The sequence below is a fragment of the Falco biarmicus genome, chromosome 2 (genome assembly GCF_023638135.1).
Source record: "Falco biarmicus isolate bFalBia1 chromosome 2, bFalBia1.pri, whole genome shotgun sequence".
NCBI lineage: Eukaryota > Metazoa > Chordata > Aves > Falconiformes > Falconidae > Falco > Falco biarmicus.
The window spans coordinates 102432288-102576466 of NC_079289.1; the positions used below are offsets into that span (position 1 = coordinate 102432288).

The 144179-nt window shown below is 41.3% G+C and overlaps 2 protein-coding genes across 3 annotated transcripts; both read left to right on the top strand.

Annotated features, from left to right (window-relative positions):
* Nucleotides 1–54539: 54539 nt before the first annotated feature.
* ADAMTS5 (ADAM metallopeptidase with thrombospondin type 1 motif 5) lies at nt 54540–101360 on the top strand. 2 transcript variants are annotated; one of them, XM_056327674.1, is made up of 8 exons: nt 54540–55619; nt 67056–67188; nt 81369–81536; nt 87515–87798; nt 89003–89186; nt 89622–89797; nt 90642–90817; nt 94328–101360. In XM_056327674.1, the coding sequence occupies exons 1-8, from the start codon at nt 54678–54680 to the stop codon at nt 94899–94901; spliced, it is 2637 nt and encodes an 878-aa protein (XP_056183649.1). In that variant the 5' UTR covers nt 54540–54677; the 3' UTR covers nt 94902–101360. The 2 variants fall into 2 exon arrangements, with proteins under 2 accessions (XP_056183649.1, XP_056183650.1); XM_056327675.1 differs by lacking the exon at nt 94328–101360 and adding an exon at nt 93971–94311.
* A 27584-nt stretch (nt 101361–128944) lies between these two features.
* ADAMTS1 (ADAM metallopeptidase with thrombospondin type 1 motif 1) lies at nt 128945–136376 on the top strand. Its single transcript, XM_056327673.1, has 9 exons — nt 128945–129474; nt 129883–130229; nt 130674–130806; nt 131233–131400; nt 131830–132116; nt 132364–132550; nt 132652–132827; nt 133711–133886; nt 134255–136376. Exons 1-9 carry the CDS (start codon nt 128952–128954, stop codon nt 134994–134996), a joined length of 2739 nt encoding a protein of 912 aa, XP_056183648.1. The 5' UTR covers nt 128945–128951; the 3' UTR covers nt 134997–136376.
* The last annotated feature ends 7803 nt before the right edge of the window (nt 136377–144179 follow it).

The window sequence follows — 144179 nt, forward strand, 5'->3', positions numbered from 1 at the left end:
TAATAGGGCTGTAAGTCAAAGTCAGTTTCAAATTCAGAGTGTGATTTTTAGGAGATGCCTGTTTGATTTTTCAAGGACTCATCTTCCAGCTTTAGTGCCATGACAGCACTAAAAGTTTGGTGATGCCAGGACCACAAGATGGTGCTGATGGCTGTCTGTCTGGACTTGTTATTTGGCTCTGATGGAGATCAGACATCAGGACTTTTATGCAGTCAGGCATGCAAACTATGCATACTCAAGAAGAGATCAGCCAGAGGCCTTTAATACCTATGAGACCGTGACTACATGAGGACCAAGGAGAAATTGCCAGGCAGACTTTGGATGCAGAACTATAACCCGTGAGTTGAGATTTGATGACTCTAGACGACCCTGAACATTGGCTCCAACTCAAGTAAGAAGCAGTAAAATAGTAAAAAGGCTGTCAGTTATCAGTCAGAAGACTATTTAAGTATTCCCATTTGGGTGCAGATTTTGATCATTCTGTTGTGATTCTACTTATGTCCATAAGTTTGTTTCTTTGTGTTCTCCCCAGCCCTCCATAGGCTGGATTAAAGGCTGGTATGATTGACACATGCAAAAGGTTGAATTCATCAAGAACCAGATTGGGGTCATAAGGAATTTTCATTAAAAGCAAACTGCAAATAACCCGAGGAAGCCTGGAGAAGGAGCTGAGGGGGAAGGAAGAGGGGGCTGAACAACAAAATATTTCTCTGGAGCATTTGGAATGGATCACTCTCATACTCAAACTATAAGCGAACCACTCTGACATTGTAATTTGGATGACTTTATTCCCATACTGTTTCTGAGGTACTCCAGTATTCTTTCTTAAGACATAATACAGCATGGAGAACCCATAGTTTCAGGTCTTGTTTTGCTGAGGGAAAGAAAATGTTTGGACCCATAAATGTGCAAGGGAAATTAAGGCAGAAGGCATCTATGTTTTATCCATTTTCACAGAAAGTAGAAAGCTCCAAGCACTTTTATTGGAGGGTGAAGAGAGGAAGGATTTTTTTTTCCTTATTTTTAGGTAATTTCCTTCATGGGTTTGTTTTTAATGGTTTTCTGTCACGTTTCACACTTTACCCCTCTAGCCAGGTGAGTCTTAACTAAAGATACAGCCTTTAATTGTGATATTATTGTATGGCACATTCATTTGGAAGAGTAATGCACAATCTCTTTAAAGCTCACTCACTGCTTTACTTTCCCTCACAGAAATGGTGTCTTAGGCAGGAGACATATGTGGTATGAGAAACTGGACCATACATTGAGCTGACCTAAACTAATTTAACTTCATTTACAAATGATGCTAATGTAGTGTGCACTAGATGAGAAACCAGGTATGAAATATGACTAAAACATTGTCAGCACTCTTTTCAACTCTCCATAGTCATCTTTACACCAGTTTCATGGCAAACTCCAGCAAATCAGCCAGGAAGGGAAGATTTCCCATTATCGTGATCTAATGTGGTCATTGCAGTTTGGTATCTGGCAATTTGGGAGAACACAGCTGAGAATACAGCCTAAATGAGAACAAAGATGCTCTGTTAAGGTTACTGAGTGAAAGAAAACTGTGAAGTTCTTAACATGGTTCACTTTAAATCGTAACCACAAAACACTAATAAGAGATTTTTTTCCATTGCCTTTTCCATTGTCATTGGGGAATTTCAGCAAGGGTGCTTCCTGGGTATTCCAGGGACTGGTTGTTGCTGAAGTATCTATTCTATACTGCACAATACGTGGCAAGTACTTAACTAAGAATGGCCTTTTTTGCATCTATAGCATGTGGAAGCAGGGGTTAGAGACAAGTAAATACTTGTTTAATATTATCATTTGTATTATCACCATCTGGGGTACAGTTAAGAAAGTACCTAAAACTATTCACTGTTACCACCTGGCACTTTCTGGCAGATTAAAATGTTGAATTTGGCCAATATAAGAACTGCACAGAGAGAGTTTAAACACATTCTGAGACTCAACTAATGCTGCATGATCTGAAATGTCTTTGGTACTATATATGCATTCCAAGCGGAAAACCTTGGAGGGGGGAGAAAGAAATTTTGAAGAAATAGATTTGGAACTTCAAAGTTGATCATTACTGGGTTTAATTTGTCTGCAGAAGGAATTTAAGTAAACAGAAAAAGAAAAAAAAAAAGTAAAAGTAAGAACTGAAAAAGATGCAGTCCATTAAAACCAAGAAGTATCAAACATTGGCTGTTTTCTCTCACAAACGCAATAAATCACTGACTGATGAAATCAAAAAGTTCAGTTTACAGATCAGATTAAGCAGTCAGTACAAATTTATTGGTTTTGGATTAAAAGTAATCATGCAACATTTGTAATCAACAGAAGAGAAAGAAAATGTGATGCTTGTAACCAGGATGGATCTGAATTAATTGCTACATATGTTTATGCACCCTCAGTGACGCTAATCATTCCTGACACACAGGTATCAGGTCACAGATGTTACTTTTTTCCAGTATTCCTACCCACACACACACTTTTGTTTTTAAAATTAAAAACTTCTTTCTGGCAAAATTAGTATTGAAGAGAAAAAGCATAATGTTTCATTTTAAAGTCTGATAGGAAGCCAGTTTAGGGACATGACTGCAGCACATTATGCTGTGAACTTGGAGACCTCAGCTGTGGAATGAATCAATCTGCATTCCTCAGCCCCCTACTCAGCACAGCGGAAGGGTGGGACTCCATTGCTTCACATTCAGCATCTCTGGCAAAAAGCTCCTGGAGCAGCCTTCCTTTGGGCGCTGGGGAAAAGGCCCTAGCAATGTCAGCCTTTGGAAAAAAGGAGCAGTGCTCATCAAAATGTATATTTAAATAATCAATTTAATGAGAAGCAGGACTAATACAGAATGGGAAGTTGCTCACTTGCACAGGCAAGTATGCTACGCATCTTACATACAAGGTGACACAGGGTGTCTTTTGGAGAGAAGTTTTCAAGGAGATTTAGCATCCTACACTTTGTTTTCATAACTTTGTCCTCTGTTAATAGGCAGATGTGCTGTGTAATAAATAAAGAACAGTGTTAAACTTAGAGGGGGAAAATTAGATTTTTGTTTGCTTGTTTAGCTCAAAAAAAGGGGGACTGAATGAGGGAATAAATTTATGTTAATGTTGCATTAAGGTTAAATTTTTCCACTGAGAGACTAGCAAACATAAACAAATGAGTTCTGCCTGAAATGAAATTCAGCAGGTGACTATTAGAGACTTCAGATTTTCCTGTTGGTACAGAAATTCAAAACATAAATGCATAACTACTCCAGATTTCATGAATCTGATTAAACTTTGTGATTTATTAAGAGCTGGAAATTTAAACAATTCTGCTGACTGGCTTATTTTGATTGGTGGTGTGGAATTCCTTCCCTGGGTTTAAAAAGTATTTGAAAAATGTAAGGTACAGAAAGAATAGCTCAAGTCTGACAAGAAGAAGCCCACTGGACTGTGATTCTGTACAGATAAAATAAGGGTACACATCAAAAGCACCGAGTGAATTACCTTTTAAAATCAGTTTAATGTGTGAGAGAATGACATGTCACTGTCCAGAACTATGTGACAAGATCACTGGAGCTTACAGAAAATCCTTGTGTGAAATGCTTTCACTGAGGTGAATTACAAGTAGTTTGGAGAAAATGAACTTTTTTTTTTTTTCCTTGCTCTGTTTCAGTTGAAATCTCTGGCTTTCTTCACAAGTAATAGTAAAAACTCCAGAAACCTGTCATGTGGAACACAGAAACTTATTCGTTTGGCTTGGCTAATAAACTGTGTACAAACAATACAGCTAGGAAATAATTATGACCACTGTATAGCACAATGAAGGAGAATAAAAAATTGAACCCTGATACCGGGGTAGGAACCAGATCCTGTAACCCAAGTTACAGGATTTGCTTACGCACTCAAGCTTAGATTGATGATGCAGTAGAATCCTGGGAAATGCCCTCTAAAACACCAGGATGGTCCTCTCTGTATCTCAGATGCTCAGCTGGCACTTGCAAAACAGCAAAAACAGGAATTATGCTGAAGTTGTGAAAGTAGAAAAGCTACTAAAAAACCATAAGATGAACATCAAAGTGATAGACATATTTTATTGTTTGCTTTTATCAGACAAATATCACAGAAATTATTTTCAACTGATTTATGGGAGTTTGCTGACACAGGCCAGAACAGTTAAGATAAATATGGTCTGGAGGAGTATTGTTTGTTCATTCCTTGGCCTCAAGTATTCTGCCTGTTGATGGGTCCTCCACATGGTGATGGACAGTCCTTGGGTCTTGCAGCTCCCAGACTATGAGGCTGGATTCTGCTGCTGAAGTAGCACTCTGAAAAAAAAAACACAAACAAAACCAAGGAATGTAGCATTTATATATATATACACATAATATTACATAAAATAACCCAGATCAAAACACATGCAAGAAGATCTGTGCATACATGTCAGTTGTTACAGTAGGTCTGCTGGTTTTGAAGAAAAATTAAATAATTGATCTTTTAATTCCACATCTACATTGGAGCAGAGGTATTTGCATCAGCAGACCTAAAGTAAAAAGAAACTTGCTTCAATTTATATACTGATTACAGCAAAAAACAGCATTTATTTGTGTTAGTATGCAGAGACCCATGCTGACAGTGTATGTTCTGCCATGCTAGGAGCTGCACAAACACTTACTGAAAGTCCCAGAAAGTTCCATTTGGAAATACGTGGTTGGGGTTATGTGGCTTTTCACCACAGTTTGAGAGAATGGAGTGAAGGCTGGAGCCCACTTTATTATGTGTTGTAACAACCGAACACACTTGGGAGATGTGCTGCTTCAAGTGCATTGGTAAAGTTAAAACAGCTTAATTTGCTCCTATAGAGAAGCCCAAGCCCAGCCCTGAATCCACAGACTTAGCAAGTTAAGGGCAAGTTAAGATGGAAACTGGTGGGACAAGGTGAACAACTGATAAGCACAATTAATCAAGGAGAGCTGAGGAGACTTGGCCTTGGTCTTTAACATTTAACTAGGTTACAGTCTGACCTGTTGAAATCCCAGGACTGCCCACAGCAGCAAAGTTAAAGATTTGCATAAGTGATTTCAGGAATGGGGCCTGAGCTATCTGCCCAGCATCACAGAGGAAATCGGTAGCAGCGCTGTGAATTGAACCCAGATTTCCTGAACTTCCAATCAGCCCCTCAACCAGATGACTAGGCCTCCTCCTTCAGAGAGAAAGTTACTTTAAAATACATACAGAATTTGCGTCACTTATTATTATATCAAGAACATTTTGAAAATTTATTGAATCACAGTTCTTTTCTCATAGACACCTTTACACTATTTGCTACCAACAGAACACTTCTTTAACTCTACAGTTGCGTGGTTTCTGACCTAACAAGAGACAATATTGCTTGAAACTCTTTCATTAGCAGCTAGACAGCAACAGCTTGCAACTCTCAATCTTCTTGAAGAACTACATTCAAGCAAGATAACAAATACACTGAATAAACAAGGGAAAAATTTTGAAAGATAAAATATTTCAAATACTAGCAGATGAAACACTTATGGTGACAAAAGTAAAAGCCTCAGGAACAATTCTTTTAAAATTCAGATTTTTATATCATAATTATATTACTGCATCAGAACAATCCATCTATTTTCTTTCTGAGTATTTTCAAGTAGTTGTTTTTGAACAATTTTCCTTGTATGAATAATCAGGCTTTTGAAGCATGACTCCAGTGTAAGGTCAAAGTTGTTTTTTATATTCTCTAAGCAGCTGAATTACTTTCTGCTTATGTAATACAGATGTCAAGCTGCTTGAAATGCTTGTGCACTTTTGTTACTGCAAAGAAAAAGAAGCAAGTGCTCTACAGCATTTTATTTAGTCACTTTGAAATTCCATTTCTCATTTTAAATTAATTTTTAAGTCTTACCAAGCTCATGCTTGTGTCAAAACTGCCTTATTTATAAACAGAATGCAATAATTGCTAAGCTTTTGGCTTTTTTACTGTACTTACATTAGGGTGACAACATTCCTCAATTTTCAGTGAGCAGATTTCAGAAAATTTGGAGTCTTACTTGAAATACCTTTGAATCTGACAGGCTATTGAAAGTTTGGGGTTTGTCTTGTGAAACACATACAGGTACTTATGATATGAGAGAACGAACTTTTGGTCCCACAGAGCCTGTGTAGGTTTTGTACCATTGAAGTTATGTAAGTTTTGTCTTTTAAAAGACAAAATAATAATTATTATTACAAAATTAGGAATAACAATGGTAGTGTATAGCATGTTTCAGCTGGGACAAGTGGGAGAGGAGGGTCAGATATATAGGCTACATCCACTGACCTTGTGTAAGCTTTGAAGTCTGCATCTAATAGACCAGGACCAAATTTACAGCACGGCTTCAGAGGTGGGCTTGTACAGCCCATGTATGCTGGGGAAATGCAATGTCTGCATGACCGAAAGGCTTAACCTAAGATAATCATTGCTATTGTTAGAGGTCCAGACCCAGCCTCTGGCAAATTGCCATTTAATAGTGGTAGACTGCTCCCAGTCACACAGGGCTATTCAGCATATCACATTGAATTACTGGCTCAGATTTCCACTAGCTGAAGGGTCTTTGCACAGTTGTCTGCTTTTCTGTGTAGATAACTCTAAACTTTGCAGTAAGACAGTAAATATTTTCCTCCCTCTTCCCAAGTAATGAAATTCTAGAAAAAGAGAATTATAAAGTTTTACAGGATCTCATTGATATCACTGGTTACAGCTGGGAATACAAAACAGTTTGCTGGTAGAGCCACAGAGCTTACATATATATATATATATATATATATATATATATATATCGCTCCATATTTTTCGTGACTAGAATATGTAGTGTGTTGTGTGAATCTTACGACCACTTTAACAGCACCTTCACCTGTTTTGATGGTAACAATTTGATCTAAACAGAGTAATTGTAAATTACACCTTCTCAAGAGGAGCCAAGAGTCACCTTTTGCAAGAGATCTGTATATTTAATCTCAACAACAATCACAGAAATTGGAGTTGCTTTGGTAATCTGTTTTATTCATCTTCACCTCATCTTCCTCTTACCACAAGCTTGACTTTGACAGGAAACTAAGGGATTTGAATTGGAAACTTGCTGCCAAATTTCTCAGTGTTGTCATTTGGGTGGTTTTCAGTATTAACTGAACATAGTTAATGTTCAGCCCAAAATGCACCTTCAATGCTACCCAAAATCTCCCTTTTAATTTGGGAAGTAATGCATCAGAAGAATTTAATTTCATCACAAAGAATCTTATTTAGCAAGGTTTATATTCACAAAAAATGTCTATATTTAGTAGCTGAATTGGAATTAAAGTAGACTATCTGAACCATCTATTTCCACTTCAGACAAATTATAATCTTTTTCATTTTCTTTAAAGAACATTTTTTTTGAAAGCATATTTCTTCATAAACTGAGCTTTCCTATCAAAATGTTGCAGCTCTAACAGGAAAGCCATATATGTACAACAGCCTAAAATATGGCTCGTTTCTTAGCAGTTGATGTACAGAAGGCAGTACCTGTCCACTCTGGGAAGTCCAAAGAAATAGAATCTGCCATAGCTGAAAATAGGCTTCAGGCTGTAGAATGAAACAAACCTCAGAAATAGAAAACTGACCCAGCAGGGCCAATGGCAGGATTACAGAAGAAACAAATACAAAACTTGAGAAAACAGCATTGTTGACAAAAGTGAATTAGAAAAATCAATTAGAGATGGAAGGTAGGGACATATGGGTGGTTATTCTGAAGAAATACCTAGAGACATGAGAGAATCAAGCTAGAAATAGAAAAACAAGGTCTAGTAGTAACACTGCTTTCATTTACACCCTGAAATAAGATGTGACCTTATTTCAGAGCCTGAATTCTCTACATGCCCAGTACAAAGAACATTGAAATTGGCTCCTTAGGTAGTTGCCTAAAATAAGACTAACTATAGCCTGAAGTATCTCTGAAAAAGGGTCTTTGGAAAGTCTGGCTGTGAGAAAGAAACATATTTATTCTATCAGCACTAACAGGCTGATGACGTAAAACTGCTTAATGGTATTTAGTTACTATAATCTTTGCATTTATGGAGGGAAACAGTAGAAGAATAGACTAAATTAAATTGGACAATCAGGAAAGAGTTGATGAAAACTAAGGTGATAGAAATTAAAAAGAATATATGCTCAAGAGATTTAAAGGCAACAGAAATAACAGTTTAGGTGCTGATTTGAGAATTGTTGGGTTTAAGAAAACCATTTGGCTATATGAAGTGAGAAAGCAGATTCTGATGTTACCAGAAACAAGAACAGAAAGCACAGAAAAATTTAGGAGGGAAAAATGAAGGGCGATATTTGAGTCAAACATCTCAATAAAAGCAGAGAATTGAGAGGGGAATGGAAACACAAAGGAGTGTCTTTTTTCTCTTCAAAGAAAACAAAAAGTTAATACAACATAAAGGAATTTAAAAAAAATATGCTGAAGAAAGGCCAGAATTTTAAAGGGAAATTATGTTCCCATATTTATGAGATTGTATCATGAATACAATTTGAGCAAAGATATTTCCCACTAAACCCAAAACTTTAAATGATAGCTCTTCAAAATGTTTTCCAGTGCTTTATGTTTCCTGTAATGGAAAATGTTATCCTTCATTAAAGGCCAGCTAGACTGTCAGTATTTTCCATCATCCTCTATTTTCTACTAGGTCTATATTATAATTTAGCAACATTCTTGGACTTTATTTTCTCATCAGTCCTGAAGAACTATACCAATTTTCCCTTCTATGTTTTCATCAGTATGGAAAAGACTCCTTTTGTCTGTGTGGAATCCAAACCCAGAATACTTGCCAAAAACTCAAAGTACAAAAAGGAGAGGTAAGGAATAGACATGACTCCTCTCTGCTCTTCCCCCCCCTTCAACTCAAACTGGCAATAGAAACATATGTCTTTCTAAAGTCTTTCCCTAAATACCTCTAGCTGTGACTATCATGTATTCTGTTACTGCTCATTAATCCTATTAAAGTATCATCTCATAAGCCCCAGTTCATACACATTCTCCATTAACAGAAGTGCAAAGAGGAGCTTGCTTTGAGAAAGTCCCTTCTACAGACAGTTTTAAGGAAACCAGAGAGGGAATGAGAAATTAAATAACGACTTAGACTCCCAGGAATTACAGTATGTGTGTTTCATCACAAAACTAATGCTTCAGCTACATTAATTCCGGCTTTCCCTGAGCACAACATATTGCATTCAGCATACACATTCTGCAGTAAACTGTCACTTTTTATGGTACCTCAGCTGCTTAGCCACGGTATATCACCATCAGCACAGGCATTTCTTTTTCCTTTGTCACACAGAGAAAACGCATAGCACATGGGAACCACTTTTTCAACCCTAACAGGGTCCATAATATTACACACAAGTGGCAAATTATTCTGGCTGTTACACTGGCTCCCTGATACAAGCATCTAGCTTGTAACTCAGTTCTGGGCAGAAAACAAAATAGTGGTTCTGAATTAAGTTCATTAAACCATCAACAGAGTTGTCTTTTGAGGGCCTTTGGTGGAAAATTCTGCCTCCTTAAGTTTAGGCACCTGTTGTAGGAAGATTGACCTAAACTAACAGGTGTCAGATTCAAACACAAACAAACCAAAACAAAAATAATACATTTCTTCATATATTTACCTAGCAGAGCTGTGGGATTATTTGTGGATCCTCAGAGTTTATAGGGGTTCAGAAAGAAACTGAGTAAAGCCCTAGAATAAAAAGCCCGCTGAAGGTCATTAAGCATAAGGACTTCACTGAAGTGTTAGGCCATCTCCCAGCTACAAACTGCCAGAGGCCGAAAGGGAGTCCTGGAATGAAGTATCCCTACACACCCATTCTTATGTTCTTTCCTACACATTGGTCAGAATATAAGAAAGAATTTTTGACAAAGGTTTGCTCTCATTTAGGAAGACAATTATTCTCTAAAAGAACTTCTCTAAATGGTGACAATTTGCATGAGGGGAAAAGTCTGAATCAAGTAAATTGACCCCTTTCCCATCCTCTACCACATTTTATAATTGGCTCATTTCACAATGTTCAATTTTCTTATAAACTTCCTTTAAGTAATAAATGACCTTTCTGGTAATATTTACAGACAATGAACTGAAAATCATATGGGATTCCTTGTTTCTAGATTGAGTATTTAAATGAGCCTTTTAGGGATACCAGCACTGTGCCATCTGCTACTCTCTGACCAGCTTTCCTTTTCGCTCTCTGGTCTGCTCACTTGTTCTTATTGCTGTCACATTCCCAAAAGCAAGCTGTCTAAGTGGGTACAAGTGAGCACAATAGCGTATAAAACCATAATTGATACAATCAGGGAGAAATGTACTATCAGCTCAGAAGATAAGGTGCGGGTAAAAGGAGATCCTCGCATTCCAATTTTCTTTTCTCTCTTTCATTCATAGTATCTATATCCAAAGCTTGAAACAAGAGTATAATTCATGTCTGTTGGGTATCCCCTTCACTTCATTCCTAAATTAGCTCAACGGTTCTATATATTATTGACACAGTTAATTGTAGGCATTTCCAAGACTTAGCTAGATTAGTCGCCCAAGTTTGTGTGTTTGATTTACTGTCCTTTTTTACAGTTTTTACTTAGGTTTTGCATAGAAAGATGAAAAAGAATTAGAAAGCATATTTCAGGAACTAAAAATAGGCTACAGCATGTATTATGTTACAAAAACTTTTCTATGGAGTTATAGGATTTCTATAAGTTGACATACAAAAAATGTGTTTGTCCTTTTGTCTTCTAGAGAGTTAACATGATTATGGCTTTTATCTGGCATGCCTTTTCACTACTGAATCTGCATGAAATCTCCCTAAATTCTCTTTATGCTGTTCCAAAAAACAATATGAGCTTTTTTAACATGGTCTTTTTTACTGTCTGGAATGTGTTTTCATTTTCTAAGTGCTTTTCAAGGTTGCAATTCATTAACAAAGAAAGTTTTGGTTACGTACACAAATCTCAAGAAATTAACTGAAGTGAGGGGAGTAAGGGTCCATGTATGTCATGTCCTTTTGAAATCTGAGTTCTTTCTAACCAATTTCATTCTAGATGCTGGTTTTGAATCCTATGATGTGAACTTCTTCCCTTTGGCAAAGTCAAACCGATAAATGATGTCACTGAAATGAAACTCCAGCATGCGTGAGCATGGAATTTCTATTACTACACCCTTTAACTCAAAGGGTTTTTTTGCAGCAGAGCCAGGAATGGACCCACACACAGTACAGGGGAAAATTGAAGCCGTATGTTCTGAATTTTCTCCCCTGAGCGGTTTTGTGTATGAATACTTGTGATTAAAGGCCAAATGGAGGATCCCGGTAAGAACTGGATAAGCTGGCCTTTAGCACATGCAATTCTCTCCTTGCTTGAAGTACTGCCTGTGACAGCTGACAGTGTGGGAACCATCTAGGAAGGAATTGTAATGCTCACTACAAGACTGGGGCACAGCTTGCGGCCCTGCCATTAGGCACAGTCGCTCTAATCTCAGCTGCCTGTGGACTCCTCCCACTGATCCTTTACCATTGCAGAGTCAGCGGAGAAGAAATATGTGACAGTACTCCTATCTGCACAAATCTACACATGCTCACTTCACAGTCTAGGATATTCTTTTTTGGCAATCATAAAGACGGGGTTTCAGATAGAGGTGATGGGCAGACATCTGGGGAAGCAGAGAACCTTAACATCCTACAGCTCTTTGAATTGCTGAATTCAGGCTGGGGTCCTGAGCTCTTTGTTTCTTCACTGTAGGTTCCCATCCAGCCTACCAAAGCAGTAACTGGAGCAGCATTTTGGTTGAAGTGTTTGGACAACAAACTTCCTTATGGTACTTGAAAACCTTGTTCTCAAGGACTAAGCTGAAATTTAAAAATCTGTTAGAGGAACAAGGAAAGAAAACTCCCAGCTTGCTAGTAAATATGTTCCCAATGAAGCAAAGTTAGGCTCCACAGCCACTGGGAGAAGAGGAAAGCTTAAACCAAGAACAGTGCCCTGAGGTGAAACTGAATATTCAGCCACCTTCCTAGCAGACTATTGTCTGAACATGTCCAGTACTTTATAAAAATGAACACACTATATATTCTAAAAGGATACCCTAAAGCCTAAGTCTATGCATTCAAACATTTGCTGCACTTTTTATCTTTGCATAGTTTTGAGGAACACTGGCATTAACTGTATTTCAGTAATGAATTTAGACATAGCTAATCAGTCCATTATGCAGCAAGCTTGGCATTTCAAATCCGTAAGTGTGCCAGGCTAATTTTGGCAGTTAATTTTTTTCTTTAGTGCATTTTTACAATTTCTTTTCAAACCAGCTCTCCAGATACACAAGTTCCCCAACTGCTACTTCCAGTGTGAATTATCAGCTTTTCCACGTTTAGGCACTGGAGATCAAGCTTTGCAAAACAGCCCTACATAAAAGAAGGACAAATAAAACTCTGGGATTTGCAGAAAAGAAGTGTTTAAACTTCATGTCTTAGCAGCATATTGGGGTTAAGCAAGAAAATATTTTTGGAAATTCTCTTTGCTTGGAAATGGAAATAAATTGTCATTTCAGTAATACCTCATGAAGAAAAGGGAAAATTTCTTTCAAATATTCCTTTGGAAATTAGAAAATGCTATTCTCAACCTGCTCCTTACCATTCTCTAATGTCCATAAGAGGCAAATATTGTATTCTAATACTGTGTTCTAAAATGATTTTCCTTTTTTTTTCCCTTTTTTTTTTGATGACTAGAAATAATTCCTCTAGCATAAAGATGCTAGAGTTCTCCATGTATGCACCTTGGTGGAGATGGTCATTTTATTACAGGCATGTGTGACATGGTACATACAGATGGGCTTGAAAGGAAGTCAGATTGGCCATGGAGATCCCTTGGACACAAAAGAATGTTTTCTCACATCATTCCTTATTATTTGGAACAAATAAGCAACATCTGTGTTTAGTTTAAAGATGATCATCATTCAATTAGTTCAAATGCATATTTTTTATCTTCCATCTTTTCTAGATGTCAAGAGTAACATACAGATTACATAGTGCTTGTATAATGATTCAGTTAAGGTATAAATTCTTAGAAACATGCTGTATGGGTTTACACACTATATATTTACCATTATCCTTGTAGTTATCATGGAATACTGTTACTCTGCTGGATGCACTCAGGCGTAAAATAAAAAGAAAAAATACAGAAATGGTAAAACATATCCCTTCTTGGCATTTTTTTTTTTCACCAAAAAAAATGCTTTTGGATTTACATTTTATAATTCCACACAACAAGGTTAATCTGAAACCCAGACTGCAAGTGCACTGCTATTTGGAGAACGGATACAAGCATATATCCAGTACCTGAACCATCCCAAATTGGAAACTGTTTTTTGAAATCTTTACTTTTAGCTATCTAGAATATTTACTACAGGGGCTTCGTTCAGTCACCCAGTACCATTTAATATCCTGTACTGCATCCATCAGCGCTGGGCAGGCAGATGGCATGCAGGGTTTGCAGAACTCAAGCACAACAGGATGCCGTGAAGGACACCCTCCGGTAGTGGGTGCCCATCTGTAGGAAACAGTGGAGCCCAGGGCGTTCTTGTCCATTAGTAACTCACAGACCTGTAAACATATACAGTCAGATGTGAGATTACCCTGCCCAAGCCAAACTGCCCAGATGTAAAATAAACCGAAGGGGACAGAGCTTGCTTAGGAGTGCAAGTTCTCAAGGCTGGCTGAAATGTCTTGTCATTCTGAGGGGAAATACTTATGCTAATAAAAGAGACTGGGAAAGGAAATAAGTTATTTTTTCCTATGTATTCACCACAGCCCATCACCAAAACTGATCACCCAATTTTTTAGTGCTTCTGTGTCAGTTAGATGCCACAGCTAGATTTCTGCCATAAAGGCTTCCTGTACTCTCTGAAGACTCAGAATGACTCTTGAATTTACCATATTAATATAATGGTATTTCTTTGATTCGTGCTGGGAAGATTTTAATGGAAAGAAACAGTTAGATATCTCCGTAAGATCTTCATGTTAACCTAGGCTCAGTATACAAAAATTTATACTATAAATGCTGGAACAAAAAGACAATGTTATATAATGGCATTTCATCACTGTAAAGTAAGACATTACCAGAAAGTCATTGTACATACTCTTAGGCCTATTAGCAAATGTAAAATCAAAAGCCCACTCTGAGTACCGGAGCACCACATAGAGACAGACAGATATTTAAACATGCCCTTGCTGGAATCAGAGCAAGAAGAAAGAAAAGTAGCAGTCTAATACACTGATCCAGTAATTTCCATGTTTGGTTTGGCCACTACTTTACTATGACAGGTTTCTTCTTTGCCTCACAGTTGAGGCAACCTTCTACCATCTGTACAAGCATGGAGGCCATTCAAAACAGGCAAATGCAATTAGGTCAAGGAATCTATGTCCTAACACAGAATTTAGGCCCAAATCAAAAGGAAGTTTGGCTGCAGTCTACCACCATGAGGTCACTGCTTTTTCAAACTGTAGTACAAATGCCAACGATTTATTATTGTATTGATTAGAATGTCTATGTCTAGAAACATCTGTATACATACAGATATACCAGATGAAGCATCATATTCCAAAAGAGCCAATACAGCTGAAATTTACAATCTTCAAAGTCTTAGTACTGCTCAATTATATATTTCATTAAAGCACAGAACGTTGAAGTAAGCTAAGGAGAACCCATCCAATTCCATAATCTAGTTTACAGGGGAGCAATGCTGTGAGGGCCTGAGAAAGAGGGCAGGAACTAGCTTGCTCAGAGAGACAGACAGATCAGGCAAGTCTCCACCAGCAAGTTTTGTATTTTGTGGGCTTTTAAGGCTGTTACAGCCTTTGTGCCTGGGCAGTTTCTACAATGACAAAGTTAATTCCTCTTTTTTCATGCAAGGATCATCTTGTCAAGTGCACATCTCATGTTTTTAGACCCCCATGCATTTTATTTCCATGCATTTTATTTCCAGGTAGAGTGTGGGTCATCTGTGACGTGATTCAGACCTCTTCTGTAAGGAAAGCGGGAGCAGTATCTGACATTATTTGCAATACTCTGGTTTATCAACTGTTCCTAATTTCCCCAAATTGTTCCTTTTTCTAGCCCCTTTTTCCTTTGTTCTGTAATCAGGCCCACATGTTCCTATTTTTAACTCCTCTAGTCCTTAGGCCCAAAACATGTTTCTGATTGTAGATGCTGCCCTTCTTTGAACTTTTGCCTCCCTGACACAGCTGCTGCATATCTGAGTACTGAACTATCCTGGTGCCATCAGTGGCTTTGCCACACTGTGAGCTGAATTCACCATTTTTATGCTTTGATCACCTCAGCACCACACCACAGCCAGGAAGGGAGAAGGGCAATGTACATGAGAGGGCAGATGGGACTGCAGCGATGGAGGCCACTATGCCAAACTGTCTGTCATTTTCATCTCCTCAGTAGTTATCTCAGGGCTGATGTGAGCCAGGGCCTTCTCAGGAAGAACTGATACATAGTTTTTAAGTCCTCTTCTGTAGTATAAAAGTTTTTTTGCCAGTATTTTGCTGTGTGTAGCCATGAAAATTGAATTTGAAAATAAATGGAGCTATTACAGGATAACTTTTCAAAAAAAGAAGCACCACCTGACAAGAATGAGGTGAGGATAACTGAAAAGAGCGAATAGGAGGAACTGCAGCAGAGGTGTGTGAATAAAGCCAAAGGAAGGCAAAAAGAGAAGGTGGGAAAGAGTACAATGAGGGCAAGATGGGAAAATACAGAGGGACAGCAGCACTTCAGTGAGCACAGAACAAGCAAAAAGATACTGGGAAGGGAAAGGGAAAAGGGGGAAAAGAGACAATGGAGGGAAAAGAAAGAGAAAAAATCAAGAGGAAATTGATACAGAGAGTGAAAGAAATCACCTTGCATCTTTTCTTTGGAGTAGGCAAAATGCCTGAAAGACTTTCAGGCTATTCACAAGGCTGTTCCAACAATGCTGCTAGCAGTATCCTCATGGGCTCTGACACTCCTCCATGAGGTGCAGTCACAGCCATGATTCCAGGTTAGATGTGACCTTGTGCCAGGAAATCTAGCTCAACAGCAGCTTATTTAGGAACCAGCAAGTAAAGGATTACATGGGAAGGATCTAACTATATAATCAGAAGTAGCAAAACTGAAAACAAAAGGGCAAGCAGAAAAGGAAATCTACAAGACAATTAAATCTGTCTGAGAATCTGTGTGACCCGGTGCTTAGCGTTACTCATCTGTCTGTGGGAGGAGTGCTGAAGTTATATTTTTGTCTAAGAGGTTATTGGCTGGGGATACTGTCATTCCTGTGAGGAGGCCGTGCACGTGGGGAGTGTGGGTTTGGGCCAGACCATCCTGTCCTGTCCCATTCCATTCCTGCTGCTCATCCAGCTGCTGTGATCTTCCTCGTAAACAAGCTGATTATTTGTTTGGTTTGGAGGTTTTTTCCCCCTCTTGCTTGCTTCCAGATCCCCATTCCTTTTAACATAACAGGAAGAATATTAGACACCTTCAAGATTTCATTTTTTTTTCAGTTAGCATGGTGTTTTTCCTACTTATTTTTCATAGAAGGAATAAGGAACAAAATTTTCCAATTGCTTTTTCCTATTTCTTTTCATTAGTCACTATGTCATTGCCTGTCTATAGCTGTCCATTACAGCCTGATTACTTGTCTCCAGCAGAGCATAAATAGACTGTGTTTACCTGGTTCCTACTTATGTTCCTACTTAAAACATTTCCAGTAACCTGAGGAATGTCTGCATTTCATTGTAGGTATCATACCTGTGTTACAAAAGTTACTAATGAAAGACCACATAAAAAGAGTCACTTTTGTCTCATCTTGTGGTGGTGTTCTGTGAGCAATTCCCTTATTGCTACCTTTCTAAGATGAGACAGAACATTTGTCATGAATACATGACAGAGACAGAAAGAACTATGATGATACATTTTTCTTTGAAAGACTGTTTATCAAAGATTGCCTATATGTCCTGGCTTCAGCTGGGCTAGAGTTAATTTTCTTCTTAGTAGCTGGTGCAGGGCTGTGTTTTGGATTTGGTGTGAGAACGATGTTGATAACCGCACTGATGTTTTTGGTTGTTGCTTGGTAATGTTTATACTAAGTCAAGGAATTTTCAGTTTCTCAGGCCCTGCCAGCCAGAGTGCTGGAGGGGCACGGGAAACTGGCAGGGGACACGGCCAGGACAGATGACCTGAACCAGCCAAAGGGATATTCCATACCATATGATGTCGTGCTGAGTATATACAAGCTGGGGGAAGAAGAAGAAAGGGGGGGGACGACGACATTCTGCATTATGGCACTTGTCTTCCTAAGTAACCATTACTTGTGATGGAGCCCGGCTTTCCTGGAGATGGCATCTGCCTATGGGAAGGGGTGAATGAATTCCTTGCTTTGCTTTGCTTGCATGCACAGCTTTTGCTTTACATATTAAAATCAACCCACAGGTTTTCTCACTTTTTCTTTTCTGACTCCCTCCCGATTCTTTCCCCCATCTCGCTGTGGGAGGGAATGTGCAAGCAGCTACGTGGTACTTGGTTACCAGTCGGTGTTAAACCATGACACTATATCATGTATCTTTACCTTTAGCAAGCCAGGCATACGCTTGAAGATTCTTTTAGGAAAAAACATTAAATTAGTAAATAATTAAAACTGTAGAAATTTATTAAAATACAAAGTAAATGGTAGCACATACAAGAGTATAGTACCAGGAGGCAACTGTGAGGATCTCTATGAGATCTGCATTTTCCATATACATGGTATATGCACTTAGGTTCTACACATAGGAATTAAAACAAGTGTTTGCTTAAGGCAAGCTGCATGACATTTTCTTCAATTGTTTAAGAGGATAAAATTGTGTTTAATATGACATCATTTCCATCTTTACGTTTCTGATGTCAAGTTAAGATTATAGTGTACAAGTTGTCTAAAGAGGACAAGACCTTTGCATCATGCGTCGTTGCATCATGATGCAGCATTGCCATGTCATGAAAGCTAAAACACAACTGAGGAGGCTATTTTGAATTAAAAAGGTAACACATTTTTGTAAGAATAGTGGAAAGGTTCAGATGCCACTCTACCATCAGTGATGGATTCAGACCAATTCAAAGAGGGTCTTAACTCAGGAAAAAATAATTCAGAGACAAATGGCTAATAGTTCTGTAATTTCTAGTGTATTTCTGTGATAGTTTTGTCCCTTCAAAAATCTTCCTACCTGGATTCTGGAAAGGTACTATACTTCTAAAAGAACGTACTCTGTTAAGGCACATTTTTCTCTGAGGTACGCATAGAACAATTGTTGCATTTATACTCACGGTGTCCTTGTGAGGTAGAAAAGATCCTGTGTAAAAAAATGTCCTGTTTCCCCATCTATAAATGCCAGATAAAAAAGTGAGAGTAATAATACATCTGTGCAATGCCATGAAAAGAGACAAGAAAAGAGATAGTGGTGCAGTGATTTGCTCAGACTATACAGATATTATCCCCAAGCAAAGGGCATCTTCTTAAAAAAAGACATTTTTTTAACTGTCTTTTGTTCTTTTACTTAGGCATAGTTCTCTATTCATATTCCCTGATAATAAGCTTACTCTAGTATGGGGAAGAAATGGACCTATGTATGAAATGCTAAATGCAGCCATACACCAACCTATCACTGATTGTGAAAGAATGAACAAACAGAGTATAAGATTTTAAGTGAAAAAAAACCTAGCAGGATAGAAATGTCATTGAAAATTCCTTCCTTTCTGTTTCAAGGGGAGTTATGGCGAACTCTTCTCTAGGCACACAGTGAAAGGGTAAGAGGCAATAGTCACAGCCTGCAGTGAAGGAAGTCCTAGATGGACCATAAGAAAAGACTGTTTCACTGTAAGAGTGGCCAAGCACTGGCACAGGTGTCCCAGGAGGCTGTGGAGTCTCCATCCTTGGGGATCTTCAAAATTCAACTGGAAAAACCCCTGTGTAAGTCTGCAATTAGCCTTACTTTAGCTGGAGTTTGGATCACAGAGCCTCAAGAGGTCCCTTGCAACCTGATTTTTTATATGGGTTTATGATTCTGGAATATCTCACTGGAATCAGTTCCTGAAGAACTCACAGTAGCAGTAGGTACAGGGTAAACCCCAAACAGACTACTGGGTGTTCTTCCCTTACACTCCAACAGTGCCATGCAATGGAAGGAGGGCAAGAAAGGTTAATATTTCACTGCCAGCAGCTGACATTGTATAAAGAATGGTGAAAGTGAATGGTTACTTTAGTTTGCCTAAATGAGCTGTTGGCATATGCAATTGCTCACTTTTAAAAGCAGATGTATTTTGTGGGCACAACTTAACATCCATCTTACTTCACAGCTGTGTGTAATATTCTCATGGTCATGCCGTCACTGAAAAAACCTTTACTGCTTCCAGTATGATGCTGAAATACAGCATGGCTACCACAAAGGGACAGAGTGCCCCCTCACCCAGTTCAGGAGGGAGCCACTTTCCAGTGACAGTTGTGCTCTGCAGGGGCCCTCATATTTCCATCTCAGCTCACTGGGACTACTGAGCATTAGCTTCACAGATGGCCTGCACATGCATGACAAATCTAATGTATTCTGGGCGTACTGTGCACATGCAGCAGCCATTTGTCCTGGACTTCTAGGTGTCAGGCAGCCTGGTTCAGCTATTGCCCCAGCTGGCCTGCCTGCCATCTGGAAACCCCCTGACACACAGCCAGACTCTTTTCCTTCTTTTCCCTAGTTCCCTACTCCTTCCCTGCCCACCCTTTTGTTAGCTCTGCACCAAGGCAGCTTTGAAGAGTGAGCTCTTCAATTCCAGAGCATGAAGACTCTGTGATCTTGGCACACATGGCAGCCGGGCAAGATTAGGGAAACAGCTCCATGCACCATTTCCTGCAAGGCACAGCTGTATAAAGACTGGGCAAAACTTACTGCTGCACCACTGCCTAAAATAACCAGTAGGCTGCTAGAGCAGATGTTCGTGTTTTTTAAGGTAAGTGTGATGTGTCTTGACTGTAAGCGGATGACTGTTTCTTGAAGAGCAGTGTTTTTCCAAAGATGGGAGCTTATCTCTAGTAAACTGGTATGGGTAAAGAGTATATTTTAAATGAATTTTTCCTTAAAGCAAATGATCCTGGTCACCTAGTCTTATGAGCATTTTCTGATCTTTTTGCAGTAAGCAAAGACCCAGCTGGGATCTCTGCAGTTCTTGACCCTCAGGCTGTGTTACTCTATGATTATACTATTTAATTTAAAATATTGATGGCTGAAGAAAGGTTCATTATCAAACCAAGGTCTATGCTGTCTTCTGTCAGCATGTACCCTGGCAAAGATCCCAGAGTCAATGTGAATTTCATGCAATTACATCCAAAAGAGGCTAAATCCAAACATGTGGTGCCTTCTCAGCTTTTCTCTTGAGAGGAAGAGACAGAGAGAGGGGTTAAATTTCAAGTCCCAAAATTGTAGGATAAACAAAGCAGGAATCCTCTGATTGACTGCTCCATTTCTGGGGTCTTCTGGCAAGCAGGCATAATTTACAGTGTCCTCTGAACTCATAAATGGAAAATTCGCATGTCTGCCATCTACACTTGTGCATCTGTTATTCCATTTCTTTTGAGATCACTAACCACCATTAGGAATCTGGAATAAATGTGTACCTAGAAGAAGAAGAAAAATTACTTACTGAGTCCTGACTGTTACTTGGAAACTTTTGCACATGTAAATAGAGAGAGTATTACAAAACGATCATGGGTTGTTTTACAGATTTCGAAAGTGAAGAAAGCACTTGAGTCACCACCAAGAAAAGAAAAACAACCCAAGAGGAAAAGACCACCTACAACTGATGAGGGGCCAGACACCTGCCTTTAATAGAGTGCCTAAAGAAAACAGTATATGGCCACCCTTTAATTTGTAATGAGTTCTGACTTGCTTTGACACAAGCTATGTGAACTGCCATGTGTGCTGTTAGTTGATGGTAAGAAGGAAATTCTTGTGCTGGAGCATGTTGTATACCTGTGCAGACCTGAAGCGTGGTCCAAAATGTGAAAATGAGAATAAAATCCTGCCTGGCTGAACACAAAATGTGAAAATGTACAGCACAAGATACCATGGACAGGTATATCACTCCTGTTGATTGAACAGTAACAGTGTTAAGTGCCTTGGTCACAAAATGGCTCATTCTGTCTTTCTCCTCCTACCTGAAGCTAATGAGAGAGAAGAGAGATTTTATGATCTAATATGGAAAAATACATTGCTTGGTTACATGCTTGCAATTGAAGCAAAAAGAAATGCAAGAACAGACAAGGTCAACCTTAGCCCTGAATTTTATTTTTTATTTATTTTATTTTTATTTATTTTTTATTTTAACTCAGGCTGCCTCCCTTCATCATTTCCTACTTCACTGTATTTCTGACACTTGGTCCTGCAGAGTTTATTCTAAATATATCGTGCCAAGATCCTAGCCCACTTTGCATTTCTACCTTTCTATCACTGCTAGAAATATTACTGCTCTTCTACTCTACTGAATATAGAAAAAAGCTGTCGTCTGTGACTGCTTTCTCCATCACCCCTCACATCCAGCTCTTCTCCACTCTCCTCTCAAGCTATTTCCAAGACTTTGTTCCACTGCCCAAACAGCTTTCCTCTCCTCTCCTCCCTCTTGTCTCCCCATCACAGCCTTCTCTCTTCTTCTTGAATGCATGAATGCACATGCACTTTCTGCCAAAATCATCTTCATAGCTGTTCATTCTGCCTGTCAAACCTGCCTCCTCAGACCCTTCATTGCCTTCCCCTTCACTACCTAATCTGCTCAAGCTTTACTGAAAGCCAAGAAGTCCTCTCAGGTCTGCATTCCTGCCCTGCTCTCACAGGTTTCTCCCCTTGCCAGCCATGCCGACTGCCCTTTTAGTTACCTCTTGCTCCGACTCACCTATTGCCATTAATGCTGTGCTCCTACACAAGGAATAGTGGTTTTATACTACTGTACAAAGTCATGTTCTTGTCTTCCTCTAAAGGGACTAAGCAGTAGCTTGATTAATACTGCCAGTATCTGATCTGTTAATTAAATAATTTGCTACGGTTTGAAAAGTATACTACTTTTTAAGCCAGCACCATCAAATAATTCAGACAGTGAACCTACTAATTCACATTAACACCATTACTTCACTCATGCGCCTTTTTCAGTTCTTTCTGCTGTTGCTACACATTAGGCATCTTGATCTTAAAAATATTTTCCTTTTACTTTACTCCTGTAGTTGTGTGCTACAGGTAGCTCAAGATAAAGAGAGATGCAATTCCTGAGAAGGAAAACCACAACTCTAGCATGAGTATAGCTCAGAGAGGAAACTTACCATCAGTTAATTGACTTTAGGTCAGGTATGGTTTTATTGCCTTGTCACTTTATTTTGTAAATCCAAAATCCCTGAAAGACTACAAGCTTTGATTTGATACAAGGACTTTTAAACCTGGACAATGATGTTACTTTATCATAATTTATGCTTACAGTCTTGTGTTAAATTGCTTTGGACTTACTTCAGAGAACAAATAATGTCAGCTGTTCATTGTACATTTTGCCTTACATAAGAAGGGTCTTGGCTAAATGCCCTCATGACATTTCTAGTCTAAAACTTCTCTTCCTTTAAGTCAGAATCCATCAGACCATAGTAGCATGGAATCAAAATGAGGAACAAAAGCAGCCCTAGTTATGTGTAATTTTAGATCTATAACAGCCACCAGATGACTCACTAACATGTTGACGTTGCTGAGTTAAGAAATAAAGCTCTCAACCTTTCAATTACCTCTGTTTAGGAAGATCCCTAGGATTCTTCAAAGTTGCACTGGTGCTGGATAAGTTACTCTTGGTATATATCTAGGTGTAAATTAAAGCACAGTTCATTTAAGGTTAATGTTTGAGCGTATTTTCATACGAAGTGAGAAATAGGAGCTTAGGTTTTTAGAATGCTTTGTATCTGCAAGCTGCTCTCATAAAGGTAATTAGTTTGCAAGAGATCTCCAGTGTGCTTGATATGAGAGACACAAACAGGTCTTTCATGATGCTCATTATACAAGAGTAATCTTTATATCAAGTACCGACTGATAATGTTAATAGCTATGATAAAACACAGTATAATGAGAAGTGCTTTCCAACATACTACAGTAAATCATGCAAAGCAACTGACTTAAAAAGGCTATTCTGAATCTTTTCATTATACTTTTATAAAGCAACATCACTGCAAGTTGGATTTTTTAGTAATTGTACAGTGCAGGAGGCCTTGAGAAGAAGGAAAATTGGGCTTTGCATTCTGCTAGATGAAGACTGCTTAATCTTTCAGAACTTCCCAGCCATGGGCAGAGATATCATTTTACAATGACTATTGTATGAGAACAAATGCAGAGGCTTTTAGATAGACCTCTGTGTAGCAGTGATGCCAGACACTATTTTCTTCTCATCTTACAACATTAAAAGATGATGTAAAACAGGATGTAAATGATCTTGAATTTTCTGAACATACCAGAAGGTAATTTTATTTAAAGAGAAAGCATTATTTTAAAAACAAAGGACAGATTCTTAAGAGTTGCATGCAAGATTGGTCTAATTGAAAGATAGGAAAAAGATTTTTAGGCTATCCTTAGTTTCACTCTTTGTTTTGACTATTTTTTAATAAAACATCAGTTTGTTCTGCTGCTGCTTTAGCATCTGGAGAACTGTCTCCAAGCATTTACAAGCATTTATTCTAATAGTAAAATCAAATAGAAAAGAGTTTGTAGGTTCCAGAGTAAAAGTAGAATTATAAAGGATAGACGTTGTAGGAAAGGTCTGCAATTACAAAGTTCTCCCATTTTTGTTTCCATAAGACAGTCATGAAAAAGGAGAATACTTTAAAAATGCGTTCCATACGCTGAAAAAATATCCAAAGGGGTTTGGGGCTGATGGGTTTCAATGATTCAAAGTCCAGTGGACTCAATGAGAGACTGCTGCTGACTCCATCAGAATTATTATTATCATTTGTTTTAGATTAATTTCACATTTTGTTCTTTGATTATTTTATTTTTTTAACTATAAGACATATTTTAAATCAAAATACACACATTGATGTGCATAAAATTGTGGTTTGGGTTTGGGTTTTTTTTAATTGCCACTATAGCCTTTGTGTATATCTCAGTGTCAAGAGAGGTTATGATTATTTATTCTGAAAGTTCTGAAAAGAGAAAGGATCAGTAGAAAGAAAAGGAATTTACTTTTGTCCAGCTTCCATGCTAATGAGTTTTGTTGTACCAGATTCTTCTGTTAATGTTGTTCCGGTCTGCATTATTTTCCATTCCCTGTGGCACAAATCCTGTACGATCCAGATGATCTCCCAAAGAGAAGAACACTTTCCCACCTTCCAAACTATTGAGAAAGAGGAAACAATACACAGAAGGAGGAATATGCAGTCATGAAAGACCCTTAAACTCAGACTTCTCAGCAGAAGAATCATAGGAATAACTGAGACAACAAGGTCCTGCAATACCTTCTTCCTCTGTACCAGGTTTCTCCAGCACATGCATTTCAGCTATTATATGTCTGACGCCTCAGTTAATTTCCTAGGACACTCTGACCATGTATATGTAACTGTCCGGGCCCCGAGGGGACTGTTAGCCCTGACTGTCCCTCTCCAGTCCCCTGGGGCTCCCCCCACACTGCCCAGGGCCTCACCTCAGCCCCCCGGGGCTGTCAGCCCCTGCCCCAGCAGCGCCACAGCAGGGTCGGCCTCTAGCTCCCCACAGCCCTGCCCTGCCCAGCCGTGGCTCCTGATAAGCCAGGCCCATGCATGGACCCATGTCCCAGCCCACCACCATCCCCACGGCCTTTCCCATCAGTGTCTGCATCTGATCCTGGCCCTGACCTCTGGATTGACTTACCAGCTTGACCCTAGACCTGCCTTATCACCATGAATCACCATGATATTGCCTTATGGTCTGGACTCCTGATTGGATCTGGCCACCACCTCCAGGTCCATCCTTCTCCCCTGCTCAGGAGGGACAGGCCCTGCTGGCCCTGTGGTGACTGCTCCTGTCCTCCCTCAGGGAGCAGCCCTCTCTTACTGCTCCCCGGCAGACATTTCCCCTTCATGAGGAACGTAAATATGCTCTTTCTTCATGTTGAATTTCCACTTTCCTGAGCTGAGGCACCTACACAGTGGCTCCCCGTCAATGCTGGCCAAAGACCTTCAGTGCCCGCACACGACAGAGCAGGTTAAGTGACCCATCTCTCCCACAGGATTTTTTTTCCTCAGAAGACAACAGTGTTGTTCCTGACCAAGACACTGACCAAGACATTAGTTCCAGAAGAGCTAGGAAGGAAATGGGACTTTTTTTTCAGAAAACTCTGATGCAGTTACCTTACCACTGGGACACAGATTGTTCTGCTGAGAAGGGGCTGTGATGAGGGTCTAGAGCCACCGGGCTGGCTACCTCTGCACTGTGGGGGCTGTTGGACACCTCAACTTGAATTTTGAATGGCAGCAGCTTTAAAAAACTATACTTGAAGGGAAAAGAAGAAAATCAAGATAACTAAAGCATGCTTCCAGACATTTCCAGGCTTTCCACTTCTACTGAGCTGACTGCCTGACAAATTACCATTCGCCCAGAATTCTGCTTTGAGCATGTGCCTTAGTGATGAAGACTGTTACTGTTGATTACACTTGGAAAGCCTAAAGTCTCAACTTCGAGAAACAGTTTGTTTGTACCTGACATAAACAAAGCACCTGTTCTAAGCAGAACTAAATAAAAGTCAAAGAAAAGGTATACATCAATGCTGAAGCTACTCCTCTTCTAGCCAACTGTTTTCACAATTATATGGCACCAGAGTTAGGCCTGTCTGCTCTGGCCAGTTTGTAGACAGTAGTATTTTTCTCCTCTTACAACTGTGCTGCACTGTGTTACATGAAGTGTGTATAAGATAACTCAGAGATGCAATAGCAAGGTGGCATAATACCCTGCAAAAATGTGAGCAATGGAGCTTTAAAATAGCAGGCTAAGTAGGGTGTCTCCTACCTTTAACAAATTTCCTAACTTTTATCTTTACAGCCATACTCCTAGGCCTTTGTCTATGCTGAAAGCCAGAGAACCGTATGTGAAGAGTAAGACCATGCAGATACAATGATTTAACTTTTTTTTAGTAGTCAGAAATGTGATTCAGTGGTGGCAAGAGCAATACAATAGTAACACTACTAGTTTTCCCAACGCACTGTGTTTGTGAAACCCCACACAGAGTAACATTTCTCTTTGCCAGTGTTCCCAAGCCATCCATGGAAAGGAGCACAATCCAAAGGAATAATATTTTCTCCAACAGAAAAGCTGGTAATGGTTCACTGAAAATTAAGGCAATTCTGATCTCTTCATGGAGTTAAGGAGTTAAGCAGTATCTAATAGGGCAAGTTGGCAACTTGAGAAATTAATTTTAATGATTTTTTTTTTTTAAAGTTATCACTGTTTCCAGTGCAGTTTTGCATAGCATTTTAACATAAAATAGATTCTGCTTATTATTTAGTTTGTTTTATGGTTAGTTTTAAATAGATTTTTTTGGTCCCTATTTAATTTTCTCACTGAGAGGCTTTTTGAATAATTCTTAACTTTCCTTTCCCTGCAACTGAAAACACTCTGTCTTTCAGAGATTACATTACAATCAAGTGACCCTTCTTTCTGAGGGCCACCTGCCTGATAAAATGTTTTTTTGCTACAAGCACTGGTAGCAAGGCAGAATTTATAATGTGAGGGAATTACTGGGCCTCATTGCCTAACCCTCTGCAGTTTCCCTAAAGCCTGTTAATCATCCAGATTTTCAGTGTTACTAATTCTGATTGCTTTCACTGTCCTCCAGAAGGCACTAATCTAATATCTAACAAAACATCAGGGGGTTCTCGAGCTTAAAACACAAAGTGACTCCTTTTGAGAGATAGATTAGCTGCATCTAGAAAATGCCTTTTATTGCCACAAAGGTACACAAGTTAATGCTTGTTCATTTACTCCGCTTCTTTCAATGAATTGAAATCAGACAACAGAATGAATGATAGTTTTAGTAACCAACAACTACTGTTAACTTTTTTAAACTTTTCCTCATTGAAAAAAAAAATTATATTCTGCTTTTTACAATGAAAGTTCATGTTTTTCTGTCTTACCAGCTTCATAAATAACCTTCATACTTCTGTCACAAGGTAGTAAATTCAAAGCCAAAAGTGAATGCTACCAACCCAAGACTTCTGCAAATTATTCTGCACCTTCCTGAAATAATCAAATCACAGTCAGAAGTGATACTTAATTAGGCTTACTTTCACTCCACTAGAGTCACTTATTTAAACTTTACTTATAGGCAATAAAACCTGGAATGTATACAGAGCATAAAGTTTTTGATAAAACTTCCATAAAACATGCAAGCTTTCCAGAAAATCATATTCTAATGTATCCAATTCTTCTAAGTTTTGAGCTATACAAAGTCATGTTTAATGAGTTTAGCACTAGCAGCTCTAGTGTTGCAAAGAGTTGTGGGGTTTTATTAACGTTTCATGTTTTAAGTTCTGCAATTTTTCTTTTTTAAACTTGTATCTCTTAAAACCATGTATGTTGTGGAACATCAACAGCAAAAAAAGGAAAGTTTCCAAACCTTTATCATCATAGAGGGAAGCTGAAAAACCACAGTAAGAATGTCTTCATACATTAGAAACAAATACAAGAAATTAGAACAAGATTGTGAATCACTTTTTGTACAGTATAATGATTTCAAAGAAGAAAGGAAGTTGATTTATATGATTAAAAACCTGGTGAGACATCAACATGGTTTATCTATTCACTTTTCAGAATAATTCTTTTCAGCCTGTGGAGTCAAAAGACTGGTCCTTATCTCATTAAGTCTATCAGGAGTGGCATCAGTGTAAGTTTAATCAGAATCATGCCTCCTGCAATGGGAGTGCTGCATTTCAGTACCGATTCAGTTGCCAAAACACAGGTGTTTAGGGACATTTGAGATTCCCAAGAGATCCCACCCAGCCTCTAATGGCTGATACAGGGCACAAGTTTCCCATAGGACCTTTGCCAGTGCTGCCAATCATGCATGGATGTCACAGTTACACCAAGGCATTTCCAGTGACACAGCATGCTTGTGTTTAGGCAACTGAATCCTGCTGGTCTGGGCTGCCTCTGCATAGCATCAAGCCTTCTGAGTTGCTGTTGTAATCAGTAGTAGGAGTGGGGTTGCTTTTAGCTTTTCTACTTTTTGAGCCTTGAGGTCTTCTTTGTGCAGATGACCTGCCTGTTCAGCTACAAGTAAAAAGGTCTCAGTGACTCTGAATGGTGAAAATAGAAGACCCTGAAAATGAAGAAACATGTGAGCCAACAAAAAAAAATTAAAGTGTGATATACGCTGCATACATCCTTATTTATGAAGGTCTGCATGAGGAAAAAATATGTAAATGTATTATTCGTGAGGAAGGAAGCTGTTTAAGACACTTGACTTCCTACCCTTGAATAAAAGTCAGAAAAACACAGCTGATCTCTTAAAAAATAGTTCCATTTTATTGACATTTCTAAAAGCTTTTCATTAACTTCTCTAGGAAAGTATAGAAACACAAGCCTTGCACGGTGACTGCACATGCTCAGGAATTGAGGCAGGTACTCTTAAAGGTGGGGTTTTTTAAAATTTTGAATGTCATTAATTGGCGTGTGAATTAAAACAGCAATGTCCATATAGCTTCCAGATGTTCTTTTCTCCAGATTTACATGGTTTTCTGGGGTCCAGCTACTCCTCTAGGAGAAGAAAGCTTGGAAGGAGGAGTTCTGTATGACCTTGTTTCACTAAGCCAGTAAACCCCACTGGGACAGTGGCTGATGTTGGCCACTCTCCATTGCAAGGAGGTCTACAATGACGTTATAGTCTTTTTACTTCACTGGTGGGGGGGTGTAACTGCCTAGCATTCCACAGGAGAAAAAGAAGGAAAAGACAAGAAATAACAAGACAAGAACATTTGGAGCTGGAAGGGGTGGTGAAAGGAAAGGCTTCCAAAACATAGAGAGGTAAAGCCAGATACATTACTCAGTCCATAAAGCAGAGCAAAGTTTCCCCCCAACCCCCCACCCCCACCCCTCCTTATCATTAGATTCCTGGTGCCACACAATTGCACAGAGAAAATGTGCTAATTGAACACAGTGAAAGGAGACAGGGCTAATGCATTGTAAAATGCACGTGTTGACAAGTACTTTAGTTATGACTATGACAGTAGTTTATAGGATAATAGCTGTTCAGCAGCAAATTTGAAGTAAAATAATGAAGGTTTAATAAAAGTAATCATGTAATTGTTATTAAAGGTTTTAGCATGATTTAAATTGAAAGCTTAAACTCCCCAGCAGAGGAAAAAAAAATTTGGCCAATTCTGCTATGTGTTTGACACTTTCTATCTACTTTACATTGGCTTGACACTGTAAGCGAAGATGGTGTTCAGTCCCCTACATGTACGTTGTATGCAACATGGTGGTTTTACTGTGGACTAAATTTAGTGTGGGTTGCTGGACAGGCCACCCCTATCACATCTGAATCTGCCAAAAGGACACTTTGTTGCTCTGGGTTGTTGTCTCGGTTAGGAGCTGGAATGTATTTGGTGTGCAACTGGAAAGGACCATCTGCCTTAGGTGCCTCTGAAATGAAACCTGTTCACAGGTACTGAAACCACCCTGAGAACAGCAATGAAGCGCAGCAAGTGGGGACAAGCAGGGCAGTTTGCTTCAAAGACATACTACTGCTCTGAACCAAAAAAGAGCTGTAGAAAACCCTTTGCTTCTTTTCTTTGCTATTTATCTTAAAGCCTTAGTGTGATCCAGTTTAGATTACAAATGATCTGGGGAGAGAGCTATGCAAATTGATGACAATTTAGAATAGTTTAATAGCATAAGGTACTCAGGATAACGTTTGTGTCTTATTGCCTTGAGAGATTGGCATGGAGCTCTGGTCTTCCGCTGGTTTATAGGTACAAACAAGCCATGGAGCCTGCTGTGATAGTAAACCAACAGGGAGGAAAGCCATGAGGTGATAGACACTGCACTAGAGGCGCTGGGTGAGAAGCTGGGATGTGGCAAAGCCATTCTTGCTGAACTGATCCTGGTTCTCAAGTATTTGTCCTTATTTTTCCCTTCCTCTTTCCACTAGGAGAGAGAATAATAAATATGGAATGGGTATGAGCAGGGCAGGAGGAAAAACTGTCACTCAGCTGAAAGCTACTGATGATTAAAAATTTTTTTTGATTGAAAATGTTAACTTTTCACTATAAAATCAAATTTAATCTTTGAAAAAAAGAAATAAAAACAAGATGCTGGCAGCCATAAAGAAAACATCAACAGTTTAAATCTGTCAAAACCATGAAAAAAAATTAGTTCTCAGCTGAAAGTCTTTGGCTTTTTCAAAGAAATTTTTGTTATCCTTTTAAAAGGAAAGCACATGTTCACAGGATCTGGGTGTGTTCTTTGAAAACTCCCAACTTTCTGAAGAGATTGAGGTGTGGGGAAAAAAACACAAAAAGATGCGCTGGTAAATCTTGAGAAATTTCTCAGTGGCCTAATGTAAATGTTATCTTACAGTTTTGTGACTACATTAGATGCTTTTGCTACATTTTTTTCCAAAAAAAAAGCTTAAGTAATTTCTGAGTCAGATTAAATATCAGGACTTGTTCTTTGGTCTTGAACAGCTTCTTACGAGAGCAACAGATTTGTTTGCAACCCACTGCAATGGCTGGAAGTTTGGAGAGTAAATTTGAGCAAGATATATGTTTATGTCTGTTTCCATTTAAATTTAAAGATGGATTTCTGTGCTTGTTCTTACCCAGTACTGAGATGCTAAGCGGCTTTCCTGTCTACAGATGTCAGGAGTTACTTGATATATTGGGATATTTGTGATGATCAGCTTTAAACTGTTGGATTCCAGCACTCTCCCACTACTTCAAGCAGTGTCACGGCTTTGCAGGTACTGCTGCTTCAGCAGATGTCAGGAAACCATGTGCTTGTCAGGTACCATATGGAGATTCCCAGAAGAGGCTGAGCACTCTCACCTTTATTGCCTTCCTGGAGTTTTAGGTCACCAAGGATCATGCAAAACGGAACCCTTTAGCAGATGTAATAATGATCTTCTTTTTTTTTTTTTTTTTTTTTTTTTTTAAATAATTATAGAGCCAAAGAAGTAGCAACACATGTGCTGGCTCCAATATTTCCATTTCAATCCAGATCAGCTTCTGAGGATGTTCAGAACGTGGCCTTTTTTGGACTTTGGAGTTAAAAAGAGTATATGAATAAAGCTTCCTTTTATTTGAGAAGAGAAGCATTCTTTAGAAACTGTCTCAAATATCATACTTGGCTGCCAGCACATTTGGGGAAAGACAGGTGAGAAGTGAAGCACATTCCTTCCATTATGCTTTTTGCCACAGTATCCAGCTTTATCATGGGCACTTACATGTCTTCGAAAAAACGTTCAAATACCATTACAGTTTTGACTTAAACCAAGACACAAAAAAAAGAAGTATTTTAAGCTTATTACATTAAAACTTTATTTCGACTTCACTTTGACAGGACTATAACAGTATCTAAGGAAAGCAGCAGACATTTTATCACTTTATGTGGCCTGGTTTTTTCTTAGACTTTGAGATTACTTTTAATACACCGCAGTTTCAATACAAGAGGGTGAGAGAAGAGAGCAATTCATGGAGTCAGTTGAAGGTTGTTTCAAGTGCAAATAATTCTTTTAAATTTGTGAGATACTTTCAATTGTGGTTTGCATGTCAAAGAACCTGTTTCCTCTTATTGTTTAAAGTATGAGATGGATACATGTGAAAAACCTCTTCATTGGAATATGCTTTGGAACGATCTGGGCATATAGTACCCTTTCTTAATTGTTTACATCAGTATCCTATATTGAGTGCTCAGATACCGTAGTAATATATCATTTCTGAAATGGCAGTAAACCACTGTGCTCAAGGAATATTGCATGCCATCATAACGAGTGTATACATCTGATCTGATTTTATTTTCATACATTCAACTGATATTTTTCCTCAACAGTTATACATAGTTTTTAATAACCACCTAAATAAACACAGTCTCTATATGAAGTGTCTTGTGCACAAAAGACATTAAAGAGTCAAGCCTGCCTTTGGAGGAGTCTTACAATCATATGAACTTTCATTACAGTGCTGAAGATAAAGAGAGTCTTTAAGAGCAGTGGGATCACTCCTACTATTCATTAGTAAGAGATCATTAGGGATCATTCCTACTTCACATTTTGGGGTGGTGGTTTTTTTACAGAGTGCTAAGTTTCACTATCACATTTAAGTATTTTCATAGTCCTGTGCATGCTTCAGTTACCCTGTTTATGGTGCTCATGCTGTTTATGGTGCTCAGTGTCACCGCAGGGATTAACAGGCTCTTCAGGAGGGTGTTCATGTAATGGGAGCATACACAGGATTGTTATATGCTGAACAATGCTTGCATTGCATGTCAGCTGTTCCTCAGGCTTTGCAAAGAGTTTATACCCATCTTAAACCCCACTTAAGCCCTACGTTGATTTTTTTGCATACATCTCCAACTAGTGAAAATTGACAGTAACTTCCCTGTACAATAGCTGAAGAGCTGGTCACTGGACCTGAGAAATGTTAATACCTGTATAAGAGGGTGACTTTTTACGAGTTTGGGAAAGAAATGTAATAATCTCTGGGACACTGAAGTTAAGAACTATTGTTATTAGAGTTTTTTTTCAAGGCAGCCTTGTTGAAAAAAACACAGATAGCCTCCTTCCCTGTTACTTTTGCTAGTCCTCCCTCCACTTAGATTTGCTGTTCTCCATCTTACATTATGCACCTCTTCCAGAGATAGTAAGTTCCTGACAGCATTGTTCTTAATTGCCACCTCATAACACCATGAACCTCATATTTTATGGGGAAAGTTTCTTCTCAAATAAAAAAACCATGAGTCTGTGGTGTGGTTATAGACCTACCCTTGAGAGCTGTTCCTGCTTTGCTTACAGAAACAAGGCCTTGAACTGGAAAAACTCCTGTGCTGTACTTGACAACAGAGTCAACATGACACAAGTAGCATTGGTGATTATAGTTTTCATAGAAAAATCTAGTTACTGAGTGGCAGTATCCTGAATGTTCATTTTCAAGACAAATATTAACACTTTCTAAAGCTGTACCTGCTCGAAGCACGTGCTGTCTTTTCACAAGCTCTCCTCTCCCATCCATACCAAAGGAACTAGTTGTAGATGAAACCAAGAGGATGAGAGGCTTATGGGAAGTTGGGTCTATTAGGTTGTTTTTATTTGCCTGGGTTTTTATTTCAGTTTATACATTCAGAAAAGCAATTAGACACATACTTAGGTCCTGCCTTTTCTTGAATCAGAACTTTAAAAATGTAATGTGCTTTTAGTCTGCAATTAGCTATGTCATATTTAACTAAACTTTACCAATGTTTGAGTCATTTTTCAGGATCAGACCCTGAGTCTGTAGGATATCTTCTGATTGTTGACAGATATTCTTGGTGTAGTGTAATACTATCTCCAGGAATTTTCAAACCTCTACCTCCTTACGTCTGTCAACAAGTAGCTTGTGCACAAAAGCCCTTTGGCACATGCAGTCTTGTAACAAAATAGGGAGTTTGAAGGGCTGACTTTCAGTCATGCCTGCGTATGCAGCTGTGTTCATTCCGTCCATGGACAATGCAGGGGAAACCTGGAAAAAAATGCCATAAAAGGGGAAAAAGTTTCCCTGACAGATTCAATTTAAGGTGAGAATGAATGGGAACAATCGGCAGGTCTGCATTAGTTATGCCAGGCTGGATACAAAGACATAGTGTTATTTCACCAAAGTGCAACACAGCCACATAGTAGACAGGTAACAGAGGAGCAGGGGAAGTTCAAGTTTTACTGAATTTTGTCACTACTCAGGAGAAGACCTCACTTCTTGTGCAATTAATTAAAAGGAGAATTTTCTCCTGCGCGTACCTAGAGTCTCAGCTTGACACAGGCAGCCTTGAAAGAGAATCCTCTTGAAGAGATTTTGCGGAGAGGAGTTTATATTAGTTCCCACTTGAATTGAAAACTATTCCACCTGCTTTCTGGCAGGAAGGCAATGTGCATAATTAAAAGCAGACATTCCAAAGACTAGGAGTACCCAACAGGGTTTTGAATGCTGAGAGTAGTGAAGGGTTCTACCTCATCTAGACAGTTTCCATCCTTTAAGGACTCTGGAGAAATTAACTAGCAATATTTGGTTATTACTAATCCTTTTTACAATAGAAAGAGCATCTCAAAAAATTTTCAGCGCCAAGAACCTGTTGTTTCAAGCCAGCGTGAGCCCTCCCTTGTTACAGCTTCTATGGTTTAATTTATTCCAGAGACTGAATCAGCAACAGTGGAAAGGTGAAAATTCTGTTTCAGTATTCAGTTTAGAGGGAGTGAGAAAATGTTTTCTTTCCAGGCTCAGAAGAGAAGCTGATTGGCATAGAATAAGCTCTTCCCAGGCAAAAGGGTTTATTGGTATCAGAGGCAAATTTGTATTTAAGGTTACTAATTCCAAATTACCTTTTCTTTAACAATGTCATATTATTAGATGCTATAGATTTATAGTTGTTTAATCCCAAATGTAATGTCTGCTTGCTCATAAATTATATGCTCTGAATAACTGATAATGTTGCTGAGAAAGGGATTTAAACATTTTTAACAGAATAAGGAGTAGCAATTAAATGTAAATGAAAATATGATTGCCTGTCCACTATAAGTTTTCCATACTAGGATATCCAGTCAATAAAAAATTACCTTTGGTTCAGAAATGGAAAAGCATTGTAAACATCGTATACATTGAGAAAAACAAAGCATTCAAAGAAATCACATGCTGATGACATCCTTTACCGGCCATATAGTAACAGAGCTGTCTTTTTCTTCTAAGAATGTGAGAACTAAACACAAACTAGTAAAAGTGTATTTTATGTTAATAAACTTAATTAACACCAGGAAAAGTTTTTCTTTCTTTCAAATCACAAACCAGTCCTCAACAGAGAGATGGACTAGATGACCACTTCACACCTCTCCAAGGCTTACTTTTATGCCTCTAAATTAAAGTGAATAATATTTTTCAAATATTCTCCTCTCACATTAGAAATAATATATTTGCAATGTTTTCCCCATATGAGAGAAATTCATATATAGTCTCCCATTTGGTCATCTGAGTGTAAGTAATACTTCGCTATTTTGACTGTTTTGTCTGCAAACAATACCGTCTTTTTCTCAGAAGGTCTGATTCTGAAATATATGATCCATGTAATAAAATAGCATTTATTTTAAACAGTTATTCTTATGAACACATGTATTTCCATATGAATAGGTTTGTACAATTAGGCCAGAATCATGCAAGTCACCACGTAAGAATGGATTATAGCAGGGGTCTTCCAATTACAGCCCGCGGGACGGGTACGGCCCCCACAGGGTCCTCAATCCGGCCCCCGGTATTTACAGAACCCCCCTGTCCCCCCTGCTGGGGGCTGGGGGGGAAACCAAGCAGCCGCAGATGACGGCCTGCCACTGCATCCGCGCGCCGGCCCCCTGGTTAAAAAGTGTGAGGAGCCCTGGATTATAGGATTGGAGGTGGATAACTGCAGGAACCTGTAAACCTCATTGTATTCTTGATTGCATTTTGAATTTCCTTTTGTATTAAAGGTTTACAAGTTATAAAGACACACTATGAGAATTGCCAAATACTTCTTTAATAAACATAGATCCTGCCCAAGCAACTCTTCCACACACACATAAATCCAATTCATTTCCTCTAGCATCTGATTTCAGCCGGTTGAAACCCGTCAGTACAAGGAACTAGCTAGCGCCCTGCACAACCAGAACAAGAGCAACTAAACAGATCTGAGTTACTCTATAAATGAATAGATATAACTATACAGGTAATAATAGTGGTTTAAATGGGTGACATACCAGAATGGTACTTCACTACTTCATCCTTTTTCTCTCCACCATCCTAGGTCATTTTCTGCTACAGCCTTGTTTTTCTCCATACTGCCAACTCAGAAATCTCACGTGCCTGAATACTTCCCAAAAAGCAGCATAACTTTAAAACTTGCAGTGGTTCATTCCCTGCTCAACTATTAGGGAGCTATGTAGGACTGGTCAACGGCAATGGAAAGAGGAGAGTTTACCCTGGCAATTCAGCGTTGCAGTGAGCACTGTAATCACTTGCAGAGGCTCTCCAACATTTGTTACCTCTGCTGCACAGCGCAACAGCACCAGGCAATAAGCAGCCAGGGTAACCTCTGGCCACCTAAATGCTCTTAGACATACCCAAATGAGAGACAAGGTTTATATAGCTGCACAAGTGGGGAGAGTCCTGATGGTTTGGGGTTTTTTTATGGAGCACTTTAAATGCTGGGACTTATGGCAAGAGTGCTCTATGTCTTTAGATATGTGAATAGTAGACTAGTTGTTTGTATATGGCAGTCAAAAATAGGTGGCTGGCTAACTGAAGAGTTCCTGAGATTTATGAGATCAATAAAACTTGTTGTTGTACAGAGCACTTGGCTTTCTCTAGTAGTCCCTTGCATCAGCTTTAATCAGGTTTCTCCCTGCATCATTGTGGGGGAGGCAGCACTATGAGTTTGTTTGGCAGCTGTTACAGAAAGTCCAATCTAAGTCCAGGCTTAATGGCCCACTGGAGCGCACTTGAGTGCTTTGCTGAACCGGGGCCAGCCTGGGTGACAATACCTTACCAAGGAGCCAGGCACCCGGTCTCACTTTCTTTGGAGACATTTCCATGGTATGAGATTATTTTTTTTCCTTTCATGTGTTGTTTTTTGTTGGTGGTTGGTTGGTTGGTTGTTTTTTAAATTGGGAATAAGCTCTCCAGAATGAAAATGTGTGATATCCTCTTGTATATGGAAAACTTCATAAATAAGAACAGAAACTTCTAGGGCAGAGGCATTAGAAAGGCATTTCTTTTGAAAACAGCAGTTAGCGACTCTTCATAACTCTCCTCCCTTTCCTGATGATGAAATGGTTGAGCACTGAGACCTGAGGTGGGAAGGCCCACTAACCAGTTCCTTCCTCTACAAAATAGACACTAAAGAGGAATTTGATTCAGATCCTCTCTTCTGCACATTCCACCACACACCTTGGGTCTGAGCTCAAAACCACTGAGGTCAGCTGGATGACTCCTCTGCAGTTCAGGGAATTTTGTATCTGGTGTAGACTTGGAAAATGTCAAGGAGGCATTCCTGGTTTTGCTAAGGACGTGGGCTGCTCTTATTAATCATGGCCTTAGAAACAGACAATCAGTACTACGTTTAAACCACGGTTTTAGAGAAAAATAGAAAAGAAGGTCAGAATAAACAATGGACTCATTTGCATTCAGATCCCATGTTTCACATCCTCAAAATATAAAGCAGGGCCTAGGAGGAAGAAAGATTTAGTGCTGGCTTCCTTCTAACAAAGCTGTGACTAATGGGGTTATACCTTTTTACTGTATTGTTTAACCCAAAGCTAAAATGAAGGAACAGGAGAAAAAAATCCTTACAAATAGGGGTTACATTATGCTTATGGCCTCTCAGGCAGCCTGCATAACGGGTGCCTCCCTTACCCCCTCCTCCTCTAGGATGGATCTCCTCCAGTTTCCCTGGTTGCTTGTTCTTAAAACAAAAACTGCTGTACGCTGTGCATCTTTTCACTGATGAGACTGTATTTTTGCATTATTTGGGAACCTGGATACAAGTCCACACCTCCAGAAAAACAAATTAATGAAAAAAAAATCCACAACGCCCATTTTGTAATGTCAGCCTAAATAAATCACCCTTTGGAGACATCTTAATCATCCTTTTACTCTGAACAAAACCAGCAGAATGAGTTTTTGACCAGGCTGTTCATATACCAATGTCATTTTAATTAGTTTGAGTTGATAGATAGTAAAAATAATTTATTTACTATATTATGAAATAAAGTGTAGTTCAAGACTGAAGGTAGAAAATTACCCTCCCTTTCACCAAAAGTAAAAATTATGTCTTGAAGTATGTGAAAATTCTTTTTTTAACGGTATATGACTTTTTAAATTACCTTATTTAGCCGGATAAAAACTGTTTTAGTTGAAACCCTGGCTTAGGTGAGTCAGTAAATATTTGTACAACTAACATCAGTAAAGGAAAAATCATGCAAGCCAAGTTTGCTTTTGTTTAGGCAAACAGAATGATAAAAATAAAATTGTGTCATGTAAAACTAATGCTTAATGAAATCTTACTTTTTCAAGTACTGTTATTAGGCAAAGCTTTAGATCTGTTAGCATAGTCCTAATATCAAATGCATGAAATAGAACCTTTTCAGTATCCTAGCAATAATATTAATAGACTCAAGAGGCGCATGGTTTCAGACATGTAATTTTGTACGTAAGAAAATGGTTCTTGAATTGGTTGGGTACCAAAGAGTGCTTTTGTTGTAATATTTGAGAACAAATTGAGGTAGAGATGCAGAAGATAAAATATGCTAGCTGAGGTCTTCCAGAGCAACTGAACAGACTTGTCTTTTTACAGGTTTTCACAGTCTTTGCATTTGGAATGATAAATCCACATTACTAGGATTTTCCAAATCATATCATTTCAAGGGATTACTAAACATATTCCTAAAGTATTTGGGGTTTTAGAAAACTTTATAGCCATTCCTCAGTGACTTTCAATGGCATTTAGAATTTCCAGAAAGACCTTGTCACTCATCTGGAATGTGAGTATGAGAACCTGTGGATAAGGTTTTGCTGCCACTTCCCAAAAGTTGTTAAATAGGCAATTTGTAGGTACTCCAGCTTATTGCATGTTTGGATGCTTATGGAGTTTGGATAAGTGTCTGCCATATTCAATACATCCTGAATAAACCCAAAACAGAAGAGAAAAAAAAAAAATCTGAGTTCTGAAAGATTCCCATTTCCCTCATTTTCAAGGCCCCTCGTCATACCGTGGTTCATCCAGGATGTCCAGCTGACATGACACCACTCTGTCTGTTCACTTCTTTGTGTGTGCCTTGATCACCTGCAATCTGCAAGCCAAAGGGCTGAAAACCTGACTTTAAACATGGTAAAAAAAGAGAAGGACATGGCCCTGAGCAGTATGAAGTAATGGGGCGATTCAATCAGTTGGTTATCAGGGGACCAGAAGATCCTTAGAGGCATCAGCATTGTCTGCTTCCCTGCTGGCAGGCAGGCATCTGCACCTGGGGTGCAGTGGGGTCTGGGCAGTGAGCAGGGTGAGTGGAGGTGGAGGGCCAAGGCAGCTCGTCAGGAGACTCCAGCCTCCAGGAGAGCAGTCCCATCCCTCACACCTGCTGTGTCTGGGACTGCAGCCCAGCCTTCTGTTTTACAAGCCATCAGTAGGTCTCAGAGGAAACAATTTATTGTAATGGGGGTCACTGTTTCCTAGGTCAGTCTGATATATCCATCCTTGGCTACCCATGGAGGTGACACTCTGTCCACTGAAATGAAAACAGCTTCGTTACTGGGCTCACTTGGGCTTTAGGGGTTTGTTCCTCCAGCCCAGGCTGTCTGCATGACTCTGGCCATGGCACCTGATGTTACAATATCAGCTTTACTCAGCTGCTTGGCTTGGAAAGAAGAGTAAAATGAGCTGCAGTGCCATGCAGCAACTGACTATGAGAGTCTCACATCCTCTGATAAAGAGGACCTTGGAGACATACATGACATACAGGTTCCTTGCCTGGTGTAAGTCCCTTTATGAAGACTTTCACCTGTTGTTAGCCTTGTTTTGTGTTTGTCCACTGAATCTGCATAGCTTCCTGCTGTGACTGCTTGGTGGCCAGAGAAGCAGTAGACAAAAATGCAATAAAAAAGCCAAGCAGTGGTAAAGCATAAAAACCTAAGTTTTGAAAATGCTTATTTACCAAGCACAGTGCTAAAACCAGAATTCTACAGAATTTTATGTATATATAAGAGGCACTAGATATTTCAAGACCACTTTACTGTGGGCCTTCAGCTTGGAGACTTGTCTGGTTTCCAGAAAACCTCTGAGTATCTGAGTAAGAGTTTCAGTCTTTTAAATCTATGGAAGCAGAAATTAGCCTTTCCAGGTACCAAATCTGTATTTATTTTTAATTGAGGAACTTCTTTATGTTGTCATGCTAAACAACAAGAAAAGGTCCCAGCCCTTAAAAAAACAAACAAACAAACAAACAAAAAAAAAAAAAAACAACCATAACCTGTAGCCATTAAGCTGAAGGTAACTCTTCTGTTTAGTTATTTTTCAGCAACTGGGTCTTCTGCTTTCCAACAAGCATGTCCCATCTCATCCCTGGTCCCTCCACAGCTCTGTGGCAGTGAAGGGCTTCCAGGTAGAGCAACAAGTCAAATACATCCTTCCCCAAGGGATGCTACTGAGGGCTGCTGCCCAGCCCCTTGTTGCATTGGAAAGAGATAGAAAGAACCAGCTGACCCACACAGCCAGCGCAGCAGAAGGCCACGCTACCTGTGCTGCCCTAGCAGAGGACCCTTTTTGCAAAGGTTTGGCAAAAAGATCTCCCAGCCTTTCAGAAGGGTTTTCTTGCCTTCTTCAGTGGAGGCACTCAGAGGCAAAACAGAAAGCAAAGCAAATACAGGTTGAACATTCACAGTCACTAGATACTGCTAGCAATCATTAAGCACTGTCACCTGAGTCAGTGAAATACCAGTTGTCTCAGTCCCAGATTAGAACACTACCCAACAACCTTTTGAAGTATGTCCTTTTACAAAACAAAGGTTTCATTATTTCTATTTTCATTTTTGAGTGGGTTTTTCACAGGTACAGACAGTATCAACATAAAGTGAAAGACACAGTCATCCATGGGTCTGACTTTTCAGGAAAAAAAAAAAAAAAAAAAAAAGAAAAATGCAGAACGGTTATTCTGCACTGGTTTTTATGTTTAACAAAATTTTCAAAAATCATTCAGCAAACCTCCCATACAAAGACATCCTGCTATCACTTTCCTCCTACTTCTGTGTAAGTGTTGTGAAACAAGCTGGTAAATTATAACATTAAATTGCATTTCAATAAGGTAAGTAGGCTTCCAACAACAAGGAACTTTACCTAAAGTATCTTTCTGAGTCTCAACCAAAACAAAGCCTATCTTATCTTCACATCAGTTTACATGCTGTAATCCAGAATGCTTCCACGTTTCATTTTGTTTGAAGTAAAAAAAAAGTTTTTACAGGAATTTCCCTTATTTTAAAATGGCCTCATTAGTCCCAAAGTTTGCATAGATTTCAAACAAAAAGTCAAGTGCAGTGAGACATAGCCATTCTTTGCTTTGTTTACCCATCTGTTTCTCTGCATTTGGAGCATGGAGGAAACGTGGCAGAACTATTTAATGCAAATGGTACTGAGAATATGGAACAAGTTACCAGTGTTGGGAGTTTGTGAAGAGCTTACATGTGTTCAAATTACCGGAGATTTGTTTCTCTGGTAGGGAGGATTGAGAGATGAAAATGAAAAACCATGGGATTCAGCTAAACTAAACAAAGGAATTGATACTATATTTTGGACCGGATGCCTTTTTCCTGAAAAGATTTTGCTTCCAAATGATTCAGGTGCAAACTTGTTGTCTGCCGAGACTGAGAGCCAAGAACCCTTGATACTGCTTCTGGGTGTGACACGTGACTGCAGGCAGGGGGTTTCTGGTTGTTTTGCTTCTGATGCAAGTCTTACTTTTTTTATTTATTTATTATTTGTAAGGTATGTGCACTAGGAAAGAAGTCATACAGGCTTCAGCTGAGGACTGGATTTTGGCCAGGCCTGAGTGGGTACAAAGTAAGGGAGAGAAAGACGGGCCGGGGTGGGGGTTGTTAGTGAGCTGCTTCGTGTTCAACAAGGAGGCTGCTAGGTGCACAGAGGCTCCCTGAAACTGGCTCTAGACTAAGCATTGGTTCTGTAGAAAAATCTGCTGGGCAAGAGCAATGGTCATGCTACATGCACAACAGATGGCAGAAAAACACATATTCCCTTACGTGTTTTTCTTCTGAAGCAAAATTCCTCCTGACATCCACGGAGGCAACACAACTCTGAATCACCTGAGGACTGAGGTTTACCTACAAGGCATCATCTCAGCCCAGATGATTGCAAGGGCTTTGATATTAGCTCAAACACACAACTGAGCTAACATGTCTGCAGGACTTCCAAGTAGAGCTGGCTCATGTCCAGGCAGTTCGAAGCATAAGAAAAGGAGCCTCAGGTCTGTCTGAAATGTCCATATAGATGGGTTCTCAGATAGGATGCTCTGAAGTGTTGCCTCTTGTGGTTACCGTTAGCGTGTGGGTGGCTGAGTTCTCTGAATCACACATTGTAAAAACAGTAGTTTGACAGTTCCATTAACAATATAGATGGGCTTGGTTTCAGTGTGAAAACCCTTCTTTTTGGAATTCCCCGGATCGGAGGAATGGGTTGAAGGAAAAAAAGAATCTGATTCAGAACCTGAAAAGAATTCATGTCTTTCCCACAACATTTACTACTGGGAAACATTACTAACTTTTACTATAAGAGCTGTTGACCAATAACCCTCCTAGTGTTTCCTGGTAGCCCAGCAAAGTGTAAAGAGGCTAGAAAATAAGAGCATTTTGCTTTCCAAATTAAAAAATAAAAAAAAAATCTCCAGCTTATGGAGGCAAATATACATGCACACATAGTGCCTTCAAATCTGCAGAAAGAGTTTGAAACTCAAAATAATGGCAGAGTTTACTAGAATTCATCAGGCCATGTGAATACCGGGTACTTACACAACAATTTAATGAAAGCCATCGGAGCTCCAACTTCATGTGGCTTTCACAGACCCACAGCATCTGCTTGCTTTGTTTTGGAATCTTGCCTCTGCCCCATACAAGTCACTTAATCAAGAGAAACATGTAAAGAAGTCACTCTGGGTTTACAGAGCAGGAACATCTGAGCTGAACCGTTCCAGGTGCTTGTTAAAACAGGTTTAGCCCAATAAGAGAGGAGAAAAGGTCCACAAGGTTTATATTGCAGAGAACAGTCTGATATGCCACTGCCTTGCATTTTGTGCAGTCATTAACTTCAACATGTGTAAACTGGGAGCAAGACTGCTGCATCATAATTCCTTGGCTAGTTATAGTGGGGATTACTCCATGTCACTGTAAATGAACATACAGATTAAAAACAAAAAATAAAACCCCAAAAAACCCACAACAGAATATAGGGCCTCACTCAGCCCTCACTTCCAAGGAAATGTACAGCTTTTTCACAGTGGTATGCATTAAGGTTTTTTGTCAAGGATATGCAGATTTTTCTCACCCACTAAGTGTTTTCTCCATAATACTTAAAATCCAACACCGAGACTGCTATATTGCTCTTCACTAGAAATTTGTCTGAAGTCCACCAATGAATGGAGTGATCAGTTAAAGATCACATAAAAGTGTAGACAGATGTTCTAAGTAAGACTAAAAAAAACTGCAATGAGAATTTCCCAAGAGTTCTTCAGAAGATGCAAACAGGAAAGGACAGGGGTTTTTATGTCTCTGTGAAGTACAGGAGGGACGTGCTATCTGAGCACTCTGCGTAGGAACAGGTATGAGCAGACAAAACAGAGGTGGTGTGAGGTCACATCTTTGTCAGTGCCACTCAGGAAGCCTGACTTCATTCTGTGGGACCTCAGCAGTGACATTCTAGGTGGCAGCCCTGGGCGTGAATGACAAATGCTCCAGCAGACAGAGGATAAGAAGAAGGAAGTGACTATATGACACAGCACTGTTATTCAGCTTTATTACAGTGTAGTTGCTCAGTGTGGTTCATGTGGATTTGCCTAGGCGTAGAAAAAATGCAGCGAACGTTGACTGTATTGGAAAGTGATAAACCTCAACGTGTGATGTAAAGAAACGCTTATTATCAAGCAAGGCTTTTCTGCTGCATACCAAAGAACACAATTCTTGGCACAACACAATTTAATATTTTTATCAGTGATGTGGAAATCAATATAAAATCATAAAATAAGTTTGGGAGGCAGTCTAAGTTTTAAAATGGGCTGGACACTGACATGAAGAATTTAAAATCCTCAAGAATAAGTATTGAACAGAGCAGTACATCTGGAAACAAAGACTGCAAGCCATGATCTTAGAAGAGGAACATTCTCTCCAGAGAAGCAGGGACCCTGTAACAGCAGAGGGAGAAGCTGCTGTGAGTTTCTGGTGCGGTGCTCTGCCCAACAGAGTTTGGCAAGTCAAGTTGTACATGTATTTTACACTGCACAGCACTGCTTTGTTGAGCTGCAACATCCACAGCGTAGAAAGAATTTTGATAACTTGAAGGAGGCTAAGGCACAGACCCTGAGAATAACTGAAATACTGAAAAATTGATCTTTTGATAGGCACAAGGTCCTTATTATGTTTTAGCCTCCCAAAGAAATGTTAGAGGGACATGGCTATTGTCTAAAATTTTACTCACTAGGAAAAAGAAGTAGCAGATTCTTCTGACTACCAGGCAAAATTTTAACAAGATGTGATGGCTGGGCACTATCTAAAAGAATTCAGATTAGAAGTTGGATGCAACTTTTCAACAATTAAGGTTAATAAACATCGGAACACTTTACCAAAGGCTGTCGTTCTTCCCTGGAAATATCACAGATGCGTCAAGCTGAGTATTTTGGGTGTGAACACATGGCCCTTGTCAAGCCCAAACATCCATTGACTCCAAACTTTGTGTGCACATTCCTGCACATACAGCTGGAGGTTCAGTTTTAAGAGCTTCCCTGCCACAACAGGGGAAGAGGCACAAGCACAAACTGCCCTTTAATGTCCTCTGCTTTCTCCCCACCTTGGACATAAGTCAGTGACCAGAGAAGGAGATGGCAAGGCTGACAACAGGCTGACTTATAGCTGCCAAACACAAACACGGTGCTAACACTCATCCTTCTTCAAGCAACAGCAGGTGGAACCCTGTGGTAGACCAGGTGATTGCACTGGTCAGTTTTCCAGGATGAAAAGGGTGGGGTTTTGTTGGGAAGGGTCATGGGTGGGACATTATTTTGTTATGTTTTCTTTTAAAACATGTCACCATATGGTTTCTGTGTTTTGAAGTAGTGAACTCCTGCTCTGTGCAGAGGATAAGGTTTTCCCACACCGGGGATGGGTGAGTTTTTATGAACCATGGAAAGTCACGCTGTTCATTGGCAAGGGCTTGAGTACACACATTTTTCAGTTCATACTGGAGAATATAAAACCCAGTAAACATCAGGGAGGAAAGGTTGCCTAGTGTGGTTATGATCTGGACCATGCCATGCACATTTCAAAATGTCCTCTTGGGACAAAAAAAATTTGAAAATATTGCAGACAAGGGAGCAGAGAAGCCAAAGGGTTCTGAGAGAGGGTAGGTAGTTTGGGAAACAGCCTTGAGGCCATGATGAAATCTCTGTAGCTCTTACTACATAGAAGAGCAAACGTTTGGGTTGATTTAGAGGGTTTTTGCCCTGTTCTCCTAACACCTTGAAAGGTAGCCTGCCTCCATGGGTGCATGTGTTTTTTATACTGCTATGTAAATCTATTCCAGGTCACAAGAGATAAGAATGACATTTTGTAGCATGATGTATAATGGAGGTAGTGTTGTTATCTAGTGGACCTGCTCTGTTTTTTCTCCTGCTTAAGATCATGATAGATGGATCTTGAAAGGACAAGTTTTTCAGATCAACTTAAGATCAAACTATTCTCTGCTCTGTCCATATGTTATATGTGCTAGGCACTTCATTTGTTTATTTCTTTGCAAATTTCTTTGCAACATGCTGAAAAATTTCAAGACTTATTATTTGATGATATTCTGGGTGTCTAGTAAAGAGGGAAATAATTTCCTGTAGTACATTGCAGTATCATGTAATAGAGCTCCAGGGAGATTTACCCACTCCTTTTAAACACACCCCCTCCTGGAACAATGGTGAAAATGGAATCACGATGCTTAGTGATTTCCACCATTTAACTTCCTGAAATGAAAACCATAACGAAATAACGTGCAAGCTATAGTACCGTATGGTCAGGAAAAGTAGACAAAGTCTTCCATTATACCAGCCTGGTTGTTAGGGGAGAGGATCTGCCTACTTTGGTGTAACAGGATGTACTGCATATTTTGTAGTTTTGCCCAGTGCTCCAATCCCTGTGGGCTAAACCTTTTCAACAACAGCAATAAAAGAAGAAAAAGAAATAAAAGAAGAAAAGTACTGAGGCCCTTCTCTTATACCACTTTTATTTTAGGGGGATATTAAATACAAAGAGTTTCACTCACAGTGGAAATTGTCCAACTGACTCCAGGATACTGTGTAATCATTAGGAACTGGAAAAACTCAAACTGCCTGTCTGTAGTGGCTTGGATAAGACCTGCTGGGTGCATTCCAGAAATGAATATTGCAGCTGTGATGAGACTTATGTTTGGTCTCTTCTTTCAGGGTGAATTGTGCCCTTATGCCCAAGGCCAGCATAAGCCTTATGCACCCTTTGAGACCCATTTAAGCCCTTAAAATAAGACTAACGTAGCATTTAAATATTACATGGACCTCCTGGCCCCTTTGGCGGAAGCGCATGCATTACAAGATATGTGCTAATCATTAAAATGTATGCTTTCCACTGCTGAAGAGAGTAGAATACATTCAGAAGACTAGTCCCCTGTCTGACATATGTATTCTCTTATAATTTCTTCATACAGCATCCTAGCCTGCAAAAGTGTCTAAAACGTTTGCATCTGACAAGGAATATTGTGTAACCCTCAGCTGACACTGCAGCCTGTTTGTGTCCTTCTGATGTTCGTTCAACAGCAGTAGCAGGACTCTCCACTCTAGGAAGCAGTGCAGCTGAACAGGAGGCGATCTGGACAGCATAACAATTGGTGCTAAGGATGTGACATCTACTCAGTATGCCTTTAGGTGGATTTATTTAGTCCTGTGCCTTGTACGTCCATGGGAACATATATTCTGGTTTAGTTTCATCCCAAAGGAATCCTGTTTGTGTGCTCCATGCCCCCTACCTGGTGCAAACCAAAGCACAGTAAAGTGGAGGTGATAGGGAAAGTCACTCCCAGAGCACACCCATGATCATACCCTAATGCACCCTGTGTGCACTTACGTGCCTTCTTAGACACCATACAAGACAAAGAAGTGCTCACAAAATGATCCCACTCGGGGCTTAATGTTAGAGAAGTATCTGTGGGGAGAGCAAGTTGCAGGGTCTCCATGTTTTCCTTTCATGGCAAAGATTTCTATTTTGAGTGGGGACAAGCCAGATGAAGCTTTGAGCCTGGCAGTGGTGCCACCTGACAGCGCTCCCCCGGCTCCTGCCTCAGAGGACCTGCATAGTCCTCTCTGCCCAAGTTTCAGGGCAACCAGGATTCAGATGGAAAAATCTGTGCACACGGCAACCAGAACTTGATATCTTAAGTGGTGCAGCGTGTGTATTAATGCCAGGTGAGATCTGGCAAGTGAATGTTTGTTTTAAATTTCTCTTTAATCACTCTTACAGTTTGGACTTTGAAGTCTAGGGGAGTACATTTTCTGGTTTATGCCTCAGATGACATGGAAAAAGATATTCCACCTACAGTACTGGAATATCATTTATAGATGTGTAAATTCATAAAGCTATGCCTCTAACAGTTTGCCCACATGGAACTATCCCAATTTGCATCAACTGAGAACTTGACTGAAAAAAAAAGAAAAAGAAAAAAAAAAAAAAAAGAACATGTGAGGTATTTCTTTTAATATAATTGGCCCAGTATTTCAGATCCAGCTATTTCAGAATATATGCAAGAACATATATTCAGCCTATGTGCAAAAAAGAACAAACAAGATTTGGGTGGAAATGAGCCTACTAAATCAGTATTGAATTAGTTTTTATTTAGACATGGCTTATTAAAGATGTTAAGGGACATAGCTGGCTGAAAAGGTAGATTCATGAATGGAGCTGGGAGGACAGGGAGAAGCTGAACATACAAATCTTTGGAAAAATATTTAAAGAAATAATGATAAAAAGCGGTAAGGTTTGGAGGGGCGCAAGAATACTTGGATTTACTCAAGTTCTGGTTTTCTACTACAGATGTTCTGCTAACTAGAGCAGAGATGTTCAGAGACCACATATTGGCTGTAAAATTCTAGGACTGAGATTAATTAAATGCCTGCCGCTCCTCGTACAAACTAGACTCCAGAGTTTTTCAGGCCTTCTAGTCTTCTGAAAGAACTGCTGTAGAATATATCATGTGCATATCTTGCACTTTTAAAATGCATTTTTATAACAATTTTTTATAAGGGAAGTTTAACATCTTAGCCTTTCTCTGATTATCTTGCTGCTGTTCAGAAAAAAAAAAAAAAAAGGATAAGGGTCTGATGCTATACTAACATCTGATACTTCCTGCAGAGCACTGCCTCCACCCAACATGTGTTTTTAAACAAAAATCATAGTAGGTTCAATGGTCACAATTATTCACTTGTGTTATGGTTTATGTGAGTTCATTTCTTGCAACAGTTGCAGGAATGTGAGGACCCCATTCCAGTCTACTCTCTAGGTCAATACCTAGGAAACAGAATTTGTCATTTACGCCTCCTTTTCCTCCTGACTGGACAATGTCATAGCTTCTTTTGATCAGTAAACTCGCCCCTCCTCTGGATCCTGCTATGCAGGCAAGAGGTACATTCATTATGTGATAAATTTCTATATACGGTTATTATTGCAGATATCTCTTTTCCTCCTCCATAAGTGGATACCCTAAGAATTTGATTTCTAGCCATGCCTCAGTTTCCTATTTTAATTTGATACGGTACTCACGGATTCACAATATTCTTGTGTTGTTACACTAAAACAATACAGCTATTTAAATGGTGCCCAACCCAGCTTTAACACTGTACCACTTACAGCTGCCCCCTTAGATCTTACAGAAAAATGAAGCTGATGTCAAATGTAAAATTTTCAGCCTGCTGGAACTGTTATATACTTGATACATTACTTACACATGCCACTTATAAAAACATAAACCCCAAGCCAAAGGCGTCTCCTTCAGTCCCACATGGCTGTACTTGAAGATGTCATTGACCATAAAGAAGCAAGTAAAACATTTTGCCTTAAAGCTACAGTGCTTCACACCAAAAAGACTTACATTTCTTACCAAATACGACTGCTTTAAGTCCATTATTTTATTATAACTGAAGATATTTTTATTCTAAACCTAGTTCATGATTTTATTATAACTGAAGATGTTTTTATTCTAAACCTGGCCAATTACAACTACAGGTGGTGGTCATACACACTGGTGGCTTGTGAGGGGCACAGAGGCACAACCTGGCTAATGCCATCCAGGAACTTGCGCACTGAGGACCACCAGCCTGTGCCTACATTGTGAAAATACTTTTGAATTGTTTTTTTGAGGTAGATGTTACTTGACCTTTAAATAAATAATTTAGGACCTACCAAAACTTTGGACTCCTCAGAAATGCCAGCTGTGTGTGGACGAAATGCCAGCCACGGAAATGGGAGAATGTGCAGCCCACAGCAAGTTTCCCGCTACTGCCTTTGCAACATGCAATATGAGAAGGACGAAGAAGTTAGCTCCGTCTCCAGAAGCACTCAGTTCCCAACACATCTGGTGAGACTGGCAGGAAGGAACACCAATAATGGTGATGTCGGCTTATTTATCAACCACAAACCCATTTCAATATCAACAAGCAAGTTAAGAGTCAGTCATAACAACTGCCAGCAGGTCTCCATCTGAAAGGGTTTTCATAGCATTCAAGCTACGTAAAGACACATAGTCCAAATAAGGGACAATGTTGACTATGCCACTGTCCTAGGGTGACAGTCAAAGGCTGCATAACTTACTTCAAATGCCAGTATACCTAGTCCTTTCCAGAACAGTAACCAAAAATATTCATCTTTAAGAGTTCTTTGCAAAATTACTTATAATGAATATTTTATATAGTAATGATCACTTTAGAAATAAATGTCCTCAGTGGGTTTAATGCATCCCCATAGGAAAGCTTTAAAACAAATAGACTTGAACATTATAATCATAATGTTTGTACTGTTAAAACTGCTGGCAAGACCAATAAACCATGGTGGATTTGAGAAGCAGCAAAGTATCACTAATAGATTTCTGGGGAACAAAGATTCAAACAGCCTCCTGTTGCAGGTAAGCTTGATCTTGCCGACAGGTATATTAAAAATGTCACATAAAGTTAATAGAGGCTTTCATTTCTCAGGAGGGACAAAGCTGTCCCATGATAAGAAGTGTGTTGCTACAGGTAGGATCTTGGATAGGAACTTACCCAAGCCTGGGTCCAGTTCCCAGCTATAGGCCAGTGTTGATCACAAGTCTATCAAATCCTGTTCGGTTGATATTACTTTAGAACATGCTAAGCATGCAATTTCTTCTGTTTTATTGTCTCTTCCTATAATTTTATAGAAAAAAACCTAGTATCTTCCATAGTAATTGCTATCTGTCCAATGCAATTACACAGAAATGTCAGACACTCCTAACACCAGAGCAATAAATGTTGAGCAGAATTTTTTTTTTTAATTTTCAAGGAGGAAGAGCTAAGTTAAAGCTGAAAAACAGTCAGTGTTGAGTAGGACATCTCTACTAGGCCTTGACTGCTATCAGGGAGCAGTACGCAGACACAGGACTAATTTGTTGACACCTGGGTTTCATGGTTTTCTACCCCAGTAATGCAACTGAGAACTGAAAAAGAGGTGATGACACAATTTGAAGGACATGTGGATAAAATGATCAGTGACTTTGTCAGTATCTCGATGTCTCTCAAGCTATTCCTTCATGTGAGTGTTTATAATGCTTAAAGCAGTATTTCTTATGTGCCTAGAAGAGTACATAATCAGGAGTCCCCAGCTGCCAAGGCTGATACCTGAAGGATCCTAAAGGGTTTCATGGACAAACCCGGGGTGAAACACAACCTTAATGAAAGCAGTTTGCAGCTCCCAGAGACTCAAGAGGACTGTGGCTTTTTACATCAGGACTTAATTTGGTCCAAAGCGTACAAAACTTGTGCTGGGCCTTAAAGCTAATTGAGGATTTGTGGTCCTCTGTCTCTCAGCTGGGAAAGGTTAGCTTTTGAGATTTCCAGGTCAGAACTGTTTGACAAGGATTTAGTGTCACCTAAACTTGGGACATGCTAAGAGGTTTTCCTGTTTAAAGGCAATGCTGCAACTGTAAAGAGAGGCTAAGAGGGCAAAACTGGGAGGAAAAATAAGATTATTCATTTAAGTAATTGATCCTTACACTTCAAGACTCTCATACTAGAAGAGGGTTCCTCTTGTTGCATGAGGCATGACTGACCTATCTTTCCATTATTGCCCTGCTGAGTTACTACAGTTTTGAAATGTAAATAGGAAAGACTTCATTTTCTATGGGGTAATCTGCATGGGCTAATTTGTACCTTCCCGGAAAACCTAGATCCTTGCTTGGTGAAACAGGGCATTGTGGAAGCTTGGCCAACTTTTTCTGTCATTTGGGAAATCAAAGATAACACAAGAGAAGAGCAGTGACATGCACCATTCAATTCCCATGAACACTTCTAAGCATTCGTTTTTCCTAGGCTGTACGGCCGGACAATTGGAACTATGCTGTAGCATGGGAGAACCTTACACCGGCCTCTGGTGCACCATATGCCTTTTCATTGACAAACTATCACTTTTTAACGAGAGTTTCTGAGGTTGTTATCCAAATTGCATTCCTTATCCTAGATGTCATCTTTAGCACCTCTCCCAGAGGTATCTGGGAGCTTGGACCCAGACATATATGCAAATCCAGGACTTGACCAGGTCCCAGTGAAGTCAATACAAACATTGTTGGTGCTGAACAGAGATCTACTGGGCCCAATGAAAAGTAAAAGCCATCCAAGACAAAGAGGGAAATGAATTACAGGTTATTTTTTTAATCAGAATATGCCGCCACCTTATCTTTCCCTCCCTTTAAAATTTTTTTGACTGTCTTAACTTTGTAACTAGTTTAAAGTAACTGAGAAAATGTTTACATTTTAAAATATTGAATAGCCCTGGACCAATGCCCCAAAAATGTCACGTGACCCTCCTGATCTATAACTCTTGATTTTGGAAGTTACTGACTGCAGTCAAGGATTTTTGATGATAATAAAATACTGAAATGTAGAAAAAGAAATACCAGGAGGCTGAGAAATGAACTTATGTTCGCAGGTATCACCATTTCCGGAAAAATGGAAAAAGAAGAAAGAACACCTGCAGAAGTTTGGTGCATTAAATATTTCACAAGTATAACCTCAGGGTTATGTTAATGTAATCATTTACATTGGAATATTAATTTCTGAAACGTCTGTTGCAGTAGTTAACCTGTTCTTTACAGAAGCGATCAGAAGTGTTCCTCTCAAAGCAGCCTCTGGAAGCTGGAGGCAGGTGCTGCTCCGCCATTCTCTGCACATCCCACCGCCACGGTCCTGGTTCTGCAAAGCGCATCTGCACATTGCGCACATTGCAAAAGCAAATTGCACATGGGGACATCAGTCCCCTGTCGGTAGGGTGGTGGGACCGAGGTGCCGTTTGCAGGCTAGGGCGAGATGGGAGAGCTGCGTCCCCTTTGGAGTCCTGCAGCTAGAGAGCACTTGCTCCCGGCACGCGTCTTGGGATGCGGAGAGGAAACAGGAGATAAGTCTGTTGTTCGCCATGCGTCCGTGCTTGGCTCGGTGCAAGCCCAGGCACCTGGGGATGCTGCGTCGCGCCCCTCGGCAGGAGGAAAGCGGCAGCGGGTCCCGCTCCTCTCACCTTCCCGGAGCCCAGGCTGCCTTCCAGCCCCCTTCCAGCCCCTGATCTCGGCAGAGGGTGAGCCGTGTGCCAGCCTCCTCTCGCTCTGCGGGCAACGTTAAGGTGGAAAGGGCAGATGAAAACGTACGTGCAGACCTCTGCCCTTTGTGGTGTCCCTGCGGGAGCACGAAGCGGGGGAAGGAAGGCGAGGGGATAGGGTGAGTGGATGTGTGTGTCAGTCAGCGGGGGGGATGATCTAAGTATCGGGAGTCATTCAAAAGGTCAGAGCAAGCATTAACTCTTCCCGCCCTCTCTGCTCCTCGGGGGAAACCGCCGGCCGCCCGAGCGAGATGACAGCTTGCCGGGACTTAATGACAGGCCGGGTGCAGCGCCGCGGCGGCCCAGACAAAGGCAGGAAGTTTGGTGCTGCCGCCGGCCCGGGAAGGGGCAGCGGCCGGGGCCCCGCCGGGACACGGGGGCGCGCCCCCCGCCCCCCGCCGCGCCGCATCCCCGGCGCTCTGGGGAAAGCCCCGGCTGCTCCCCCCCGCCGAGAGCCGGGGGTAAACCGCCCCCCCAGCGAACAGCGCGGACGAGCGGCGGCGGCAGGCGGAGAGCGGGGAAGCGGGCAGGACGCGAGGTAAGCGGGCGGCACCGTCCGCGGCCAGCCGTGACATCTCGAACCCGGGTGACTGTGCCTTTAAGCGACTCGAGGGAAACCTTGCGTTTTTCACACACAAGCGTATTTTTTTTTTCTCCCGGTCTCTCTCCCCTCCCCGGCTTCCTCCCGCTCTTCCCCTCTCCTGCCTCCCTCTCTCCCGCTCCCTCTCCCTCCTTTTCTCCTCCCCCCGCAGGCCCCCCCTTCCCCCTCCCCTCAAGTTTCTCCCTCTGTCTGATTAAATGAGAAGGAAGTGTGGGAGTGGTGGTTTTGAAGCTCTCCCTTTAAGAGGCAGCCTGCAGTGACGAATTGTTGAAATTGCCATTGCAGGATGGCATTCCGCTATAAATTCATTGTTCCACCTCCTCTCATCTTCACATTTCTCTCCCTTCTCCTCTTGTTCACATCGACAGACTGGGGATAACAACAACAACAACAGAAAAGATACAGGGAGGGGGCTTTTACAAAAATCCGGGACGTTTTCCGCTTCTTGGGCTTTTTTTTGCCTTTTTTTTTTTTTCTCCTTTTTAACCATCTCACCGGAGACGACCGAGGCGGTTTTTGGTGCCTGAATTTCTTCTCTGCCCTTCTCCTCCTTCTCTTCAAAACAAAAGGGGGAAAAGAAGGAAAGGGAGCCCACCGGAGCCCGAGAAAGTGCCGAGTCGCAGCAGACCTGCCCCCTGCCCCTGCTGCTGCTGCTGCTGCTGGTGATGATCCGGTGACTACAGCAGAGAACTAGAAGAGGAGTGGGAAGTGCTCAAACTTCTTTACTTGCCGGGTCCGAGCCTCCTCTCCTCCTTTTTCTCCCTTTCCCCCCCACACCCCCGCCTCCCCAGCAGCAGTGATTTGGGATTTTTTTTGCCTCTCTCTCTCTCCTTCCATGTGCTCCCGGCTCTTCCCTGCAGAGAAACACAAAGTTCACACGCGACCGGCTTTTGTTGACATTTTTTTCGCTCCCACTCACACTTGACTCGAGTTTGGGAGAGAGAACTTTTCTTCTTTTTCTTTTTTTCCCCTTCCCCCCCCACCCTTCCCCCTTCTCTCCTTCCCTTAACTACGTTGCTGCACTCCGCCGACCGGCTCCTTCCACCTCCCTCCCCAACTCCTGTTGTTATTATTACTACTATTAATTATCACCGCCGCTGCGGCCGCTCCCGCCGGCCAGGCAGGCATGCTCCCGAAGCTGCTCTCCCTGCTGCTGGCCGCCGGGCTGCACCTCGCTCTGGCCCAGCCGCCGGCACCTGCCGACGACGGAGCGCCGCCACCCCCCGCCGCCGCCCCGCCGCCCCGGCCCCGGCCCGGCCCTCCCCCCGGGCCGCCCCGCCGCCCCCCGCCGCCCCGCGGGGCCGGCGGCGTCGTGCGGCGCCTCGACCCGACCTACGCGGGGGGCGGCAAGGCGGGCTACGTCCTGTACGCCGGGGGGCAGCGCTTCCTCCTCGACCTGGAGCGCGACGAGGCGGTGGGGGCGCGGGCGCCGCGGGCCGGGGGGCCGCCGCGCTGCTACTACCGCGGCACGGTGGACGGCAGCCCGCGCTCCCTGGCCGTCTTCAACCTCTGCGGCGGCCTCGACGGCTTCTTCGCCGTGGGCCGCTCCCGCTACACCGTCAGGCCGGCGCGGCGGGGCGGGGAGGCGGCCGGGCCGCGGATCTACGGGGAGGGCCCGGCCCGCGCCCCGCACCTCTTCTTCAGGGACCGCTTCAGCTTCGAGACGGTGCCGGCCCGCACCAGCTGCGAGACCCGCGACCCGGCCGGGGCGGCGGCGGGGGACGGCCGGCGGCGGCGGCGGCGTCGCTCCGTCTCCCGGGCCCGGCAGGTGGAGCTGCTGTTGGTGGCCGACGCCTCCATGGTGCGCAAGTACGGGAAGGGGCTGCAGCACTACCTGCTCACCCTGGCCTCCATCGCCTCCCGGCTCTACGCCCACGCCAGCCTGGAGAACCACGTCCGGCTGGCCGTGGTGAAGGTGGTGGCCCTGGGCGAGAAGGAGAAGGGGCTGGAGGTCAACAGGAATGCCGCCACCACTCTCAAGAACTTCTGCAAGTGGCAGCACCAGCACAACCGCCTCGACGACGACCATGACGAGCACTACGATGCCGCCATCCTCTTCACCCGCGAGGTAGGCATCACCACAGCTGACAGCAACTTGGTGTCCCTCGAACGATGTCTCGCGGGGTGGTTGGGCTGCGGCAAGCCGGCCTGGTGGCCCTGCAGCCACGTTGCCTTGTGTTGCCCGGCGGTTGCCTCCCCACTCACACCTTTGGCCTTTCTGTTGGTTTGCATGGCGTCTCGGGGACCAGCACCCATGTGCACAGCTGCCAGGGATGGAAAAGGGATTGAAAACCCAACAAATGGGGTATGCGGTTGTGTGTGTGCCCCCTCCCCTGCAAGGTCATCCCCACTATGGGTTCACTGTCATTTGTGCCAGTGCAGTGCTGGGACTCCTGCCAAGGTGGAGAGGTAGTAATTTGCCTGGTTGGGGGACTCGTCTGAGGCTGCCTGATGTGTCTGTGCTTGAGAAGTGACGTTGTTCTGGCTTTCGCATTGAGGTCTTTCACACACAGCCCCTCTCTCTCTGCAAGGGTGGTCCAGGCAAAAAGGGCTGATAGCACTCTTTAGCCTTAATCAGTCCCCAAACAAACCTGATAGTGAAAATGGTGGATAACACCTTAAAAGTACACACAACTTCCATGTTGAGTGCGTTGAGATGCTATTTCCAGCAAGAATAGCTCTGCCACACTGGAAGCCAGCAGCACTTGTGGTTCAAGGGTAGGACATAAATGCAAACCGCAGGTAAACAGAGCTGCAGAAGTTGACTGATTTGGGCTGGTACTAAGGGGTTCAGTCTCTTTCTCATTCCCCAAATGAAAAATAGGTGTCCTGATCAACTGTGGGTCAGATCTGGCTAGTATTACCCATGCAGAACTGTGCCTTGCTCCCTGCCCAGTTGGTTAATTAATTGCATTGCCAGAGGTCGTTAAGGGACATTGCTCTAGTAGACATGTGGCAGAGTTTATGCAGTGAAGTTCTTCTGTAAGAATATCCCTTTAGTGGTTTGGGTTTGGTGTTTTCTTTTTTTCCCTTCCCCAAGTACGAAAAAAATAGCTGCATGACTTTCCGTTCATTTGAGTTCTCCTGCTTTTCTACATCATAGGAGCCAGCCAAAAAGGATGCTTTGGATGGTTTGTGGAAGGAGTTGCTCCAGAAGGGGGGAAAAAAAGCGCCTGGCTTGCTTTTATAGCTGTAAATAGTTGAAACATTAGGTTCTGTGTCAGTCAGGCATCACTTGTACAGCAGGAGCCTTTTTTAGCAGTTTAAAGTCCGTCAGTCTAATTTGCAAGCTTTCATTTTGTTATCGCGATAATCTGAATGAAAACAGGCTAGCTAGGCTGGGTCAGAATGCTCTTCTTCCTTTTTGCTGTAAACATCCTTTTGAACAGCTTATTATTTAAGCTGGGGCCAGAATCCATCACTTTTCGCTAAAGTTTGTTTTTCTCCGCCAGTATTCCCATTTATTTCCCTGGGATTTATTACAACTCAGAAACTCTTAGGGTGGCAGACTGTGAATTTTAACATCAATTATTAAGTTAATTTGGATTGAGATAGGATGTGAATTTAAAGTGCATTTGCTTTACAGATGCTTGTCTGTAATTCTTTGCATGGATGCCCTCCTGCCAGAATAAGAGTGTTCTGCTAATCAGTAATCTACTTTCAAAGACTCATGAGCAATGCATCTTTCATGCATAGAGTTACGTCTTTTGCATGTAAGTAGTACATAACTAAACAAAATGTCACCGTTCCTGTGGTCTCCTTCCACTATTACAATGCAGATATTGCTTGCACTGTTACTTAGGCATGCAAATGCTTTGCAAGAAAAAAGCACAGGCTTCCGTTTTCTTGGTTTACATTTTAACAGGTTTAACTATAGGATTAGCTCTGCAGTGCAATTCAGTATAACTTAATCTGCTTTAATGGTTTGCTGTGTGCACACGCACATTGTTTGGCATTACATGTCAGTATTTGACTCAGTAAGAACAAGGCTGTAGTTTCTTGCTACATGTGTTCATGATGTTCTTTGCAGGGAGTATGTGTGAGTCCACACGATTTTTATATGCTTACACTCAAAATGTCAACATGAATCTATTTGCTCCTCTTGGAATGTAAACTCAAAAAGGGTTAAAGGATGAAAAAGCAGTAGAGATGTTTCCCAGAGAAAACAACCCCACTTTGAACTAAAGAGAGATTTTTTCCAGTTTAGCTTTTCAATGGAAGTGTCAGCAATTGGCAGGAGGATCCACATTTTACAACTATGTTTTGAATGTATAAAGTACGTTGCTTAGCTACTAGACGCCAAGCCATGGCTGCATGTTTTGATGGGCTCTGAATATCGTCATGCTAATTTTTGAACATCCAGATGTCTTCTTCTAAATGGCTTGGGTTTTAGGCATGGGGTAAATGTGTGAGGTAAATTTTCCATCTTTGTTTACTAACTGAGGCCACCTTGAACTTTGTGTCTCTGCGTCAACAGAAAAATATTTGCAAATCATTTGTCAGCTAAACGCAAGTCCTCAGCTGTATGTAACTGTTTATGTGTAGTTAGAATCTAAATTATGCATGCCTGTTGCCATACAAGTCTCTAATATAATAATTATCTTTGTTCTGAAGTGACATTCACTTGGATGTTATTTCTGACACCAAAAAAAGGCTCCCTGAAAAGATAGTAGCTTTCCTTGAGTTCTTTATAAAGGAAGAGTCCTGTCAGAATTCAGCACCATCACTTCCTCCTCTTCTGTTGCCATTACCTGTTGAAAGATAAATTAAAAACAATTGATGGACTACAAGTGTGCTGGCAGCTCTCCCTTATTATAAAATTAGTGCTGGCAGTTTAAGTTACTATCATCATCTTCATTCATACTAGGAAGTACTTCCCATGCAAAAAGATTTTTAGAAGGAGATTTACTGATTCTGGATTAAAACATCAACTCACTTTCAGTCATAACCTGTATTTAATTTGATAAGGGCTTTAAAGCAATCTTGCTGCAGAGCACAGCAAATAGTAAATAAATACGAACATGAGTTCAGTTTTGGGTGATACAGGCAATATGTTAAAGCTATTTTAAGGCTCTGTATTGCTTATTAGTGGCGGCAAGGACCACGTAGCTGTCCATTAGCTCCAGTGAATCCTATGTTTACCTTGTAACTGCAATGAAAACTACAGTAACGTGTTGGTTCATTATTATCACCTGTGTAGGAGATTGTGAAAACCTTCAGTGGACGCAGAACTTATCTATCCCTAAATATTGCAGAAACTTAGCTGGGTCCCAGAGTGATTATTTGAATTCCCAAAATCTAGTAAGGAGAAGTATATTTTCCCAGTGGTCTCAATCTCTTGTTTTGATCCATGATGGCCAGTATCAAGCCTGACAGAGGTCTGACTTGTCAGTACCAAATGGTGAACATTTTCTAATAAATGAGAGCTTTCATAGGATTTATAGGTGGCTCTTGGCCGTAACAGCCTTAGAAAATACATGGGTCCCCTGCTCTTCAAGTTGAGTCCTTGACAGCAGCTGTAAATTTTTGGGCTGCATGCATCCTCAGAGCATCCTCTGTGGAATACGGTGATGCAAGGATTTGATCATCTGGTGGCCAGGTGAGTCCTCTGCCCCATCTAGAGAAGCGGCTGTGTGGTGGAGAGGAGAAAGAGCTTGTAAAGCCCCTCTTCCTCTGGCGATCAGCTCACTTTGTTCTCAATGGAAGTGAAGTCAACAGTAAATTTAGAATTTTGTCCGTTTCAGGCCTTTTTATTATGAACAGTTCTCGGAAGCTGGAAGTGGATTATCTTCAGTCTTCAGGTTTTTATGGGTGCAACAAAATACTTGCCATGTTATTTATCACAGTAGAAAAACATACATGATGTGACTTGCAAACTGCACTTGAACTCAAACTGTTCTTTTCCAAGGTCTAGCCTGCTCTGCAATTATCCTCTAGAATTCATCCAATCTTTTTCGTTAGTGACCCTTAGTTAAATTTCAAGTTAACTATTGAATGCATTTGGACAAAATCCAGTTCTCTTACTTTCCTTCCCCTCCAGTTCTGAATCATATGAAAATTAAAATAGATGTTTCTCACAGCAGATACAGGCAACAAGAACAAGGAAAAATACTTTCCTAAGTGCTTGTTAGCATAATCTATGATAGTACCATCATGCGTGCCTGTAGCAAAAAGTTCCTGCTAGAGCCAAAGGCCGCTGGCCTGCCTTTTTCTACACAGTAATTATATGGGTCTCATGTGTGTGATTTAGTTTGACTGTCAATCTGACAGTGCTGTTGAAATAAAACAGGAAGCTTTAGATTATCTTAGCTCTATAGATGATAATTTCATTGCATGGCACACGTGCTTTCTTTGGCTCTTCTTCTTTCTTCTTTTTTTTCTTTCTGCATTATCATCTTCCTACAATTGTTATTCCACCAATGGTTAATAGCATATATTTCACTAATGTTTAGTATTATTAGTCTGAAGAAATTACAATGTGATGTATCTATCAGTTTCAGAGTTGTCACCAGTTTTGTTGCAAATCTAATACATTTAGATAATGTCCCTGGGGAAAATAAAGTGGGACATAATTTGTGCAGGAGAAGTAGCGTGATTCATACTACTCTACAGAGATGGTGTGGCGTTTCCTCACAGAGGTTAGGCAACTTACATCCTACGTTTTTCCTTATTCACAAGTCACCAGTTTCGTAACTGAAACTTTGCCCTTCCCCTCCCCATGTGAAGTCCAAATGCTTTATGTGCATTTTGTCAGTATTTTTAATTAATCTTTGGTTTGTGTAATGCTGCTGTATTTTCTTTCTGTGCTTTAGGGGAAAAAAAAAATTGTTAATCTGTCCATTCAGAACATAAAAGCTTGATACAGTTTAGGATTTCTATTTGTAATAGTATTTCTAATACTCTGTTGCAGTGTCCTTGGATGATAAGTTTCTAGGGTCCCTGTACCATACAGAGGAAGAATAAGAACATGCTTAAATATCCAGTCTGGTGAGGAGGTAGTTTCTGAAGCCAGCAAGTATAGCATGCATGTGCTAAACTGAGCCCAACAAGACACCACACATATATTGGGTTTTCTTAAATTTCACCTTATTTAGAAATCAGAAAGACAGCTCTGTACATTTGAGATTCAAATGCCCAAAACTCAGGCTTGTATTTATCATATTAACCTTAAAGGAAGACAGCCTCAATTTTTAAGTTAAAACTACTGGAGGAAAATAGGTGATTTTTGTTTTGGTAGGTATGACAGTTCTCACCATTCTGGTTTTCCTTGGAAGGCAACCAGGCTTCAGTAATCCTCTCAAAATATGGCCAGAGGACAAAGCCGTATCCCAGTGAGTCCTTCCTCACCTCACAGTGATGGCCAGGCCCTCTCCCTGATGCCCAAACCTGGCCGTCCCCATGAGTGGGACCCACTAGTGTCTCAGGAAGAGGAGTTTTCACAGCAGGGGCAGCGTTCCACCATTTTGGATTGCAAAGTGTCATAGTTTTAAGTGTCATTGTGTCATACTATCGGCTGAGGGGTAAAGTAGACCATGCCCTCATTACTTTGTTCACCAGTTAGCCCCTACTTCCATTACACGTTCTGCAGTCTGTCAACTTTGGTCTCATGCTCCTTTTGCCTTTCCAGATGATAGCCATAATCCTTTCTGTTGGGGTGAATCTTACTTTCCTCCGCGTGTGCCGTTCTGCGTTGCTGTGCCATTAATCAGCTTTCACCCACTTTGCAGAGGGGCGTGCGGGAGGGTGGATGTGTGGGTCCCAAGTACCGCCTGACCCCAGCCTCCCTGTGCAGGGCTGCGGTGGGATCTCTGCTGGAGGAAGTCAGAAAGCCGTATTTAATTCCTTCCTCTGCTTGAGGGATTTTAGGTCTGTATCGCCCACCTCCCAGGAGAGGTCCTTAACCGGTAGGTTGTAAGCTGTTCCAGGTGTTAAGGAAACTTTCCACCCCTCAGACCAAAGCTATGTCACTGTTTAGCAAGTAATTTAAGATTCATATGGTGAGAAGGAGAGAAATCGTGACCTGAAGCTGCTGACTGGAGCGCACCGCTTAGAGCAAGGCGCTCTGGGTTCCCAAAGCATGGAGAGAAGACTGTTTCTGTAATTTACCACAAGACTGTTCACTGTAAAATACAGAAGCAGCCTGAGGAACAGGGACCAAATATTAGGTCCCTTCACCAAGCGCCATAAGCACTGACTGCAGCCTGGGCTAGGGAGACCTTTCACACGTGGGCTGTCACAGGAGGAGCCACAGCTCCCTGCGTGCACGGACACGTGCAGACCTTCACTGTAGAACATGGTCTGGTGAAGACCATAGTGCACTCCCCTGAGCGACATGCTATTGAGTATCCTCTTCCCTGAAAGGAATTTGAAGCTGGATCACCTTCTTGCTGGACAAAGGCTTTAACTGATGAGCTGTTGTCAAGAAACCAGAAAAGCAAGCAAGCAGACACACAGAGATGTAAAAGCTGTTAGCTGTGCTTTAAAACAAGGTGATGTGCAGCTGTGCCTGATAGCCTAATCCAGCTGGTTTCTTGAACATCTGATTTGAGAACGTCTGTAAGCTTGCTTCCCTCAGGGAAAAGATGGAGAAGCATTGAGCATCTCAACCCCAATCAAGCTTTAGTATAAGCCAAGTGTTAAGCTGCTCAGGACTGTAGAACTGTGGCACTTTGGGGCCCATAAGGTCACAGACTCCAAGGCCTATCTAAGAAGGGTAGGTAACTCAAAGAGCAGAGGACTGTGAGCCAGTTTTGTTCTTCTGCCCTTACAGTCCACCAAACTGTCCACATTGGTGCTTAAATCCTGGTTTGAATCCAGTCCACTGGCTCTGGTCTAATATCAGGTTTCACTAAACAGTTGATCCTTGTTTTTATGTGTACTGCACAAATCACAGGATTTCAGGTAAAATAAATCAGCTGCTCCAGCAGGGTGCCACAACGGTTATCTTCATTCACAACAATGCCACGTATACATGGCAAACAGCCAGCTGCTCTTAATGTACATATGAATGCCAAGAAAACTTGGCCTTTAATAAGCTGTCTAATTAACTACTAGTCGTATGATGTACAACTCAGTTTTCCTAAGTCATTCCTTTGCCAAAGCTTAAGTCTTAAGATCTGTTGCCGCCTGCGTAGCAAATGCATTTCCTAGTCATTCTTCTATTTTGAAACTACTGTAATGCAGATCAAGGGCCAAACTCTTCGTTCCTTCGTCAGAAATATCAAGAAACATTCTTCAAAGCTTCTGCCACTATTTGGAGGCAACTGCATGAGTATACAGATCTGAGCAAGCAATTAATTTTTTAAATAGATGTGATACATCGGAGTGAAATAGTAATTGGAAGCTGATTTTAAGTATTGTATGAGTCCTGGCTTTCCTAGTGTTTTAGCTAAGTATGAAAAGTTGAGAAGACCCACACAGATTTTTGAGATTGCAGCGTTACATCAGGGCCTGTTTTTAACCCCCAAAAAAACCCCAAAAAACAAAAAAAAAATATTTACAAGGGAAATAAAAACTTACACTGTACTCCCAGAAACTACTTCATAAAACTCTGAGAGTGTTTTCCAAGAGTGCCTGGGAAAACCAAGAAGGTAACTATTGTTTCTGGTAACAAATAATCTCTTGCCAGTACAGCTACAGGACATTTAAGTCAAAAGCAATTTTGCCATAAAGATTTACATCAGTGTAAGTGTAAACAGATGTGATCTTCAATAACATCACTCAAAACCATGCTGTTGGGAAGGACCATGTAGCTAGGGGATGGTGAGTTAACCTGACAGCAAACTTTTCAGAATATTTGTCTTACAGATGCCACTTGGTAGGCTTCAATTATATATATAATACATACTATGTGATGCTACATTGAAGTTCAAATCATGCGGAGGCAAGAGAAATAAAGAATAAATGAGACTGTGAGTTGAGAACGTAATGGAGCTGAGTCTTCAGTAATCTGCCTAAGTGATTATTGACAGTGTCAGCATTAGCTTAAAAAAAGCATCCTCATGCAGTCACTGAGGACTGAAGTCTGCAACAAAACCCAGAAAGCTCAGTACATGCTCTCTGTTCAAAGCATAGCCAATATATGCCCTGCTCTAGCAGAAGATGGGCAACCCATAGACATCCCTCCCCAACCACAGCTTCATGCAAAGAAGCTAATGCCAGAAAATATTTCCTGACCTTGTTTCCAAGATCCTTTACAAGGCTTCTCCACCACTTCCCAGCTGGGACTCAGTAGGCACCTTGCATAGACTGCTGAGGAGGCAGCCTGGATGTGGTTGCAGAGTTGGCTGAAGGGAGTGGGGCTTTACTGTATCACTGTCCACCGCTTTCTGACCACAGTGAGGTTGCTCCCCTCCTTTACGGGGATCGTTGGTCCCATATCACCTGAAAACAGCTGTTTTCCAGCTGTCTGTGGGGTGTTGGAGCTAGTTAATTTTACAGATAAGCAGTTTTCAGAATCACTTATTTTCTGCTGTAGGATTTCCTAGGAGCAACCTTTAACTAATACAGCCCTTCAAGAAACTAATTTTATCTGACCCAAAGTTAAGGTATTTCATGAAGTACAAGCCTGCTTTGTCTTGCCTAGACAACTGTTACGCAAGTGAGCACTGCCTTGAGAGTTACTAGTGGGATGCTGAGATGTGTGGGTATGTGTCATACTCTGAGAAATGATGGAAATGGAGGAACAGCGGTTTGATGAAGTGACTGGATTTCTGAGGAGAACCCGGGCACGTAGTGTGGTGCAATGTCAGTAATACATAACATATGAAAAGTAACCAAACATTGCTATGTCTATTAGTGCTTGCATATGTATGTAGCTATTTCTTTGATGTCTAATGAAGGTGGTGTAATGCAATCCTGTGCATAGCTTTCAAAATATTGACGGTGGGATTACTAACCAGCCAAGAGTCAGAAGGGCTGTCTACTGTTAACATCCTTGTCATAATTTTCCATACTCCACACATCCCATTAGAAGTAACTCTAAGGAAGTTTATGGGTTTGCCTGCTTAAATAGATTGTATTCTTGTAATTATACTTGTGTCATCGAATCTGGAGAATCGTGAGGTCTGGTTGCGTCTGCTGGTATAGCTTCATAGCCATATCACTGGCCTAGCTTCTTTTTGTATGCGAATGGAAATAAATCGTGCACTGCCGTAAGACATCTGTGTGCTGATAGAACTGTGCCCACAATGGGAGCAGTACTGATGTAAGTATGTGTGCGATAATGACACCCAAATACAAGAAAGGACCAAATGACACAGAATCTGCATGCAGAGACAAGACCTGAATTAATGTTTTATACTGTTATTGGCACTGTCAACCTGAGAGTAATCTAGACCTCCTCCAGTAGGCTGCTTTCTGTCTGATTTATGTGCTTTTTGGTACTTATATAAGAATTTCAGTTCAACTGCTTGTATGGTTTCAGTTCAAATTGCACTAATATAAAGGTATCTTGCTTCCTATACAGTTTACACTTACTTATTTAGACTGATTATGTCACCATGAAAAGGTATTTTTATTGGTACTGTTTGCACATGCATTTTTTCTGAGTTTTGTTATTCATGCTGCTGTAGGTAAACCACTTAGATTTACACAGAGTTTACTCTATGTAAAATGTACCCTTAGACTGAAAAGGCCAGATTCAGAAGTGATGCATAAAGGGCTAAATGAGTATTAACCCAAGCAAAAGTAATAGGAGTTTAAGGATTGTATCTTGTAATACGTCCCCGATGTTTGATACCATGAGCTTTCTTAGGGCTTCTTCCAACGTTTGTCCAGAGATGCTGAAAATTATAGGAAATTTATTTGCCTAAATAAAACTGGAAAAAAAATGCATTTCTTTTAAAGTACTTGAAAATGGGCATCCTTATTGTGTAACTTGTCACAGAGCCAGAGGTGAAGTCTGGGGAGATAATTGGATGTCAAGGGTGGGAGCCAGTGGGGTTAGGGACAGAACTGTCTATATATTATTTGCACTGGTACAGAATGGAAGTTCTTTTTAAACCATGGCTTATAGCTGTGAAAATTTGGAAGCTTAAATACTTTTGAACTTTATTCCTCCTCTTCTCATGAGGCTGTTTAGTTTATCGGTACTGCAGCATTTAAATCTTGACATTAAGTAGCATCGGGAGCGCACTTACCAAAAAGAACTCCCAGACACCTGGAAGCCAGAACTAATCCCGAAATTCTTGATCCATATATGTAATATTGCTATGTAATTTTAGCTTGAAAATTTCTTTATTTCATCTTGGGGGAAAAAAAATACACTATTTTTTGTAAAGAGATGCTCTGTCACAGTATCTGTGAAGTCACTGTGTTTTCCTTTAATTCAGTGGGATTTGAATCCTGTGCATTTTCAAGTTTGCCTAAATTAGAAACTATCCTAATCTGTGAACATTGTGGACCTGAAACCACACAGGATATCTGTTACTCAGATGGATTAATTATGAAAGGCTTCATAAAAGAAGGACTTTGTAAAAGGAGATCTGAAAGGAAGAATAGAGTCTTAAAAATGAAGGGGAAAAAGCTACTCTTTGATCATTCGGCTAATAACATTTGATAATACTATCATGCCTTGAAAATGACAATTTCATTCAACCACAATGAAATGTTGAAGTGTTTCAAATAGCATGGTACATACTTCTTCTCAACCAAAAAAAAAAAAAAAAAGTACATTCAGACTAGTATTGTTCCCTCTGCTTCAGAAGCTCTGAAAAGTTACTGTTGATGATCAAAACTACATCTGACCAAAGCAGTCTTCATCATTATCATGATCATTATCATCCCGGAATGGAAAGAAAAAAACTAATGCTACCTGCATAGTTTTTAGAGACACCCTATATCTACAAGTAGGAAATGTGATCAAGTTGTTGCACTAGTAAGACTAGGTAGGAATCAAGGGATTTTACAGTCATATCACTGACCCTTTAAGCAACTGCTGAGAATTGCTTAAATACTTGGTATATTGGGTGATACATTATTAATCATTGTACTACTTGACAGATGTGACACAGGGCTGAATATATAGTAATCTCATTTCTTTAAGTGCAAGGATAAGACTTGCCTTTGGAAAAGAAAGATGATCTCTGGTTCAAGGATCAAGAAGAAAGGTGAAGATTTCTCTCTGCCCCGATTCACCTTCTGTAAATAAAAACAATATTCTGTTTTTACTGTCAATGAGGAGATGCTTCTATGGCATGTATTTTGAGTACCTAACTCAGTGGAAGTTTGAGCCTCTGTATGGATTGCAGAAATACAAATTTAACTAACAAATTAAAATCCTACTAAAGTCAATGAAAATGCTTTAAAAAAAAAGACTTTACCAAGGGTGGGATTAGGTCATTGTGCTTTTAAACTGCATTGATATCTTTAGATGGAAGCTTATATTGATGTTTTTATCTAGGTTCTGATGTCTGCAAAGGGCTGGTGACTTTAACCTGTTGTTACCTATGGGTGTAGAAGTTTTATTTTAACAATTTTTTAATTTTTTTCCCTTCCTGGGCAGGATTTATGTGGGCATCATTCATGTGATACTCTGGGAATGGCAGACGTTGGGACCATATGCTCTCCTGAGCGCAGCTGTGCAGTGATTGAAGATGACGGCCTCCATGCAGCTTTTACAGTGGCTCACGAAATTGGTATGCAGTGCCTTTTCTGTTCGCTTGCCAAATCAAACACTTGTAACAGCTGCATTAGTAACCAAAATACTTCGCAATTAATTCCAGATTTCCCCTGGTCCAGATACTCACTTGGGGATTAAGGCTGTATACATATGCACTTCAGGGTTAACTAATAAGGGATCAGAAGGCAAGTGAAGGCGCACAGTAGGTGTTTCCTTTCTGACAGTGTCGTTTCTAAGCAGTAGTTGAAGTGAAAATTCAAAGGCTGCTGCTACTGTCCAAAGATGTGATTGTGTCCCTCCTGAGAAAGCATTTAGCCCATCGTATGCATTTAGTGCATACACAGTGGAAAAAAAACCTTTTTGAACTACTTGCGTGCTCTACTGTGGCAAAACTTGGCACAACCTTACCTGCAGAGGAAGGCTTTTGTGGAAAAAACCAGAATTCTAATCTTTTTCTAAATGTATGGAAATCCCACCTTTATGGTAAAATATGGTACTAACGTGAATCCTGAAATAAGTTAAATAGTATTTAGGTGATAAAGGTTTGGTCAGAAAAACTGTTTGACTTTGTTTCAATTTCCACCCCAGATCAGCAGTTTGATGTAGGAGCCGTACATGTGCCCTTCAAAAGGCTTTAAGATAGAATTAGTGGCAGAAGAAAGTTCGTATTTTGGGATATTACATCTGTCATGATAAAGTCCTTCAGAGAGACTGCTGCCATCTTGATTATTTTTAATTTACTAATGTTCTGTGAGCTGTGTGCTGGAAATACATTCAGGATGAGGGCTATTCACTTTGGTAGGTGAACAGCAATTTAAAAGTGGAGAACATTTTATTTTTTATTTTTATTTTTATTTTTTTAATTTTTAAACATTTTTAGAAGGAAATAACAAGGAAGGGAGAACTTTCAGAGTGAGCCAATTGCTGAATTGCCTTGTACATCATGCCAAACCAAAGTAAAGTTTGCTCTGGGAGTATCATTGCAGTAGTTCAATTTTCAAGTAGCTAGCAGGTAGAGCCCAGGAGTTGTGTGTCTTATATATACATCTGGCTCAGCAATTGGAGGTCACTGAGTATGAAAAAGCAGCTGACATATCAGTGACATGACCCTTCAATGATTAGTGAACCTAACCCTACTGCTGTTACGGTGCTACAAAAAAATGCAGTCAGTAGTGGCTGGAAAGGGATCATGGTTTGCATGAAAACATAAAATTTTGTGGCAGAATGAGTCCCCAAACCATAAATCTTATTTTAATAAACAAGAATAGAATTAAGAAAAAAAGCCCTCTGAAATCACTAATTCAGAGCATTTGGAGATAAGTATAGCAATACGTCAAATACAACCTGACATCAGACGAGTTTAGTGGCATCAGACCTGGATGCTGTGAAGCTAATGCCCCGTCATGAACCTGGTCTAGAACTTGGGCAAGTGATTGCAAACTTAGCCTGTCACTCAAAGGCCAGTCTGCTAGACAGACTGCTTGTACCTTCTCTCATCCAGAAGTGATGCTTACTGCTGAAGGTTAGTGCCCGTTGGCCAGGTCGGATGAGGGACCTTCTTGTGATACCAGTGTTCATATATCTGGGGTGTGAAGAGGTGAGTAATGTGTCTCGACTACTATTTTATCAACAAGAAAGAAATGTTTAGTTAGATTAAAAATGAAAGAACACAGATCAATAGAGACAGGGATGAGCAGTAAATATACATATTACTACCTTGAATTCCACACAAAGAAAATGTGAACAAAAGTAAATTATTTTTGGCGATCTAGAAGCACATTTTTGAAAAAGAGCCATTTTCATACTTAGACATTTACAGGAATCTGTAAAAGCTATAATTTTCAATGTAAAAAGGCATGAATTGAAATGAATAAATAAGTACCCTAATGGACAAAAAAACTTCAGTTTGAAGTTGTTTAAAATAACATCCCCTTTTTTTTTCCTCACCATAAGATTTTAAGAAAGGAGGGGTGTCAAGTCACAGAATGATTTTTGTGTGTGTGGCCTGAAGTGGGAGAAGTTGAGAAGAAAACACAGCTAAAATTGCTTGAATACTTAAATTAAATTAAAGGTCAAAAAAGGATGAAAAATAAAAGTGTGGCATGGATACCCTTTAGTTAAGCACTTTGGGGAAAACCTTGCTTTATTTTATTTGGAGACCAGATTTCTTCCTACAATTCAGAAGTCTTAAAGTTCCCCCTGTCCTGTGGGTAGGGTGTAGCTTTAATTTTATAGCCGCTTAATTATTTGGTGGAATTCACCTGGCAACATAGGAGATGCCCTGCAAGACAGAGGGGCTGCTAAGGGCTCTGAGCCTTACATGCTCCTTTCTGTCAGTAGGAAGAGCAAGGTGAGCCGCTAAGTGAATCAGGAGTCACTGTCTGCAGTTTTTTAAATAACCCTGCTGCACGTGCATGGGTAGCAGATGCAGCATCATTACCATTGACTTGATCCGCAGAACGGCTGTGTGTCCTCACTTTGACTTCCAAGGGGATCTGAATGCTCTTGTTTCCTCTCTGAAGGACCCAAGAGCGTTTTTGAGGATCAGATTCTTTCTCTGGAAGGCAACCAATGTAAATGGAACTGCAGCTCAACCAAACAGGACGATGCACAGCCTAGGGGCTCAGGTTGGATACGTGCATAGGAAGCCAAAAAGTAGCCTGCTATGGAATAAAGCCTGCTGCTTCTGTTGCCAGGGTTTCTACCACATTATGTTTTAGATGTTTATTTTATATCTTTCAGATAAAATAGATGATGGAGTTTGACCAGTGGTTTATGAGGGGAGGAGTATGAATGAGAGCTGTAAATGACAGCACAGAAAGAAATAGATGCAACCAAATTCTTAGTACAGCTGATTAGCTGACAGTAAGAGGTGGAGATCCATATACAAAGATTGATGAAGTACGACCTGAATCTTGTGTCCTACATGTCTGTAGGAAAATCAGGAATAATTTGTCTCCAGTGTCAAATGCAGAAAATCAGGAAAATGCAACAAAAAACAGGAGGAAACCTTGTAACTTTGAAAGTGATAATCCAGTTTCTCCTCAGAATAAAGGAAAGCAGTGCTAATAGCATAAATGTTATTTTTAAATGCCTGTCAAGACATCCAGCCACTAACAGTAGATCCATATATGGTTATTTTCTAGCAGAGGACATGCTGCTATCAGTTTGGACAGCACTAGCTTTGCTGTTGCAAAAATAGTCTTCTGGATTCTTGCCTGAAATCATCAGTTCAGCTCCATGTTGTGGCATATAGATGTCTTTTTTAACTCTAAGCAACTCCTTCAGCTATGCTTCCATAGCTTTGCAGGGATATCTGAGCTAGCCTAGGCACAGTATGTAGACATTCTCCATGTCTTTGTTACTATCAGCCTATGGTCTGTATAAAAACCATGTTTCCTTATTTCATACGCTTCCCTGCTTCACAGAGACATCTGGAGAAAACCATTAAAGAACCTATGATTGCTCATTATCTCAGTATTTATTTAATGTTTTTCATAGGTCAGCACTACCATATTGCATCTCCATATATCCCTTATTATACTAACCATCAAGAAACAAAAATCTCTAGATTCTCACTGTAATACTCTGGACTTTCGGATTGGAGATTTTACAGTGTTGAATTACAAGCTAACCTGTGCATCCCATGAAAATAAGCATGGTCCAACACCACCAACAGACACAGTCAATCAATTTGAAGTTACCTTTAACATCTCTTGTGATGGGATATATCCAATGCATGGCAATTCCTTGTTTAATAGCCTGGTGTCACATTTTGTGATGCAGTCATGGTCAGAAGTCCTCCGTGCTTCAGTACAGGCAGCCTACCATCCTAAAGTGCTTGTCATCTACAAAAAACTAAATGAGAAGAATTCAAAAGAAAATGCGTGGTGCTACTGCTCATTTTACCAATAGGTAATTTCCCAAAATCACAAAATCTCAAGGAAAGCCAAGGATTAAACTTGTCTCTTGAGTTTTAATCTAGTCTTTAAACACAAAAACATCCTTCCTGGAGTCTTTAAGCAGGCAAAGCTCCCATTTAGTCCAGTGACAGTTACATGGGTTTAATAACTTAAATTGAGTGTATCTTTATTCTTCCATCAGTCTTGAAGAACTTTTTTTTTAATTATTTTTAAAGGAGACGCACAGAAGGCGCTGCCTTTTTGCTCAGTGGTAATGTTCATTTGACCTTTTGCAAAGTTCCTATTTCTTTGTTTTGCAACTATGCTGGCACGCTCTTACTCCTTCTATCCTCCTGAGTAATATGGTTCACTGATGTTCTTTCCAAGTATTTTATTTTTAGAATATAGCTTTAAAATTGCTACATGGAACTAATTAAACCTCTGTTCATTAGTTTTCTTTTATCTTTTACATGTGACTTTAGCAAAGGAAGGCCAAAGGGGGACATAAAAGCAGTCTTCAAATATATTTTAAAAATCATTGCAAAAATTCACGTAATAAATCATTCTCCATGTCCACCTGGGACAGCACAAGGGCTAATGGCCTTAAATTGCAGCAAGGGAGATTTACTTTAAGCATTAGCCAAAATCATCTAACCAGAAGGACAGTTAAGGGCAGGAATGAATTGCTTGGGGAGGCTGTGAGTTCTCCATTACTGGAGGTTCACAGGAGCCACCTGGCTAACGCAGCTGTGGCTTAGGGGACACTGATCCTGCCCTGGGGTGGAGGGGTGCACAAGGTGGCTTTTCAGGGTCTCCTCAGAACCTCATTTTCTACAGTTACGTGAAGTTATCACAACTTCCTCCGCAGCTATACCATGCAACACCTAAAGTCAAGGAATTGTAGAGAAACTAAAACTAGAAAATGATGCATTTAATACCAAATCTCTTTCAGCGTGCTGCCATTTGGTGGCATTTGCACCACTTAAAACAAAAATGTCGTGAGTCCTGTCAGCAAAGTGTAGTGCTGTATAAGAAAGCATAATTGTACGTAAAGAAGCCATTTTAGAAGTGAGGTGTCACTCTTGGGGTCCCTGCCTGGGTGGTTCACTGAGATACATCAAAATACCATTTTGCTGAATTCTCAGTGGATTGAAAGTATTTATTCAGAGCATGAGCCTGTGTTTGAGTTGTAGGCCTCTCTAGGAAGAGGGCCGTGTCTACCGTGTCTGACCTATGTAACCATTATAGCAAACTCTATGATTCTGACCCTTCTTGAGAAAAAAACGAAACCAAGGATGATGTGCATGGTATTTAAATGGAAGTCTTGCTTTCAGTGTCCATAGAAGAGTCCAAAAATATGCTCATTCCATATTTTACCACGTGTGCTGGTTTTGTATACACTCAAAACTAACTACAGTCATCTTTTCTTTTCTGCTGCTGAACATGTAGCCCTTTGATTTCAAGGCTGTCAAGATAAAGCAGATAAAGACAAGCTTCAGACTTGACAGATACAAATCTTCCTTTCATTTCAAGGGGGATTCTTTGCCAAGGGCACAGAATTTCACAAGCACAGGAAAAAAATTGTGAAGGTTCTCTGACTTTTGCGTTAATGTTTCCTTCATGACAGATGAAGTTTAGGCAAGTATCCAGGTAATCGTAATTAGGCAGGTTTGCTTTCTTAACAAAAAAGAGGGAGAGAATACCCTTGTCCAGTTCCTCTCTGATTACATACATCAGGAAAATTCCTTGATTCCTTCTTTTTGAACCTTTTTCAAAGTTCTATCTAAACTTCTGCTTCCAAAAGCTGTTGAATTAAGCTCTCATGAACATATATCCCCCTTTGGTTAAGAGCAAAGATGGGCGGTCAAATCTAAGCCTTCACAAGAGGTGAAGAGCGGAGCAGAAAAGTTAACTGATGCTTCTAAAACCAAACATCAGCTGTACAAAAGGTTGTTGGGTAAAATTTTGGGTAAAAAATCTTGGCTTGCCCAACAATATTTTAATTAACTTATAATGTTACATATAACTTAAACTTGTTCCACATGCAGCACACATAGTGCTTAGACCATTTTTAGTGAAGCTGAGACAGTTTTGTGTGGAAAAGTGGAGAGATGGAAGGGGGAAATTGATATGATGTAGAAAAACTGAATCCTCAGGTTCTGAATATGCTTGAGCTTTTCTTTATCTGTCATGTACTTTTAAATCTGATTGGGATCTTTGCCACCTCAATGCCTGTGAAGCGATTCAGCCAGAGCAGTGAGGAGATGGAGGGCCAAGTTCCCAACCAGAGACTTCAGGAAGCGACTCAGACACAGCACTAACATTGCCTGAGTTTTAGGAGGTTTTCTTGAGTTGTGCTGATCTTTGTGTATACGTAACCTCATAACGAATTAGATTAAACAGGTGCTATGCTTTGAAAAGCTGCTACAGATCCTGAAACATCATAACTTTAAGCCAAATATATAGAGTGAAATACCAGCATCTCTGCAACCATAAGAAAATTGGGAATGAAACTGTGTTTTGCCTGATGTTTCAGAACAATCATTATCAAAAATTATTTTAGGGACAGCTTTAGGGGTGGACTTGGCAGTGTTAGATTTATGGTTGGACTTAATGATCTTAAGGGTCTTTTCCAACCTATATTATTTTATGATTCCATGATTCTAAAAGAAGTCCACTTCATCTGTGTGTGCCTGAACCCCCAGTCTTCCAGACTGCAGGGGAAAGTAGGGATTACTTTCCTTCTTGGCAGGTAAATACTACTGATATGATCATGTAGTTTTGTGCAGAAAGTACTTCCAGCACAGAGAGGAAGGCAGAATTACCCAATAAATGGGCAGCAGGCAATGCAATTTTTACATTCTTGCACTGTCTGCTCTCCGACAGTTCATTCATTTAGCATGAGCTGCCACGAATTACATTCTTTGCAAGTTATGCTGAGTTGGACAGATGTGAAATAGGTGTCACCATCTCCCACTTTTTCATTAAAATTAATATTTATCTTCTACATGCCCCATTAATTAGCATAGCAGATGTAGTGTAGACCTCCAAGACCACATCTTTTTAATGATTATTTGAGTCTGTGTGGCCATGGTGGTTTCTGATTGCCTAGTCCACATTGCCTGGACAGACTCTTGCCTGCAAATGGGGGTAATATATCTGTGATCTCCCATACAAGTATGTTATAACAAGCCATTTTAGCAGAAGTTTGTTTTGTGTAAAGTCTGCAGGACTGGTGTATGAATGATTGTGGCTTTATTTTATGTCTGCTCCTGAAAAGAAGCGACACTTCAGACTATTGTTTCATTCAGTCTGAAGAACTCTTTTTAGACAGAAATATTAAAAACTGTCTCTGGGCTGGATATTTTAAAGAGTGATTATTTTTTTCCTTTTTTCTTTCATAAGTGATGGATAGCAGTCAAAAGAAAATTGGAAGGAAAGTTCAAGTATGAAGAAAGAGGAATAGCCAGTTTTATATTCTGTGCATGGTTTTTTGTAAGCTTATGCAATTCAAAGCACTTCTTTTTAATGAAAAAACAACTTTATTAATCGTTATTGCTTAGGTCCATCGTTGTTGCAAAATTCTCATGACTTCAGGAAGATTTCTGAGTCATATCAGTATGCAGTTATTAATAAGGAGTCAAGTACTCACACAAGTTAAAAAACACAGTACATGCAGAAAGAAATGGTTTTATTTTAAGAAAGCTACCACATGCAATCTTTGTTTAGCAATGAAGAGAGCGAGAGGCTCCTGCAGAAGGTAGGGGCTGGTGATTAGACCAAGGAATGTTGAGCCAGGAGCTTCCTGAATCCTGATCCTGTGAGAGCCAGGGACTCAATGAGTAACCTTGGGCAAATCACTTGACCTTCTTTTGTACTCCAGTCATCTCCACTGAAAATTAGGTGAAAGGCATGACCTCACTGAAAAACACATGCTTCATCAGAGTTGAGCTTTTCTGAGAAAACAGATTATGATGCCTGCAGCATTTTTTAGCATGCCGTGTCACTTTGCATGTGTCCTGTGGTCAAATTCAGTGCAAAAGCTGTGCTTTGACATGCTGTTCAGTTCAAGCACTAGAGATCTGTGTATTTCCATAAACAAGGTTATTGAGGTTTTTCTCCAGAAGGGCCACCGCAATTTGTGTTTTAACAAAAACTGGGGTTTTCTTGCTATGCACTAGAGACACTCTATTTTGTTTATTCCTATGCTTGAGACACCAGTGGCAAATAAATGAGAATATTTTTTGCATGCTATTCATTCAGAGGATCTCTGCATATTGTCTGGCAACATATTTTAAGAAAATTCAAAGTATTCAAACTTCTGTTTTTCTTCCCAGCACTCCTGGGAAGAAGATAGCTGCACTTCAGTGTGCTTCACCACACATCCAACATAGCTCTGATGCCCTCCTGATTTACCAGCAGAGCTCTTTGTGTCCTGATATTTAGAGAGGATGTAAGTTTTAGCTGACTTGTCATAATTGCTTTGGAGTATTCTCACCTTCTATTAGGAATATACACCCCATTCCTACAAGGTGTAGGAATTCTTTTGAAGCCATTGCAGGTATTATTTCCTGTTGGCTACAACAAGTGTTGACCTTCAGTTGTTGCTGGAGTAGGGAAGCTTGTGCAGTGCAAGGTCCGCTATCAGGAATGCAGACAGTGCAGGTGAACCGGGATCCGGGGGCTGGTGACTGCTTCGTTTCTTGCTTCACTTCATCTAAACAGACTGAGCTGTGCCAAGATCCCCTTGCAGATGGTATTCCAAAATATACTAGGGTCCAAAGTCTGCAGGTTGCTTTCATGCTGCTTTCAACAGTTTACTGATGTAGTCACACTTCGTCTCACCTCAGGGGGAGAAGGGAGGCTGTGAGGAAGGGCTGTGTTAGGTGGTTGGTCTTTTTGCTGTTTGGGAAGCAACCAGTTTACAAGAAGGCTAGCTCCTCTTCACTTGCATGAGGGTAAACCCTGCTTCCTCGCCATCTGTTTCTTTTACCATTTTGTGCATTCCTACAACATAACTTAACTAAACACCATCCTGCTGGTAAAATTATATTATGTCATTTTCACTCAGTGGGAACTGTCAACACCAGTAAGATGCTTCATTAACTAGAAAACATCAGATGATCTACTAACCCATTCTCAATCAGTCATCATTTTACACAGCTGCTGGGAGCCTTTTTTTTTTTTTTTCTCTTTTTTCAATAGCCTGGTTTGAAGGTCATAGTAGTACAAAATGGTGTTATGCTAAAATTGGCATTGTTTCTAAATGCCTTTTTTGTAAGATTTGTGTTTCTTAAGCCTTTGCTTTTGGCCAGAGCTTTCTCTGGAATTATGCTTACATACAGGATCACTTGAAGAATCACCTGTAACCTTTTCACTTTTGTTCTTATGAAAGGAAACGCCCCACAAGTAAATGCCAGAAACCACCCTAATATCCTGAGCAATATGTGATAATGCCAGCATGTTCGCGCATGCAAGGGGTGGTGATGGGAAGACCTCTCGAGTAGGAGGGGGAGTGTCCCTTCTTCAGTTTGGATGCAAAAGGATGAAGGGCACAGGCCTACAAGTATTTTGTTGTTCTCACTTCTCTGCTAAAAAGAGCATACCTTAGCAAGGCAGTATTTAGAGATTACAGATTGCAGTGACATCTTGAATATTGATTATTTTTAATGAAATGCAAACAGTTTTAAGAGTCACTGGAAGTTTGTCATATGCTGTAATCTGTTTTAAGTCTGGTCAGAATATCTTAAAAGGCAAAGTTAGGATGGAGCGAGCTTTAGGTTGTGATGAATTTTAGTTCCATAAAACTTTGAAAGTTGCATTCACAGTGTTTGTAAGCATGCATACAAAGTTAACTGGCAAATTGGTATGAACAGCTAGAATCCATACACTTAATGCTATAAACAGCTACTATCCTCACTATCACTGGTGGCTGATTTAGAAGCTGAAATACTGACAATGAGAATTACATATTTTGGCAATTACTTGCTACTTACTGCTTCTTTCCTTGTCACGATTTTTAAATATTATTTTTGAAAAATTTAAAAGTAACGAGAGATTCACAAATACTTTGGGAAGCCTCTCCTCAAAAAGCTGAAATCTGCCAAGTGACTTAGTTCTTGTCATGCATTAGAACAATACCCTGATTTAATATGACAAAGTAGACACGGTTAATGCGGTATATCCTCAGTTCACCCCATTTATCACTGTAAAGTATAGAAGTTATGCTGCAGTCTAATTAAAGGTGAAACCGGTAGCTTGACACTTACCAGAAGATGACCCTATTGCAGTTCCCTGCGCTTTTGCCAAAGTACTTGGGATGAAATGTTCTGTGCTGAATAGTCACCTGAGAAGCATTTCATTTTATTTATTTACTCAGAACTTCTCCACAGAGACTGTCCAGCCACTTCTGAGAGGGAGACTAATTTGCAGTCATTTTATGGAAAAATTTTCAGTCCCTATGCTCAGAGTGAAGAGCTTGAAATTTGGCTGCAAGCTTTATCATATCTGAAGGATTATTTTTTTTTTTGTCTGTATGAAAGAGGAAAAAAAGGGAAGAACAACAACTTCAGTCCACAGTTCAACGATAACATTCTCTGCAGAGTCAGAGCATCTTTCAGTATAGAGAGGGAAGGAAACTACATCATCTTTAGCTAGGGAAGCCAGGAGCAAGCTGAAGCACAATATACTTGTAGGCCTTCTCCAGGGGCATTCATATTGTCTGACTGTAGGATTTCCATAGTTTGATGTGGTGTGACCACATTGCTCTGATAGGAGGTAGTCTAAGCTGGGGTTGCTTACAGACTGCACTGCAGGAGGAGCTGGGGCTGAAAAATGCACGTAGGAAAGACAGAGGGGTCTTTCCAAAGCCAGGGCTGATGAGGTTGGTGCAAGAAAGGAATTCATATAGAGAGCAAAGTTGTATCTTAAATGGGTAGAGTGTTGCAGAGTGGTGTCAGAGGGTGTTAAGAAATTTGAATTCTGCCCTACAAGACTGAGTCCTTCATATCACAGAGTTCTGGTTGTCCTGAATGGTGCTATAAAATGTTAAGCACTATGAAAAATTCTCAGTTTGCTGGTTTGTACCCAACTATTATTCATACCCTACACTGAACGTGCATTATGTTGTGCCATGTGACATTAGTCTGCTGAATGTTTTAGAAAATTCTCCAGCTTTTGTTATTCTCCCAGAGCTGTTTAGTACCAAGTCCAATGACTTAGGAATGAACTCCTTTTCCACTGACAGAACCTCATTACTTTATTCCACAAGCATGCAGCAGTGAAGTAATTTCTACAACTATGAACAGTCTTGGGACATTAAATACAAAAGCATTCCTCCTGCAACCTTTAAGCATGCAAGTTGTCTCAGAGAAGATTGCTATAGCGAGGCTTAGGTCTAACCAGCATGGTATTTTCTTGCTTGCTGGGCTAATTTTTTGCAAGTATTTCTGTTTAATTGATATTATATGTATATCATATACATATGTATATGAATATTCAGGTGCATGGATTCAAGTAAATAGAAGAAACTGGCTGAAGCTCCTGAACAGCTTTGCAAAGCAGAGTGTGTGTCATTCTGATGTAAAGGGGGAGCTGTGCCACATGTTGAGTGTCCATCAACAAAAGCTAGGGGATAGGCCTGAAGCCCTCTCTAGTAAATGTTTGCTTAAGTTAGCAGAGCACTGGTTAACATGCTACAAGGAGTTATTCAATGTCAGCAGAAAATGGTTCTAGTTATATTACTACTAGGCATGTGTTGAAGTTCATTAACCTGTCAGCTCTGCTTGTAGTTCTCAGACATGGGGTGTGACCTGGTGCCATTCAGTGCATTAGCATGAATGCAAGCTTAGTGATAACACTGTACAGAACAGCAGCCAAAAATAACATAATCTGCATTTCCTGAAGAGACGCTCGTTGTCAGTATCTAGGATTTTGGCAAAATCAGAGGTAGTCCTCATTGGCACAGTAGTTGCTGAATCCTTGAATGCTCAGCTTGTGATGCTTCCACAGAATTTGTTCAGTGGGCTAGAAGTGGTATGCTGATTATTTGGTTACTCTGTCAGAGAAATGCGTCTGAAATAATAATCTTACTAGTGAATTATTTTGCTCAACACCAGCATTTGGCTTTAAAAATACAGACATTGTCATCTCTTCAGAGCAAGTATTTATATAGTGCTATATCAGATTGAAATGTGACATATACCTACTGATATTCAGCCACGTCTCAGCACGAAATAAAAGTAGTATTATCTGGCCCATATATAACAAGTATTGTCAAAGAAAAGTGATTTTACCTATCAGAAAAGAAAAGCCCAAATTTTGCATATAAAACACACCAGTAATTAGACATGCCTTCTGTATGAAAGTTTGATTCATTATGTTTTTTGCAGCAATGTACTTGTGATGCAATTGCAATAGCAATTAGCAACAGTAGTAACAGGCAAAGTAGTATTAGCTGTCCTAAGTGTTAACCCAGGTTCCTTGAAAAAATTCTCGCTAGCATTTAAAATACTACAGGTCCTTTTATTTAAATAGTGGCTGTATTTGAATGATGTTGATAAATGTGTGCCCATCAGGGGAAGAAAGAAAAAAAAGAGAAAAGCCCTCTTCGTTCTCCTTCCCGCCTCCCTTCCAGTGAGGATTCAGTAGCTGCAGAAGACAGACTGGCTGTTCTCAGCCATCACTGTTACAACTGGAAGTGACAGACCAAAGTCCTCTTGTCACTTTTCCTGTAGCTCCACCCTTGGCTCAGGAACCCAGCATTTGAGCAAGGCTGCCAGATGCTACCTCGGCTTCTCTCACAAGACAGAAACCCTGATTTCTAATCTTCGGCAGCCTTAACACATAGTTCTGGTCAGATAGCAGCTTTCCTAATCTCAGATACAGCTTGCCAGTGAGTGCTGCCTCCATCTCGTTCCTCTTGGCTTCTCCCCCAGAGCAGATGAAAACAGCGTAACAACAAGTTTATATAAGGCAAATAGGTAAAATTTCCTGATTTTCTTCTTTTCCAGCCTGTATGGTAGGTATTACTGTTGTTATTACTATTGTCAAGCCTATTCCTATGGATATCTTATCAGTCCCTACCTGTGTCACCTTACAGCCAATCTACAGCAGTTACACCAAAACTTGAAGCTGATGGCACACAGCAGGCTTTTAGTTATTACAGAATAATACAGTGTGTCTCTTCAGCTGCTATTTGAGACCATCAAGTTAATTTCTTCTGTGGCAGCTTTGATGGGTAGGTAGTCTTTGTCTTTATCATTAAAGCACTCTTGGTCCAGCCCTGGGTCTCAGATGAATCATCTTCTGGCCTAGGTTGAAGACGTGAGTGTTAAGTTCAGCCTTGAACTCCCTGCAGCTGCTGTTCACATTCAGTCTTCTACCTCTTGGATAGTAAATCGGCTGTGAAATAATCCAGTGTGGGCATAGAAATTAAAAATTAATCCTAATGTTTACAGAGGGAACAAAGCGTGTGGCCTGCAATCTATTATTGTTGCCCAGAGACAAGAGATGGGGATCACTGATCTACAGAAGAGGTTGCTGTCACACTTTCAAGAACTTACATAGCACTGGACTGAACTCCCCCGGACTTTAAGGATTTTTGCAGGTTCCATTATGTGCTGCTTTGTGTGCACATTCTTTTGTGTTCTGGAGTATAAATTTCCAATAGCATATACATTTAAAAATAAAAAGCAGCAAAACTAAAACACTAACCAAAACAACACTAAAAAGAACCCTTCCACAAGACAAGACTTAAGTGGAAGAGACTATTTGAAATCATTATTCAGATTGTTTGATGTATTCTACAGGGTACTTGCACTTCAGTGAGGAGCGCACTTTAAGAATTTGCATACAGTTTGTTTAGTTGCTCCATAAATACTAGCATTTTTGTACATTTAGGAAGATATTGTAGCACTTTTCTAAACAGTTGCAGAACATCTTTACAGAGTGAAGTATCTGGCTTTCTTGCTGAAGATGATTTGGTGAAACAGTAAGAACTAAATTTTTGACTGATATAAATTAGTAAAGTTCACTTTAGTCTTCATCAGGTTTCAGTTAGCACAGCTCAATGACATGTCAGCTGATGGCATTACTGCCTTGCTATATGTAATGGCGTAAACTGTCACAGTTTTTCTGTCTTCAAGGAGAGATACCTTGTTTCAAGTGGCCTGCTTTGGGCTACTGTTCAGAATTTGAGAACAAATTATGCAATTCATTTTACCTTGACTGTGAGCTCCAGCAGGTAAACTCTGTTATGGATAGCCAGGTCATTTTATTTATTTCATTTATATAGGGCATTTGCTTGGGCTTTCTCATGATGACTCCAAATTCTGTGAGGAGAACTTCGGCTCCATGGAAGATAAGCGCCTGATGTCCTCCATTCTGACTAGCATTGATGCTTCAAAACCCTGGTCCAAATGCACTTCAGCAACTATAACAGAATTTTTCGATGATGGACATGGTATGTATTATCACACCTTGTGTCAGCTACATGTTAATTTTTACTGCGTTCTGTTTTTTTAATAAGAACATTCCGTACCAGCTTCTTCATCTTCAGGTCTATCTTGGAAGTGCTTGCAAAACCAGGCAAAGTTCTGAAAGGCTGGCAGAGTCTCACCCTCCCTTTGCATGAAAGAAAAGAAAGAGTTGATGGAGTGTGTGTTGGCAATAATTTGGTTGGAACATGGAGAGGTTTTTTTCAAAAGCATGGAATTAGTCTTGTCTTCCCAAACGCCATAGGTAATAGCTCAGAGAGTACTTCAAACAGAGGACACAAGGAAATGGCTTTTTCCTCACAGAAGTTAAAATGGTTGATAATGCTCTACTTAGTGTTAGACTACAGCTAGCAGAGTGTATGTGTTCTTACTATTAATGACATTTCTTTTACTTATAATGCCATTATATTTATGACATTTCTAATACCATTGTATTTATTATGTTTATGTAGAGGGTCTGTAAGCAAAAATTAAGACTCCTCTGCTGTACATGATAAAAGATTACTTCTGCGCCAGGAGCTTACCTTCTATGTCGTGTAACTAATATTTGTTAAATATGTCATTTACCCTTTGGAGGATAAGTGCAAGACTTTCATTTTCCAAAAGTGGTAATAAAAAAGCATAGTCTTCCCTCTGTAATGAATTTTAAAGTCTTCATTGTGCTCCCAAAGCAACTGCAGTTCTTAAACAAACTGTTCAAATTCCAAAATGCTGAGATAAAAATGACATAATTGAGTGAATGGATCAAGTTGTTATGGTAACCAAAATGCTTATGGATAAAAAGTATGGTATGTCTGCTGAATGTAAAGGCTTTTCTGCTTTTAAATATTTTGTTGGCTAATTTCAGTGCTCTCCGAGATACTTTCTCCTGTTTTCCTCTGTTGAAGAATGACTTCATTTTTTCTCTCAATTTTACTGGATCCATTAATCTGTACTGCCCTGTTTTGTGGCCCATATTGCTCTGGCATTGACTTAATATTACAAGTTAGTTTCCAGATATGAAGAGAGCTTTTCTTTTTGAGTTTAGTTACTGAGGTACAGTACAGTTCACTGGGGCAAAAATAAAAAAGGGACCTCCCTCGCCATCCATGAATGTCTTCTTGAAGAGTGCAAGGAACTCTGAACTATCTTTTCTCTTCTGTTCCTTTCCTGCTGCAGGCAAGTAGAAACGTTGTTCTCATTTTTTCCCTTTTTTGTGACCTGACTTCTTCTCTTTACTATGTATCCAGCTAGCTACTTTCTCCAACAATATAGAAAGAAAAGAGCGTTTCTCCCACCCACCTAACCTTTGGCTTGTTTGTACCTGGAGGGATGCTTGAAATTTGGACCCTTATCCATGAGCTGGACCCAGTCTCAATGTGGAAGTAAGGGAAGGCTGTAACAATTAGTCTTACAGGTCTAAGAATATAATTCTGCCAGGTTTTTTTCCAGTAAAATTAGGTAGGAGCTTCCCATCCTTCAGAGCTGCATTATGGTCTCCTTGTTAGTCATGAGTGCTGACTTCGTGTACAAGAAGTTTGGCAGTCCTCAGCTGCTGACACTCTTCAGAAAATCATGTGTTCTTTACTGCATGTAGAGGGCTTAGGATCTGCCAGTCTGTTAATGGATGAGTTAGGGTACATTGCCCTTTCTAATACTCATCAGTAGTTATCACTCAAGCGTGTAGTCTCAAACAGTTATCGATATGGTGAAATAATTCATAGAAAATTTTAACCTCTCATCATAGAGTTCCATAGTCCTCAGGGAATTAATTTTCTTACTGCTGCTATTGGTGTGATTTCAAATATACAGTGTTGAAGGAATCTTTTCTTGATAGATCAGGCCTTCAGAGACCTTTTCTAAGTAACAGTCTTTCTTTTCTGTTAGAGTTTATAATTTTTCAGTTATTTATTTTAAATCAAAAATTTGTCTTAGAATACAAACAGTATCTATGAAGTAAAAATAGAAGTCAATGATTTAAATTGCAGTTTCTTCAAATTATTGTGTTGAAAGGAGATGTGTTATTTTAGGAAGGGAACTTCTGGTTTTATTTTCTTCTTCCAGCCAGTGGATGAATCCATAGCTCCATAATTCCCGTTTGTAATGTACACTGAGTGTACCAGAACCACAGGATCCTAGCAAAGCATGCTGATGCCGCCTTTCACACTGCTTTGGGCTGATAATAAACCAGTTCAAATGTGCCATATTTCTGTCTTTCCTTCAGAATAAGCATATGTCTGCTTTTTGGGTTGCTCATTTTTTTGCTTAGCTGGGGCAGGTGTACTGTCGTACCATTGCAGTCTTTTCCCTCCCTTCTGTTTTCAAGAAGGAGCTCTCCTGCAGTCTTCCCATAGAAAGAAGAAAATCCTCTCCCTCTCAAGTGCTGCTAGGCAGAGGGGAAAAAACATAACCATTCAGGTGTAATTTTGAGCAGTGTTGCAGGCTTAATGTAGGTAAGAAAGGCACAAAATAGCAGTTGCAACAAAAGAATACAGATATTCACACAGCAGACTTTCTTTTAGGATCTTTGTGATTGAATTTTGCATAGTCACAGGAAGCTTAAGTGGGAAACCCTGAACAAGAGGAGACTCTTCCATTCTCTGGTAGGCCACGTAAGCAGTTTGCACTGGGCTTTTGGCGTGAATAGGCATAAGGTTATAAATTGTGCTTTGTGACAAATAGGGCATGGCAGCACTGGTGTAAGGAAATAAAAGTGCTTCATCTTCTGCTTCTTATGGGTAAGCATAGTGAAATGTGAAGTCCAGAAGTTTGGATCTGTGAGCAATAGTCCATTACATAAGAACAGACAGTGTCTTATCAAAGCTTTAAGTAAGTTTCCCATATAGATTTGGATATTCATCCCATAGTGCTGTAACAGAAAACACTACAGTCTTGACTCTCTTAATTCTTTAACATCACTTTTTCAAGTGCTGATGTTCCTACTTTCTGAGTTTGGAAAGCGATGTTGGGGAGTGGACTTGCTATATAAAATGTGGGTATTTACTATGTAGGTAGCTACTGCTAAACTGGCTAGTTAAGTTCCCATCATAGTGCAGAGGGTTCTAATCAGTGGCATCAGTGGTTTGACTGACCTCATCAGTTCCATTAGTGGTGCTGAATTGCAGCATAAACTCATTTGCCTGAGTAGTGAAACATCTGACAGCTGACTGAATTGCAGATACCAGCATCACATGCAGTTAAAGTCAGCTGAATAAATCCCAGTATAAATGTCCCATCCAAGGTCAACCAGGAGGTCTGGGGAAGATCAAGGTGCTGATTCCCTGAGGCTCACTCTGAGAACTATAAACATCATTGTCATGATATCACTATTGGGTTTACACTCATGAGATAAGCCCAGATGGCAGTTTGACATTTAGGAAGAAAAGGCTCAGTTAGTGCCCAGAAGACAGCGACATCTATTTTCATCTGCTTTTAGCCAGCCCTCTCCTAAGGTACTAATTGCCTTTATTGTCATGCCAACCACTAACTAGGCTGTGGTATGATTGCTTGCGATTTATTGTGTTTAGTCAGAACTCAGTGCTCTGTGCAACCTGAAACAAGGACTATTTCTGGTTTAATTAACGTATATCCTGGTAAACTGCTTCCAGCACAGATTTATTCTGCCTATTTTTTTCCACATATATTACACATAACGTTGAGGAGATAATGAGATGGCTTAATTAATACTGTCATCAGCCAACAATGTTGCTGTGTCCCAGGGCACACAGATGTTCTTTGGTACACAGGACAAAAAATGGGGTTAGCAGTATAGGTGTACTCTGTATGTTGCAATATAACGTAGTGGACTGAAGCCCTCTCTGCCTTCTCAACTAGGGGGCCCAGGGCAAACCGTTCTCCGACTTCGTAACTCTGTCTTTTGTTACCATGACAAGTAGGAGGTTGGACCAGCTGGCGGTAGAAACACCTGCACTTCATTGCAACCTGTCTAAACATAGACACTGCCACTATTTTTCCTGTGGGGAATCCTTAGGGGCCTTTGCTATCTTCAGTTTTGAATTTATCATGTGAGATCAGCTGGAACACCTGGCTTTATAGAAATTATACATGTTTCCTCAGAGCAGTATCAGTTAAGGAGAAGTTTGAATCTCATTCCCCTGTGTTCTGGAGGGGGGAAAATGCTGTATTTGCTAAGTAAGCTTGTGAAACTTTGTTACATCTGAAAGGCATTCAAATGGGTTAAGTAGAATGACTGACAGATCAAGTATATGCAAATATTTCAGTCACAGTAGATCTCAGTGATGGGCAGCAGTGTCTGTCATGGTGAAATTAAGTGTTATTAAGATGTTTTAAAATACTGAATAATAGTTCCACTTGGGAATTCAATAGACTGCAGTATATATACAACAGTAGTGTCTACTACTGAATGTTGACGTGCTAGTGCCTTCCTACCGCTGCCCTAACACTGTACTAGCTTCCTCCCTAATCACAAGGTGTATGAAGTAGGGCTTCTGCTGTTACTTCTACAAAGTATATTTTTCACAGCAACTTTTGCCAATTATGCGCTTTTCAGAAACTCCAGGAAAAAAAAATCTGTGGTTCCTCACTGTGTCTCTAATATTTTACACTACAACAGGCCTTGAAAGCCTCAATACTTTTAATTATCTTTATCTCAGGGCACTCAGCTCCTCAGTAGCATTGGCACACCTTGTCTGCATTAAAAAAGTCAGGGTAATTCAGATTAAAGATAAGGCTGGGGTGAATCAGGGTCAGCAAAGGACAAATGGAACAGTTTTAACAAGACAGGGTTTTTTGGTAGTAAGTGATGATGCAGAAATAATTTTTGGCTGATTTGGCTAAATGGCCTTAGTCATCAGAGGAAAAAAATAATTGCAGTAAGTGTGTGTTCTGGAGGGAAAAACCAAGCCATTGAGAGATGGCGTCTTTGGTTTGTTTAAATTCACTGCCATAGCTTGAAATTCTCTTCCATTTTGTGTAAATAGTGAGGTGTTTATAGATAACCTTTTTTTTCACACGTGATCCAACTGAAGAATACTAGTGTAGTTTCCAAAGTGAGGTAAATTGTGGTAAATTATTTTGGCCAAGGATAAGTGAAGCTTGCCCAGACCACATACCCCTTTCATGAAGTGTAAAAGAGTTTATACTGAATAAATAGTTCTGCATGTCAACCAGTGAGGTTTTCAATAGTAAAAAAAATATATCAGTAGATCCTCTAGAATGTAAATGTGAATTCTCATTGTTTAGAGTGGGCCAGACAAATGTTGACCTCTGCCATATATCTGAAAACACAGATACAGTTCTTTGTTTATGCTGTTTTTCTCTTTTCTTTCCGTTATTCATGTGGTTTTGTATAAAACAGATAGCCCTCTTCAAACTAATTCCAGAAGCAGCCAGGTATCATTCCTTACAAGGAAAGCCCAGTCCAGATTTACCACCAACATCAGTTTTGATATGCAGCTTGTATTTTTCTTTTGATCTGCTGGGGGGTTTTTCTTGGTTGTTTGGTTTTTTTTTTAAGTGCCTCACTGGCTACCGATCTGCTGATTGTGATTTTTCTGGCATCCCTTTAGAAGCTTTACTGTTTCTGACATTGTCTCAAAATTCAAATGAAAATTTTGCTTACTTTGCCATGAGTCTTAATCATTCCTTAAATCACAAATTGATGAATAGAGTGGAATGTGTTCAGAGACGATTCAAATAAAGGAAACCAGGATGAAAGGCCACAGGGACCTGAGTAAAACTCCTTTACACCCTCAAATTGGAAATAGGCAGCTTGGCACTGAGTATGCTGCTGGGTGAGAACGCAGTCGCAATGGTATGACCTTGTGCAAAACCTGAAGACACCTCAGAGAGCCTTTCCATTCACATCAGCATCCTTTGAATGAGGTTTGCTGTCATTATCGGTCTGCCTAACTTGAATGACAGATTTGCAGCACTGCAGAGAAAACTAGGAAATGAGTAATAATAGGTCGGTTTGCTCTTTTAGGTAACTGTTTGCTGGACCAACCAAGAAAGCACATCCTGGGTCCTGAGGAGCTTCCCGGCCAAACCTACGATGCCATTCGTCAGTGCAAACTGGCGTTTGGACCCGAATATACAGTGTGCCCCGGTATGGATGTGTGCTCTCGCCTCTGGTGTGCAGTTGTGCGCCAAGGTCAGATGGTTTGTCTGACTAAGAAGCTGCCTGCTGTGGAGGGAACACCATGTGGAAAAGGGAGGATCTGCCTCCAGGGAAAATGTGTTGACAAAACCAAGAAGAAATACTACTCAGTAAGTTACCAGCTGTGACCCTAGGGAATGTTAGAAGGCATGATCCTCAAAGGCGTTGATTTTTGTGGGAGTGAAAGGGACTTTATGGAAGTCAAATTGAAAGCTGTCTTATTTTTTAGCATGTAATTGGACTGATAGTGGTAAGGGATATAGGAAAAGTGCTGCTGAGTTTCAGGAAACATAATTTCTTCTCAAAGTGTGAAAGCCTTCATTCGTGGAAAATTGGGAGCATCCCTTCAGAGTGGAAGGTTTGTCCATTCAGTAAGTCAGGTCTCAGGCAAATGGAAATTGTCAGGGGCCTATTCTTAGCTTCCTGACTTCTTGGCAATGGACTGCAAGATAAATTAAATCTGTAAATTTAATTTACAGCCCTCACCTGAAAGGCTCCAGGGCCCTAACTGTAGTGAAGAGAAAGGTGGATGAAGTTCATCCAGAAGACAATTTCTGGATCGGAAGAGTTTGTACCTCCAATGACAAAGTCCCCTCTGTCAACTTTATACATCTGAAGAGTCCCCCAGGCTCATGAGAGCTGTCAGCTGCAGAGCTCAGATACTTCTAAATCTACTGGGTAGACAGTAGCCCACAGAAGACATGCAGAGCTTACCATGAGAGTCATTCAGATCAAGTTACAGCCCTTACAACACCCTTTTTTATGGAATTATATACTTTTACGTGCTGTTGCAGTACTCTTTCTAGGTAGCCAATTGAGCAGAGTTGCAAACTGTATCTGACAACTCCATCTCTTGCCAGTAATTCAAAGCAATACCTACCCATCACAATAATTATATTTAATTAATCATAGGTTACTCTTATGAACGTATTCTGGGAGCCAAATCCCCTGGAGCTAGTTTAAGGGGCCCTGTTGGTAGGAATAGTAAAAAATAAGAGCACAGCACATGAGACTATGGACAGTGTTTCTGGTGCATGGGTGTCTGCTATGAAACAGGCTGAAGGTGGCTGTGCAGAGCAAGGTCTGGTACTGACTTGTTTCATGCACGGTGCCAAATGAGGTGTATCAATGTGCAGGTAAAAGACAGAAATGAACTCTGCTGGGAGAAAGAAGGCTCCTAAGACTGTTACCCCTCATTAAAATGACCAAGGAGTCACCTTCAATCGAGGAAAACATTAGCAGTGTCTTTGAGATGTAGCACCTTTGTTCATACTTGGATAATGTCCTTACCTCCCACTGTTCCATATATTGCAGGCTTCAAGCCACGGTAACTGGGGGTCCTGGGGACCTTGGGGACAGTGCTCCCGTACTTGTGGCGGAGGAGTTCAGTTTGCTTATCGTCACTGCAATAACCCAGCTCCTAGAAACAACGGCCGGTACTGCACCGGCAAGAGGGCCATCTACCGCTCCTGCAATGTCGCACCCTGCCCGGCAAATGGTGAGTGCCTTCGTGCTCCAGTCTCTAAGTTCATAGATAGTAAATATTTAATATCTACTGTGAAAGGAAACAACAAAGGTCTGTTGTCATTTCTCCAAACTGTATTTACCAAGGCAAGACATTCGTCATTAATACAGTACTGTAATTCTTCCCCCATTCCCACCCTGACACCATACAGAAAGGACACTTGAATGAAAAGAAGTTTCAGTCATGGAAAATGAACCGTAATGCAAACTGTAGTCCTTTAGTGCTTATTATGTCATGGGAAGCTTTCCAAGCTAAAACAGTTGAAGCATTTGAAGGCCAGTTCCAAGTAAAGAGGTGAAGTGACGTAACTTAAAAATTACGTAAAAAATAAGTGGGAATAATAGATGGGCGTAATGATATTTGCAGCATGATCTGAAATAGTCACTAATGATGTGAATAATTCTACAGCTAAATCTTTTCGACAAGAGCAGTGTGAAGCAAGGAATGGCTATCAGTCTGACGCAAAGGGTGTCAAGACATTTGTTGAATGGGTCCCCAAGTATGCTGGAGTACTTCCCGGGGATGTTTGCAAGCTCACCTGCCGAGCCAAAGGAACTGGCTATTATGTGGTATTTTCTCAGAAGGTAATGGCATCTCCAATCATGATTTCATACTCCAGTTTAGAAATGTCTTGTGTCTTAGAAATCATTCCTTACAAAACGGAAAAGAAGTTAGTCATATGATTCAAAGATTTAACTGTGTGGTTAGATTTAATGGCTTGACCCACTCGTTATACATTAGGACTAGAACTGGCCTCTAAAATGAGGTAAGTTTCTCCACATCTCAGTATGTGGATCCATGAAAAATATGGGCCTCTTAGTGCGTTCTGCACTAGTTTGCTTTCAGTTGTGGAGGAAGGAGTTTCTGCCTGGAGAGTCATCTGTCATTCTGGGGTTTTCTGGAGGAAAAAAAGAATACTATAAGTAAGAGAGTAAGCTTTACCCTGATTTATGTTGAGGGAGTTCAGAATAACTCTTATGGAGCCAATTACTGCAGAATAATTAGCCAATTAGTATAGATGTGACTTGTAGTCAGTTTATTATATCAGATGCAATTTGAACTGAAATGTCTTCCATGCTTATGCTTGCAATTTTCTGCCTCTAAATGCTACAAAGGTAACATTTAGGTGTAGATAGCTCAAATGCAAGGCTATCTACAAGTACTGTTTTTAATAAAGTTGTTAGATCATTATTAAAGCCAGGGTCATTTTAGTGTGTTTCAGTGGAATTATCTGTCATTGCTTTCAGCCTTTTGCTAAATTTCATCGTTTTGTGCTGGGAATGTTAGAGAAACTCAAGTCTGGCCTGTCAGGATAGGCGCTCTGTTCTGAATAGGTGATGTAAATAAGTAAATGGGGTTTGCCAGTCAGATCGACAAAAGCAAATCTTTTCCCTGGTACTTTTAACTAATGGTCATTTGATTGCCTAGGTAACTGACGGTACTGAATGTCGACCATATAGTAATTCAGTCTGTGTCCGGGGAAAATGCATCCGAACTGGTTGTGATGGCATCATTGGTTCAAAGCTCCAGTATGACAAATGTGGTGTGTGTGGAGGAGACAATTCCAGCTGCACAAAAGTCATGGGAACCTTTACCAAAAAGAGGTATTGATCTTGAGTATTAGTAAATGTATGTTGTTGTACAGATAGTAACTGCTATGTGCTTGCTTTCTTTCTGTCTCTAAATGCAATTTACTTTCATATGAAGATTGAGCAAAAAAGTACATTACCTGTGCTTCATTGCATTTTCCAGATGTTTACATCTGTCCTTTTAATGACCCTGAAACTGGCAAATAATCAACTGGCAAACACTGTGCCCAGTTCATTTCTGACATAAAGTGCCAGTAATACAGGTGAACACCCCATTAATGGGAAGTCTGCCTACAGTAAGGCACAGCATCACGTGCTCCTTGCTAATCTTGCTGTGTCAGATGGCTTATGGTTACGAGAGGAAAGGGAAGAGAGGAGTGAATCAGAAAGTTGTTGGGTTCAGATTAATGTGGGTATATCTGAAACTCTGCGTTTCCCAGATGATGCTGTGTTAGCAAGTTATGTGCTGAGAATGTGTTTCATCTCATCTAACTTTGAATAGCAGTGAGGACATCCCACCTGATGTAGTGATACGTATTCCTTGTGTAGTTAGTGGAGATAAGCAGACAGCAGCTGTGAAAGCCTTCCTTAATAGCTGAGAAGGATTATACCCAAAAAATACTTTTTCACACTGCTGAGTGTATGTGGAGCTTAGATGACTAGATGAGATGTCAGAAGTAAATGTAGGTTTAAGCATGGCATTTGCTATGTCCCTTCATGTCCATTGGTAAAATATCAATCTCCAGATAGATTTGTTTTTTTTTATATATTGAAAATATTTATAGCAGTTATCCCTTTTTCTGTCAGAATTCAGCTTTTAACTATAATAAAACTTAATACAAGTAAAATAAAAAGAAACACCTCCATGGTTTTCCCTGACCACATTGCGGGCAGCATTAAGCTTTGTACTGAGATACCAATTTCAAGTAAGTCTGCCTTCTGTCTGCACTCCGGTTTCCCTCCCTCTTCAAGTCTTTAAGATTCATAGAAAAATGAGGATTTTTAAATATCATTTATATAGTTTCCAAGGTCTCAAAGGACTGCTGTACTGATCTACTCTTAGAAACTTTCAGTTGACAATTTCTACTCAGTATCTGTAACTGCATTAGTGTATCATCTTTAAAAATGTACATAAACTTGGTTTTCTTTTATATCTTGCGTTTTTTTACATAGGATATTGAAAGCTATCAAAAGTTGAAATCTGACTTCTGAAATGACCTTTTATTTCTATACATTTCAAAACACTGATTAGTTGTGGTCAAAAATGGCTTTGAGAGTGAATTTATTCTAAAAATAAGCATAACTGATTTTCTTCCTGGTAAACCAATGATTACTCACCTAAGGGTGCCAAAACACCTCTGCCAAAAAGAATGACTTTCCATCCAAATTAGTAATTATATAAACCAAATCTTTTCCAGTTTGTCAATACTGAAATGTCTAGGATGTGTAAATGAAGAAAGTGTGAGATATATTTCATGTGGTTCAGTATTGATCCTCGTGCTGGAATCCAAGCTCCAGCAAAAATCTTAAAGGGTCTCCATCAATTTCAGTGAGGCCAGATTTGTAGCATAGGTATATTTGGAAATGGAGATTTTCTATTATAATTATTTCGATGAGGTTACCATCTTACTCCTCAAATCACACCTTTAACTGAAATGAGACTGGTTGGAGAGTAAAATACTAATTCAACCTCAATGCATTCAGAAAGTTGCCTCATTTAGAAAGTAATAGTCAACCTGTAAGTAACAAGTATGTTCTAACATGATTTTGATTGAGTTTTGGAGTGACAAGGATTCTTTTTTTACTAGAAATACTGTTTGAGACAGTTCCCTTAGCCTGTGAGTAATTGACTTTAAAATAAACCTGTCATTAAAATAGTGGAATAGTAATTGTCTGTAAACTGTTTTTACATATGAAAGGGCAGTGGCTACAGTAAAATTATCTTTTCTCCACTGAAAATTAGCAGCTCCTGCATTGATGTCCATTATAAACCAAACTGTAGCAATCTGTACATTAAATATACAGGAAAACTATTAAATGTACAAGGAGAAACTAATAATTCCCATTGCAGAAAATTGCAGTAACTTTTGTTTGTACTTCTTACTTTTAAAGCAGTCAAAACATAATCTTCTGGAAAACTTGTGTCCTAAGAACTTTCATCACAAGGCGGTAATGCCAAATTGTCAGAAAATTGGAAAGAGGAGAATTAGGGCTGCCGTGCTTCTTTGTGCACATGGAGTGTTACAGTTCTTTGTGTAAATGACTTAAATGTTCCAGCATTGCTTTTCGTTTTTGAACAAATGATTTTGTAACTTTAATAACATATTTTAACAGAATTATTTTGGCAACTGTTATGTAAAAAGATTTGTGCAGTGCTGTAGAGCAGAGTTGCCCCCCAGCCTGTTTTTCACACCATATTCCTTCAGCTTTTTGGAGATGCTACACCAATAGAGTTTCAGTTGTCCCGTAATTGGAAATAGCAGCAGAATAGACCAGACGTTTAATCTGTCGTTTGTGTGGTCTCTACTTGTGCAGTCAAAAACTCTCAAAAATTAGCAGTCTGTCCTTTAAACAGTCCCAAAAGAGACCCCTCCACTTTTATATATTTTTAGTATATTTTCTCATTCTTTTTTTCCTAGAAGTTTCAGCGCTAAACTTTTCAGATATGAGATATTTGCAAAATGGTTTTGTCACAGATTTAGAAATGAAAATCAGGTCTCCAAAGTCCAGCTGGTAGCTTATAGCTCTGTATAGGCTTTAGATTTTTTCTATGTATCAGTAAAGTTAAACTAAATAACATACTTGAGATAGTGCTAAGTTCCAGCAGACTTGCAGGTTTTGAATGCTTGTCACTTTTGGTGGAAAAGTTAAATAACTTTTTCAAAATCTGAATTAAGATATTTAGTAAGTAGCAATGGAGAGGACTCTGTGATGGTACAAATTAAACATTTGGGTGCACCCCATATTAGACACTTGAAAATTAATCTTTGGCTTTGTGAATTTCAAAGTAAACAATTTTTTTCTCAGTGATCAAGATTATTTTCAAATGTTCCCAAGGTACCTCTGCCCAGCTGTTCCTCTGCTCTTGCTTTCCTTAATCATCATTATAGCAAAACCAGCAAGAAACAGCTGTAACCAATGCATATCTCATTATCTTTTCCTTGGCAGGCAAAGCGTGCATCGTATTTCATATCTCCCACCCTTTGCTGAAATGTATAAGCTATCTGTTATTTTTCATTCCTCTTGTATCTGACTCACATAAAATTGTTACTAAAGCTAAAGATTAAGCAACTTGAAATAAGTGCAGTAGAGATCTCTTCAAAAACATAAAGAACGATACAATAGACAAACAGTGGAACCTGGTTAAATGAATCTTAGATGCGCCTCAAGCCAGATGGATTCAGGGCCTGAACCAAAACGAAGCAAGGTGTGTCACGCCCACGACTTCATTAGGCGTTGCTGTAAGACTCGAGGCTTGTGGCGAGCTAGCTACTGAATGCTCTTTTGTTCTTTTTCTTCGTTCAGCAAGGGCTACACAGATGTAGTGAAAATCCCGGAAGGGGCAACTCACATCAAAGTTCGGCAGTTCAAGACTAAGGACCAGAGCAGGTTCACTGCCTACCTGGCCCTCAAAAAGAAAAACGGTGAGTACCTTGTCAATGGAAAATATATGATCTCCACTTCAGAAACAATCATTGACATCAACGGGACTGTCATGAACTACAGCGGCTGGAGTCACAAAGATGATTTCTTGCACGCAATGGGACACTCTGCCACAAAAGAGATTCTTATTGTGCAGATACTTGCAACTGATCCAACTCAGCCAGTGGATGTCCGCTATAGTTTCTTTGTGCCAAAGAAGCAAGGGCAAATGACTAATTCTGTCACCAGCAGTGGCAGCAGCAGCAGCAAAGTAACTCCACAGCTCATGCAACCACGCTGGGTTACAGGGCCGTGGCTTTCTTGTTCTCGAACGTGCGACACGGGATGGCACACCAGGACTGTCCAGTGCAAAGACGGGCATGGAAAATTAGCTAAGGGATGTCTTCTCTCTCAGAGACCATCAGCATTTAAACAGTGCTTGTTGAAAAAGTGTTAACCTGTGGTTCTGATCTTCTTTAAAAGAGGTTTGATTAAGCCATTGTTGACATACTGGTATTAGGTCTGCCCAGACAGAGAGAAGCAAAGGCTTCAATGTACTTACATACAGTCTCAAATTATGGGCAGAATCTGCCTATTTGGACCAAATGAAGATGTGCACTGCTTTGAATAATAGTAGGGTGATCTAAATATGTCAAAAAAAAAAAAAAGAAGCATTAAAGTTGTTATAAGCCCTCTGTGTCTGCAAAAATATAAAATAAAATAATGCAAAAGAAGAAAAACTAGTGAATGGAGGATCCTGGATTATTTGAAGGTTACAGAATCATCTCCCCTTTTTCACCTACCTCTAATACAGTATGTCCTTAGAAAATGTCACATGTACCCATGATACCACAGTAGCTTATTTTATACTGTTTTGTAAATATCTTTCATTTGGTATGTCACTTTATATCACTTGGTTCTATTAAAAAAATCAAAAGACAAACTACATCAGCAAAGTGATTGACCAAAGTATATCTGCAGCCCTTGTGGACTTGTTCCATTCTTCAGAAAGGGCTGCAGATGTTTTACTGGAAAATGAAGAGCTTGCTGCTGGTTTTAAAAAATAATACCTTTTGGTTTTGACAAAAGGAAACACATTTTCATGCTAGGAATTTCCTGACAGCAGATCATTATTCTGTGATGAATACTGTGTTTCCACCAATAAGTTCTCAGAAGGAGCACTGCAGCAGCTTGCTGACCAGGGATTCCCACATGTACATTGCTCAAATACCAGCACCATCAGCGACTCCTCACCATTTATATGTCAGGCACACACAGAAGGAGGATTTGGCTTCTGGGAGGAATTTGTGTACACTTTGCTTGTGAACCTTCCACTAGTTCCAGCTGTGTCACAGCTTGGGATCCTTGTCAATGAGCAAGAGCTGCTAGCTGCTTCTTTCCATAAAATAAAGGCATACTGTATTTTGTAGAAACTAGTTAGAGAACCAAAAATTACAGGTAAGATAATCAAGTGTCTTCTAACTCAGATATTCTGAGGCTGTGTTCAACTGCTTTCTCTGTTGTTTTCTCTATGGCTTCCACCTTGAATCTAACAATGTGTAATGTACCTACATCTTCTGAAGAGGCTATAAAGGTCAAAAAAACACAGCAAGCAGTTAATATTTTATCACTGTTTTGTCCATCATGTCTAACTCTGGTATTCATCTTACCAGCAAAAGTTTGTATCTATTTGTCTTTTTTGATTGTTTTGTGTGTGTTTGGGGTTTTTTTAGAGCTATAAAAGGCATTCATGTTTTGTATATCTACCATATTTGGGAGGAAGAGGGGTCACTAGGAAGTCGAACCACATCAGGATGTGGAGGACTTGCCCAATATCAATAAGACTGTTTCCACAGTACAGGCAGTAGCTCATAATAGTTTTCATTGGCAGCAACTTCTAAATCCCAGTATGGTTTGGTAGAAGTTCTGTGACCAAGGATGGGCATTTCACCATATGCAGGTAACAGCTGGAGGCCTGATAGCAACCCTGATAAAATTGCTTCCTTTTATATCAGCAGGCTTTGAATTAAGCCCGAGGATAACAGGTACCAAAAGAAATGGTTATAATACACTAACGAAAATAGTATCCCATCTGTCTTTTATTATTTCATTCATCCACACACGAGAGAGGAGACTGCAGGAGGATTTTCAGACAAGCCTCACAGCTGTAAGTCAGTGGTACTCAAGCTCTGAAATACCCCAGGCTGTTCTGAAAATCCCAGTCATGGAATCAGTAGAGAAAACTTGTTGGCATGTGTAGCAAGGGCAGGTCTTGCTCCAGGCTGACACAAACATGTTTTTGCAACTGTGGCATGTTTGTATGAACTCTTAGAAAGCATGTGATGATTTCGAAACAGCCCAGCATTGCTGTATCTACAAGTATGAAACCTGGGGAAGTATCTATTTTTGTACCCTGTTCTAAATAAACAGTAATAGGGGCAGGGCTGCCTCCTCTGGCAAAATGAATTACCAATGAATGTTACTAGTCATCATCAGTTTTCAAAAATGGTGTGGCCTTCTTTTTAGGAGTAGTCCTATGCAAAACTGTGGATCTTTAGGAAAATTCCCCACTTAATCTCTGATCCCACGCTAAGAACTGAGATCAAGGCTCTGAATATTTGCAGAGTCTGGAAAGTTAAGATTTATGCCTTCTCTACCTATTAACATAAGATCACTTTGAAGTGTCTTATTTGCCTTTCAAGTAATCTAATTTTTACTCTTATGTATGTATTACAGATGTTCTAGAACCTCTCAAAACATTTCATAACAAGTAGAAACCATCGTGAGAGGAAAATTAAGGAGACTTAATGTGTCTCAGCATAGACTTACATTTGTCTCGGCATACAGCTGCTGCGTTAAGCGGCATTTGCTTTTCCTGTGTTTTATTATAATAGAGGGAGAATATGCAAGTATTTGTCTTTGCATCATAGTAATAATTTATTATATATTCAACAGGATGGTTAAAGCTTTTGGATGCTATTCAGGCTCCAGAAGAGTAATATCGTACGCGGGTATAAATTTAAAGCTTCCAGCTTCCTTAGATCAAGAGTATCTTTTTTATAGGAAGAGTTTATTTATGACAAGTAAATGAGATCAAACCACTATAGTGACTTTTCTCTTTTCACCAGCATAGTAATGAAGCAAATTAACATGAGCAAAAAGTAGTTGCCTTTACGTGGTGAGAGGGCAAAGGGGATAGACCGAGGAAGCAACCCTAAAAGTGTAAGTTAAACTAGGTCAGCCTGCTCGAGTTAACACTTGCTTTTTAACTGTTCTTTCTAATCAGTTTCCAATTCCAGCCTTTGCTTTTGTCAGTCATAGCTGTCTCATGTAACTGATGAACGAAAAATCGGTGCAGGGTATGTGGCTTTGTCCTTTCAACTTCTGTTCTCAACTGAATTCCTTGTCACTCACACTGTTACGTCATTGTTTACATTACTACCAAGTGTTGCCAAACAGAATTCATAAAACGCGTGTAGGGGATAGAAACATGGAGTATTACTCTTTGCGTAGAAAGAAACTATCCTCAGTGTTAAATTCACTGCTGACTTTTTGGGGCACATCTCCAGTGCCATTAGGTGGAGTTGGACCCCTAAGCATTGGTGGTTTTTAGAGCACCTGTTTTTCAAATAAGACGTTCTCGTTAGGAAAAATCCTACATCATCTTTGGTTTGACTGTATACAGGAAATTAAATTAGCTGCCCTCCTGTGGAAACAGTTTTATCACAAGGGGGAGAGGGAATAATCTTGTGGATTAATCACAACTGTAAAAAAATAAAAAGCAACACAGCACTGAAAAAAAATAAAATAATTTATTGTTTTTACAACTGGTATGTGAACAGATGTAATGAATTTATTTATTCTTATTTAACAAAAGTACCAATTGTGCAAATTCTATATTTAAAATGTTTTGCTGTCGTCTCTGTCTTTCTCTTTCTTGCTCTTTTAATTTATGCTTCAGATTTGTGTTGAAAGTACGCCTTGTGAGTTTACATAATGTATGGCACTGGTTATTTTTTGTATGTTTTTATTTAGAAAGCTTTCTGCATGAAACAGGAGTATATGTGTATACACGTGTGCACACTGTATAGATTTATATTCTTTTTCTGCTACCATCTTTTTCTTACAGAAGTTATAGATTTTTGATTTTGTGACACCTCATGCTCAAAGCTCCTTGTTACACTTCACTTTGAAAATCTCTCAACCAGCAAGTCATAAAGGTCTGTGGACCAAAATAATAACCCCATACCAGCTCCTAAAAAAGCCAGGCTACAGGCTTGCCTTGCATAGGCACATGCAATTCATGCTGCATGCCTCAATGATTTACCACCAAAGCTGGCAGGAGTCTTACCCTTTACTTCAGTGGGAGCAAGTTCAGGCTTTTAGTCAATGGGCATCCTCTGTATGTGAATGAAGTTTCTCTGAGTTGTCAGGACAGCACGTGAGTCTTCTCTTATGCAGCTTCTTACGTTTAAGTGAAAACAGCGTAGAGAAACTCATGTGCCTCTTTAAAAATGTATCTGAAACAATGTATGATTTGGTTTATGAAGACTGGACCATTAAGAAAGCTGCTTTTTCAGTCTTTCCGCCATTTATATGCATTTATAGATATGTATATATAGCTATAAAAAATCAAAAGCCTTATTTGGAAGGCTTTGCAATGTTTGACTTCATTGTATTCTACCTCTTTGCACCACATCGAGCAAAGGTAGATGCAAAAAAGCCTGTAAAGCATTCCCAGTGTTTCCTTGAACATAACAATATCTGTTTGCTTCCACTTTCCATCCAGTCCAACTGCTGCTGAACTCAAGGGAACTTGTATTGTGTCCAGCGTAAGGAAAAAACTGCAATATAGACAAACCTACAGCTTTTCTACAGTCGGTTATTTAGCAATACAAATTACTTCTGTAGCAACTTCACAGTAAGGGCAGTAATACAGACCACAGATAATCTATTTCAAACTGGTGAAAGTTACCTTGCTTATCAGTGCCCGCATTCACACAAGTTAAATTCCAGCTTAGCCTCTCTGCCCAGTGGCTGCTGCAGCCCAGCACTACTGGAGACCCAGAGCAGCCACAAGGCTTTAGATGAATTTGTGACGGCCAGCGGGTGACACTTCCTCACTTAAGACCCACTCCAAAATGCCAGGGAATGACGATAAGCCGTGACTTTGAAATTGGTAGGACAGGTTTTAAATAGGACTCGTAAGGATGAACATTAATAATTGTGGGGTTTCAGCAATATGTTTAGGTGAGTGTTTCTCCTTGTGCTAATGAATGCCCTGCTATTCCTCGACACTGAGGAAGATGGAGCCTATGCCAAGAGCCAAAATTCAATTTTCTGAGCAAGGACCGTGATTTTTTTAAAGAAAGTTGCTTGTTTGGAGGGGTGTGTTCCTTCTTTTAATTGAGTGATTAGTTTTTATAGAGTTGCCGGAGTGCATTATTGCATTCATACTTGTCATTTGTAACATTTTCAAGAGGGTTTTTTGCTGTGGGTACACTGATAGTAGCTTGTATCAGTTCAACATTCTTGCATCAAATAATGTTGCAAATGCAGGTGTGTCTGGTTTATCATGTGGACTGGTAATAACTCTTAACACAAGAGAAATTACTAGGTCCTCAGCTGGCACCACAACATGTAGCTCTGGGGTTTAGAAGATGTTATTACAAGTCCAAGTTTTCAGTGATAACATACAAAATTTGAAATGCCCCAAACATACTCTTAGTCTTCCAGGTGAGTGGGTATAAGCACTTCTCTCCAGGCACACTGTACCAAACACCGTGATAATGTTCCGCTGCTCTTCACACTGCAGAGTTGCAGTTCGAAAACTAAACTCACAATGTCATTTGCCCTGCAAGTTGTCTGTAGAGGCTCAGAGTCGCTATAAGGACACTAAGATAATTTCCACATACATCAGCCTTGCACAGTCAGTGTTGTAACACACACATGGGCACATGTAGAACTTAACTATGGCTAAATGAAAATGCGTATTTTTTGTGTGTGCATGTGTATACTTGTTAATATATAAACACATACATGTACATACATACACAAACAGGTACTTGGGTCTTCATTACTCCCACTCACAGGGCAAAATATTTACACCGGGTTTAGTTACACCTGTGTGAAATCAGAGTAACTTCATTACGTCTTTTGGCTTTGCAGGAGCTGCTTCAGACTTAGACCACTTTAAGTGACAGCATAATTTGTCTTAATTTTTAGGAACTGGTTTACACAATTTATCATATGAACTGTGAAATTTTCAGATAGTTTATCGTATGAAACATACTGACGGTCAAGAATATATGCATATATGCACTGTTAAAATCCCATCAGATACAGGAAATAATATACTGAATTCAAGTAAATTGCAGAAAGTGTATACTCCTGTATAGCAGTAAATCCATTTAATTTCGGTTGCCAGGTCATCGGCCTAACATCAGATAAGATAAAACAAGAGAGGTATTGTAGGGAAGACTAAAAGGAAAGCACAATGTTTGGTTTTGCTTAGTTTATTTCATGTGCCTCTTTATACATGCTATTGGTGTCAGCATATTCTGGGAAGTGTCACTTTGTGCATTACAGATAACTTGGCTGAAATACCAGTACCCTTTGAAAACACAAGATGTGTCACAAAATTTTTTTTCATCCCAGTATGTGTCTAATCAAAGAGACTTAACATTTTTAGAGCACTACTATGTCAGCCAGTTTACATCATAAATAATATGTTATGCAAAATATAAATTCATTTAAACGGAATTGTACAAGGTCTACACTGTACTGTGACACATTGAAGGCCAATATTTTGTTTTGTAAACTATTACTTATGTATAATTTACCAGTTGTAATCTTAAAACATTTGATTCTGTGATTTCAGTAAAAGTAATAAATATAAACTGTATCATAGGTCCAACATTTGTGTTCTATATGGTATGTTTGTGTGCTACTGTGTGCCATTTGTGCCCCACTAGAGACAGACAAGCATAAAGAGATTGAGCTGATCCCTGCATTAAAACATAAATATTCTTTCTATATGTAAACACTGTACTTCAGTTGTGGTGGAGTGGAGTTCTGTCAAAGTGGATTTGTAAGTCATGAAACTGAACAGGGAAGCGTAGGAAGTGGCATTCGGTGCCCTTCCAGAGCCTTGGACAAAGCTCCTGTTTGTTGCAGTTCAGAAAGACTGTACGTACTGAGATCTGAGCCTCCCCAAAGTCCCCATGAAATCCAGGGGATCTGTCCAAAAGCAACATCCTGCAGAATTAGTGGATTAGATATTCAGAATGAGATTCATAATTAGCCATATAAACTAATCTAAGAGGAGGAAAAGCCTGCCGGAACAGGTAATGGCCGTGTATGATACGTGCAGAAGTGGTGGCACAGCATACGTGTCGCAGGAAAGATAAGAGCAGTAATTAGGGGATTGGGCTGGTGAGACAGTTGAAGTGTAGCTCTTAAGATGGGTTATTACCCAGACTTATATTTCTAATAGAACCCTATTATTATGCATTACAGTTCAATTTTCATGCTGATTTCTTGCTTATCCTTTCTCATTCCACATCACTAAGCTGGAGTTTTTCTTGTTCCTGGAAATGATGCTTTCTTTCCAAAAGTGAAAGCAAACTCATCCTGTCTAAATCTTACCCCATGTGCATGTCTAATGTATTGATTCCTGGCCTTTTAATTAATTTTGGATTTTGCCTTTTATTAATGTGGAGGTTTTGCTTTACTTTCTTTTACAAATTGTAAATTAAATTGATTCTTATTTACAGAAACAATTTACATATGCCTCAGAATAGCTTTTTTCCTAGGCTGTTCAAAGGCAGTGAAACTTTACAGAGCTGCAAATACCTATAGAGTGTCCCAATGTCTTCAGAAAAAATTGTCCTTATTAGACAAATTTTTCTATTAAGACTATATATAAATCTGCTGGAACCACATTGCAAGAGAACTGTCCTGCTAGTGCTTGTACAGGGTATGTCTATATGTATGCACAATATTACATACTTGTATTACTACTACTACATAGTCTATATAAAGATGTTTCAGAAGATCTTGCTTATACATTTACAGTTGTTGGTTATGAGACGGGTTGCCGCCCATCAGAAAGCACACAGTGGTCAACATCAGTGAAGGGTGCAGTGGAAGCCCCATGCTAGAAGGCGGTTTTACCGTTTACCCTGCATAAAGGGTTTTAGGGAGATCAGCCATCTACTACGCTCTTCAGTAAAAATTAGCTAACAGGTTTTCTTCCCTCCCTGCATCTTTCCTCAGCCAGAGTCCCAGAGCAGAGCAAAACCTCCATGAACTCCTTGTCTCCTCCTGCCCACCTGCAGGTAGAAATAGAAGATGTGCAAACTATGCCACAACTTTGTCCTCTACTTTATAGATACTTTTTGTCTCTTACAGAATTCCACAAGTGTTACCATCTCAGAGATACATCAATACCTCTTCTGTATTTTTGGCTGCATAGCGAGCTGCAATATCACCAAGTGATTCTGGCAAGTCCTATCTTGCCAAAATTCCATTTTTATTTCCACAGTAGCTCAGAGAAAGCCATTACTGGGAATGGAAATCCATTTGTATACAAATTAGATAGGGCTGACACAGCAGTATAGAATTTCTCAGATGTCCAGCACTGTCATAATCCCATTACAGTGCAGGGACTGTTCTGTATCAGGAAGATGAAGTCATTCTCTCTTAATGTATTTTCCATCTCTTCACAATGTGGCATTTCACCTCTTCAGAAATTACATGTAGTTACACATGAGGAGGGAGACTTCTATTCCCAAGATTCTGAACTTGAAGACCCAAATCTCATTTTTAGGTGAGGATGCAAGATGGATTTGATCCAATTTCAATCCTCTAGTCAAACTGATCCTGTTAACAAAACAAAACAAAAAACAACAAAAAAAGTTTGGAAACCTCAAATTATATCCAATAATTAAACTAGAAAACATTCAAGTTTTCCACAGTGCTTACACTGTTGCCTCACTCTCCTTATGCTGTGCTCTGCAAAGTTCAAAGTAATAAATTCATCATACTTAGATCACTTGGCATTCTAAGCTGACCCAAGGATAGGGTTGAAGAGTAAACGTGTGGGAAAAATAATTTAACAAAAGTCAAGGAAAAAATATTATTTTCCATGCTTGGAGGACCAGGGCGGCAATCTCTTTTCTTTCCCTTGATTATTCTGGGAAAAGTATGTCTAAGTGAAAGTGCACAGACATTTTTTTAAGCAGCTGCTCAAGAAAGCTTTGTTGTAGCAATCACATGCAACTTAAGGATGAGCTTATTAAAACAGCCATTGCCGCCACAGTCTCACTGCTCCAAGTGTTGCTAAACAAATACAGTAAGACAGGATAGTCAGATGAAGTTCTGGAGAATGCATGTGCATAGGTATGGGAGAGAGAGAGAGATGCCTCGAAACGCATAAGGGGTAAGAAGTGTTACATTCTGTAATCTTTGTTGGCTTTAATGAATTTTGCCACAGGAACCTCATAAGCATACGTTTTTGCCTACCTGTAATTTGGTTCACTGCTGTGTCTTTATTTCTTCCATCTATTCCTTTGTCTCAGTAAGACTTTACCTAAGGGACCCAAATATGTAGAATTAAAGCCAAACCCTCCTGCACATCTCTGACTGCACAAGCCTGAGTTCTGCTGAATCAGGTGAGCAGCAATGCTTCCCAGTAAGACATGACTGCTGCCAGATGGGCAGCAAAGGAACAGTGTCCCCTGCTCTCAGGACTGTTGGGAGAAGAGGAGAGCAGGGGGTGAGCCTGGCAGCACTGCACAAGAGCCCCGCTGGCACTGACTCTGGGGCTGTCTCGAGGGGTGAAGCTGGCTGAACGTTCAGATCCTGTGTATGTGCAAGAACATGCCTATCTCTAGCTCATCCGAGTGCTTTGCACAGGTGTGCATCAGAAATTAAACCTTTTTATAGAGCTGGCTCTGTTAGTCATCTTTCCCCCCCCCCCCCCCCTTGCATATTTGGGGTGTTACTTTGTGGGAATGCAGTCGAAGTGGATTTTGCATTTTTTGCGCCAGGGGCACTGAGGCATTTACTCCTTTCAAGGTTTAAATTGCTGCGGAGGCAGGTGTTTTGCCCAGGCCCTTGGCTGGTGGGAGCTGGGTATTCTCGTGCCCATTGATAATTTTGCTTATCTGCTGTGATGATTGAAGGCCATATGCCCTTATAAGGTTTACAGACGTAAATTCTTCTCGAGCCAGGCAGATAACCACAGAAGGTCCATATGCATGTATTGGTGCACATCCTTGCAAAAAAAATGTGCAAATTGCACTTGACTGTCAATCCAGTAGGGAGGCCCATTGGAAACCAACCCCGTGCAGCCCTAAGGCCATGAAGGTACCACAGAGAAACATCTGCTTGGTAAGCAGGAAGGCACCGGCGCAGCGAACATCGCTCTGGTCCCATAGTGCCTGAAAGCATCAGGTAACTCACATCTTGAAACAGTTGGAAGCTGGCAGCAGGCCACCTAGGCAATTGCTTAGATGGCAGCTACCCAACGGGTTGGCAAACAAGCTTAGTTACCTAGTAAAGGTGGTCTGTAACTAAAGGGCAACGAAAATTATACTGGAAACTTTCAGAGCACTTTAAAGTGGTCAATTTAAGACAGGGCCCTGCCCACTGGAAGTGGTCCTTTGCTGAAGGCCTCGCTGTGCTAGCACTGGTTTTGTCCAGAAAAAACAGTGTTAGATGCATTCTGTGTGGGCTGGGAGGAATGTTTTCACACTGATATTTATGTGGCATACTAAGATCTGACAGCCATCCAAAGGGGGTTCAGCCAGTATTTCATTTTAAATATATGCTGCACACAACCGAATAAAAGCACATGAAACGGCATTGCTTCTGAGGGGTACACTGAACGGCAGAGCAGCCGCAGAGAGCACAGACAGACTCCGTATGGTAAACCAGTGGCTATGGAGATATAGGTTCTTTCAACAGGAATTTGAGCTATGAAAGGATTTAAGGGGAAATTACCAACCAGTCTGGCATTCAAATGCCAAAATACACAGTCAGACTCTTGGCTGCACAGGCACGCTGTAATGCTCTTCAGCTTCATTTCAAAGGAGAAGGGAAGTTGCAGGACTTCTCTGTGCAAACCTCAGCCTCTTCATGTATGCAGGAAATCACCATCAAAACGCTATCCCTTCACCGGGTTAAAACAAAATAGTGATCTGAAGTAATATATATGAACTTTTTCTTCAGAGAAGAGGAGAAAGAACCAAAGGATGTTTTCTTTCCCTTTCCATGAGAGTAATTATTATTTTGGGATGAGTTCATTGTGTATTTTTGGCACTTTTTTTTCCCCAAAAAAAAGTTTCCTAAGGCAAGCCAGAGCTAGAACCTAAAACAAGTTACGAGGTTACTGTGGAACAACTTTGCCTCCAAAAAGTCTCTGCCTGCCTCAGCCTGCTGAAGGCCTTCCCAGTACAGCTCCAGTCTCAGGCTCCTGTTCCCCAGAGCCTGCACCTTCTGCCCCAGGAGCCATTTCCTTTGGCTGCACTCATAATGTTTAAGTCATCACCTGGTTTGTTTTCAGAGCTAGTCAGGTTTCTAGAAATATATAAAAGAGGATGTTGAAGACCAAGTAGATTAAGGAGGGGAAAAAAAAACACATCAGCAAAAAAAAGTAGGAGATGTAGTTACTTCTTATTTACAACTACAAAGAAAAAGAGGGGGGAAAGCTCTGAGAAGGAACAGTATCTACAAACAGTATCTTTTCTGTCTTGAGGCTGGGTGTAAGCTATAACCAGACAGCATCCAAAACCTTTGGAAAGCTCAAGGAGTTAATTTAGATCTTACAGAAATCCATCCATTGGGGTAAACTTCAAGATACAAAGCAGAACAGCTAAAATAAGAGAAGGGAGTAGTGACAGAGGAAAAAATGCTTTACTTTTCAGTTAGATACAGCAAGGGACAAGAAGTAACTCAGAAGGGAGCTCAGACAGTTTAGGATAATTTCATACAAGATTAAACTTATCAGATAAATGTAAAGAACAAAAATTTTTGATTCTATAAGGATAAATATGGATTTCCATTAGAAGTAATAGCTGAACACTTCATGGCCCGATTTTTTATGACAATGTGGATATTGTTACTAAAAAAACCCTGAAGATTGCAGCCCAGATGGGTTCATCATTTTAAGCCGGTTTAAAGCTTGAAATAAAATCTTAGGTGATTTATTTAGTTAGATATGCCAGGAGGTTCCTACTGCTGCATGGAAGCAATTGTAGCTGTAATATACATTACAACTCACAAAGGGGTGTGAGTGAATCAGTCATTCCTAATGTACTTCCTCGTGTAACACCTGCTTTTAAAGCAAAGGGTTGGTGGGTAAACTAAAAAGTTTCTTTGATACACGTGCTTAGGCTAGTAAGATGTACCATAGGAAACGCACCTCACAGACAAAGGATTTAGATTTCAGATTGATTAACAAATACCCGAAGGGGTCTTGATGTTGACACACAAGAGAAAGCCACAGGCTGAACAAAACGTGGGAGCACTTCTCTCCACGGGACCAGAGTAAAGGTCGCAGCTAAAGGTGCACCGTGACCATGGGTTGCAAAGGCTCTTTGAGAGACAGTCTCATAGGTTCTGACCCCAGAAATTTGTGAGAATGAAGGAATAAAGCCTGCCCGGCAGCCACTGTTTAAGCAGGGGTATGAGTCCAACTCACGTGACTAGTTCAGTAAAGGTCCCGTGAGTAAATAAATAGCTCGGTCATTTGGGACACATCTCAAAGCACTGCAGGGGAGTAGCCAGAGGACCACAAAAACTATATTGGTATCTGTATGGCAACAGACAGAGGTTATTTTAGCAGTGTGAAATGTTTTCTGACTCCAACAGCACACAAAAAAAAGTGCCAAAGCAATTTGCCAGTGACAATAATATGTGGTGCAATGTCGAGGATGAAAAACCTTTGTCTGGGTTTGACCCAGTATAAACCATCTCTGGGTCTACTCCAGTAATATTCAGTGTTAACCAGCTATATCTGGGCTTTTTATCTGAGTAGTATCTGTCACTTGAATACAGATACATATTAAGTTATATTTACAGTTAAGGCAGCCCTTAGTGTTGACTTAAAATGTAACTCATATTTCTAAATCATTTCAGTGAATTTGTAAATCCCATCCTTAAAGTTTTTGAAAAACATATATTTTTATTTTTTTAGTGCGCTATTTAACACCATACTGTGATTCTAGCCAAGCCCTGAAATCCCACGCAAGGCAGATTATGTTCAGTTCTCTGGCTGTCTACATATTTTCCTCCCCTATGTACCTTACAAGCCAATGCCTGAATATAGCCCTAAAAGGATACCCTTAGCATACACCCAAGAGACCACATTCAGTAACCTGTCACCCATCATACTGAACTGATTGATTCTACCAGCGTTGTTAATAAAAGAGTAATTTCAAAAATGTCTCTTTACTTAAAACCTTTTTTTTTTTCTTTAATGGTATAGTAGTTATGGCAACCTGCCACCTCTGCTGCCAAAAGCCACAATCCATCCATGAAAAAGAGCTCCTCCATCCAAACACATTTTTCAGTGGACAGCAGCATTCCCTGGCTTGAGCACACTTCCCTTCCCTTCTGGCAAACTGGAAGCCAAAACAAAATCTGTAACAAATGTGAGCTAAGAGTGAGGAATTAAGTGAACTTCTTGCAAATGACTTTGTATTTTTACACGTACATGCAAGAAAAAAGAAAAAAAAAATCTCAGGGGGCGGGGGGGGGGGGGGGGAGCGGGTTATGGTAGAGAAAAACCCAGCCACTCTCCAGGGCTGTTCAATGAAAGAAAATGTTTTCCTTTCTTAGAATGCATGTTTGGGATTCAAACGGACTTAAAAGTCTTGCCATAATAGTAATTAAAAAATTTGTTAGTTATTTCCCCTTCTCTCTTAGTTTTATTCTACCATAGAGGTCAGTGGCAGGATTTCTTGAGTCTCGCATATTTCCTGCATGATGATCAAAGTTTGCTTTATGAATTTGAAAATAAAATGTTCCTGTGCTTTGCTAGTACAAAACTCTGCTTCTATGAGCAGGCCTTTCTGGTCTTGACACAAATAATTCTAAATTTCCTGTTTGACAACAGGGTAAAGCTTTTAGAAAAGCTTTACAATTATTTTTATTGACTGTATTTATAAATATTATTTTCTCTCCCTAGACATTATTCCAATGCACAGTTATGTGGAGCTTCCTTGTCTTTCCCTTGCCCTGTTGGCTGTGACCTTTTACCCACTCACAAAATAATTAGTACATTTTCCAGCAGATAGCTGGATGATTTCATGCTCTTTTATTATGAGAAAAAATTGTAACAGGCCACTTGAGCAAACAGTTTCATGTGCTGTTCTTTCAAGCCCCTGTATAGCAAGTTAATACAAATGTGCAAGAATGTCAAAAAATCAAATTAATCAAGAACTGTGACAACAATGAGACGAACAGCCACTTAAAAAGCAGGAATTCTCTTATTGACTAAATTTGGAAGTTTTATTAACATGCAACACAACCATCATGATACAAGTCACTTTGAGATTTTTGGTGGTGTGTGAGAAGACAAGGCTCAAGTTCCAGTACTAATTAGGCATTGCACATGGTGATCATTAATAATTTCCACCACAGTAGCTTCAGCCTACAAGATACTTTGCAAACAAATTGCAGAAACACAGTGTAGACAGTGCAAGCACCCAAAAGCACATACAGTACAAGCCTGAAGTTATGAAAAATATAGGGAAAGGAAAAGTAACAGCAGAGATACAGGTCCAATCCAAAATTGTGAGGACGATATTACTACAGTTATGCTTCCAAGCTCAGCATTGCCTAGTATGCTGTGTTAATGCAGTTCTCACTGATTAAAACTCTTTTTCTCCCCATGAAGTACCAGCCTTACTGAGATTTTTGCCTTCAAAATTATTTTCACTGCCTCCATGCAAGTGATGTATTATATAGCTATGTTAGGCATTTTAGCTTCTATAAATCAATAAACATAAAGAGCTATTGCAATAGGACTTCAGAGTATTTAGAAATGCCTTCCCACTGGTTAGCTTAATGGCAGGAGTCATCAAGAGGCCCCCTCACGCATGTTCTTGGTGTGCAAGCAAGTTGTGTGGCTAATGGCAGAGTTACATGAGCCCCCTCTGTGGAGTAGTTTCAAAAAAGAAGGTTGCACACCAACAGGGATGTCTGCTCACTGCTTTTGTCTCCAATTCCCAAACCTGAGCCAACATGCATTGCAACAACAGGAGAATGAAAAGAAATTAGAAGAAAAGGCAAAGCATATACGAATGATGCCACAAAATGAAGTTTGCATCTCCAAGGATTCACTGATTCATTGCTTGGATTTTCTCCCAAACAAGCTATGCTGGGTTGATCCAGGACTAACCTAGCTCAAAGAAAGTGTTGCCATTTGAAGCATAATCCTAATCAAATATCCCCACATTTCCCTTAATGGTGAAGTTGAGCTGCAAGATTTCAGAATTTGCCTATGCTGACACAGGTCAAATGAAGTGATGACAAACAAAGAGGCACCAGAAGATACCCTTGCCCCTGTTTCCCAGCTGAAGCAACTGGAAGACATAAAAGTCATAATTACCCTGTTTTAAGTCACACAGTGAGCAGAAACACAGCCAGGAACGTACCATGGTCTTCTAGGCTCCAAAATAGTGATATAAAACAACTGTTCCTCCTTTAACAGGATTTTTCACAGCTGCTTTCAGCATCAGGTTGACATTCTCAGCTATTTGTTTCTTTCAGGTCCCCCCTTGTAGCTGCATCCACAGAAGGAAGCAGTTCCCCGCAGCAGACAGCAGCATCTGTCCTACCTACAGTAGCTCTTCAAGTGGCTTTATTTAGTCAGCCTAGGCACCTGTGCTAATTGACAGAAAAGCAGGCACTCAAACTTGTGGCTCTTGCCATTGACCTTAGGGTAAGATGAACAGGGCCCACAAGCTCTTGTTTCTCTCCATGGGTTTAGGTTATTAGATATGGAGAAGGCTTCCACCTTTGACCAGGCAAATCCGTCCCTGACCTCCAACTGCTCTACAGACTGCCCTATGGTACAATGGTTGACTTCTATGCAAGTTGGTCTATAAAGACAAACACTGATGTCATAAATTATTCCAGTAGCATTTTGTCTGCCAAGAGTGTATTACACTGTTCCTATTACTATTTTTTTTTAAAGTCTAAATACATAAAATTGTAGCAACTGTTTCATAGTCTTCCAAAATATTTAAAAACCTATTTTGACAGTGGGGAGGGGTTTTCTCTCATGGACTTTCAAATCTGCATCTGAAACAGTCTTTATAGGTGCCTTTTAGATTGAACAGGGATAAAATTGGCACTTCACACATGCTATTCATTTCACTCTACAGTACACGTCCATAACGGGTTAGATGAATTGCACATTACAAATGTGTATTTCTTTCTAGAGACAAAGGGAGATAGGTTTCAGATATAGGCAGCTACAGTGCAGATGTCTGAAGCTGAGTGAGATGAATCTCATCCCAGCTCCAAAAGGCCTGAAAGTTCTTGGGAGCAGTATCCAGTTTCCAAAGGTTTTCAAGTAAAAACTCAGCTCCAAAGGGCTGCAATTCTTTCCAAAAATTGACTGGATGAAGGCAGGTTTGTTCTGCAGTATTTTTTTTCACTGAGCTACCATTGTGAGAATTAGTAATGTTCCAGTTCAGACTCCCTCCCTCCCTATCATCCCTCCCCTTACATCCTCCAGCTCTTACTTCATTGCAAAGTTATCTTTAACCTTGTGTTAGAAACTATACATCCTCTTTGGTATAGAAAATATCTGCAGTGAATTCAAAACCCCTCATAATGTGAAGGTTATACATATCGCAGTGATTGTCAGAAAAATGCTTTCCTTCCCTCCCCCCACCCCAAAATATACTCCTGTGGAGTGATCTAATTTTTATGCTAAGACTTATTTGCATTTTTTTTACTAAGATTAAGTCATTTAAAATCAAATTATGAAGGCCTTGGAGGGATGTGCAAGTATTTGTTTCACTTAGGCTTGACATGCAATATTAAAATGATACATTACTACAGAGCTTTTAAACTCAAATATTGAATTATATATTAGTACTCGCTATTACAACTCAGTATCCCTATTATACATCTAATATTGGTAAGCCTTTAGCTTCAACGAACTGTGAAAATGAGATTCAAAATGTAATCACGAAAAATATGGTGGCTTTGAATGCTATGTGTTGTGCAGAACCTCTCAGTGAGTAGATCTTGTTGCTATGCTATAAGCACAGATAGAACCCAGCTCTTTGCCCATTCATTGTATGCATACATCCACTATCTCTTCTTTTTTGGCTTCATTACCCCATGGTGAATAAATGCAATCAAGCCAGCTGCTGCTTCCATGCCTGCGCAAAGTTTTTCCACAGGTACCACTAAATTCCCTTGAATATGCTCCAGCTCATTCCCTGAAGAAAATTCTGACGTGCAAGATTCTTTTTTCAATTAGAACTAAATAGTGGCTATAACTTAACCATATTATAACCAAATTATTATATCAGCTAAATGCCTTACCTGAGCTATCAAAAAAAAAAAAAAAAAAAAAGGGGGGGGGGGGAATCCTATTCAAATGTAAAACCTTGGCTCCCTTCTCTGAGCTGACAAATTGTTTTACATGCCTTTAATTTCATGAGTGCATAGATCTATGGAGAGCTCAACACTCCGTATGCATCTGTGCTAGGTGTGGCAGTAAGAAAGGCAGAAGTGAGCAAAATACTGGACTCATTGAGGGGACAAGCTCTGGAGAAAGTGGTGTGGACTCATTGAGGGGACAAGCTCTGGAGAAAGTGGTGAAAGAACTTTTTGTATCTGGGCAGACTTTCTACTGCTCGATTCCCACTACATCACTCCTGGTTCCTGGGAAGTTTCTTTTTATCCTTCTACATTAGCTGTAGGTTTACAGGCAACCACATCCAAAAGAGAAGCCTCACAATCCAGGGGAATCAAACATTTGTGGAAGGCATCAGACCTCTCAACTCCTTTTGGTAACCTAGATTATTTCTGCTCTAAGCAAATGTGTGTTCTTTCATTTGTATCATTTATTATTAACATGTGGTATTTGATTAAAATCATGAAACTGAAGTCACAGTAAAATAATTGCTCCTACAGGATGTGAGGATTCCTCCTCCAGCACTTTTTTTGAACACTCTCATCTTTAGGATCTATTATAAATTGGATCCCATTACTGAATTTTCAGAGATTATAAGTATGAATGAGATGTTTTTTGCTCCTTCAGCTATTCCATCATAAAATGGAAGGTGACTAGTGGAAACACGTCTTGTTCTTCCCATCACAGACAACTAAGCTGATCTAAATATCAAAATAATCAGCCCTACCTATTAAAAAACGCAATGACAATAGGCCAGAACTTCCCCTTGCTAACACTTGTCATTCCATGTAGCTCTGTGGGCATTGCTGGAATCATTCCACATTGCACCCACATAAATTAACAGCACTTCTGGCCAAATAACCACAGATTTTAAAAGGTCAATGTACAGCAATGACATCAGTAGCTTCTAAAGAAACAAATATTTTAAGTGCAGTGCTTAACTCCTAAGTAATTTTCACACATTTTCACTTACAAAATATCACATTTTCATGTTTTCAAATATTTCATGTGGGTCTAGAAAGGTAATATTTACAGTACAATGTTTATCTGCTTATATAAAAGTCTTTGTCTTCCAGAAGGTCTGCAGAGAAGGACCTGGGAGTTCTGGTGGCCAGCAGGTTGTCCATGAGCCAGCAGGGTGCCCCTGGGGCCAAGAAGGCCAGTGGGATCCTGGCGGGCAATAGAAGGACCATGGCCAGCAGGTCGAGGGAGGTGATCCTCCCCTCTACTCTGCCCTGGTTAGGCTGCATCTGGAGTGCTGTGTCCAGTGCTGGGCTCCCCAGTTCAAGAGAGACAGGGAACTACTGGAGGGTCCAGCTACAAAGATGGCTGGGGGCCTGCAGCATCTCCCTTATGTGGAAAGGCTGAGAGAGCTGGGCCTTTTAGCCTGCGGGAGAGAAGACTGGAAAGAGATCAACGTCTACAAAAATATCTAAGGGCAAGTGTCAAGAGGATGGGGCCAGGCTCTTTTCAGTGGTGCCCAGTGACAGCACAAGGGGCAATGGACACAAACTCCAACACAAGAAGTTCCACCTGAATATGAGGAAGAACTTCTTTACCTTGAGGGTGACAGAGCCCTGGAGCAAGTTGGCCAGAGAGGCTGTGGAGTCTCCTTCTCTGGAGACATTAAAAACCCACCTGGATGTAACTGCAACCTGCTGTAGGTGAACCTGCTTTAGCAGGGGGTTGGACTAGATCATCCCTAGAGGTCCCTTCCAAACCTGACCATTCTGTGATTCTGTGACTTCTACTTTTAAACACAAAATTAAGCTAGTGAACTATTTCTTTGAGTATTATCAGCAAATTTTGCCTCTGTGTGTGACTAAAGGTTGTTTAGTGCCATCTTTTGGGTGGTCCTAATACTACAGAACAGTTCAATCAAATCAGTTACGCATTTGCCATCATTCCCTTGGCTAGGAAGCCATGTGTTACTAGTTCCCTAAACTTGTTTCCAGAGAGTTTGGGGGTTTTATTCTAGATTACAGCTCTCCATAAGATTTTGCTTTCTAATGTATGTGAGCACTCTAAAGAAGAAATGGGCAGAGATGAAGCGGGCTGCGCTGGTTTCAGCTGTGCTAGTCGGGGGTGCAGGAATGGGGGCACTATTGGCCACCATGGGACCAGCCTGGCAGAATCAGTGAAACAAAGGCAAGGAGGTACAACCGGTGACAGCAGGTGTAATTAAACCATAGAGGCAGATTGATGCTTGACAGCTAGATGAGAAAACAGGCGTTTAGGCCTCCTGCTTGGCACAAGGCTGTTGTGGAGATTCTGGGGATGGGAAGTGCCTGTAGAACTCATGTACCTACTTTGAGAATTGAAAGGAAAACGGGTTGGAGGAGCTCTTTGAAACTGGACAAATACTGCAGTTTCTACAAGCTCCTTCAAGGCACTCCTATAGCGTGGGAGTATATGTGCACCTCTGTAAAATCAACCAGATCTCACCCTCTGCTTACACTGTTTGGTTCATGATAACTGCAGATTACCTTGATAGGCAGCAGACACCTATGTAGCAGCTCGAGCGTCCTGCATTCATTCTTTTAAAATTTTTCAGGGGAAATCGTTTAAAAAGGTGTGTGCCTTTAATTATGAGATTTCAGTCTTCTTCCAGCATCAAAATGCTTCCAGCCTTCCCCCCCCCCCCACAGCTGCAGTTAAGTGAAGACCATACACAGCTGAGTGGCAGTAGTCAGATGACAAACTCAATGTGAGGAAGAATTGCTGGGAGTGTTTCCATGCTGCATAAAGAAATCCCCCCACCCTTTCTTAGCACAGAAATCCCCAAATCCCCAGCACCAAATACACTCCTATTTAGAAACACTGTTTCTTTCCAACTTTGGCCAATGTTCATGCTATTTTATACGATAATTATCTATGTATCCCAGCCACGCCCTATATCACCAAATTTCTTTCTTCTGACTCCTCACATAAGACCAAGAGTAAACTAATTTAAAAAAATTGTTTATATTGTCTTTATTCTGTATTCCTTGCTAACTCTAAAAACAGATCATATGTCAAAACCAAAAAAAAACCCAACCATCCAAAAAGACGACTTAAGACCTACACTGATGCCATAGAATTAAAAGTGCACACGAAATACTATGCCCATGGTACTTGGTACATGGTAACTAATAACCAAATCTAGCCTTAAACCCCTGTCTTTTCAACAGATGGTCTAAAATAGGATTAGATGACAACATCCCTTTGAAAAGGTTGGTGGTCAACTGGTTTCATCTTAGGGAAGAACAAATTCAGTGAAGTAGGTAATGCTTTCAGCAGGGTTTCCTTTCCCCATAGAGACGAGAGGCTTTTCTACCTCTTATCCCATTCTACCCCAGGACAAATGAGCTACTTTCCATAGCAAATCCTAATTTCACGTGAGATAGGAAAGGCACAGGACCTGGAGGTAGCTGGGCTCTGGATATCCCCTTGCCAGCAATGGAGGAGCACAAAGAGCAGGTCAAGGTTTGTACTGTGCTGCCTGACTCACGGTCCCAGATACAGCACAGACAGAGCCAAAGGAATTACTCACACATGGAACAGTATTTGTTGTAGATTTGGCCTTGGACTCTAGAGCACCAGTTGATCCTTTTTTGCTAGCTGTTAGGGTTGAAATGACATACTCACACATAGCAAAACTTTGGACAAGGCAGCCTCCTCAGCAAATGCTGATGTCTGCAATTAAGCTTATCTCCGTGTGGAAATGCTCCCCAAGCACTGCTTCCTAGCCCAAGTGCTTCTTGGAGGCTTTATGGAGGTGTCAGAAGGTTTGCATTACCCTGCTCTTGAATAATGAAACACTGCTCACAAGCTTATTTGGATGCTGAAATAAGCCCAAGCAGGGAGTTTATGCATGTATTTTTTGTAGCATTTTAGGGACATGAGTCTGGAAAGTACTTCATCAGTGTATCCCTTCCTCTGCTGTGGTAGGAGATAGACGCATGTAATTCAGTTCAGAAATTCATCAAGTTCAATTTTACAAACATCACACCCTTTGTTTCCGTTCCTTCTATCGGAAAGCAGGTCTACCCATGTGCATCTACAGCAGGCCTTATCATGAAACTGCACCTGTGAGATGCCATGGATGCAGCAGCCTCTGTCATCAATAATCTGGTCTCTTCATTAACACTAATAATTAAACATTCACCACTTAGATTGGTCACAGTTGGAGCTTTTGGTACTTCTCATATCATAACTGTACAATCAAATGATCTAATGGGAGTTAAAATAATGCACAATGTATTTCCATAGTTCTTTGCAGAGTTGCAGTAGTCAAGAATAATTGCACTGTGCTAAAAAAGTGGCGGGGGTGTGCTAGGATGCTGCTATAGACAGAAGCTAAGAAGAGACTTCCAGCCACACAGATCAAAGCCCTCAAATGCAAAAGAGATGTTCAAATGACATGAAGTCGTCAATGGGTCTCTGTTCAAGCACAGCTGTCTGCCAATATGTGAAAAATACTGTGGGACTGGGGCCACAGAGATTAACATAAAGCAACAAATGTTGGCAGTTTTGGCAGTGGATGTCCTCACCGTAATTGACTTTTGCTTGTCTGCCCTCCCTGAAGCAAACAGCATGAGTTAATGTTGTCACTTCTTACCGTTTCTGAGCTTTTAGTGTCTTATGTCACAGCTTGAGTGTTTATAGTTTTTCAGCTTGTTTCCAATAGTATGTTTTGAGTTTAAATTCTTTTGAAAAGGTAAAGAGAACATTTGTCTTGGAGAGCTTTGAAATCCAAATTAATAAAGCTGGCAGGGCCCTCTCAGTTAAATTTGGTTTCACTTTTTTGTCTTATTAGCAATTTCTTTACACAACCCATTTTAGCTCATGTGTTTACCATATAAAGCAATGACAGCTCAGTTGGCATCGCTGGAATTATATAAATGTAGGGGTTTATAAAGTGGAATTTTTTTACCTGTTTGCTTAAATACTTGATGATGCTTTGGTTTTACGAGGAGTGTTACATGTGACAGCTGTGCATATTTGCTAGGATTTTCATACTACACCCAGTTCATAAATGTTATTGAGCAACAACCTCAGAGACTTTTAAATGATCAAGAAAGAAAACGTCGTCGGTGAGAGAAGCAGCACAGATTAACACTGATTTTCTCTTTCCAGATGATTAGGAATTGTGCTGTGCTACTTTGTAAGTGTAAGAGTAAGCCCATGCTCAGAGGGAGCCCTCCTATGGGACCTTGAAGGTCTCAGGGAAGGGGTTTTCCCCAGCTGCTTTCATTTATGCCTTTGAAGCCACATAATATGTAACCAGACCATGCCTCCCCTAAAGATGTCAGCCTCAAAGGCCCAGAAAGACTCCTCCAGTCCATGTTCCTCATGAACTCCCCCAGGAATATCCTGGGCTGCCCCTGGACCAGCCCAGTGCCACCCTGCTCTTGCCAACACATCACTGAAGAGCAGCCCATCAGCAGCCACATGACTTCAGCCAGCAGCTCTACTGAGCCCTAAACAGCCCGGATCAGCCACAAGCAGCTGGAAGACACTCTTGAACCTCTTTACCCACTTGCGTTTTGCAAGGGGCACCACAGATGTGCTTCTGCCCAGGCTTCAGCGTGCAGCTGAGGCAGGCAGAGGCAATTGCAATCCAAAGAATTTGGCGTTGCCTCAGCCGCACTCCCTGTGGATCCTAGCGAGCCAGTGGCCAAACTAGTCATCAGACCCAGGCCTCTTTCACAACAGGAGAGGGCACTGCCAGCGGATAAGGGTATATGGCACCTGCCTTCCAGTTATGCCCGGCGGATGATCAGAAATGATGGCTGAGTTTGTGCAGGCAAGAAAATCAATTTTTTTGCTAAAAAAAATTTATTCCATGTGAAACTGTGATGCATTTTTTTGTCTGCAATATTTTAATCACATATTTAAATATATTTCAAATTAAAACTTAGAGTCCTCTAAATAAACAGAAGGTGGAACTCAACAATAAGAGAATGAGTCAAAATACTGAGATTAATTGGTAGATAAAATAATATTTGGAAAAGCTTTTTCCATGCTCACTTTAACCCCTCCCTCTCTTCTTAGGCCCACATATTCCTAGAAGGCTTGAGACATTTCAAAACCTGTGACTTTTTTCCTTAATCAACCTTAATCATAGACCCAAACTTCTACTTTTGCCTTAAGTATAGCTTTTAACTTTAAAGCATCCATGTGGCAATCTGAACCATTCAGTCAAAAATGCTGTGACTTCCCCACGGCACTCACAGAAATAAGACTGAATTAAAAGGTTTCATGAGCATCCCATGCTCCCTGCTTTCAGTACTTTATCATCCAAACCAATAACATACCTTGTGCCACACTGTGCAAAAAGAGTTGGTGGCATAGCAAAGGCAGCATATCAACAGGGGTCCCAAGCATCTCTTGCAAACCTGTTTGCACGCTTAGCTTTATACCTGCTGGAAATCAAAGAGCCTGTCTACACCAGAACAGCAAAGGCTTTGCATAAGGGTTTGCATATTAAAGCCAAGAGGATAAATTCAGTGATGCTAAATGGAAGTATAAAGTTTTCTTGACTGGCTTTATGGTGTTTGGTCTTAAGCACAAATGATATTTTTCCAGAAGACCCATCAGTAACAAGAGTGAAAATAAGAATCTGGATATCGTTTACTAGTGTATCTTTATTTCTTGCCATGCTTTCTTATACTGTCTATGGTATAAACTGACACAGAGGATGGATGGAAGAGTGGTTTGTTTTAAAAACTTAATTTCTTGTATAAGCCATTACACATGCTTCCTCTTCATATCATTTGTAAACAGAATATTTTAGCCAAGATTTTATTGTTTTCAATACTGGGAACACTCGAGGGGTTAGCAAGATGCTGTAAGTTAAGCCTAACTATAAATATTTCCAGGATTGGGGCCTACGTGTCTGCTCTAGTTCTCCCTGTTAACATTATGTGATTGAGCTACGTGTCACATTGCTGCAGCTAGGGCTGATCACGTGGGCAAAGTATAATAATAGTTTTAATGCAGAGTTGTGCAAAAGAGGTTCTGTGCCAGAGAAGTGGCTCACATCAGCTGCTCCAGATCAGCCGGGGAGATAGCGAGCATCACTCTGCAGTGAACTATGACATCGATTTAAAACTTTCCAAAAACTGAAGGGAGCAGCAAAGGGAGGCCCACGCTGCCGCCGTGCTCACACTCCCTGCCGACAGCCACGCTCTGGCCCAGCCCCGTGATGGCAGAAAGCGCAGAGAGGGAAGCAGAGGGCACCAAGAGGCCTCCTTACCTCACCTGCCCTCCTCAGAGAGGACCAGAGGAAGTGGCAGCAAGGCACAGCCAAAAACGGGATATCATCAATCCCACCCTGTTTAATTCCTGAGCAGGGGGCCTGGTATTAGGTTTTTGCATGGCTTGGGAAAATCTTACAGTGTGAATAGGCAGATGAGAAAAGCTGAGGATATTAGCTTCTGCGACAGCAGCAAAGGTGACACCACTGCGGCGGTCTTTCTCCCTGCTCCTGCTGCCCCCTCCCTGGCGCCCCAAGCTAGCAGGGGCCTCTTGTCAGAGGGAAAAGGCCAAGGGGATGGGCAGCGGGTGACAGAGACAGTGAAGTCAGGAAAAAAGGCAATAAATTAGAAAGTGAAAACTACAAGATATCGTTCTGCATCGCCCTTCTGAAGCGTTTTTAATCAGAGTACCTGTACGGGGCATGGGTGCGGAGGGTCTGTCAGGGGCTGGGGGCGGCCTCTGTGGGGAGCGGCCTGGGCTGCCCCGTGCCGGGCACAGCCGGTTCCAGCCGGTTCCAGCTGGCTCCAACGGCCCCAGCGCAGGCACGGCCGGGCCCCGCAGCCGCCATGGCCGCCATGGCCGTGGGGAAACCTGCGTGAGGGAGGGCAGCGCTGCCGGCGCTGAGGGGGAACGGGTCAGGAACAGCCCGGCCTGCCCGAGGGGAGAGGGCAGGAGGGGAGGAGGTGCCCAGCGGGGATCCCCTGCAGCCTGCGGGAAGGACCCACACTGGAGCAGGTTTGCTCTGAAGGACTGCAGCCCATGGAGAGGTCCCACGTTGGAGCAGGAATAATATCTGAGGAGGAAAGAGCAGCATAAAGGAACTGCCATGGATTTACCACAACCCTCCATTCCCCATCTTCATACACGGCTCGCAAGGGAGGCAGAGGAGCTGGGAATTAAAGAGTGCCTTTGAGCCTAGGAAAAAAAAGTAGGGGAAGGGCTTTAGAGCTTTAGAGCTTGTCTTTGTTTTTCTCCATCCTACTCGATATTAATTGGCCATAAATTAAATCAATTATTCCCAAGTCAAGTCTGGTTTGCTCATAATAGTAACCGGTAAGTGATCTCCCTGCCTTTATCTCAATTCATGAGCTTTGCTATCTTATTTTCTTCCTCCTGTCCTGCTGAGGAGGACAAATAAGGGAGCAGCAAATGGGTGGGCAGCTGGCAGCCAGCCAAGGTCAACCCACCACAATACCCTATAGTTCTTTGTTTCAGATCAGTGTTACAACCTTTTATTTTACTAATTTCATTGATGAAATGGAGATATTAAGCACCCCAATGCATCAGACAAAATCCGTGATGAAGTCTTGCCTCCTTGTGATTAAAACAACAGGTCAGCATTGACATATGGATATATCTAGAACTGAGAAAGACCTTTTAGGTGTATGTTCTATCCCAAGACACCTTAACAAATCTTACTGACTTATGTGTCCTTGTACCTTAGAGTAAAAAAGGATTTCTCAATTACTTTTTCCCTAACATTAAAGAATTGCAAGGAAGTAACATGAAGCTCCAGCCTAACATTAAAAAATAAGGGGGGTTGAAAGCAGAAAAAAATAAGAAGTAGCCATCCCATGTCCTGTTAAAAATGTGGATAAAACTGTCGAAAAACAAGAAGAGATTAGCAACATCATAAGCCCTGCCCTGAAGTAGCTGAAACAAGTTATGGCAGAGCTAGAGGGTCTGCAAATGTCTATGAATTGCATTGAGGTAACAAAGGTATTTTGTCTTACTGCTAATAAATTGTTGAATCTCTTTGTACCTCAGTTTTCTACCTGTTAAATAAGGATAACACTTGCTAGGGGCTTTTGAGGAGATAGTCCTTCATGACTGCGATTGCTCATTAGAGAGCCATATAAGTACAAGGGAGTCAAAAATATAATGCTTAGGAGAAGGTGATTAATGAGGGTTCCTGAAAGCCAACAAGCTTCTAAAAAACAGAGTTGACCCAGCTACTGGATTCAGCAACGGATTTTTATGCATTTATCACTTTTGTTGGACCTAAGATTAGGTGATTTGCTTCTCATCTCAAAAGAATCCTGTAGCACAGCTAGGTCTCCCAAGAGCTACAGAGACATCTTATGCTATCTTGGTATACAGCAAATATGAAAGAAAGAAACACAGAACTGTGCTTAAAATCATGACTTTGCATTATAATCTTTTGCAGCATTTCTAAAATACTTGCTTAGGTCATGGGATAAATTGATGAATGCCCAGACTAAAGCATCTAAATAAAGAACCTGATGTAAATCCCCAAATTTGCTGTTAAGTGAAGCTGCCATTTAAGGTTCTCTCCCTTGAGGTATGTATTGCTGAGATTTTTACTTGCTTACATATAATTTCCATCGCTTCTGAATAAAAGAGATGCAGACAAGAGTATTTCATGCTTGGCTGGGTAGCACATTCTCCACTTGTGATACAGGTCCAGCTTGGCAGCAAGATAGAAGCTAACAGACAACGTCCATTATGACTGCTTGCAGGTAGTGCAGAGATTAGTGAAAACACTGGGACTAACAACTCTTTTGGCCTTTAAAAAAAAAATGCACTGACATATCAAAGCCTCTCTCTTTACAAGACGAAAGCTTGGAGCTTTTGAGACTTACTCAACTACTGGATGCAGTAATGAGGAACTGTTGCTTGATTCTGTACCCTTTTCTCCACAAAGTTTCACTCCACTTTTTGAGTAATAAAGGCATTTCCCCATTAAACAAACCGAGACTCAGAGGAGCACCAAGAACTTCAGTTTGAGAGGGCCAACCCCATCCCTGCAAACCAAGAGGAAATCCCCTCTAATCCCACTTTTAGCAAAGCACAGATTAGATGAGTCTAAACATGTATGTATGTTGTTTGGGGAGTGGAGAGTGGTTAATCACTTTCCTTAATGTTTTTTGCCCTTTGTTAAAAACACTTACTGCCGATTCTTGATTATCCAGCATAAGAGGGAGGAAGGGTGGGGTAAAAGGGGATGAAACAAAAATACACATAAGGTGAAACTTGTAAATGAGGCTATTAAAATCATAAAGGGAGAATGTAAAGAAGAAAAAGAGGGTTAGTAAAATGGATCCACATATTACTACGTCCTCATGCACGTTAAGTTCAGTACAGTAAGACATGTACGTGGCAGTTTAGCATGGAAGCAGTATTGCAACAAGCTAATAGATCTAGTAATATAGGACAGCAACACCAGCTCAGTGGGTTTCCTGCCCTTACCCTGCCCTCCAGGCTGAGCTGCCCATTTCTACCACTTGCTGCAGTGCATCACACCTTCTGCTAAGCTGACACAATTGTTTGCAAGGCTGGGCAAGAACTAGGGTAAGGGAACTGCACAGCTTGGAATTTGACTCCACCAAAAATTTTTGTGGTTTGTGTTCAAATTTCTTAACACTTTTTATAAGGAGTATCAGAATTATGTAGACTCTGATCACAAAGAATGACCACCACATCCAGGTAGATCAGGAGAGCAATAAGCAGAGCACTGTCTGGCAAGATGGAAATCTCTTTGGAATCACCATGGCCAATGTCCACATCTGCTAAGTGATGGTAATTGTCTACTACATCACACAGAAGTCTCAAAGGTAAAGAAATATTAATAGGTACAGTGATGAGTTTTCATTATGAGGACTTTCATGGAAACTGTAACACTTCTTGCAGTACTCGTGAAATCCTCTGTCTAAAGTACATGGAGAAAGGGTAGTATCTGTTGAAATCACAGTGTGATAAAAATATCAAAATGTCAGTGGAGCTCAGGGTATGCATGAATGTGCTCCCTGCCAGTTGCTGAGGGACTTTGCAGCCAATGTTGCTGTTATATTTAACTTCTGAAACACTTTTGCAGACATACTATAATGTAACATTTTGTTTTGCCTGATTGCTTTTATTTGATCCTGTCTTTCCAGGGAGACTTTTTGTATATTTGACACTAGCAGTTGTTTTGACCATGAAAATTTGGATTTAGGTCAGCTGTTCAGAAGAAATTTAGATGGTGACACAAATTCTTCAGTGGGAATACTACCACCAGAAAGTGAGATACACATGTCAGACTTCAATAGTCTTTTAAATGACTTGCCGGTGATTTTATGTGTGATGCAGTCATGTCTGAATACACATTCTTATGCAGACCTCCCTCTTCAGACTCGCAGCCGTGCTGTGATAACAGACTTTTGCTGTGGTATGTGACTGACAATAGCTGTGGGGAGAAGTTAACATAAAACTAAATGCTAGACCATCCTCTAGGTGTTGATGTAGCCAGAAATCTAGTATTAAATATATGTACAGCTTTGCCTCCGCTTACTCTTAGAACATCACACTTAAAATGCATTAGCTCACAGGTTCTGACAAGTACATGAATCAACAAAAAGCTGGGAGGTGCTAACAGCCTTTGATGTCTCCGATCAGATAGGGATACCACAGCAGACAGTTACACACATGGTTAGAACGTGGCCAGCTCCTGGTCAAGGCCGAGGCCTGCTGTTCCGCACAGAGCCGATTCAGCTCAGGTGCATCAGCCAATGTAGACCATTAGCAATGCACTGCCATCCTCCTTTGGACGCAGACAGCTAGAGAAGGAAAGCTGCTCCACATCTGTCCCAGTACAACCCACATCACCATCTTCATCACTGGATCTGACCTACTATTAGTGTCAGAAGACTATGACTTATGCATATACCACAGGAGGACACTGAGAGCCACCACAGGTGACTAGGGAGATTTTACAGCTGCCTGATAAACAGTAAAGAAACATCAAGACCCACGGCTGCAGTCTTTATGCTCTGTAACTGACTTTTGCCATCCCTGTTTTTCATTTTATTCCACTCCTGACATTTCGCTCCGCTCCTGGTTGAAAACATTTTATTGTGGACAAAACTTCATACATTTTTCACCACGCTTATTTCAGGAGTGAACAGATAAACCAGATGTAAAAACCTGTATGAAGAAGCCACAAAAAAAACTTGGCTGAAAGATAATTTGACAACTGATAACAGAGTCCTTAGGTGACCTGGATTACATGTGCACTCACCTGTGCCCAAGAAAAAGTTTTTAAAGACAGAAATTATGCCATCAATTAAAATGCCTGTAATTGTATTAAAATCACTGGAGCGGTATTATGTTAGTCAACGCAAAATACCTACAGAAAATGTCTTTGTGAGCTAAATAAGGACCGGCACCAAATAAACAGATTCTTATTCCTACAAATGTTGTCGGGTCTTAACTAAATGAAGCTTCCTGGCTACCCTTACCTTTATAAATTGAACTAACCTAAATCCTGAACCCCAAAGTCTGGTGCATTATATTGGCTGAATAATAAAATGTTTTACTCACGCAGCCACAGGTAGAGCAAGTTCCCATGGAATCCCATTTTGATAAATGTTTATTAATGGGAAACAGAAAGAATTGGTAGTGGTTCATTTTGAGTGCAATACAGGCCTATATAGGCTATTTATTAATAAAATTTGGGGGCTTCCAAAATTTCTGCATCTATTTTTTTTCAGCAACTTGTGATAAATAGCTCATGTAAAAGTAGAAAATTATGGGGAAACAGATAACCATGTTAAATCACATGATCCTCCTCCTCCAAAATAAAAATGCATACTTCTCATTAAAGCGATGATGGACGTTCTTCTGCTTTTTCCCATTACTGCTGATTATCAAAACACTTAGGCAAAATTAGAGGGTTTCCCTCTTATCCCTGTTATCCTGTGTAACAAAAAACAACTGTTAATGACACCAAAATCAACAATAAATGGAAAAATATTAAGCTAATCACGCATATTACAAAAGGCATCATAGAGGAACGATCTCCATAAACAGATCTTGTTCCGTACAGTCATGCAGCCTGAATGACAATGGATTCCCATCCCCTGCACACGCCAAAGCACGCTCGCTGCTCAACAGCTAATAAGAGAGCACTTACAATGGAAGTATTGACTGGGGGTCAGTCTTTCAGTAGTCACCAGCAACAGGGAAAGAGTTCTGCCAAATCAGATGCATTTCTGACAAAAAAAAAAAAAAAAAAAAAAAAAAAAGTGGCTTAAGGTTATTGGAAGTGTTCCTCTGAGAATTTTAACCTCAGCAGGTTTTTAATCCCTGTTCAGTGGGCCTAATCTGCCATCTGCTGTTCTAATTTTAAATTATAACAGTTTTTGAAGGAAGCACCCATTCTGCAGCATTTAAACAAATAGGCTGGAAAAGTGTGGGGTTTGTTTGGGGTTTGTTTTTGGGTTTTGGTTGTTTTTTTTTTTAATTTTAGAAGCAGCATTTTATGCAAACACTGGCAAAGAAATTAAATCTGCACCATGTCCAACCCTTAAATCGCTATTCTTGCACTGTGTGGTGATAGTCTTGCACAATATGATGATCTGTTAGCGCCATCTGGTGGCTTTCTGGGCGTTACAAGGTTTTGTATCTCCCTCAGTGTTTTATTTTCCAGGCAGCACTAGGAATTTATTTTTTAAAACCAATTTTTCGGTTTTTATTCCACGAAGTTAAATTCTGCAACAGTTCTTCTAAATTCTGACGTACAAAAAAAAACGATTGGAGTTGATACAGATTAGATATGATATGGATTGTGTATACATATACACGTTTGTCTTCAATAAACCAGCTAAACTCATTGGGGTTACTCACAGAAAGAGATTTAAGCACTTGCAAGACTATACGTGTGGTGTGTAGCAACGCTGCACATTTTCTAGGAAGCAAACCTTTTGTAAATGTTCCTTCACGACGTGATTCGTGCTCACGTAGCGCAAAGCATTTATGTCCCTGCTTGTGTGTTCCAGCAGCACACCTGGCACTAAGGGGGAAACAGGGCAGTTGCCGGATTCGTTACTAAAGCACTTTCTTGGATGTAGATATAAAGGTCAGGAAAATTTTATGTTAATCAGGGACTGTTGAGAACAGTACTTCCCACCAGAGCAGTTTGAAACCTGGGAGATGAACAGTGAAATGCTCTTCAAGAAAAATGTTTTATAGGCGAGTGCCACCTGGTGGGATATCAGGCAGACTTTTCACACCAAAAAGCTCTTTTAAGGTGGTCAGGACTTTTTCAAATTGGAGATTTTACATCAAAAAATAACAGCAAAACATTACCACAAAGGTGCACTTGACAGCTGGGTGGACATGTCCTTGGTGGAGACTGAAGTGGCCTAGCTCGAGTCCCTGCTGAGCTATGAATTACGCTGAATTATGCTGACAAACTAGGATGTTTCTGTATTTGTAATCTCTTTGCAAACATAACTATTTTGAATTAACATAAGTTCAAAAATAAATTATAAAAAAGCTTTCCTTTCAATTCTGTATTTTGCATACATTTCTAGACTTTCAAACTTGTAATTCCCTAAATATTCAAAATCCATACAAGCGTAATTATGTATCATATGCCACACAAAATTAATAGTGTGAATGAACTGTACCTTTGTTATAAGTTTTCTGTCCTAGGAGAAGCAGGGCAGAGTCGGGTACATGTCACCAGATCTCAAAGGTAAGGGTAGAGATGGGCATGCATCTTCTGCATGAGCAAAAAATCAGGCCCCTGCTGTAAGCAGATGGATATTTCCATTCCTGATGTATTAATGGGCAGCAGTCACAGCCCCTCGAAGCCAAAACTCTGCTCAAGCCCAGCATTTCCTGCTGTATACCAAGGAAAATCCCTCATCTGAGGCCCAGTTCTGATTTTGCTCATCACTATGTGGGACAGCAGCGCTTTTGTGGAATAAGTAACTGGAAAACTGGGTTCATTTTTTCATATGTTTTTTTGCAAAACTTTGAAAAATGTGCATTTCTAACTTGTATGACTTACAGAATGTCATGGAAATGGATTATCAGAACCTAGCAGGCAATCTGTGCAACTGACAAAGAAGCATGGCTTCAAGTTTATCTGACATGGTTTAAACTGGGAAGAAAACCCTTTGGTTTAAATTTAGTGGCATAAATGGGCCACTCCATCCTAAGACAACAGGGGATACATAAAATTTTAGAGAAGTTTGCACTCTCACAAGTTTTATCTATTTTGCTACTTCTGTTTTCAACCTCTGAGTTATTACACTTGCGTAAAACGCAGCACCGACTGACACCGAAGTTAAACGTTTGAAATAAAATATCTTTGTTTAATTTGGAAGCCCGGGAGTTGTCACCAACAGGTATGCTGCTTCTGGTTTTGTTCACACATTTGCTCACCAATTCTTTGCCCTCATCCTCCAAAAAGGCCCCAGCAAGGAGAAGGGAGGATTAGCCGGGCTGCGCGTTGCACGCCCAGCCCCGAGTGGATTAGCCGTGCCACTCCGGTTGGCTCTGGCTTCGGAGAACAGTGGCTGCACCCACGCAAACGCCTCTGTTGAAGTGATTTAAAAGGAGCCATTTCCCAGAAGTACAGGTGCACAGTTGTGAGGGCCATGAAAGGGCAATAATTGCGGGGGGGGGGGGGGGGGGAAGAAAAGCCACGAACGCAACCAGGCATCTCTCCCCCCCGTATCCCCGTTCCCCACCCCCCCGCCCCCGCGCGCCAGGAGCTCCGGGCCGTCCACCTGCCGCTCCCCAGCCCCGAGCGGAGCCCCGAGCCCCCGGCCCGGAGTGGGGGTGGGGAGAGGGTGGGGGAGCGCCCGCGGCCCATCCGGGCGCTCCGGCGGGCGACCTGCGCCCCCGCGGAGCGCAGCGCGGGGGTAGCGAGAGGGCACCCCTCCCGCCCTGCGCCGGGCCCGGCTGCCCTGGGGGGAAAGGCCACCCCGCCGCCCGTCGGGCGGGCCCCGGGCACGGGGAGCCGCGGAGGGGCGCACGCCGATGCTGGGCGCAGCCCGCCCCCCGCCCGGCAGCCGAGGGCCGACCCCGGGCTCTGCCCGCCGCGCCGCGCCCCGTCCCGCCCCGTCGGGGGCGGTGGGGGGAACGGGGGGGCGGGGGCCGCCCGCGGCCGCGTTACGCACGCAGTGAGCTCAGCGGCCCGGGGCCGAGGGGCGGCGCGGCGGGGGGCGGCGGGCCGCGCCGGGGGTGGGGGCGGCCCGGGCAAACCCCATAAAGGGCGGCAGCGGCCGCCCCGACCGCCGCACTCACCCCGCACGGCGGAGGCGCTCGGAGCGCAGCGAAGGGGTCGGCCGGCCCGGCGCGGAGTGCGGGGGGTGGCGCTCACTGGGCTGGCGGCTCCGCTCCGCAAGACCGGGAGGCTTCGCGGGGCCGTGGAAGTGCAGGCGGGACCGTCCCGGGGCTGCCGCAGGGGCGAGCGGAGACTCGCCGGAGCTTCCTCCGCGGCCGCCGCTGCTGGGGAGCGCCGAGGAGGCGGCGGGAAGGAGGAACGGCCGCGAGAGAAGGAGGACAGAGAGACGGCCGGGGGGGCACGGCTGCTCCCCTAGCAGACCCTCGCTCCCCGCCGCCGCGCCCCGGCCATGGGGAAGCCGACGCCGCCTCTGTAGTGACCGCGGGACCCAGCGCCCGCCCGGCCCTCCCCGCCCCTCCGCCAGCAGAAAGAGACTAAGACCCCCAAAACCTGAAAGCAAAAACTCCAGAACATAGACACATACCTAGAGAGAAAAAAAAACCCAAAGCCATAAAAAGGGCTCCTTCAAGCCAGCGGCCGCAGCCGCAAGCCTCCCCAGCCCCGAGCTCGGCGCCGCGATGAGGAGCGGGGGGCGCCTGCCGGTGCCGCTGCTGGCGGCGCTGCTGGGGCTGTGCAGCGCCGAGCTCCCCGCCGAGCGGCGGGCGCTGGTGCTACCGCGGCGCCTGGGCGCTGCCGGCGGCCGGGAGCGCTTCCGCCTGGACGCCTTCGGGGAGCGGCTGGAGCTGGAGCTGGAGCCGGACAGCAGCTTCCTGGCCCCGGACTTCACCCTGCAGTACCTGGGCGGGCCGCCGCCGCCTCCGTCGCCGGAGGACGACCTCTCCCGCTGCTTCTACTCGGGCACCGTCAACCGGGACCCCAGCTCCGCCGCCGCCCTCAGCCTATGCGCGGGGATGCGCGGCGCCTTCTCCCTGCGGGGCCGCCAGTACCTCATCCAGCCGGCCCCCGGCACCGCGCACCGCCGCGGCGCCCACCTCCTCCGCCTCCGCGGGACCCGCCGAGCCGCCCCCTCCGCCCGCTGCGCCGTGGCCGAGGCGGGGGCGGAGGCGGAGGCGGCGGGGACGGAGCCCGCCGGGAACGCAGGTACCGTCGGGGCGCCGCGCCGCCCTCCGCGGGGCCGGGGAGGGGAGGGAGGGAGGGAGGGGAGGGGGAGCTCGGCCTCGCTGTGCGCCCCCGCCCCGACGGGGCTGACGGCGGGGCCCTGCCCGGGGTTCCCCCGCATCCCCACCCCGAGAGGCGGCGGCGGTGCGCCCACCGGGGTGCGGGTGCCGCCCCTCCGCCCGGCGGCGGCCTGGAGGGGTTACTGAGCCCCGGGCTGCCGGAGTTCGGGGGCCGGAGCTGGGCGTGGGGCCGTTGGGTACGTTCCCTGGGTGCAAATGCTGAGTATCGGTGGGTGTTGGGTTCCTTTGGTGGTCTCTTGCAGCGGCATTTCTTTTGTTGTGCTCACCTGCACTTCCCCTCCCTCTTCCTCCCTCTCTTTTTTTAATGCAGAAACGAGAAGCAGAAGGAAGAAAAGGTTCGTGTCCAGCCCCCGCTACGTGGAGACCATGCTGGTAGCCGACCAGTCCATGGCCGAGTTCCATGGCAGCGGGCTGAAGCACTATCTCCTGACCTTGCTATCCGTGGCGGCCAAGCTGTACAAGCACCCCAGCATCCGCAACTCCATCAGCCTGGTGGTGGTGAAAATCATGGTCATTTACGAGGAGCGGAAGGGACCCGATATCTCTTCCAATGCGGCCCTGACTTTGAGAAACTTCTGCAGCTGGCAGAAGCAGCACAACCCACCCAGCGACCGGCACGCGGAGCACTACGACACGGCAATCCTCTTCACCAGGCAGGTGAGGGACACCGAGGTCAAATCCATCCCCAGGCCCATTGCTGCCTACCCCAGAGGCCCTCTCTGCCACGAGCCCTCTGAAAAAGCATTCAGAGGCAGTTTTGTGTCACCACGGCTTCGGCAAAGTAGGCTAAAAATGAAGTGAACTACTTTTTACTTAGTCATTTCTTTTGTTGTTTGCACCATCTCAGGTGAAGCTCATAGTATGTGCAGTGTATTTCTGTCTCATATATTTTTAGCAGATTTAGTATGGAAATTATGCATTTTATTTCTGCGTGTAACCCTTGTGTGTGTTCCAAAGACAGATTTTTGCCATCGTACCCATTGAAGTGCTGAATATTTATGCTCTTTCCATAAGTAAAGGCAAACTGCCAGGGCTGGATGTTTCCTGCCAAGGTTAAGTCTCTGATCTGATTAATAATGAAACTGCCTTTTTTTTTTACAGGACCTCTGTGGTGCCAAGACATGTGATACTCTTGGGATGGCTGATGTGGGAACAGTTTGTGATCTAAACCGCAGTTGCTCTATCATAGAAGACGATGGCTTACAGGCTGCCTTTACAACAGCCCATGAACTAGGTACTTGAAACTTTGAAAGGTGATTTCCCGTGGTTAATTGAAGCTAGCTCGATGCAGTAAAGCAAAGAGCTGCCCAGCCCACACTGCGGGGCACCGAGCGCCCTGTGCTCGCCAGCACAGTCAGGAGGAGGCAAAACTTTGCCTTGTAGCAGGGTTGAACTGCAGAAAGCAAATCCTGTCTGCACAGCGTTGTCTGCAAGAGCTGTATATTTGACCGATGCCAGAAAAAAAGCGTGTGAGAATGTGAGGGGGGCAAGGATACTGTGCCATCTGCTTAAAATTTGACACTATTTGGATTGAGGTTATTAAAGACCAGGCTATGAGCAGCTCTAGCGTAATATTTAAAATAATATTGGTAACGCACAAGACAGACTTTCTATAATCACAAACGCTCCTTTTTTTTTTTTTTTTTTTTTTTTTTTGAAGGCCACGTGTTTAACATGCCTCATGATGATGCAAAGCAGTGTGCTGGTATTAATGGAATAAGCCGGGATTTCCACATGATGGCATCTATGCTTTCCAATCTGGATCGCAGCCAGCCGTGGTCTCCATGTAGTGCCTACATGATTACAACATTTTTGGATAATGGTCATGGTAAGATTATTAAGCTTTCCATTCATGTGGCATTTAAGCTCTTGTGCTGAACCGCCTTGCACCCTCACTGTCTCTGACCCACTGACTCTCCCCCCCTTGCTTCTCTCCCCCACTCCCTATCCCCGCCCCCCCCCCTTCTCCCCCTCTCTCTTCCCCTCTGGCTCTCCCACCCACCCTGTGCCTCCCTCCCTCTCTCTACCCCTCCTCTCCCCTCTTTCCCTCTTTTTCATTTTCCTTAACAGAGTGTTCTGCTACTGCGGAGTTAACCTTTTATATGCTGCCAATGAATTTAGAAGACCCTTAGTTTTATAAATATGGTGGCACAGATTGGTTCAAAGCAAATACAGTTCCCTTTTGAAACTGAACTCACTGACACTGACAGCATCACCTGCTTTTTTTTTTCTTTTTTTCTTTTTTGTTCCTTTTCAGGTGAGTGTTTGTTGGACAAGCCCCACAAACCTATCCAGCTTCCTTCTGACTTGCCTGGCACATTGTACGATGCGAACAGACAGTGCCAGTTTACCTTTGGCGATGAGTCCAAACACTGCCCTGATGCAGCCAGTACGTGTACGACGCTGTGGTGTACTGGCACTTCGGGAGGACTGCTTGTGTGCCAAACCAAACACTTCCCTTGGGCAGATGGCACCAGTTGCGGGGAAGGGAAGTGGTGTATGAATGGCAAGTGTGTGAATAAAACTGAGAAGAAGCATTATGATGTAAGTATTAAAAAAGAAATCTGAATATATCTTGAGTTGCAGAGTAGCATGGATTATGCTTCAGGGGGAGTAATCAGTTAAAAGGGCTTGAATAAATGGGGGCAGATAGCTAATAAAACAAACCTAGTGCTACTTTTTTAAAAAAGTTGCTTGGGTAAAAATGAGCATGATTGTGGGTTTTGTGGTTTGGTTTTGTTTTTCTTTTACTGTATTAACTTTTCTGCTCTGCTTTTGCTTGTCATTCCAGACACCGGTGCATGGGAGCTGGGGGTCCTGGGGGTCCTGGGGAGAGTGCTCTCGGACCTGCGGCGGTGGAGTGCAGTACTCCTTCAGAGAGTGTGACAACCCTGTCCCAAGGAATGGGGGGAAATACTGTGAAGGGAAGCGAGTGCAATACAGATCATGTAACATTGAGGACTGTCCAGACAATGATGGTAATCTTTTCCCCAATTTTGAAGCAGAATAAGTGTATCTTGTGGAGGAGAAGCATGTACAGAAATGATCTAATGTCCGCTTGTCTGTCTTTTGCCTGCAGGCAAAACCTTTAGGGAAGAACAATGTGAAAAGCACAATGAATTTTCCAAGTCTGCCTTTGGAAGTGGACCTGCAGTGGAGTGGACACCCAAGTTTGCTGGTGTTTCTCCAAAGGACAGGTGCAAGCTGGTCTGCCGAGCAAAAGGAACAGGATACTTCTTTGTTTTACAGCCAAAGGTATTTCAAGACTATACCTCTTCCATCTAATCATGAACAGGATTTTTATTTCCCCAAACTCCGCATGTGAAGTTAAGAGTCAAGCAGTGTAGAAATCTGAAATTGTGCCTCTTATATTTCAGCTAGATTTTTCCTTCTCCTCTTCCTTCATGAACAGCTTGATCAGTGCAAGCATGCTTTAAATATTCTGGCACAGTCCTTCCAGTTATTTCACACATACTGTCTCTTCTACCCACTCCACCCTAGTTTCCTTTCCTCTCCTTCCACCAATTTGATTATGTTGAGATATGTTTGGAAAACTGTGGGGGTTCTTTGCCAAAACATTGGTGCTTTCTCATACCGGTTACTAATATGCTGACAGCTTAAAATAAACAAAAAGGAAAAATGTTAGTCTTGCATAGCTACTTGAACTCACTGTCATAAGGTGTTGAGGGCCAATAATTACCAGGGCAATAACACAGATGTTTTTTGTAGAGCAGTACTAGAAATAAGAGATACATTGAACAGCATTAAAAGCAATTTTGATCCTGTACTTTGAGGACATGACTACCTTCTAGTGACATGAGGAAACAATGTTCTTTCTTTATATGAAATCAGTGAAACAGTTCAGGGCAGTGGAGGTGGTGGGAGGGTGGTAATAAAAACTGAAGTTGGTTGTTTTCTTCTGTCACCATGGCATAATTTTGGCCAGTGAGATGAAGTGGCACTACATACCTCCAACTACCTATGAGCTGCTTTGGGTTTTAGTTTCAAAAGCCCTGACAGTACGGGTGCTGCAGGTCTTCCACCTGTCCATATTTTGCATTTTGTATGTCTGAATTACTCAGTTTCAAGGCAATGTGCATCTTCTAATCAAACACCCTACTGCTTGTTTCCTGCAAAGGTTGTGGATGGTACCCCGTGTAGCCCCGATTCCACCTCTGTCTGTGTCCAGGGACAGTGCGTAAAGGCTGGCTGCGACCGTATGATAGGATCCAATAAGAAGTTTGACAAGTGCGGTATCTGCGGTGGCAATGGATCCACCTGCAAGAAAGTGTCTGGCACGTTTGTTAGAGCAAAGTGAGTATGTGACTGCTGCCGTTGTTTTGTTCTGGTGAATGTTTTGTGGGTGTAAGCTTTGTGTTTTCCAAGTCAGTGAAGTGTTGCCCCAGTTTATCGCTGGAACTGAGATTTGATGTGTCAGAGTCATGTGACTAAAGATAACTTACAGTGAGATCACAGCAAAAGAAAGTCCCTTACGTGTGGGCACACCTCTGCCTTAGCCATAACATGGGATGTGACTTTGCAAATCCCTTAATCCATTAATTTGATTAGGATGACAGCTCATGAGCTTGGGCTGCAAATGGAATTCAGTCTTGTGCCAGGCAGCTTCTTCCCTTTCCCAGGGAGGAGCAGAGGACTCAGTCTTTCTCTTTTCTCTTGGGCAGACCTGGCTACCATGATGTTGTCACCATTCCAGCTGGAGCAACAAACATTGAGGTGAAGCAGCGAAACCACAGGGGCGCAAGGCATGACGGCAGCTTCCTCGCCATCAAAGCTGCAGATGGCACCTACATCCTCAATGGTGATTACACGCTGTCAACGCTGGAGCAGGACATCACCTACAAGGGCAGTGTGCTGAGGTACAGCGGCTCCTCTGCTGCCCTGGAGAGGATCCGCAGTTTCAGCCCTCTGAAGGAACCTCTGACCATCCAGGTCCTCACAGTGGGGGACCTGCCACAGCCCAAGATCAAGTTCACCTACTTTGTGAAGAAGCCCACACAGCCTGGGTCAGAGAAGGCGCCAAGTAGAAAGAAAGAGTCCTTCAACGCCATCAGGGAAATCATCTCCTCTGAGTGGGTGATCGAGGAGTGGGGCGAGTGCTCCAAGTCTTGTGGCTCGGGCTGGCAGCGGCGGGCAGTGGAGTGCCGGGACCCCCGGGGGCGGCCGGCCACCGACTGCACACAGGAGCTGAAGCCCAGTGATGTCCGTCCCTGTGCTGATGTGCCCTGCCCACAGTGGCAGCTGGGGGACTGGTCGCCCTGCTCTAAGACATGCGGGAAAGGTTTCAAGAAGAGATTGTTGAAATGTATTTCTTACGATGGCAGCGTGCTGCCGCAAGAAAGCTGTGAGCCTTCCAAGAAACCGAAACACCTAATAGACTTCTGCAACGTTACGGACTGCAGTTAAATAGTATAAGTTGGGAAAGCTACTTTTTTATTATTATTATTTTATTTTTTTCCTTCAGAACAATGCACTGAAAAAAAGAGGGCTAGAGGCAGCGCATGTGGTTTTGCATACAAAATTCATGGTGAGGATCTGTTGAGGTGGGACAGTGCAAATAGCTTTAGTTGGCATTGCATCCTAAAAATACCCTGCCAACTGAAAATTTGATGGGATAGCAGACCCGTGTCATTCATGCATCTTCAGCAGATAAGACCTGAGGGCATTATAATTGCCTTTTCTTAAGTCTGTTACAAATGAAACAAAACATGAGCAGTGCCCAAAACACATTTAAGCAAACATTTTGGGGTTCGGTTATTTCTCCCTTCTTCTGGATTTATATTGTGGTACTGATCAAGTCCCCAAGTGTAGGAAGCAGAGGGGAAGGGGAGCAGAAAATATAGCGTAAAATAATTGGTCAGGGCTTACCTACCTCACGAAGGGCAAAAAACAAGATTGGAAAAAGGAGCTTTAACTATGTCATTCATGGCTGCTATTGTTTCAGAGAATAGTTTTATATAAAAATAAAGCCATATTCTCCACCTTGAGTAAGAAGTATCAAGAACAGTCAGTCAACTCCACAAATAACTAGAATGTCATTTTTTTAAAGTATCTTTTTATCGTCCAAATGTGCCTGTCTGTTTCTCTCACGCACTCCAATGCCATTGTGGTGACATGAAATCCAGAGGCTAGAAAAAGTGGAAATCTTCATGGAGCAGGTGCTGGCTCTGAGTAGTTGCTCTTTGTGCCTTCTTACATACCTTCCACTGGTTTTTCTGATTCAAGCTTGGTCCTACCATCCTGTCAAGCAGATTGATGGCATTTGTGAGCATTTGAGTTATGCTTTCACATCCAAATCTTTCACCTTACCCCAGCCAATGGAAATTATTTGCATTTGGGTTAAAAAAAGACGAAAGGAATCCCGCTATGAAGGGGAGCCTTTCCTATGTGGTCTCTGATGGGTTTGTAGTGCTCAAATCACTGATAAGGCGGGAAGACAAAGCTGAAGGATAGCAGGTCCATCCACAGCAATACGCCAACATTTGCATAATTAAAAGTTTGTGCCAGTCCATAGACAATGAGAGAATATGGCTTTCCATATGTATATAGTAAAATATATTACTATAGATTTTATATACTTTATAAGTATTTTATATTTCTTTCCCTTCTGGGAAGGGTTATAATTTGTAATAAATGCATATAATGAGCGTATTTATTTTTATACTTCTTGTCTAATGTGATCTTCTAAGTTATCGCTTTTTTAAAAGGACATATAACAAGGATAGAGTATTTATACAGTATAATATGTTACTAGAGGTAATAAATGAACCCTATAAATTTTGGAAATGGAGCGTCTTTATTTCACTGGAGTAAAACTAGTCCATCGAGCGGAAAGAGCTTGGAATCTAAGGCAAATGTTATAAAAAAAGCTAAACCACATTTTTCAAAATGACTGGTAGCTTAGGCTACTAATTGACTGTGTTAGTGAAGGGGTTTGGAAAATTCTACCCATAATGTCATATACCACGTTAAAAGGAGTAATTTTGTATTTTATTACTTAACCACTAACAGGGTGCTCAGCACTGTTGTTTCATCTTTTAAAAAAATGGAGTGCAACTAGACTGATGCCACTGGTTTTAATAACTGCTTACAGAAGGAGTATTGCTGTCAGTAGTGCTTATAACCAACAAAATATGTACAAAAGTAGCAGTTTTACCTGCTCCACTTAACCTTACCCTACTGGGAAAGAAGCATTCAAAATTCAAAACCATTAACTAGCCGTCAGAGGTTTCCCTCAAATTTCTGGAGGGCCTCCTGATCATGCTTTTCTAATTAGAAGTACTGTATGAATGAGCTGTTCTAACGCTGTTGGTAACACGTTTTATAATGTTAAAATACATACTAAGCATCAAGAAAGTGATTTTTGCGCCCTCATTTCTGATCTCATGACCACTGCAGTCGAGGGAAAATCTTCTGTTGAACTCGGTAGGATTTTTGCCATGGAATTTGAGACATCAGTCATTTATGAATACTTTTGGCTTTGTGTCATGTAAAAATCTATTAAAACTTCCTTTGCCAATGTTTGGACTCTGTCTTGCAGAAATAGTTCCCACTTTATTCCACGGATAAAATCCTGGCCTCTCTAAAGCACATAGAAAAATTCTCATCACGTCACACTTCATTGAGCATTACTTTGTCTTTGACATGCAAAAATAGTTGGGAATATTTTACTTCAAACATTATTTAGGAGGAAGCCAATTACTGGTTTTATAAATACTTAGCAGTATTTGTAAATACAACAAATAATTATATATATATATATATACACACGTATCTTTTACTACAGCGGGTTAACATTAGGAATATATACATTTTCAAGAGAAAAAATCCCACATTTTTCTTTTCATTTTCCTAACACGTAGCTGTTGGTTGGTGTTGCCTGAAACACTATACATGTAAGAGCCCAGGGAGCTACAGTCCTGAAGCTGCAAGACCCTACGATACCTACAGAACTGGTGAGGGTCCTGTGACTGCTGAGTGATGGTGATTGCCCAAATTTTCTCTCATCAACCTAGAAGAAATATTCAAGGCAAGGCTAAGAAAGCCCTGTGAAGGAAACAGCTTCTCCCAGACCTACCCATACCAACTAAAGCTAGCCCAAGGTGGTGACATGTTCTCACTTGCAGTAGCGCTTAAGGAGGCTCTTGGGAGCGAAAAAAGGGGTATCACAGCCACCACCCTTCATGCTGAAGGGAATTTGGATCCAATCAAATGCAGCAATTTCCCCCTTTTTTAACAAAAGGTGCTGAAGTGTTCTACATTTCCAAAAGGCTTTGGCCTGCCATTGCCTAGATCAGATCAGTCACCCCCTGGTTAACTAGAGCTAAGTGAGGAGGTAGAAAGGGTGAGGGAAATCAAACACATGGCACCTTACAACAACAAATGGCAATAACAACTTTTTTTTTTCACTCTTGCAAATGACTGCATAATAAAATGACTGATGAAGTAATAAAAAGTTACGATATAATAGCAACCTATTTGCTATGGCGGCATTCATTTCTTCAGAGCATAAACATAGCAGCAGCAGGTCAACCCGTTAGCCATATTCATAGCACGGTTGACCAAGTGCATTTCCAAGTCATAGTTTACCAACTACATATTTGACTAGATCACGAATTCTCAGCAGTTACATCTGCTACACAGTAATAAGGTTCATGAAATTATATCCTATTTTTAATAGAGCTGGATTATAGAAAATGTGCTTCAAATAATGTATTAATTAAGCAATGCAATCAAAGAACTTTCGAAAGTTCAAGAAAGAATCAAATCCCTTCGAAAGCACCCTTTAGTTACAAGAAAGTCTGCTCTGGGTGACCCAGCAGAAGAAAACAAGCAAAACCAGTGGAGCATAGTTTAGCTGTGTAGCAATCAAGTTCACAATTAAACACATCCCGTGCACAGCCTGTCAATTTATAGCTTTTATTGCAAAGGACTGGATAGTTACGTGCTTTTCATGTGCACATTCGTTACTGTGAGCAGGAATTGCAGTCTTTTCTTGCTGACTCGTAAGGCACACTCTCAGGAGCAGCAGTGGCACTGAAACTTGTGTTGGGGTGAGCATAAGAGCTGGCACTTTCTCCCAGTCCAGGTGCTCTCCCCTTGGGCCAGGGCCACTGGTTCCACTGATACCCAAATGGGCTTCAGACCCTAGGTAGACTGTTGTTTTCAACCAGGTTGTCTCAGCTGCCCAGATTGACAGGTTGGGTGGGTGGTTTCCAGTGCCCAGCATTTTAGCTGAGGACAACCTCACACCAGTTTGGAGCCAAATTTGTCTGGTCTCCTACCAGTTCAGAGAAGCCAGATGCTGATGCTGTAGCCTGGGGGTTTTTTAACATTTTGGTGTTGTAAGATAAATGGGTTTAGCTGAGTAGTGCAGACTTGGTAGATGACATCTGTGTCTTGAAGTATTTTCAGAGGTGTGGGGAGAGGTAGGTGGCTAAATTAATATTCCTTAATCACCCTTGTTTCACTGCTTTCAAGGCTGAGTGATCTTCCAGTTCTTGTCAAGGTTAAAGTTTCTCTGTTGGCAGTGCCAGCAAATGAAAGCAAAGTAGTGAGTAATTTGTTGCCATTTCAGACATCATGAGACCGAGGAAAAACTCTTTCCAGCCTTTCAGTGGCCTTAAAAAGCTTGGCATTGGGACAGAAGTGCAATCTGAGGGCTAGATCTTCAGAACCAGATCTTCAAACTTCACCATCCAAGTTAGAAAATAACTGGGAGTTTGAAGAGGAAAATAGTTACACTGGAGAGCTACCTTCCAGGCTGATTAGATGTAAAATTGTGGTATCTATGCTGGGTAAGCACTGTAAATGGCGCTACTGGTAAATTCGCAGTAACTTTTCTCCTGTGGCACTGTTAAAATCCCAAATAATGTAATTTACTGCTTGAAACTTTATTAAAAAAACACCAGTATGTGATAGTGTTCTTCAGCTGCTGCATTCCTCAATTTTTAGTCCAATTGTAAAACCAAAAGATGTTGGTGTTGCACAAATAACTATTTTCCCACTGATTGTAATACATGTGGTTTCAGAGCAGAGAAAGGTTGGTAGCTATTACAGAAGCTAGCTCTGTTTGAGCTTTCAGAGCAAAGAAATAATTCTGTATCTCTGGTATGGAAAAATCCTGCAATTGCCTAGAGCTGCTGTATACTTCAGCAACTGATACCTGCATTTCAGAGCCGTCAGCTGCCTGACTATATCTGGAGCTGTAATTTTAATGTCCGGGCATTGACTTACAGCATAAAGGCCCCATAATTATGTATATGAGTATCTATATTGTATGTAACCAGTATGTATACAATATGTATATTATATATGAACAACACTGATTTACCAGGTACTAGAAAGCTGGCAATTTACTTTCTAAAATGCAGCTCCACATAGCTTGTAATGAGGCAACTGGATTCTTTCATTTGTAGCTTCACAGTAGCTTTCATTCAAATCAGCATCTCCAAGCACTGTATATGTTTCAGTGAAGTCTGGCACACCTTGTACAGAACAACAAGTGAGACCTCTGCTTTGTCATTGCTGCTTTGCAAGTGGGTAAGCAGATGCAAAGACATCATCACCATCATCATCATCATAGATTCATCATGGAATGGTTTGTGATTTGTTGAATATTGTGGACAACTAGGTGATACGGGGGATACTAGGTGATAGTGGGGGGGAAATTTTACACAAAATATCTTGACCCACTAGATAGTTTAGTGAATGGATAAGAAAATACTCCTAAAGAAATACAGAAAGGCAGCTTCAGAATAGCCTGGCCTCCTCAGCAAACACTCCCACTGTAATGTCTGGCTTCTGCTCATCAGCTGGCTATAAAATTGCTCACACAGTTTTGCTTCAACCTCCTGATGTTACTTTGGGCCTCATACACCTGGGAAAGCTTTTTATCCCATTGCAATTGCAAACATGCCCACCAACCACCATTTGGAGCAAAGATCAATTCCTGTGTGATACAGTCACAACTGCTTAGTCCTCAAGGCAAAGAGGGTATAATTAGGTGAAAAGTTTTCCCTAGCAAAGGTCACCCAAATATAGCAAACCCATTGGCCACCCCCACAGCCCCTGAAAACAGAGGCAAATCCCTAGGACATGTCTAGGCTACAACAGGAGTGTAAGTAAGCAATCAGCAATAGCCCTCATTTTGCATAAACATTTATGTTTTGCCCCGTTTGGCATAAACAAAATGTGCTGTTAAAACACGTAGAGGCAGAAAAAGAACAGACCAGGAGATTGCCACCTCTGCTAGCAGCGTCCACTTGATAGCTCTTCCATGGCAGCACCACACCTTGATACTTTACTAGTAAAACAGCAGCTACAAACTAGCATTCCTGCTTGATATTCCCCCTCAAAATGCAAAACAACCTGTACCGACAGCAGGGAAGTCAAAACATAGTTATCAGGTTCACAGCAAGTGGTGCTATGAACATGGTGTTTTAATAAATGCTTGTGCTTGTGAAGTCTGGGGCAGACTGGTTATTGCTGGAGATGAAAGTAGCATTGTTCGGACCTGCAGATCTACGTTACGGTATCTGACAGTGTAAAAGAGATTTAATGTTGGGCAACAGAACTACAGTTTCATATAGTACCTTCACCTGTAAGCTGGCTAAATGTGCTTGATAGCTTCTGTGATAAAGAACGGTCCTTTGTCATATTGCAGCCTGTGACCATAAGATGAGATCCCAGATATTTAAATTTAAGCATCCCAAATCTAAGTTGGACCAGTGCAAAATCTGTCATCCTTAATATACTGTTCCTTTGTGTAAGAATGCTACATAACTAATTTGAGTTTCTACCAGCTCATGATTCTTCCCAGATATTCCCTTTGAAAATTAATATTTTCTCCAATATTAGTTGCACTCAACTGTAATATATTTTCCTACAAGCACAAAAAGGTGCTGCTTGTTCCAATATAGTGGGAACAACTGCAGCTAAGGGAAGAGGGAAGTCATCTGGTAGAGATTATAATTAGGCAAGCTGAAAGCAGTGGCCATTTTAATTGTGCACCGATATATTTTTCAGTATAACTAAGACAATATGCCTGTCTTCTCCCAAAAAAATATAAATATATATAAATCTTACACTTTGTAAGATTTTTCGTGTTCAAAACTGGAGATGAAATTAGAGATAAAAAAACAATTGCAATTCAATTATTTGGATTAAAAATTTCTTTGCCAGGCAACACATGTTAATGGGGACTCTTTTCTAATTTTTTATTCTAATTGAAAACAAATGACACCAAAACCACAAGCTTTAAAACAATTAACTTCTGGGGGTTTTATTCTATTTTCTTCAGTTTTCTGACAGCCAGACTGGAGGGGAAAAAAAAAAAATGGATGCTGTAATATCAATAAAGAGGGATGCCCAAAGACATACACTGAAGGCGCAGCTAAGCACAAGAAAAGTGGGTCATTCTTCAGTGTCTGGCAGATGCATGATGGCTAAATCTGACATCGCCAAGGCATTGTTTATATTAGAAGTGGCTTCAGAGTTGCACAGATATTGACCACATCCTACTAAAGTTTGTACTTCTCATGTTTGTCACACATATAATCCACTTTTGCCTATGAAGAGCTTTGAATAATTAACTTAAGCAGCAAAAACATGAAGTACTCTTTAAACTGAGTCACAAAACTGGCCTTGGCAGTAGCTGCTTTTAATAAAAGAAAGATGCCTTGTGGGTACAGCTCTGTCTGATTCAAGAGGGCACTTCAGCACATGCTTACACCCATCGTCATTTAGGACAGCACTGGTTAAACCTGAGAGAGGCAGAAGAAAAGCTTACCTTGTTTTGTTTAATCTGAATCTTAATTACATGTGGAATTAACTCCAGCGGCTAAAATTTGATTAGAAGTTTTTCAGGGAGATAAAGCTGTGCAAGGAAAGGAGAAGGGGAAGGGGAAGGGGAAGGGGAAGGGGAAGGGGAAGGGGAAGGGGAAGGGGAAGGGGAGGGGAGGGGAGGGGAGGGGAGGGGAGGGGAGGGGAGGGGAGGGGAGGGGAGGGGAGGGGAGGGGAGGGGAGGGACAGGACTTTTGTGGAATTGCTAATTGTGGAAACTTTTGAAACATGTCAGAAAATAAATTTCACAATCAGGACTGGGCAGATTTAGAAGTTAATTAAATGCAATATAATGTCCATCTCCTTTTTCTCTCCCAGTGAACCAATACACAGATTAGGAGATACGCTAAAATAATGAAGACTGATGTTTTCCATTTCTCATTATCCTCCTGCTGGAACAAGTGCAGAGCACAACACGGAAGCACTAGAGGGACTCAGCTGCCTTTGATGAATAATAAAAAAAAGATTTTTAAAAACCCCTCTGCACATATTTCCTCCTGATTCTTTTAATGTATACCTTTATTTATTCTCACTTTTAAAGGAATAATAGTTGATGTCAGAAAGGAGAGCCCCCAGAGTGACATCTGAGTTCAGCTCCAGCTGGAGCAGATCCAAAGGGACACCAAACAGCTGCCTGGCAGACAAGAAGGTCGGAGGCATTAAGGAATATAAATGTTAAAATCCTGCATAAAATAATTTTGAATCTGATATAAGCTAGCAAAAGCCAGGCAATTTGGAGCCAATGCTTCCATTTGCATAGCGACAAAAATTTGTATAAGCTGGTTTCCAAAGCTCAGTCTGAAGTAATGGATATTACCCACATAAGGACACTAGCTTTGGTGAGGCTAAGTCATGGACTTACAACTTTATTCCAGGTTTTAAATTAGATTGCTGTTGATCTGACTTTAAAAATCAGTAGATTGATATTACTTAAGTCTGTGCCACAGATGTTCTCAGCACTGCACGACTTTAACTGCACAGCTTTAACTGCAAGAAATGAATGGGAGAGCTCCTGCCTTTGGGGTATATAGCACAGAGGAGGAGGCGGCAGAGACTGACACAGTCCTGCTGCAGACACCTCCAAAGCTGGGAGGGCAGGAGCAGGGCTTTGCAGCTGGACTCTCCTACTGGGAGATGGGGTCTCAAGAGCTTCTGGATGAAAGTTCATGGACAACACTAACAGATGTTTTGTTGGGAATTTGACAGATACGTGAGCACTCAAAACAGTCTCTGGGTTGCTTACAGCAGTATGGAAATTTAACTTTCTAGTACTGAGAGGGACATGTAAAGACTTGCAGGAGAAGATTAAGATATTGGCAACACCAGCAAGTTTAAAGTAAGCTAGTGACATCATCTTGGTGCCAGTGGTGCTTTGGGGTTTTGCAAAGCAGCCTCTCTAGCCAGGTTCCCCTTCCCCAGCTGCAGGTACTGGCATTTCCCTTGGGCTCCAGGACCGCTGCTGGAGCCACAGACTGATCAAAACCCACCGCACCATGAGGCCAAGCACAAGCACACATGGCCTTCAGCCAGGGTGAATCTGATCTGAGCTCAGAGCTACCGAAACAACTTGTATGTTTGGCATGATAGATTCTACCTATCACTGGTTTCTCTCAATACACGTGTTCTCACTGGTAGCAGGCAAATCATTGGTACAAAGAACAAAAAATGAAACCAAGGTTTGCACACTACATTCCCTAAAGATACTAGGAGAGAGCTTCCCATGGGAAATGGTTGATCTGATGGCTG

Coding starts and splice junctions, on each gene's coding strand:
- ADAMTS1 (XM_056327673.1), top strand. CDS start 128,952: ATGAGGAGCGGGGGGCGCCTGCCGGTGCCGCTGCTGGCGGCGCTGCTG. Junction 131,401..131,829: donor ATTTTTGGATAATGGTCATG/GTAAGATTATTA, acceptor GTTCCTTTTCAG/GTGAGTGTTTGTTGGACAAG. Junction 132,828..133,710: donor TCTTTGTTTTACAGCCAAAG/GTATTTCAAGAC, acceptor TTTCCTGCAAAG/GTTGTGGATGGTACCCCGTG.
- ADAMTS5 (XM_056327674.1), top strand. CDS start 54,678: ATGCTCCCGAAGCTGCTCTCCCTGCTGCTGGCCGCCGGGCTGCACCTC. Junction 81,537..87,514: donor ATTTTTCGATGATGGACATG/GTATGTATTATC, acceptor TTGCTCTTTTAG/GTAACTGTTTGCTGGACCAA. Junction 87,799..89,002: donor CCAAGAAGAAATACTACTCA/GTAAGTTACCAG, acceptor CATATATTGCAG/GCTTCAAGCCACGGTAACTG.